Raw genomic sequence first — 143,835 nt, forward strand, 5'->3', positions numbered from 1 at the left:
CTGCGGGGTATTCCCAATCCAAGTCTAGTCCATCGAAACCGTATTTTCTCAGTAGAGTAATGGAAGACTGGATAAACGTACCTCTATTTACTTGTGTTGAGACCATTGTAGTAAATCTGGGCAGCAGTTTGGGAAAAGAAAGCTGCTGTTAGTAAGAAATACCATTTGACTGGTGTAACTGGCTGTGATGATTAAGTCGCACTTTTCTGATCCAAAGTTCCAGCCTCCAACGGCCAACAGTGTTTTAAGATTTGGATTTCTGTAGGAATATATAAATGTTCCGCTTTTAGGAAAAATTATTAAAATAGAGAGGAAATTTTTCTTTCTTTAATGTCAAAAGGACTGGACTAACCTGACTTTGAGTCCGTTGAAGGCTTTATAAAGTTCATCATCATTCCACTCTATAGGGGCTAACTCAATGGCCTCATTAATACCAGAAAACGCAAAGATCAGGTGAGTACAGAGGTTTGGATCAATATTCAAAGGTATAAACTTCCCATTTCCTGGCCTATACTGGGACCAGTTAGTGAAGTAGCATGCCAGTCTATAGGATGACACTAAACACCAAATAAAACTCAGGTTGGGTCTAAAAAGTGTTATTTTGCAAAGATGTAAGTACTTACCCCAGCTGCTTGGGAACAGACAGAGAGCTGTAACATTGGTCATTGTGTCAGTGAACAACTCTCAGGGTTTATAAATAATGTTGAAAAGTTGCCTCACCTGCTATAAGAATGAGTTTGCTCATGGCGGTTTAGTTGATCAGCCTTTCTCTCAGCCAAAAACATGTAAACTGAGTTTTGATTTGGTAAAAAAAAGGATGACAATCATTAACCCTGAACAAACAATTGGTCCAAAAGTTTAGGAAATGCTGCTGTTGCATCATTCAGGGCTAATAGCAAAGATACAAGACCTTTGACAGGAAAGTGAGTATAACATGATCACGTGAACAATATTGCTCCTGGACTGGTTGGACTGTTAAATTACAAGCAGAGCCTCAGAACATCAGCTCTCGCTCCACGGTTGGAGATTAGCGGGACATTATCTACATGCTAACCCGAAGATAACGAGTTTTTCTGGGCATTTTTAGCTAGAAAAACGCAGTAGAGTGACTCTGAAATGAAGGTACCTCTAGCCTGCTTTGTAACCAAATCATAACTAGGTAAGCAAACAGCAAATTTCAGCTTAATTCAGCAAATATGCCACTCAAAGGGACATCTCGGCCTTTTTAATGTGCGTATTGAAGTGGATTTTTGCACAGCAAACACAAAAAAATTTACTTCAAATATCTTCACCTCCTGGGATCCTAAATCAGCTGGATCCAGAATGGATCTATTCAAAGAGGTGCTTACACACACACACACACACACACACACACACACACACACACACACACACACACACACACACACACACACACACACACACACACACACACACACACACACACACACACTTTTTCATACTGGCCCCTCTCTTAGGGTGAGTTTGCCTTTGGAGATTATGGATTACTTACACCTTTCCACAGCAATAAGGTGGTGATTACAGGTATGAAGAGTTTTTAAGTATTATGCGGAAATACTTTCCCCACATTTGAACAAATGCTGTCAACCATACATGAAAATGTGTATTTTTTCAATTTGTGATAGTCTCCATCTGTATTTGATTATCAGTTTTATTGTTCTGTCTTATTCATTATGGTAATCAAAACAACCATTCCAATACAAAAGGACCTAATGACATAAGTGACTCCTCGGGGGTAGGGAGAAGGTGTATTCGTCGTCGTCGTCTTCCTCCGCTTATCCGGGTCCGGGTCGCAGGGGCAGCATCCCAACTAGGGAGCTCCAGATCGTCCTCTCCCCGGCCACCTCCATCAGCTCCTCCGGCAGGACCCCAAGGCGTTCCCGGACCAGATTGGAGATGTAACCTCTCCAACGTGTCCTGGGTCGACCCGGGGGACTCCTGCCGGCAGGACATGCCCGAAACACCTCCCCGGGGAGGCGTCAAGGAGGCATCCTGACCAGATGCCCAAACCACCTTAACTGACTCCTTTCGATCCGGAGGAGCAGCGGTTCTACTCCGAGTCCCTCCCGAATGTCCGAGCTCCTCACCCGTTCTCTAAGGCTGAGCCCGGCCACCCTACGGAGGAAACTCATTTCGGCCGCTTGTATCCGCGATCTCGTTCTTTCCGTCATTACCCAAAGCTCATGACCATAGTTGAGGACTGAGACGTAGATCGAACGGTAAATCGAGAGCCTGGCTTTCTGGCTCAGCTCCCTCTTCACCACGACAGATCAGTTCAGCGTCCGCATCACTGCAGATGCTGAACCAATCCGCCTGTCGATCTCCCAATCCCTCTTACCCTCACTTGTGAACAAGACCCCGAGATACTTAAACTCCTCCACTTGAGGTAGGACCTCCCTCCCGAACTGGAATTGGCAAGCCACCCTTTTCCGGTCGAGAACCATGGTCTCAGATTTGGAGGTGCTGATCCTCATCCCAGCCGCTTCACACTTGGCTGCAAACCTATCTAGCAAGAGCTGAAGGTCAGAGCTGGATGAAGCTAGGAGGACCACATCATCCGCAAAAAGCAGAGACGAGATTCTCCTGCCACCAAACTCGACACACTCCACACCACGGCTGCACCTAGAAATTCTGTCCATAAAAGTGATGAACAGAACCGGTGACAAAGGGCAGCCCTGGCGGAGTCCAACCCTCACCGGGAACAGGTCCGACTTACTACCGGCTATGCGGACCAAACTCACGCTCCTGTGGTAAAGGGACTGAGTGGCCCATAACAGAAATCCACCCACCCCATACTCCTGGAGCGTCCCCCACAGGGTGCCCCTGGGGACACAGTCATAAGCCTTCTCCAAATCAACAAAACCCATGTGGATTGGTTGGGCAAACTCCCATGCCCCCCCCCCATCACCCTTGCAAGGGTATAGAGCTGGTCCACAGTTCCACGGCCAGGACGAAAACCACATTGCCCCTCCTCAATCTTAGATTCAACTATTGATCGGACCCTCCTCTCCAGTACCTTGGAGTAGACCTTTCCAGGGAGGCTGAGGAGTGTGATCCCCCTATAGTTGGAACACACCCTCAGGTCACCCTTCTTAAAGATGGGACCACTACCCCGGTCTGCCACTCCACAGGAACTGCCCACGATGACCACGCAATGTTGCAAAGACGTGTCAACCATGACAGCCCTACAACATCCATAACCTTTAGATACCCAGGACGAATTTCATCCGCCCCCAGGGCTCCGCCGCTGTGTAGTTGTTTGACTACCTCAGCAACTTCTAACCCAGAGATTGGACACTCCATACCCAGGTCTCCCGGCTCTGGTTCCTCCTCGTAATGTGTGTAGGTGGGATTGAGGAGCTCCTCAAAGTATTCCTTCCACCGTTTGACTATGGCCCCAGTGGACTTCAGCAGCTTCCCATCCACACTGTAAACAGTGTGAGCGAGTTGCTGCCTTCCTCTCCTGAGGTGCCAGACAGTTTGCCAGAACCTCTTTGGAGCCGATCGATAGTCTTTCTCCATGGCCTCACCAAACTCCTCCCACGCCCGCAATTTTGCCTTGGCAACTGCCACTGCTGCACCCCGCTTGGCTATCCGGTACTTGTCTGCTGCCTCCGGAGACCCACAGACCAGACACGCCCTGTAGGCCTCCTTCTTCAGCCTGATGGCTACCCGAACGTCTGGTGTCCACCAGCGGGTATTGGGGTTGCCACCACGACTGGCACCGGCCACCTTGCGACCACAGCTAGCAACAGACGCCTCAACAATCGCAGAGTGGAACAAGGCCTCTCACCCGGAGCAACTCCAGCAAAGGAGAGTGTCCACCCCCTCTCAAGGACATGGGTTCCAGGGCCAATGCTAAGTGTTGAGGTGAGTCCGGCTATATCTAGTCGGTACCACTCAACCTCTGCCACAACTTCCTGCTCCTTCCCCGCCAGCGAGGTGACATTCCATGTCCCAAAAACCAATTTCCTTGTCCGGGAATCGGACCGCCAAGGCTCCCGCCTCGGTCTGCCACCCGATCCACACTGCACCGGACCCTTCATGTTCCTCCTGCGGGTGGTGGGTCCACAGTTGGATGAGCCCATGTATCCGGTTCGGGCTGGGCCCGGCCAGGCCCCATGGGCGAAAGCCCGGCCACCAGGCGCTCACTCACAGGCCCCAACCCCAGGCCTGGCTCCAGGGTGGGACCCCGGTAACCCTCCGGGCCGGGTACTCCGACTCTTTTAATTTACATCCATGAAAGATCCTCTGAACCGTTCTTTGTCTCACCCTTCACCTAAGACCAATTTGTCATGGGAGACCCTACCAGGGGCACAAAGTGCCCCCAGACAACATTGCTCCTAGGATCATTAGGGCACTCAAACTCCTCCACCACGATAAGGCGACGGTTCAAGCTCGTTAAGCAACAACAGACAGCTACAGTTAGTAAGCTTGACTCCCCCATACTCCAGTCAGAACAGTCAAAACTCCTTGGATGAGAAGTGAAACGTCTTCAAGAAACCAAACGAGTCCAGTTGCCTTCATTAGATTAGATTAGATTAGATTAGATTAATTTGTTTCGATTAGATTAGATTCATGCACTACCAGGTTCCAGTAACAAAGAAATCAGTAGAGGGTGTAACCTTTTGGGTTTGGATGTTTGTAAAAAACCTGGTTAATGATGGCCTTTACCCTGCCAGTGCTGCACCCATGGATGAAATAACTGCACAACACAGCCCTGTTAGATGAATAGGGTTTTTATTTATGCAAAGACACAACAGGTGCATCTCTCATCAAAAACCAGACCTCCGGGACAATGCTGCAAGTATGTGATCCCACCCACGCACTGATAGAACGTGGTCCTGTCATCGTTGTTCTTGTAGGTGCCATTAGCCTTTCCAGCACAGAAACCACTTCCAGATGCAGGAGTCGTTTTTTGGGCTGGGGTTGGACGAGCAGCTGTTGTTTTGTTAGGTGGCCGAGGACGGCTGGTGGTAACAGGAAGAGGTGGAGGAAAATCTAACAAACAGAATCAGAGCAATTAAATAAAACAGTTTGGCAACGTTTCCACTGGGTGGGGAAGGTGGGAAGGATGGTACCTGAGTCCAGGAGAGAGCGCAGGTGACTAACAAGTGGGTACTTTCCCTGACCACAGAAGTGCCCAGAAAAGTCATCCATATCCAGAGAATATATGAATGCTCCTCCAAGTCGGTTGTCTTTCACATACTGAGCCTACAAAATATCAGCGTTACTCTTTAAATCTGCTTTTCCTGTTTTAAGATCAAACAGTGTTGTGCCTTTTTAAACTTTCTAAAATTATTGTGGAAAAAAATTACACACACATATATATATATATATATATATATATATATATATATATATATATATATATATATATATATATATATATATATATATATATATAAAACTTTTTATGTCAAAGTAGAAATCAATATGCAAATAACATGAAACCAAGTTTTATTAATAAAGACACAAGATTGTAAGTTTAAGGCCATATTTGTGCTTTGTTACTGGCGCATCATCTGTTCTGACTCCATTATTAAAACTGTGCAGATACATCATCAGCTTCACTCGGCCTGCTCTTCTGCTGGAGGAAGTCATGTGAAAGGATGGTAGTGTGTAACAGGTTACTACTGCTGCAAAACCTTAAATATGAAAGATGACTTAAACAGTTTACCTTGATCTCAAAGCTCCGCTTGTTGTCGAAGCCCACCCACTCGTGGCCTTTGACTGCATAGGGAACCTTTTGCTCATCAATCCAGTGAGTCGTGGCTCCAGGGAGGAAAGCACAAATCTGTATAAGGAAGGCAGGTTTAAACACTCATCTTTTTGTCTACCTATGCTGAAAAACTACACTAGTGCTCTTCTGACCTCATAGTAGGACCATGATCCAGACTCTTGGGTGTAAGGCCCGGCATTGGCGGGTCCACTGGCTGGTGCTCCAACACCAGTAGCCGCTGTACTCGGGCGAAATGTTCGTCCATAAGTGGCAAAACCAACCAGCAGCTTTTCAGCAGGAGCTCCAAGAGATGTCCAGTATTTCAGGGAAAAGTCCTGCAACACACAAAGATTACATGTTAAAACTAGGATGTGACTCACATTGCATCTAGAACACGTTTCCGCAGTTCTCCTACGATGTTGTACTGGACAAATGGGCCCTGAAGGGAAGAGCTGGTGAACAGAGGGCTGTTGTGGCCAATGATTCCATCCCAGGATCCATGGAAGCCATAGGTCATGACGTTGAGAAAGTCGAGACTCCTGTAAGAGATAGTACCGTTTAAATAAAGACATGTCTGCAGGTTGTGCTCTGTTTGCTCTTCTGCTTTTACAGTGTGTGTAAAATCACGTTTCCATGTGAGAAGACAGAAGATTTAAAGAATTCAACCACCTTAAATTCCTTTGACTTACTTGGAAATTTCAGCGACCTCATAAGCATGGTCAATGATTCCCTTCCCAGCAGCCACTGCAGCTGCAAGCAGCAAGCGTGGCTTGCTGGTCTCTGCTGCCTCCCTCTCAAAAGCAGAGAGTAATTCCTAAAAGTCAAGCAGAAATCCACTCAGTCTTTAGACTTCTTTGCTCCAGGTGCTTCGTGATGGACCTTGTTATGTTGTTGAGGGGTTTTGTGTTTTGTTTTGTAGTTTTGAGTCGTGTTCCTTTGTCTAACATCTCTTGTGTCATTTGCTATGCATGTATTTAGCTAATTGTTTGTTCTTGTTTTCTTGCTATAATCGTCCATGAGCCCTTGTTCTTTTAGCTTTAGCAGCTCCACTGCTGTATTTTTCTGCTACAAGAAATTAACCCTGAACAACCAGGGTCCCTTTATTAGCATTACTTATTGCATTAATAAGCATTAATAAACGTAGGATTCTGTTATTAAAGTTCCTGATATCGTTAGCTAATAAATGTCCTTAAGGTTAGGACAAAGCGCCAAGGGGAGTGTCTGCTGAGTAATGCATTACTTTATATAAACATTAATACTACGCAGTTGTTAATACTTTATTTATTAATTTATTAATGCTTAATAATTCACCAGGTGACATTAATAAAGGGACCCTTTTTTAATGTGCTATATTGTTGTTAACACTCCACTTTGTTCTGCACCAGTTGGGCTTTCTACGATCTCCTTGATGAGTGTTGGTATGTCTTGTAACACTTATTTCATGTAATTTGAAAAGAAAAAGCTGACTATTTCAGTTACGCTGAATGTGGAAAAAACATTTTTGAAGTTCATAATTTGTACCAGATGCCACATTTCTAGACTCTCTTTAATAGGATTAGTACTTTCCTGTGTCAAATCAAAGCTTTTTGAAAATACTGCAGGTGTTCCAACTTTATTTAGTTTCACTTTAGTGTTGTTTAATCCATTTGTCTACTGCTATATAATTACATATTACAAATACATTAACATCAGCTAATAATTTATCAAAAGTGACACATTTCTGATAAGTACTTTATTTATTGGCCCTTAAAGGGTTAAACTGACCTGGCAGAGCAAGGTAAACCTCCTTTTGTCCTCTGGTGGGCTTCCTCGTGCTCCAGGGTATTCCCAGTCCAGGTCCAGCCCATCAAAGCCATGTTGTCTCAAGAACCTGATGGAAGACTGGATGAAGACCTGACGGGTGGCACTTGAGGAAGCCATGAGGGTGAACCTGTAGACATTCATGTAAAAACGTGCGTGAAGTGAAATTACTTGACCAATCAAACTCGTTTCCACAAGGTGGACTCACTGAGTTGTTCCAAAGTTCCACCCTCCAACAGCCAGCAGCGTCTTCAGCTGGGGGTTTCTGTGATGGACACAGAGGCGGCGTTAGAACAGAGACCCGTTTAGTTCTTTCGTCTTTTCACCAGGATGGAGAAAAACTAAGTTCTAAATTTAGATTTCAGCCTCAGCACAAACATCAATGTTAAAGGGGCCATACTGTGGGAAATCCACTTTCTGGAGCATGTAATATTGTTGTTTCCTCATGAAAAATACCTCCAAACTTGTTTTTGGGCTGCGTTCACGCACTTTCCTGTTTCAGCTGCATAGCTTGAATTTTAGTTTGAAGTTCCTGAAACAGCCTAACGTAAAAGTTGTATGTCACTCCATCTTCCTGCTCCCAACATCAGGCCTGAAGAAGCTAGCTTCTGGTTTAAAATCCTGCCACCCCTGGCCAGCTAAGGACATGTGGCCAGCTGGCTGGCTGGCTGGCCGCTGCTTATCTGGAGTCAGGTCACGGGGGCAGTTGCCTAAGTCGAGAGGCCCAGACTTCCCTCTCCCCAGCCACTTGGGCCAGCTCCTCCGGGGGAATCCCAAGACGTTCCCTGGCCAGGTGAGAGACATAGTCCCTCCAACATGTCCTGGGTCTACTTTTAGGTCTCCTCCCGGTTGGACGTGCCCAGAAAACCTCACCAGGGAGGCATCAAAGGGCACCCTAATCAGATGCCCGAGCCACCTCAACTGGCTCCTCGCAATGTGGAGGAGCAGCGAATCTACTCTGAGCCCCTCCCAAATGATCAAGCTTCTCACCCAATTACTAAGGGAGAGCCCAGCCACTCTTCAGAGAAAACTCATTTCAGCCGCTCATATCCGCGATCTCGTTCTTTTGGTCACTACCCAAAGATCTTTAAAGACACAAAATAATCAATAAAAGTAAAATATCAAAACATGAAATCTGCTTCAGCTGGATGAAGAAATGCCTGCCGACACCGCCGGGATCTGAACCCATGTCAGCACAAGGCAGAACTGAAACAGCAAGCAGACACATTCATCTACCACAGCCAACGGTAACCAGCTTGCCTGAGACGCTGTTGAAGGTGCATTTGGTCTGAGTGGGCGTGGACAGAGCTTCCCTGAAACTAACCGTTTAATTTTCGGGTAAACATTTTGGCTGATGAAAATAACTCGTATTCAATAGTGCCAACGGCAATATTTCATCCTATATGTGCCTACCTTTGTTTTCTTCTCAGCGGTTTACAGCAGCATGCTACGGGACCTTTCATTTGTAACACCATCTGATGTAAAACAAATCTACCGGCTCCCACTTTGGCTCTATGCTACAATGTTGTATATTATTTCATGCGTGTGAGATTTATGGACACGATATAAGCTCTGATGTTCAGACAGAAACCGCTCACCTGTGCTTCAGTCCGTTGAAGGAGCGATAAAGAACGTCGTCGTTCCACTCGACTGTTGTCAGCTCATTGAAGGGGCTGATCTTTGAGAAGGCATAGATCAGGTGTGTGCAGAGGTTGGGATCAATGTCTTCAGGGATGTATTTACCAAGACCTGGTCTATACTGGGACCAGTTGGTAAAGTAGCATGCCAGTTTGGTGGAAGAACCTTTCAGAAAGGAAGAAATGATTAGATTCAAGCTCTGCTATAAATGATTGAGATTCAGTCATGACATAAAAAATATGCTCTCCTACCAAACTGGAGGCACACCAGCAGAGACAACCCTGGAAAAACAAGCAGATTATCGTCTGTTTTTACCAAGAAAAATAAACATCTAAGAGAATAAACATGCCTGCTAGGATCATCAGTCGAGACATGCTGTTCCGGTTTTCCTCAGTAGAGTCTGAAAGAGATTAAAAGTTTGAGTCCTGAATCATTACAAGTTGTGGTGAAATAAACTAAAGCAGCAGGTACCGAAGGCTGCAGTCACCTCTGTATTCGGATGTCTTTGGTAGCTTTTCTCAGGCGCTCTGATGTCTGGCTGCTCCAGCTGAGGCTCTTTTATAGGTAACAGAAAACAGGTGCAAAGCCTGCTCTGCAGGGACTTTATTGGATGCTTCCGGGATGAATCATTTTTGCTGTGTCTTATTATCACATTACGGTGTGATGAGCTGATTTGTGTCTGTCGTTTATGTTTTTATTGACCTGCGGTGCACGGATTAGAGAATTGAGGCATAATGCAGCTGCTGATGTATAGAGAGGTGAGATTATGGTTGCTTTGGCCTGAGTGGCTAGTTGTTACAACAGAGCAGAATCTAGAAACTATAGTAACCAGAAACTAATGCTGCAAGACTTTACTAAAGCAGAGATCAAATCAAATCAAATCAAAGCTTTATTTATAAAGCGCCTTCCGCAACCCTGTCAGGAAGCCCAAGGCGCTGAACATGGTACAGTACAAAGTTAAAGAAAGTGAATAAATCAGAAAATAAAAGGAATTCAAATTACAGATTACAAATTACAAAAAAAGGTGAAACATTCTAGTAGAAGGCAAATGTGTAAAAGAAGGGAAAAGTGAACCAATGAAAACTGAGATAAAATCAACATAAAAGAGGGACAAATTCAAACATGTTCTGGAAACGCCAAGCGGAGGAGGTGTGTTTTTAGGCGACTCTTAAAGACTGGCAGAGATGGGGACAGCCTAACTGAGGGTGGCAACTGGTTCCAGAGTGACGGTGCTAGGACTGAGAAAGCCCGGTCCCCGCGAGTACGACACCTAGAACGAGGGACAGCGAGCAGGCCTTGGTCAGAGGAGCGCAGAGCGCGTGATGGGGAGTGTCTGTTCAGGAGCGTGGCTAGATAGGGGGGAGCACCACCCTGGAAGAAATTAAAAACAAAGACGAGGAGTCTGAAGTGTGAACGATAGCAAACCGGAAGCCAGTGCAGGGAGGCCAGAACCGGACTGATGTGGTCCCGTTTCCTGGTCCCAGACAGGAACCTGGCTGCGCTGTTCTGCACAACCTGTAGGCGACGCAGTGATGACTGACACAAAGAGATGATCACAAAGAGAATGGTGCAAACACTTACTCAGGTCTTTATTAGAAACTCCTATTTTTAAACATACAGTTAAAATGAGGAGGATCAGATCAAAATCACTGTTTTGACGTGATTCATGACATTATTTGAAAGAAATTATATTTATTTTCTTAAATTGGTAACATTGAACATTTTTCTTTCCTGGCTCCAAAGCATCTTTTTTGAGATCCTGCAAAATGTTTGCAACATCCTGACGAATAAGCAGAATCTCATTAAAGTATATCCCTGTTCTGTTTTATTTTTCTCTGTCTCATTCAGGGCGAAGTATAATACTGATAAATGTGTGATAAATGTGCTCAATAAAGTCCAACGTTTGGAAATTAGGGAAACAAATCAAATGCAGAAACAAACAAATGTTCTATTAAAGAGCAAGTCACCCCCAAATTAACTTTTTTTCCCTGATAAACTATAAATGCGTGTCTAATCGTGCTGCAGACACGTGTAGTCAATAGTTTTGTACTTCAGTGCATTTTGGTTAAAATTAAAATTTTCTGCCTAAAACTGTCAGTGTCGTGCCGTTGTCAGGTAAAAGCTCTGCACTGCATTTGAATTTAAATCTGCCATCGCTATTGGCTAAGAGGTACCCTAGAATGTTAGCTGGTACATTATGATGTCACAATGTCATTGTGAGTCTGTGTGTGTGTGTATTTGTTAGCGGCTCTGCTAGGCAACAGCAATTGTTGCATTTTACAAACAGGAAGTGGGAGCGGAGTAATACTCTGGTAGGGGGTGACTTGCTCTTTAAATCTTGTTTCTACACAAAAAAGCCTGAACGACCTTTACTTCTTCTTTTCTGATACTAATGACATTCACTGACTAATATAAAATAACTTTCTAATGCCTTACACACCTGTTGAAAGGTTTTTACATGTTTGTGTTTACAGTAAATAATCTCTATTAAATTGTCCTGAATACAAACCAAATTTACTTTGCTTTGAATAATAAACAGAGATAGTCAGAACACTTCTGATAACTCTCTTCATGTGTGTGTGTGTGTGTGTGTGTGTGTGTGTGTGTGTGCACGTGTGCATGTGTGTGTGTGTGTATCAAAAATCAAAACTGACAAAGCATTTTGCAGGATCCTGCAAAACTTGTTGCAGAAATGCATGTTTCTCTTTCATCTAATGTCGCTTGCGTGGCTCTGTGATGCTCTGAGCTCATTGCAGCTTCGTTTTATCATTCTAAAGCCTTATTTGTGTCTTCTGTTTATTTAATGCACATACAGCGCCTGAAACATATCCCAGCTGTTATCCGTTTATTATCAGCACTTACATCCTGGACAGTCTTACACAGTTCAAACGCAGACACACTCACACTCTCCTAAAGTCAATGTAAAATCACCAATAAACCAAAGATGCATGCGTCTGATTGGTGAGATCAGCCAAACACCTGCAGGTCGAGTGTAAACATTTAAAATCCAATCAGAAAGGCCCACAGCTGATATTCGTACTGAAGGCTTTACTAATGTGAGATAACCGTGAAAATGATGACATCCCCTTTTAAAGTATTTATGACTCAATCTGAAAATGTAAAGAAAAAGGAGTTAGTGTCATAATCATTTGAGACTTTTTAGAGGTCAGGGTTTGTGTTTCAGCACCTCTGGCCTTTCATTTTACTTCATTAGTCCAGCAGAACGTTGCTGCTCCATGATGGAAAGTGCAAGTGTACATTCACCAGAGGAGAATGTATTTGAAAATTCTCTACATTAGATTGTTGTCTCTGTTTCAGAAACAGAGGAATCCCATTCGTCAGCCATCCTGGTAAGGTCAACACCTTGGAGCTGGACAGGAGCGTCTGACTGATGCTCAGGAGCAGCGATGTGCTCTTCATCTCACCCATAACTGGTAATAGGTCAGACTTGGTTACGGTAAGTGCCGGACCGTGCTGAGGTTGTCTTTGTTAACAGTTCGGCTCATGATCCAGCCAAGTGTTTGAAGGTCTTTAGATCTCCTCCTCCGAGTCTGTCTCTCAACCAGAAAAGGGTAAATTCTTTGTTACAGAAATCAATCAATCAATCAATCAATCAGATTTATTTATAAAGTGCTTTTCAAACAAAGTGCTTTACAAAATGACCCCAGATGCCCATAACAGGTTAAAAACATTAACAGACATATGCAAGCACACACACACACACACACACACACACACACACACACACACACACACACACACACACACACACACACACACACACACACACGTAAAAATTATATTTGGCTGAGTCCAAATGAGCCAATTAAGGTAAGGTAAGGAAACGCCATCAGAGGAGCCGTCTGTCCCGGCAGCATCAGGTCTTCCACACTAAGTCAGGGCGCTCAGTGGAGGGGGAGCATAGACCCCCACCTCCACTTAAACACTACCCATAGAGCGCCCAGGAAGCTACAGTCGACCACCGCTCCCGGGGCAGAGGGCCCCTACAGAGAAAACACTGGATTAAAATGAGTAAAAATATAATAAAAGAGCTAATATAAGGGACAAAAGTTAGAAAATAAGTAATAAATAAAATCATAAAACATGCAAAGATATTTAGATAAAAGCTAACCTAAAAAGATGGGTCTTGAGCCTGGACTTAAAAACATGAACATTCTCTGCGGCCCTGAGGTCCTCTGGTAGCTCTTTCCAGAGGCGAGGGCCATAACACTGGAAGGACGCAATTCATTGCTGAGCGTCACTTCTTTGCTAATTATGGAGATGTCTTTCATTCGTCTTCTAAACTTCTTGTTCTAAGTTGGGTCAAGAGGTGATGATTATCCTAAACTACTAGCTGCTGAGGGTTTGGAAAACGTTCTCTCATATTTTAGACAATCACTGATTTTAAGAGGAGCTACCAGAGCGATCCAGCATCTCTTGCCAAGGCCCTGGTGTGAAGACAGAGCTTGTGTGGCTGATAAAAGAGTCTGAGGATCCTTGTAAGGATTAAATCTTTGCATTCATGATGTTTAAAAACCTTTTAGGGTTTGTTCGATGCAAAAACAACCTTTTTAATTTCTTCATTTGTGTCTGCTGTCCATCCCTGCAGGCCACCACAACCCCATTACACACACATTATACTGTTGTGTTTATGAACAGGTTTTATGATGCTAATCACACTATTTACTGCAGCCCATTACTGTGCACCTGCATTCTAAAGCTGTTGCCTGGATTAAAGTGGACAGCAGATAAGCTCTAGTATAATCAGGAAGCTAACCATCTGCACTGCACATATCCCTCATCAGATGATTGTGAAATAGCTAATTGTGAATACATCACAGGAAAAGGTCACTTATTGAAACTATAAATGTGTAGCGTTATGAAGTTTATAATGGTCTGCCTATAACAGCTGCCCCTTCACACAGTACCATCGCCAAGGTCGGACGCTTGGTTCAGTATGTTTACATTCCAGGAGACGAGACAGAAGAACAGAAGAAGAACGCTTTTCATTGACTAATCAAAGTACTTTATTTGTGATAAGCTAATCAAAGCATTTGTTGATCATTAATAATCAGGTGAATGATCTGTGAAATAAAGATGTCATGAGTTATGTGTTTAAATGAATAAACAGGGCTGCACCAGACACACTGATATGCATTACCATGGAAACGCATGACACATTGTTTTCAACCAATCAGAACTTTCGTCTGTGGTAGGGCAGAATCTGGTTTGTTTATGAAAGTAGTCCAATCCGGTTTACTAAGATTCTCAAACAACTGGGAGATATAAAAAGAAGGCAACGCCATTTTAAGTCAGTTCCACGTTAAGTTCCACGTTGACATCAGCTCTGCTCGATCCGAGCTCCAAGGAGTTACATCATACTCTCAACATTGTTTTCAACCAGCTCTCAACCCATCACCGCAAAGAGGAATACAGGCTGGCCATCTGTATTTCCTGTTTTAAGCTGAGATCTGTCAAGCTGGAGATTTCCGTCGTTTGTACCAACGAGACAACGTTCTTTCAAAATAAGAGTGAACTTACTGACGCCTGCCAACCACTAACGGAGTTATCCTCAGACGGGCGTTGTGTGCTGTGACCGCTGTTTCACCAGCTCCAGTACAACCGAGGTCTTGGAACCTGGCAATTCCTGATCTACACGGGAGACTCCATCTAAGGTACGGCACAACATGGCGGCTCATGTCATCAGCTTCTGAAGCCTCATGGTAGCCTAGTCATAACAAACCAGACTCGCTACGTCAGCCTAGAGATTCTGAACAAAACACACACACACACACACACACACACACACACACGAAACATCTAAATCCATATGCATTCATCATTGAGATAGTCCTGGTAGAGTGTAAGAATTTATAATTATAGAAATTAAAGAATCTTAAATGATCCCAACTCTCTCTCTTTTCTTGTCTCTCAGTCAATACAGAGTGTTTAAGTAAACTCCCTGATGATAAAAACAACCACTTCTGATTGATTACTGATTGTATAAATATACAAAATCAGATAATTAAATTATCTAATTACAGTGTATAAATATACAACTTCAAATCACTACATTATGGCGAGCTTAGCCTGATATCTGCGCAGTTTATTACACTTTGTGCCGATTTTGAGACATTTTTGGGATTTTTGTTCAGTGTGAGTTCAGAGGAAAAAGGAAAAAGCGATCTTTTCCTCATTCAGCATGGAGACAGCTTTTATCTTGAAGGGGGGTTGCACATTTGTCACCCTCCACAGGAGGCGCTGTTTCATCAAAACACCTTAAAGCTGACGTAGCGAGCAGGCCATCTTGAGGCCTACATGAGAAGGTATATTTTTCCTGTCTTGGTACGTTGAAAACTGTCTGTTTTATTGTTTGTAGCTGTGTTTGTGACACTGTGTGGACATTTTTAGTAAAATCTGAGATTTTACTCCTCGTCGGAATTAATTCCGCTCCGTGAGGCGACTGATCAGCGCCTATTTCTTTTCCGCTAACCGCGCTAGCATAATAGTTAGCATAACTCGCTAATATTGTAAGCTGTAAGCCGTGGTTAGAGACCGCGGACCGCATCTGCACACCAGAGTGCAGTCGCTAAAGTCCCTAATTACCTCGTCGCTGAAGACGTTTGGTTAATCGGGCATTTTTTTTGTGCTGGTAGCTCCAGACAATAGCTAGCATTAGCCGGAGAGCTAACTAGCAACCTCGGTTTGGCCCGGGTGCGCGTCCCGATAAGCTGTCAAAACCGCTCCGACGCAGTGATTCTGCGTCCTAAATTCCGCTGGACCTTCCGGTACAAAGTACAGTCGGTTCAGTTGGCGGTGATTGTTGTCAACCGCTCCAGTGTGTGACACCGCGACTTGCTACGGGGATAAACGCCGAGTGACGGACGGCGTTTTGTCAGTCTGGATCTGGAAGTCCCACAAGATCTTGGCTCTCTCGTTTTCAACCACCTTATGGGGTGTTACCCACTTTGACCTTGGGGCTTCCAGTCCATACTCTGGACAGATGTTCCTGTACACAATGCCAGCCACTTGGTCGCAGTGTTCCATGTAAGCTTTCCTTTCCAGCATCTTACACCCTGCAGTTATGTGGTGGATTGTTTCAAGGGCCTTTTGCATAGCCTACACCTAAAGACTATCAGATCTTTATCTCTATTGGTAAGAATACAAGTAGGTGAGCATGGCTATAAAGCCCATTTCAAAGTTTCTTGTTTTTATGCTGAGCTTATATTGGAATAGGTCTAAACCATTGTCATGCTGACCACATTTGTACCATGTGAAGGCATTGAAGGTCATTAAAATTCATTAACTTCATATAAATCCATGTGACCAAATAAACTTGGTACAAAAAGTCATGAAACATGTGCCCGAACAATTTATTTATTTATTGTAACAATACTTCTTGGCAATTAATCTTATGGCATTGCAAACCTTGATTACTCACCTTTACTACAGGACACAGTTTGAACAACACAGAACATTCCTGTTTGATGAATACAGCAATGTATTTAATGGTAGACGCAACAATCACACCTCTTATTGTAAATAAGGTTAGCTGGACACGTTTGAATGTATGTAATTCCACTGACACACTGGTAGAAGGTGGTTGGATTGTTGACGTTTACATAGTTGCCATCAATCTTCCCAAAGCAGAAACCTCTTCCAAAAACAGGAGTTGCTGTAGTCTCCAGACTGGGGCGGCTTGTGGTGGGTGGAAGAACTTCTAAAGAATGCAATCAAAACAATTGAAGTTGTTTGAATATGGCCAGATATTAGATCTGAAGATGACAACAATGATGTTGTTTACCTGAATAAAGGAGAGAGTGCAGATGACTAACAAGGGGGTATTTTCCCTGACGACAGAAGTCACCAGTAAAGTCATCCATATCCAGAGAATAGACGAATGCACCTCCAAATCTGTTGTCTTTCACATACTGAGCCTACAAAATATCATAGAAAATAGACATTTTTCATGTTATGATTTTACATGTTTGCTTCTGATCATTCAGGTTTGTGCTATAGAAGTTAAGACAATCTGTGAAAAGAAACAAATGAACTGATCATCTACGTCCATTTGTGAAATATATCTTTTTATTTGAACCTTGTAGCAAGAGCACCATCTTCTGTTCAGACTAATGATGACACTACAGTTGCGACAGAAACTGTGACGCTGCCGTGACAGAGCAGTGGTCTAACCCCGGGTTTCCACGGGAGCCGTCAGCAGCACGTTACTGCAGCAGCACGTCTTGCTCGCGTAAGCTGCTGCTTGGCCCTTCCCCCAACACGCGAAGCAGCAGGGGAGCAGCTGTCACCGACCGAGCACGAAGTCACACGAGTGACTTCGTCAGTAAACACAACAACAAGCAGGAGAAAACTGCAACATGGCTCGAAAATGTTTGTGTTTTATGTTCTGTCCGTTTTATAATCGCCAATACGGACCTGAAAAACAAAGGAGACCGCTAGCTAGGTGATAACTTCTCACGGGGCCGCACATTTAGTAACCGTTTTTAAAAGTAAAGCAACCGGAAGGCTGTACGTTCTTTATTCTGAAAATCTCGGGAGCTTCTCTCCATTTCTGCGTTCGATTTCCTGTCTTTCCTTCCCCAAAAATGTCGAACTTGACCCGTTTCAGAGGCGTCGCACGTAGAAAATAGAACCGGCGCGTAAAGGCCGCGACATGCTGCTCCTGAGACGCGGCCGACTCGCGCTGCTGACGGCTCCGGTGGAAAAGGTTCTGTTGACCACAGCGGTTCCTATCAGCAGCTATGACGTGCTGCTGCAGTAACGTGCTGCTGACGTCTCCTGTGGAAAGCCGGGGGTTAGGTGGAGTAACTGCATCATTGCAAAAACCTTAAATATTAAAGATGATTTAAAGGGTTTACCTTGATTTCAAAGCTCTGCATGTTGTCGAAGCCCACCCACTCGTTGCCTTTGATTGCATAGGGAACCTTTTGTTCATCAATCCAATGAGTTGTTGCTCCATTAAGGAAAGTGCAGATCTGTATTTAAAAATGGCAGATTCAATTTAAACACTCAGTCATTATGTTTGATGCTTTTCTTCTCTGTTTCCCTAGTAACAGACACCTTTTGTTGTGGTGGCATGATAATCTACCTTTCAGTAAACTGACCTCATAGTATGACCAAGATCCAGGTTCTCGGGTGTATGGCCCAATGGAGGCTAATCCGCCATTCGGGGATCCAACTCCAGCATCTGCTGATCTTGTGCGAAATGTGCGTCCAAATGTGGGAAAACCAACCAGCAGCTTTTCAGCAGGAGCGCCAAGAGATGTCCAATGTTTCATGGAAAAGTCCTGCAACACACAGAGTTTACATGTTAAAAACAAGTATGTTACTCATCTGTTTTACTTTCCAGGTTGATGAGATTTATTTTACTTACAATGTTGTGGTTGACGTATTGGCTTTCGAGAGCAGAACTGGTGTACAGAGGGCTGTTGTGGCCAATGATTCCAGCCTCGGATCCATGGTAGCGATAGGTCATGACGCTTATAAAGTCCAGATACCTGGAAGACATTGCATCTTGTCAATGCAGTTTTCAGTTGTTTCTGTATTTTAACAGACAGGGAAGTTCCCTCGACTAATTTACTCTAACTCACTAGTGAAGTTGTCATCTGTATGTTTCATAAAGCTGTCTTCTGTTGCTTCTGTCAGTGTGCCCCGGGGTGACGTAGGTCATCACCACCAGTGTGTGAATGATAGGTGTAAATACGTTTAGCGTGCCCTGACTCAGAAAAGTGCTTTACAGGTGCAGGGCCTTTCTCATTTAAATCATCCCTCATCCATGTAAAACGAAGGTATGCAGAGAACCTTCATTCATACGAAAGGGTAGACCCCTACGCATGCTTCTAACTGTGTGTTTCCATGTAGGATATAAAGAGGTCAACAAGATTATTCCCCACAATCTTACTTGGAAATTTCAGCAACCTCATAACCACCATCTATAAATCGCTCTCCGGCTGCCACTGCAGCTGTGAGCAGCAAGCGGGTGTTGTTGGTCTCAGCTGCCTCCTTCACAAACGCAGAGAATAATTCCTGAAGGGAAAACAGAACAAATGATGGTTATTATTTAGTCAAGTCCACCTAAAGGAAAAGGTAGAGCTTAAACACAGACTCAGTCACGCAAATCAATTCATGTGCTACAAAAAAGTATTTTATGAAATGCTTCACTGGACAAACACTTTACTGTTGTTTTTAAACTGACCTGGCAGAGCAATGTGTACTTCATCTTGTCCGCTGCTGGGCTTCCACGTGCTCCAGGGTACTCCCAGTCTAGGTCCAGCCCATCAAAGCCGTGCTGCCTCAAGAACCGGATGGAAGACTGGATGAAGACCTGGCGGGTGGCACGTGATGAAACCATGAGGGTAAACCTGTAAGCATTAAATTAAATCAGTGGCACAGATATAATATTGATAACAATATTAATACCACTACTATTATTACTACTATTACTACTAATACTCCTAATACTACTACTACTACTAATCCTACTACTACTACTACTAATACTACTACTATTACTACTACTATGACTACTGCTACTATTACAACTATCACTACTAATACTACTACTACTATTAGTACTACTACTATTACTACACTACTACTACTACTACTACTACTACTACTACTACTACTACTATTATTATTACTACTACCACTACTACTATTACTACTACTACTAGTACTGTTACTACTACTACTACTAATAATAATAATATTATTTATATTACTACTACTACTACTAATATTACTACTAATAATACTACTATTACAACTACTACTATTACTTTTACTACTACTACTACTATTACTATTACTATTACTACCACTACGAGTGCTACTACTATTACTACTACTATAATTACTACTACTACTATTATTACTACTACTACAACTACTTCTACCACTACTACTACTACTACTATCACTACTTCTACAACAACCACTACTATTACTACTACTACCACTACTTTTACTACTACCACTACTACGACTACTACAACAACTACTACTACTATTACTACTACTACCACTACTATTACTACGATTACTACTACGAGTGCTACTACTACTACTACTATTACTACTAAAAATAATAATTTTGATGAGAAATAAAATGTAGTTTGTGGACTCACTGTTTTGTTCCAAAGTTCCACCCACCAACACTCAACAGAGTCTTCAGCTGGGGGTTTCTGTCATAGAGATGCACAATTTATGAGTTATGATCAATACTTGTATGAATGGATATTTGTTGCTGGCATAAAACAATACCAGTAACAAGACCTCCAAACACTAAAACTCGGACAGAGACCACTCACCTGTGCTTCAGTCCGTTGAAGGAGCGATAAAGAACCTCATCGTTCCACTCAACTATTGACAGCTCATTTGAAGTACTAATCTTTGAGAAGGCATAGATCATGTGTGTGCAGATGTTGGGATCTACATTTTCAGGGAGATATTTACCAGAACCTGGTCTATACTGGGACCAGTTGGTAAAGTAGCAGACCAGTTTGGTGGAAGAAACTTTAAAATGAGAAAGACAGGATTATTTTTTAGATTTTTACTTATAGTAAATATCAAAATTAAGTGTAAAAGTCTGAAATGCAAAAATGAATATCTCATACCAATTTGAAGGCACAACAAAAGAGACAAGCCTGGAAAACCAATGTAATTATTACTTTCGTCACAAAGTGTTTTGCATTTTAAACATTAAGGCTAAAGGACTGTCATCAATGTACCTGCCAGGAGCGTCAGTCGAGCCATGTTGTTCTGGTTGAGTCTTTTCCTCGGAAAAATCTAGAAAGAAAAAAGTTGTTTGTCATAAAGAACACGTCTTGTTAAAATGAAACTCTGGTCTGAGGTTATCTCTGGCTGCAGGAACCCCTGTGTCCTTATGACAGCTACCTTTTCTCAGGTGGTCTGATGTTTGGCTGCTCTAACTGAGACTCTTTTATAGGTAACAGGAGACGTGGGTTAAAACCTGCCCTTCAGTGACTTTAATGGATGTTTCTGGGAAGAATAATTTCAGCTAAGTTTTACGTCATAAAAGCCTGACCGATGATCATTCATCATTTATACCTTTATTTTCTAGATAACTGTCGATCAGAGCACGAGGGTGTAACGTGCTATTGTTAATGTACAAAGATAAGGAGGCCTAACCTACTTCTGTAGATAAGATGAGGGGTTAAACCAAGAAAAATTGGGATACAATGAGTTTCCACGGTGATATCATGGCACGTTATTAAAATGCATTTTATTCGGGAATTCCTCTATGATTAAAAAAAGGTTGTAGTAAAGACTTGTCTGAAAATTCGTTCCTTTGATTAAATTCTTGATTATTTGATCACGCTAGTAAAAAGATCATAGTTTGGGTCTTCTACCTGCATCTTCTGAGTGTATTGACACTTCCTGAATGAGTCTTTGAAATCTGGAGTGCTATTTATTAGCAAGCCTAGCATCATGTAAGGCATCGTAGGGCAACAGTACCTCATGAGGTAGACCGGGTTATCCAGTAATCGCTAGGTTGTAGAATTGATTCCGGCTCCTGGCAGAGAATTCTGCTGTTGTGTCCTTGTGTCCTTGACACCTGTTGGTGTTTGTCAGAGGGGCCGATGAACGGAGAAAAGTGTAAAAAGAGTACATCTGCAGAGGAGAAGAGAGCGGCTGTGTCAGTGGGTGCGCACTGTGCCACGGCTGGAGCGCATTAGTAATCAGCACTCCTGCATCTTCGTATACCGAGGGAGATGCGAGTCTCTATAACGGGATGACGAGATGCTTAGACTGAGACAACAAGAGCCTGAAATGTTGGACTTCACCCATGCATGCATGCTAGAAATAAACCTGTTGAGAAATTGACATTCTGGTGTGTGTTTTTGTGAGTGTGACACCAATGATAGCTGCATACGCATGCTGCTGCCGTCGCTATGGCAACTCTGTCTCCTATCACAGCCTGGGCGGGACTGCGGACTGAAGGCCGCCGAATCGTTCCAGGAGTCACTGTGCCCTCCAAACCTCAATGACCTCCTTCCCCTGTCCAGACTGAGGTGACGTGCGCTGCTTATCGTGGCTGCAGGAACTGACGTGTGGAGAGTCCCAAACCCACCACCCCACCTAGTGGACACTTATGATGTGCAATGTCTGAAGTCTGTTGCATATCTGTCTGAGGTGTTTTTTTGCATAGAAAAGCTGCCCTCCCTGTGGAGGGTAAAGCCTGATTTATGCTTCTCCGTCTGCGTCAGTGCGGAGACACGCAACGCCATTATTCGTCCTTGCGTAGGGCTCCGGCAGGCACGCAAGTAAGTACGGAGTCGAGTCCACTTTTTTAAACATCCGTTGAACGAGACAGATTATGCAAGCTTGTGATTGGTCAGGACGCCGCTGTTGTTTACAGCGCCACCATTGCAAAGAGAGCCGAAGATAACTAGCGGCAGACACGGAGAAGCTTGGAAGAATACCTCGCGAAAAAACTAAAAATATGAACGTTTCATTCTCCCATGACTGGAGGAGTGAAATGATGCGCAGCAAGCGTTTTATTTGTGGACGGAAATGACAGGAAGCGTGGGTTTAGAGGTGGGGAGCGCATGAAGAGGTGGGAGAATGAGAGACAGATATGTCCATGTTAAAAGTCTCTTATATACACAAAAAACACAATATAAACACACTATCTTGGACAAGATACCACAGAACAGCGCTACGCCCTCTGTTGTCCTGTCGGGCAATTGCTTTGCAACACTCTCCAGGAGACGAAGAAGTATGAGAGCAAAACGCTTCCGTCAATCCGTGTGTGTCTGTCCCTTGCGGAGCTGACGGAGAAGCATAAACCAGGCTTAACTCTGAAGTGCCTTTTTTTTCCCTCCACCTGAACCAATCCTCATATAAACCCTCTGATCTCTATTAAGGTAGCACGACTCGGAGTCGCGAATGACCACAGTCCCCAATTCTTGTCATGTGTCTTTGCCCATGTATGTCTGATCTCTGAATTGTGTGTGTACTGAAACTTTAATTTCCCTCTGGGATTAGTAAAGTATCTTTGAATTGAATTGAATTTGAGAGGGGAGAAGTTCGAAGACTCTACCTAACAGAGAGTCACACATAAACACACTCATACATTCCCACCCTCATGCTCACACAAACATATTTAACCTAAAGACACACAAGAATACGTCATACACCCACTCACACTCCCCATATACACCCTAGATGGTTCCATTCTTACTAGGGTAATGATGAGCAGGCAACTCCGCCCAACGCATATCAGCACAAGCATCTCTAAACACTCACTGTTAATATACAAGCACATTAACACACCCACAAAAGAAAGGCTGAAATAGAATGAATGTGTTGTAATAGACAAGTCAAAGTCCTGATCTTATCCAGATTAAAACTATGTGGATTGACTGTAAAACAGCTGTACATGAGGAAATCTTAAGCAACTTTGTAGTGAACAAGAATTTCTCCACAATGTCAGTAACTGATAAGGATTTACCAAAAATCATAACCTCAATTTATTGCTGCTAAGGGTTTAACAAGCTATCAAAGTTTAGTGAACTTTGGCTTTCACACACCGTTTTGCATTCTGGGGTTAGGGTTAAACATAAACAACGCATTGTAATGCAATACTGGTAACCTAGCCTCTGTAAGCGCCTTGTGATTTTTACCTTGTGAGACCGTATATAAAATATTGTTTCTTCTTCTTTTTTCTTCTAATCTGAGCCTTCATTCAGTTTATGTTTATGTTCATGGATTTAGCAGACGCTTTTGTCCAAAGCGACTTACATGTGGTAATCAGCATATTGCCCACGAGGCTAACAACAACAGTAACAACAACAACTTGACTCACAGACTCACATAATTGTCGAGATGAATCGTATAGTCTGTGTGTAAAAAATGTAGGCATGAAAAATACTAGCAGATTGCAATAAATCCCTTTTCAAAGTTGTACTATTTTACACAAAAATACAGGTGAAACTGAGAATCTGGTGCAAAAGGTAATTTATTTCAGTATCAGTAAGTCATCTTTAAAGGTGAAACTAATTGATGAGAAAGACTCCTACCAATGCCAGATATTTCAGCCTTTATCTGTTATAACTGTGATGTCTATGGCTTACAGCTGAAGGAAACCCCACATTCAAAATCGTAGACAATTAGAATATTGTAAAAACGGTTCAATATTCTTGACTCTAAGCGTCACACTCTATGTTTATGTTTATGTTTATTTATTTGGCAGACGCTTTTATCCAAAGCGACTTACAATTTATAACCTATAGGGCATGTTGTGATCTGTGGGGGAAACCGGAGTACCCGGAGGAAACCCACGCATGCATGGGGAGAACACGCAACTCCACGCAGAAAGGCCGCAGCCAAGTTTCGAACCTGCGACCTTCGTGCTGAGAGGCAACAGTGCTAACAACTGTGCCACCTAGCCACTCTAATCAGCTAATGCATCCAAAACACCTGCAATGCATTCCTGAGTCTTAAACTGGAATGCTGACATTAAGAATAAGAATAATAAGAATAAGAACAACTTTATTTATCCCGAGGGAAATTCTTGTGTCATGTACATGCTCAAAGCAGTTGGAGAGACAAAGGAACAGGTGAAATAGAAATATGATATACAATATATTCATTAAAAAAAAGATCTACAGTAGTACCATGTAGGATAGTGCAAAACAAACAATCGCATATCTCAATAATTAAATACATGACTGCATCCTTGTGAATAAGTAATTAAGCCGTCGGTGCAGGCGATTCACAAAAGTGATTAAAGTATTGTGTAAAAGAATAAGGGTTTGTAGCAGCATATGATATGATGGGGGATAAAAACATATTTACAATCAGAACTCTTGGGTAATATTGCACAGTCGGTGAGGGAACAGTGTAACCTAGGTAAAGGTATTAGGAGAATCACCTACAGCGTGAGGAAGAGTTAAACAGTCCAATTGCCACCGGTACAAAGGATTTCCTGTGGTGGTCAGTTCTGCATTTAATGGACTTTTGCATCATATTCAAATTTTTCAAGTTTCATTTGCACACATTATTTTAAGATACCAAAGAATTACATCAAAATTTTCAGTATGTGCTTAGGTAGAAGCTGTACTTCTACAGAAAGAGTCAGAATGGGTCCAGCAGAGAACTGTCAGTGAAACAAGTGTAGAAATCCCAGGGAAATAATATTTTCCTCCAATTGACCATGCAACATATGTTATTCATTAACCAACAGCATTGACAGTGAATATATATGACATTGACTGTTGGGTAATTTTTATATTACTCCCATATTACCTCAAAGAAATGTCAAAGCACGCAGAGTATTTAGATTGATAATTTTCTTAAATTGTAAACAACCCTTAAACAGACAACAAACACATACTTTGCAAAGTGTGAGATACTTTGCAAAGGGTGAGAAGAATCAATCCACACCAGTAGAAAGCCAGTTTCCTCTCACACCGAGCCGAAACTCTGGAGCGAATTTATTTGCAAGAACACACACACAGCCATAAATTCCTCAAAACCCCCCTTGGCCTCAGGAATCCACAAAATACAAAAGGGATTCTTCAGATAATAGATCGAGTCTCTTGGTCTGGCAGGACGGCGTTCCTGCATAAGAGAGTCCCGGTTTGGCCGGTTTGGCCGGTTTGGCCTCCATATAATAGAACAAAAGTACCTGAAGCAAACATTTAAATGTAAATAAGGCTTGAGGTAACTCTGTTTGACAATCAGTTTTTACCTATCCACCCCCCCCCCCCACCCCCCCGTTCAAACGGAGTTCACCTTAAATGATTATAACAATAAAGGATAATAAAATCTGAGTTGATAACAAGAACATCAAACAACAATGGTTACAGAAACCGTAATTTTCATTGTTGAAATCATAATGAAACCAACTTTATCAGGCAATATATTTATCTTCTGCAAGCTCCTCTTTTTGTCTCAGGAGAGTATATTGAACCAAGGTATTCGTCATCAGTTTGCTTACCATATTCTTCAAACACGGGATTACACAGCCTAAAACTAAGCAAATCATAACACTTTTACACACTCACACACACACACACACACACATATGTCTGTCTTATCAAAGTCAAGCAGCTTTTCTGACGAGTGTTTTTTAAATAAAGTTTTGCTTTAGATCTCTCACAAATTCCCTCGGATTAGATTTGGACTGTGACAGCAGTGTCTGTCACCTCAGGGACATGGTCTGCTGGCAGTGTTTGTTTTCTGTGTTTTGTCCAGGATGACTGGTTGATGTGCACACAATCAGTCTTCTGTTTATGAATGCATGTGTTAATTTTGTCCTTCTATTTTGAGTTACCAGCGACTTGGAGTTTCCCATGGAGTCTCACACCTGCAGCTCATCTCCTCAGGAAGCCTAATCAGCACTCCTGGGATCTACCAACTCCCAAGGGAGGGGAGATTCATGTTTATGCTTGTGTTAATTTAATGTAGATATTTTCTGTTATGGACAGGGAGTTTATAATTATGATTTAGTTATTTGAGTTACCTGAATTGATTAGACTGGTTAGTTTGTGTGTGTGAGGATGTGTGTGTTAATTGTATGTTAATTGTTCCCCTCTTGTATGTAGAGTGGTGTGATCAGCCACTTTTTAAGTTGAACCTGGTGTGTCTGAAATGTCTTTTGTTTTTCTGGATAGAGTGTTTTGCTGTGATTAGGTTAAAGTTCCTTTTAACTTTGAAGCTGCTCCAAAATAAAATGGAGTTTTGAGTCTCATGAGCAGTGCTTCTCTGGCTGGTTTGTGCAAGTCCCTGACATGGACGATCTGATAAGTCAACATGAAAACGAGGAGAATTGTCAGCACAAGTGAGACAGCATTCAAAAGGGCTTGCAGAGTCGTAGTTTAACACACCCCTCTGCAGCTTCTGGACTGTTACCCACCCACTACCCCATAGAGACAGTGTCCTAACCACAGCCAACATCACACAGATTAAATATCAGGCTTAATAAAGCAAATCATGGAAATCTCATAAATATTAAAACAAATTCAACTGAGCAGAAAACTAGAAAAATTAAATGTGGGTTGTTGAACATTAGATCCATTTTTTCTAAGACTTTGTTAGTTAATGACTTGATTTGTGATAATCAGATTTCTTTGCTCTCTCTCACATAATCCTGGCTGCAGCAAGAGGACTATGTTAGTTTAAACGAGTTGACTCCTTCAAATTATTTAAATCATCAGACATTAAGATTGTTATCCACGCTGGCGGTAACGACACCCGGTTACGCCAATCGGAGGTCACTAAAATTAATGTTGCTTCGGTGTGCAAGTTTGCCAAAACAATGTCGGACTCCGTAATTTTCTCTGGCCCCCTGCCTGATCGGACCAGTGACGACATGTTTTGCTGCATGCTGTCCTTCAACTGCTGGTTGTCTAGGTGGTGTCCTGAAAACAACGTGGGCTACATTGATAATTGGAAAACTTTTTGGGGAAAACCTGGTCTGATGCGGAGCGACGCATCCATCCCTCTTTGGATGGTGCAGCTCTTCTTTCTAGGAACATGGCCAGTTTTATTAGTCCTCCATGACAACCCAGGGTCCAGACCAGGAAGCAGAGTCGTAGTTTAACCCACCACTCAGCAGCTTCTGTACTGTTACCCACCCACTACCCCATAGAGACAGTGTCCTGCCCACGGCCAAAACCACACAGATTAAATATCAGCCTTAATAAAGCAAATCATGGAAATCTCATAAATATTAGAACAAATTCAACTGAGCAGAAAATTAGAAAAAATAAATGTGGGTTATTGAACATTAGATCTATTTTTTCTAAGACTTTGTTAGTTAATGACTTGATTTGTGATAATCAGATCTCTTTGCTCTCTCTAACAGAATCCTGGCTGCAGCAAGAGGACTGTTAGTTTAAACGAGTCGACTCCTTCAAATGATTTAAATCATCATATTGCTCGAAGTACAGGGCGAGGAGGAGGAGTAGCAACCATTTTTCATTCGGACTAATTAATCAGTCCCTTACCAATTAATAGCTACAGTTCGTTTGAACGTCTTATTCTTAGTTTTCCTAATCCAGATGGCAAAACTGTAAAACCACTCTTGTTTGTAGTTTTATATCGTCCACCAGGCCCTTACTCTGAGTTTTTGGATCAGATCTCTGATTTTTTATCAGATTTGGTGCTAAATACTGATAAGGTCATTATAGTGGGGGATTTTAACATTCATGTGGACATTGAAAATGATAGCCTCAATGTAGCATTTAGTAATATCTTAGACTCAATTGGTTTTACTCAAAGAATACATAGCTCCACCCACTCCTGCCATCATACATTAGACCTTGTGCTGACTTATGGCATAGAGTGTGAGGAAATAACGATCTTTCCACATAATCCAGTCCTCTCGGACCACTTTCTGATAACCTTTGAGTTTTTTATAACTGAGTTTTCGAGACATGAAAGTACATTTCACTATAGTCGGTCTCTATCTGACAACGCAGTTGCATCTTTTAAATCAACTGTTCCATCTTTACTGTCCTCAGCATCTCAGAGGCATGTAGCAGAGGGCAATATTTTCAGTTCTAGCCCCTCACAAATTGATGCCTTAGTTCATCATGTTAATTCCTCTTTACGTGTGGCATTAGATGATGTTGCCCCCTTAAAAAAGAAGGTAATTAGGGACAGGAAGTTGGCTCCCTGGTTTAATTCTCATTTACGAGCCTTAAAACAAAACTCTAGGGAATTGGAGAGAACATGGCTCTCTATGCACCCTGAGGAGGCCTACCTATCCTGGAAAAATAGTCTTGTGCTTTATAAAAAATAAGCTTCGACAAACTAGAACTTTTTATTTCTCAGCATTACTTGAGGAGAATAAGCATAATCCTAAATTTCTTTTCAGTACAGTTGCTAAGCTTACACAGAATCATAGCTCGAGCCATCTATTCCCTTAGCCCTCAGCAGCAATAACTTAATGGGATTTTGATCAAGTAAAATTAATTCTATTAGAAACAAAATCTTTAGCATCCTCCCTAAAGCTGGGCGGACACTGTGCGACTCTTTCACTCGTAGCACTCAGCTTCAGCTCAAACTGTACGACTTCCTCGCAGGGCAGGTCTCACGAGCCAGGCGCTCACACTGCACGACCCAGTTCCCGGATTCGACCTGACTGCTCACACTGTACGTCTGGTAGCAACACGTCGGACCTAAAAATATGCTAAAAATAGCAGTTTTTACTCAACACGTCAGACTTTGTTGTCTTGTTTTGCCTGTTGTCCTTCGGGAGTGCTGCAGGAGGACACACAGCGATTTATGTATAATCCCGGGTTTCCACCGGAGCCGTCAGCAGCACGTTACTGCAGCAGCACGTCTTGCTCGCGTAAGCTGCTGCTTGGCCCTTCCCACGAGACGCGAAGCAGCAGGGGAGCAGCTGTCCCCAACCGAGCACGAAGTCACACGAGTGACTTCGTCAGTAAACACAACAACAAGCAGGAGAAAACTACAACATGGTTTGTGTTTTATGTTCTGTCCGTTTTATAATCGCCAATACGGACCTGAAAAACAAAGGAGACCGCTAGCTAGGTGATAACTTCTCGAGGGGCCGCACAGTTAGTAACGTTTTTTAAAAGTAAAGCAACCGGAAAGCAGTACGTTCTTTATTCTGAAAATCTCGGGAGCTTCTCTCCATTTCCGCGTCCGATTTCTTGTCTTTCCTTCCCCAAAATTGTCGAACTTGACCCGTTTCAGAGGCGTCGTGCGTAGAAAATAGAACCGGCGTGTAAAGGCCGAGACATGCTGCTCCTGAGACGCGGCCGACTCGCGCTGCTGACGGCTCCAGTGGAAAAGGTTCTGTTGACCACAGCGGTTCCTATCAGCAGCTATGACGTGCTACTGCAGTAACGTTCTGCTGACGACTCCTGTGGAAAGCCGGGGTTAATCTGTGTTTTGTGATCAGTTTAATTTGACATGAACACGACAAACACGCTTTCTGGACAATCTTTGTGAGTAAATAAACGTGTAGAAATCAAAACGAACAACGTGTGTTATTAAGGAATAGCGGGGAGCGGTGTTGATGCAGGATTGCGCATGCGCAGTGAGCAGTTCTGATACATTTTGGGTCGCAGCTGCTGGCAGCGCCACTTCAACAGTGCGATACCCTCACGAGGGACGAGCAAAATATTAAACACGCCAGAAGTCCGTGCAAGCTCACGATTGCTGATCGGTAGCTGGTCACATGTTGTTAATCGCCTCTCGTAACCCCCTGCACACTACACAACGCTCGGCGCAAAACTCGCCCCGATCTCGTGGATTCTCGCACGAGTGGAAAATCGTCTCACAAAAGTGAAAAAAGTCGCACAGTGTACGCCCGGCTTAATGCGATTTCTTCTTCCTCAGTAAGTGAGGCAGCATCAGAGGTGACTTTAGAACCTCATCTGTGCTTGAACCGTTTTGATCCAGTTGAGCTTTCAGAGTTATCAAAAATATTAGCTTCATCTAAACCTTCAACTTGCATTTTGGATCCAATCCCAACCAAATTATTTAAAGAAGCATTTCATTTGGTTACTGCCCCATTCTACATATAATCAATCTATTTTTAGTGAATGGATATGTACCACAGGATTTTAAGGTTGCTGTAATCAAACCTTCACTTAAGAAGCCTTCTCTGGCCCAATGAATTATAGACCAATATCAAACCTTCCATTTTTATCCAAAGTCCTGGAGAAAATAGTGGCCATCCAAGTATGTGAGCACTAATGATCTGTTTGAGGAATTTCAGTCTGGTTTTAGAGAGTATCACAGCACTGAAACTGCATTAGTGAGAGCTACAAATGATATTCTCATGGCCTCAGATAGGAATCTTGTGTCTGTTCTAGTCTTGTTAGATCTCAGTGCTGCCTTTGATACAGTTGATCACAATGTTCTTTTAGAAAGACTTGAAAATGTTGTAGGGATCAAAGGAACAGCGTTAGGCTGGTTTAAATCCTACCTGTCTGACAGATTTCATTTTGCAAATGTACATGACAAATCGTCTTCATACTCCAGGGTTACTTGTGGAGTACCACAGGGTCCAGTGCTTGGACTAATTATTTTTAATATATATATGCTCCCAATTGGTAAAATCATTAAACAGCATGGGATAAACTTCCACTGTTATGCTGACGATACTCAGCTCTATTTATCCATTAACCCTGATGAACCTAATCAGTTGGGTAGATTACAGGCTTGAGGACATAAAAAATTGGATGACTCTAAACTTTTTGCTTTTAAATCAAGACAAGACGGAAGTTCTCATCTTTGGACCAGAAATCCAGAAAAGGAAATTGCTTAGCCAATCACCTGACCTGAATGGCATTACAATAATCTCCGAGAACAAAGCAAGGAACCTTGGTGTTATCTTTGACCAGCACATGCCATTCAAATCCCAGGTTTCACAAGTTTGTCGGATTTCCTTTTTCCACCTTCGGAATATTGCTAAGATTAGAAGCATACTTTCCAGGAGTGATGCTGAAAAACTAGTTCATGCATTTATTACATCAAGACTGTATTACTGTAATTCATTACTCTCAGGAAGTCCACAGAATGTAGTTAAAAGTCTTCAGCTTGTCCAAAATGCTGCAGCTAGAGTTCTGATGAGAATTAAAAAGAGAGATCATATCTTTCCTGTCTTGGCTTCACTACATTGGCTATCTGTTAAATTCAGAATAGATTTTAAGATCCTTCTTCTCACATATAATGCTCTTAATAATCAAGCTCCATCATACATCAGTGATCTGATTGTTCCATACGTTCCTAACCGAGCACTTCGCTCTCAGACTGCAGGTTTACTGGTGGTTCCCAGAATATCTAAAATTAGGATGGGAGGCAGATCTTTTAGCTATCAGGCTCCTCTCCTGTGGAACCAGCTTCCAGCCATAGTCCGTGAGGCAGACACTTTGTCTACTTTTAAGAATAGGCTTAAACCATTTTTATTTGACAGGGCCTATGGTTAAACTCTGATGTTAGCCTAAATCTGGACAAGTGGGGGAGTAGAAGGAGGTGGAGTGTACAGTCGGTAAAGACGACTCTCCCATGCCCTGCCTCCAACATGCCTCCATCTAAATAGGATAGATTATCCAGAGTTTTCCCTGTAGTTATGCTGCTATAGGCTTAGACTGCTGGAGGATACACTGACCACTTTCCACACTCTATTACTTTCTTCTACAATCTGCTCTTTAACTGTATTATTTTGTGCAATTTCAGCTGTTAACTTTATTTTCTCTCTAAGTGTTTTTCTCCCCAAAAGAAGCAACAACGATGTTCTGCTGAGTTGTGGTGGCCTCATGGAGGGGCCATCGTCTAGCACACTGCTGCTAACCACTTAAACATTCTCCCTCTCCTTATAATAACTTTTTGCTTTCCTTGACGTTGGACGTATTACTGCTAGTTTACCCGTTTAATTATAGATCCACTAGGATAAATACAATAAATTTTATCTCACCAAATAGAATATTTACTAAGACATCACAATAGAACTATAGACACATTATTGTGTGTGTGTGTGTGTGTGTGTGTGTGTGTGTGTGTGTGTGTGTGTGTGTGTGTGTGTGTGTATGTGTGTATGTGTGTATGTGTGTGTGTGTGTGTGTGTGTGTGTGTGTGTGTGTGTGTGTGTGTGTGTGCGCGTGTGCTCTGTCTTCTCGATCCCCAGTGAGTCATGGAGGATGGCTGCTTATACTGAGCCAGGATTCTCTGGAGGTTTCTTCCTGTTAAAAGGGAGTTTTCCTCTCCACTGTCGCTGCATGCTTGCTTAGTATGAGGATTGCTGTATAGTCATTGACACTCGTCAGTGACTTGATGCAATTTGCTGGGTTCCTTAAATAGGACACATTATTTCTGATTGGCTTAATGAACTGTGAATTGGAATGTTTATTATGTGAAGTGCCTTGAGACGACTCTTGTCGTGATTTGGCGCTATATAAATAGAAAGGAACAGCCTACCACGTGTGAAATAGAGACCATCTTGAGTCAAAGTTGTATTTTTAACCTTAGTCCAGTAACAAAAACAGATTAGCCACCTCACAGCTAATCCGTTCCCACAGAAAACAGAGTCCAGTAAATCCAGAGTTGTGTCAGAATGAATACATCCTAATTTAAATTACAAAAGCTGTTTCAGTTAAAAGGGGTAAAAGAGTTTGTCATTCAAAAATGGCAGTAAAGCACTTTCTTTACAACTCTATCATATTGAGCAGAATCTATTTAGGAGGCTATGTACAAAGTCTTAAACATAAGAAGAAGAATTTTATTATAAGCTGTCTTATATCTCTGTAGCTTAGGGCGAAATCCAGCAGAAAAGAGATATAAGCAATGGGGCTGGGTTATCTCTGCATTATGGGGAATGGTCTAAAAACTGCATCATCTGCCTTTTAGTCTGGGGTTCTGGGGTGTTGTAACTGGTTTCTTTTCGTCCTAACTGGATCTGCCTGCCTTCACTTGAGAGAGTGTGTCCCACATGCCGAACTGAGAATTTCTACCCGCTGTAGATTCTTTTTACTGACTTTGCCCCTGTTAGGTGAATATATTGCAATAAGGTGTGCAAGTCTGTGAGGCAAAAACTCTGCACCGTCAGATGCAATCAAAACATCATCCACGTAAACAAGGATTTTAGAAAATTGGCTGACCATTGAAAGTCAGCTAGACAATTAGTATTATTATTATTGATTTGTTTAGACAATAGTGAGATTTTGTGAGGTGCAACTTTTGCAAGTTGAACTCTAAATTTTGTAGGTGAAAGCAAATCAAGTTAGGAAGAGCAGAAATACCGATAAAGGGTATTTGTTTATTTTAATAATTATGTTAAAATAATAAATTGCAGGGATCTAGTTTAATTTGAGGGGCAATCGCGTGAGAAGTGACCTCGACCTTCACAGGTCCAGCAAATGGACTGCTGTGATCGGGCCTGTGATATGAACCACTGCCTCTGCCTCCGTTTAGAATTCTTCCTCTTATTTCCCTGCTGATGATAAACAGCTTCTCCCTCTGTGCCATATCCTTCAAAAAAGACATGCGGGGCTGATTATTATTTTTTTTTGTTTTAGTTTTTTCCTGGATGACCTTTTCTGCATGTCTGGCATATAACATCAATTCTTCAACATTGCAGGTTTCACAGAGAACGTAGTGAGTTTTGATTTGTTCAGCAATTGCAGGCCGGAAACCTTTCAACAAATCTGCACATAACCGTCGGACATAAGGTCCATCTTTATCAGCGTCGGGCATGAGGGTACTATGGAGGTTAAATTGTTTTTGGTATCTGGCACGGAAGTCATCTAAGGACTCACCAGTCTTTTGTTTAATAGTTATTAACTGGGTTAAGTCAGGAGTTTCCAAAACATCAAACTGTGGTTTTAAGTCTTCAGTCATTTGTCCTGTCGCGGGAGGTTTTACAAGGCTCGTTTGAGCCAGCTGGTCTAATTTTTGGCCAATTAAGCGGTGGGAGTGGATCGCCTCCATCTTAACTTGGACCCACTTCTCTGACTGCTCTCCGGGTTTAAACGAGTGCATCCAGTCAGCCAGCGGAGCTGAAGGAGTTAGTTTACTTAGGACGGATGTATTTATCCCTGCTTCACTTTCTTTTCCTTTCATTTTCTCGTCTCCGTTTCTGTCTTTCACACACACTCTCACACATCCGAACACACCGTCCCAGAACTTTAGTTAAGCAATCTTGTTTCCTTTTTTCCAGTTCCTCTGAATTCATACTTTCTCATACATGCACAGAACAGAACAGAACGGAACAGAACAGAACAGGACAGAACCGAACAAAATGGAACAGGACAACACAGAACCTGCAGGTTTTTTCACACACAGACACAATGAGTCGGCAGCTGAAACAAAGTCCACAGCCGGGTTTTTAGCACTTTGGCACAGATTTAACACCACAATACAACACAGAAATGCAATGTCCGCGATGGGACAGCCGACATCAATATCTCAGATACCAGCAACGAACGATAACAACACCACAGGACCAGATTAGGCAAGCCTGCACAATCCAAAATGGGACGCAGCCCACAAAACCCACGAATACACAGACCACAGAACAACAAGGGGTGAATTTAGAACGTTTGGGTTCCTTTAGCCAATTATAACGATCATTAACTTTTGGGTACCTTTGCTGCACCATGAAATATTTAAACAATACAAGCGTCAGTGAGCTGGCATAGTGATTTTGCGTATCCAACCCTATTACGACCCACATTCACTTTCTCTATTCGTCGTGGGGTGTCTGTGTACACTGACACAGACTAATAACAACCTTCCTTGCGTTTACTCTGTTTCTTCAGAGGCAAACGAGAGTCCAGGACAAGATCCGGCGGCTCTCAGTCCAGCCCTCAGCCGGGGCCCGAAACGTCTTTCGTGCATGGATGGCAAAAATCACTACCAGCGTAAAACCACACTGTCAACCAGTTATTAGAAAAAGGGTGCAATTTAATTTAGGTACTCACTCTCCCCCTGAGTGGCAGACTCGCCCTGAGTCCGAGCGTGAGAGCCTGTTAATGGAAATTCGTCTGCGGAGCTAAACAGCCGGCGCATGGGGCAATTCTCAGCCCCCCGGACTTTGATGAGGAAGTGGCGCCATGCGGCTCTCCGAAGGCGAACTCCCACTGAGGGGGCTCTGCTCTCCCGGGTTTTGGCACCAAAAATGTTGGGTAATTTTTATATTACTCCCATAGTACGTCAAAGAAATGTAAAAGCACGCAGAGGATTTAGATTGATAATTTGGTAAATTGTAAACAACCCTTAAACAGACAACAAACACATACTTTGCAAAGTGTGAGATACTTTGCAAAGGGTGAGAAGAATCAGTCCACACCAGTCAAAAGCCAGTTTCCTCTCACACCGAGCCGAAACTCTGGAGCGAATTTATTTGCAAGAACACACACACCCATAAATTCCTCAAAAAAACCCTTGGCCTCAGGAATCCACAGGATACAAAAGGGATTCTTCAGATAATAGATCAACGAGTCTCTTCGTCTGGCAGGACGGCATTCCTGCATAAGAGACTCCCGGTTTGGCCGGTTTGGCCTCCATATAATAGAACAAAAGTACCTGAAGCAAACATTTAAATGTAAATAAGGCTTGAGGTAACTCTGTTTGACAAACAGTTTTTACCTATCATTGGCAACTGACTGTAACATGGAAGTTAAAGTCCTGCTCACTCAGTGTAAACAAAGAGAACACTGTTCTTGTTCAAAGATCAAAATATCAGATTATTTCTGTTGTAGTCTCTTTTCAAATCAAATCAAATCGAAGACACTTTAGTAATCCCTGAGGGAAATTAGAGCTTGTTCAGTTTTCCCCCTCACTCCTGCATCTGTATGTGTTTAATATTTGTTATTTAATCATTGAAAAGACACCAATATTGTGTGCAGTTCCAAAAGCAACATGGCAGTGTCTGTCAATGTGGTATCATTTATTGGGAGGAGTGCATCATACGCTGGTTGTGATACCAACGCACATGCCCCAGCTTGGGCCCACTGAACTCATATACAAGTTGTACATCTTGTTCTATGGTATCATATTGTGGGTCTCAGCCTCCAGTAAAGGTTTTTATCACCACTTACTAGTTGTGATTGGGACTTGACAAGAACTTCAGCAAAGACCTTCAACCCAGGTCAGGTCACACACCCATGTTTGGGTCATGGCTAGGGTTGCCAACCGTCCCTTGAAAAACGGAATCGTCCCGTATTTAGAAACAAAAGTGCACGTCCCGTATTGAACTCAAAAGGGACGCACTTTGTCCCGTAATATAGTATGGATCAAAATTAGTCTGTAGTCTATTACCGGAATTAACGCTTTGTTTGAAAGCCAGCCCTTCGCCTGCTCTGTGACCAATGAGCTGACCGCATGCTTACACACGAATATGATGATACAGATTACCGCTTATTTCATTGGTCGAGGAACGGTCGCTTGGGGAGAAGATACCGGAAGAAAACAGACGACAGCAAACAGCACGGCCAACCGGGAAACTAACGCCGACACTGCTGTACAAGTCTCGGACGACAGTACCCCTCCGAGAAAGAAGAAAAAAGGCTTCAAAAATACAGGGAGGAATGGGAAAAGGAAAATTCCTGGCTGGAAAAACTGCGCGATAACACCTATAAAGCGCACTGCACTGTGTACCGGCGCAGTTTTTCCAAAGGGCATGGTGGACTCACTGACCTCAAGCAACATGCGTCTAGTAGTAGCCACATGAAAAACATAAAGGACGTGAAATTACGGGGAACCCTCGATCAGTTTGTCGTCCACAAGGCCACGGCAGAAGCAGATATGGTAAGTAAACATTGCTTTTTTAAACCCTCTGGTTAAAGTGAAGGTATTTATATGAAGAAAAAAAACCACTGTGTTGGGGCTTGTTTACTATTATTTTTGTTGTCTGTTTCTGTTTTGTCATTAGTTTTTCTATTTTTTTTTCAACTTGGGTGTTTAGTTTCGGTGTAGCCTTGTCTTGGTTTATATGTTGTTTGGATAATTTTAAACTAAAAGGATGGATAAATACATAATAAATCAAGTGAACTATTGTATTGTATAAAAGCTATACAATGCAATAAATATACAATAAATGTTTTCCATTTATTTACCACTGTAAGTGTTCTATGTGGTGCTTATAACCCAGGTTTACTTCTTATCTCCATTGGCAGGTTAAACATCTCTATGGATGAGCTTTATGACGAGTGTGTCACTGCAACCAGCCTTCTGGAGCACCTCACCAAAGGACCTCAGGAGAAGGAAAAGTGGCAGTCCAAGGGAACAGCAGAGAAGTGTATAGAAATTCTTCAGGCAGCTGACCTCTCCATCATCCAGCCTGTTGTATCGTTTGTACTCAGCATCCCATCTTCCACTGGATTGGCAGAGAGGATTTTCTCTCTCATGAAGAATAAGTGGACTGATGTGCGGAACAAATGTTCTACTGAAATAATTAGATGTGAGCTCATTGTCACTCTAAATTGTGACATGTCTTGCTCAGAGTTTTACTCTGCAGTACTGAAAGACAACTCCTAAATGCAGCAAGATCTTAAAAGAATTACAAATGGAGAAAATAGTCTGTTTTCACATAATGTAGCATTGAGCTTTTGAGTTCATGAGTTTGGTAGGCTACAGTCAAGGCCTTTGAGGCACAAATATGTTTACAGCTTCTCCACAGACTTTCTGTTTGCACTTTTCTAATTGCACTCAATGTGCAGTTACAGCGTTGCTCTTTCTGTTGTTTTCTATTAATGTATACAATTTTAAGTTAAGCAGAACAGAGTTGTTTTAAAGAGAGCTATTTATATTCTAAAAAGTAAAGCATAACAGGCTACCGTTTAAGAAAGAGACCTACTTTTTTTTTTGTCATTTTGCACAAAAAGTTGAGCATAACAGTTTTCTGTTTAAGAAAAATACCTTTGTTACTTATAATTTTGTAATTTCACGCCATAAATAAATGGCTAAATGATCATTTGTTTCCCATGTTTTCATATCACAAAGAATATGCATCTTCTTAAACCAACTTCAAGTCAAATAGTAAAAAAAAAAAAAAATCCTTTCACACCCACACACAAAAAAAGAGCAAAAAAATCACCACGCTGGGAAGGGTGGCCTGGAGCGGCCGGCCCTGCCCGCGAGGTGTCCTTATTTATTTTTCAGGGAGTTGGCAACCCTAGTCATGGCTCACCAGTTGATAATAACTGACCTAGATTCAAGTGTTAACTATGATAATTCTTAATTCAATTCACAAATTTGCAAAACATTGATTGCACTTCCTGACACTGATACATCCTCAGTGGCTTCAACCAATATTTTGTGTACCTCAAATATCAGTAATCAACCCTTTCTGTTCTCCATATTCAAGCATTCTTCTAGGATATGTGGCACAATTTTGCCGTCCAAGTTTTTTAAGGTCTGTTTATCCTCATTCTTCAGTGATTTCTACTCCTGTTCCCTCCATAAGTGGTTTTTCATAAACACGGTGGAGCTAATCCTGCTAATTTATGTCCACCAACACCAGCTGTTTCTGTAGTTTCTGATTCCTGCACCTCACCCAGCATGACTCCACCCACTCTATTACAGTTTTTTTCGGTTGCTAAAACTCAAAAAGCAAAAATGAGGCACACTTTTCACAACCTCTACTTCTATTCCCAATCGCTTGACTCAATTTATCACTATCCTTATCATATTAGAACTCTGATTTTCCTCCTTTACACTCTGATGTCAATTTTACATTACCTTGCTGTGAAATCACAGCACACAATTTTCAGGTTTACACACACTTCTCACATAAATTCTCAAAGCTTCAATCAACAACACACAAATATTCAAATCTCTAAACTTTCAGGTCTGGCGAGCAATTTGCAATCAGGGACTGCGGCATAAAAGTAAGTTTCCACAAGGCCACCCAGGTGTATGAGTGGTTTCAGGACCAGCCACGGTTTTCCATTTCATACCTTCCACCTTATTCCCCCTTCCTCAATCCCATGAGGAGTTTTTCTCAGCCTGGAGGTGGAAGGTGTACGAAAGGAATCCACAGAGCCAGGTCCCACTGCTTCAAGCCATGGAGGAGGCTTAAAGAGATGTAGCCATCTGTCAGGGCTTCATGAGGCATTCAAGGCGGTACTTTCAGCTGAGGCCCTCTGGCATGACCGGAGAAGCCCCATGATTATGCTGGGGGGGGGTTAACTGTAAAAATAAATTGTTTCGTCTCAAAAATTGTGTGATGTCTAATGTTTGTCTATGAGAGAAGTTGGCATTGTAAGAGATTCAGTGTGTAATAGATTGTAAGTGTTTTCCATTTCTCTAATTGCGTTTTCAGTTTTGCTCTTCAGTGTTCTTTCCATGCTTGGTAGTGTTCAGCCAAAAGCTACTTGTGTTTATTGAATGAATGGTATGTGTGTGTCATGTGAAAATATGGCTGTGTTTACCAAATGAAAACATGCGTTCCATTTTGTGAACATGTTACGAGATTTGATGGCAGAGTTGTTTTGCAACGGGATGCCAGGGTTTAGCCATTTGTGTGTGATGTTTGGGGTTTTGAGTGTGCAGTTTTGAAAGAAACGTACAGTTTTGAAAAATGCGTTTTCGCAGTCAAAAAAAAAACTAGCAATTGGTCCTTTCTTCTTAATGATCTAATTCTCTCTAAAAACCTGGATTTTCTGTTTCTGACTGAAGTTTGGCAGCAAATACCTGATTATTCTGGTCTGACTGAACTCTGCCTGAGTGGTTATTCTTTCTTCAGCCAATCCTGGTGTTCTGGTTGTGGTAGAGGCCTAGCTGTTGTTTTTAGAGACCATCTTCCATTTAGCTCCACAACCTCTGGTTGCTTTGCTTCTTTTGAACTGCAGCTGATTAAAGTCAGGCGTAAGGACACGTTTTACTGTGCTGTGGTCTATCGTCCACCTGGTCGAAACGGTTCTTTCCTTCAGGAGGTTATTAACTTTTTATTCTCCACTGTGAAGCTGTCCAGACTGGTGATTGTTGGTGACGTTGATGAGGCCTCAGATCACTTTGCCATGAGCTTCTCCAGCCTCATGGACTCCTTCAGCTTTACCCAGCATGCTTCTGGCCCCACTCACAACAGGGGGCACACTCTGGACCTTGTTTTTACCCTGAGTGAAAATTTCCTGTTACAAAACAAGAAATACAAGTAAAAATTGAGAATTACAAGTTAGAAAACTAAAGTTACAAGTTACGAATTCAAAGTTACAAGTTACGCTCCTCCTTGAACCGTCACCTTATCGTGGTGGAGGAGTTTGAGTGCCCTAATGATCCTAGGAGCTATGTTGTCTGGGGCACTTAGTGCCCCTGGTAGGGTCTCCCATGACAAATTGGTCTTAGGTGAAGGGTGAGACAAAGAACGGTTCGAAGGATCTTTCATGGCGGTTAAAACGAAGAGTCGGAGTACCCGGCCCGGAGGGTTACCGGGGTCCCACCCTGGAGCCAGGCCTGGGGTTGGGGCCCGTGAGCGAGCGCCTGGTGGCCGGGCTTTCGCCCATGGGGCCCGGCCGGGCCCAGCCCGAACCGGATACATGGGCTCGTCCAACTGTGGACCCACCACCCGCAGGAGGAACATGAAGGGTCAGGTGCAATGCGAATCGGGTGGCAGACCAAGGCGGGAGCCTTGGCGGTCCAATCCCCGGACAAGAAAACTAGTTTTTGGGACATGGAACGTCACCTCGCTGGCGGGGAAGGAGCCGGAGCTTGTGGCAGAGGTTGAGCGGTACCGGCTAGATATAGTCGGACTCACCTCGACACATTGCATTGGCTCTGGAACCCGAGACCTGGAGAGGGGTTGGACACTCTACTTTGCTGGAGTTGCTCCGGGTGAGAGGCGGAGGGCTGGGGTTGGCTTTTTGTTAGCCCCGAGACTCTCTGCCTGTGTGTTGGGGTTTACCCCGGGGGACAAGAGGGTAGCTTCCTTGCCCCTTCGGGTCGGGTAACGGGTCCTGACTGTTGTTTGTGCTTATGGGCCAAATATCAGTTCAGAGTACCCACCCTTTTTGGAGTCCCTGGGACGAGTGCTGGATAGTGCTCCATCAGGGGACTCCATTGTCCTGCTGGGGGACTTCAATGCTCACGTGGGCAATGACAGCTTGACCTGGAGGGGTGTGATTGGGAGGAACGGCCCACCTAATCTGAACTCGAGCGGTGTTTTGTTATTGGACTTCTGTGCAAGCCGCAGTTTGGCCATAACGAACACCATGTTCGAACATAAGGATGCCCACCGGTACACTTGGTACCAGGGCAGCCTAGGTCACAGGTCGATGATAGATTTTGTAGTCGTATCATCTGACCTGCGGCCGTATGTTTTGGACACCCGAGTGAAGAGAGGGGCGGAGCTGTCAACTGATCACCACCTGGTGGTGAGTTGGATCAGATGGCAAGGGAACATGCCGCGTAGACCTGGAAGACCCAAACGCATAGTGAGGGTCTGCTGGGAACGCCTGGCAGAAGAACCTGTCAAGACGGTCTTCAACTCCCACCTCCGGCAGAGCTTTGACCACGTCCCGAGAGCAGTGGGGGACATTGAGTCCGAGTGGGCCTTGTTCCACTCTGCGATTGTCGAGGCGGCTGTTGCTAGCTGTGGTCGTAAGGTGGCCGGTGCCAGTCGTGGTGGCAACCCCCGTACCCGCTGGTGGACACCAGAGGTTCGGGGAGCCGTCAGGCTGAAGAAGGAGGCCTACAGGGCGTGGCTGGTCTGTGGGTCTCCGGAGGCAGCAGACAGGTACCGGATAGCCAAGCGGGGTGCAGCAGTGGCAGTTGCCGAGGCAAAATCTCGGGCGTGGGAGGAGTTTGGTGAGGCCATGGAGAAAGACTATCGATCGGCTCCAAAGAGGTTCTGGCAAACTGTCCGGCGCCTCAGGAGAGGAAGGCAGCAACTCGCTCACACTGTTTACAGTGGGGATGGGGAGCTGCTGACTTCAACTGAGGCTATAGTCGGACGGTGGAAGGAATACTTTGAGGAGCTCCTCAATCCCACCAATGTGCATTCCGAGGAGGAACCAGAGCTGGGAGGCCTGGGGATGGACTGTCCGATCACGGGGGCAGAAGTTGCTGAGGTAGTCAAACAACTACACAGCGGCGGAGCCCCGGGGGTGGATGAGGTTCGTCCTGGGTATCTCAAGGCTATGGATGTTGTAGGGCTGTCATGGTTGACACGTCTCTACAACATTGCGTGGTCATCGGGGGCAGTTCCTAGGGAGTGGCAGACCGGGGTGGTGGTCCCCATCTTTAAGAAGGGTGACCTGAGGGTGTGTTCCAACTATAGGGGGATCACACTCCTCAGCCTCCCGGGAAAGGTCTACGCCAAGGTACTGGAGAGGAGGGTCCGATCGATAGTTGAATCTCAGATAGAGGAGGAGCAATGTGGTTTTCGTCCTGGCCGTGGAACTGTGGACCAGCTCTATACCCTTGCAAGGGTGATGGAGGGGGCATGGGAGTTTGCCCAACCAATCCACATGTGCTTTGTGGATTTGGAGAAGGCTTATGACCGTGTCCCCAGGGGCACCCTGTGGGGGACGCTCCAAGAGTATGGGGTGGGTGGCTTTCTGTTAAGGGCCATTCAGTCCCTTTACCAGAGGAGCGTGAGTTTGGTCCGCATAGCCGGTAGTAAGTCGGACCTGTTCCCAGTGAGGGTTGGACTCCGCCAGGGCTGCCCTTTGTCACCGGTTCTGTTCATCACTTTTATGGACAGAATTTCTAGACGCAGCCGTGGTGTGGAGTGTGTCGAGTTTGGTGGCAGGAGAATCTCGTCTCTGCTTTTTGCGGATGATGTGGTCCTCCTAGCTTCATCCAGCTCTGACCTTCAGCTCTTGCTGGGTAGGTTCGCGGCCGAATGTGAAGCGGCTGGGATGAGGATCAGCACCTCCAAATCTGAGACCATGGTTCTCGACCGGAAAAGGGTGGCTTGCCACCTCCGGGTCGGGGGAGAGGTCCTACCTCAAGTGGAGGAGTTTAAGTATCTCGGGGTCTTGTTCACGAGTGAGGGTAGGAGGGATCGGGAGATCGACAGGCGGATTGGTTCGGCGTCTGCAGTGATGCGGACGCTGAGCCGATCTGTCGTGGGGAAGAGGGAGCTGAGCCAGAAAGCCAGGCTCTGGATTTACCGGTCGATCTACGTCCCAATCCTCACCTATGGTCATGAGCTTTGGGTAATGACCGAAAGAACGAGATCGCGGATACAAGCGGCCGAAATGAGTTTCCTCCGTAGGGTGGCCGGGGTCAGCCTTAGAGATAGGGTGAGGAGCTCGGACATTCGGGAGGGACTCGGAGTAGAACCGCTGCTCCTCCGGATCGAAAGGAGCCAGTTGAGGTGGTTTGGGCATCTGGTCAGGATGCCTCCTGGACGCCTCCCCGGGGAGGTGTTTCGGGCATGTCCTGCCGGCAGAAGGCCCCCGGGTCGACCCAGGACACGTTGGAGAGGTTACATCTCCAATCTGGTCCGGGAACGCCTTGGGGTCCTGCCGGAGGAGCTGGTGGACAAGGCCGGGGAGAGGACGGCCTGGAGCTCCCTAATTGGGATGCTGCCCCCGCGACCCGGACCCGGATAAGCGGAGGAAGACGACGACGAAGACGAAAGTTACAAGTTACGAATCCAAAGTTACAAGTTACGAATCCAAAGTTGCATGTGATGAAACATGTTCAAAGTTACAAAACTTGGTACAAGTTACGCTGAATATTGTCCCAATCCTGGCTCCATACAAACACACCCACATCATCCCGCTTCTCCTCCAGCTTCACTGGCTGCTAGTCAACTTCAGGGTTCATGTCAAGATCCTGGTTCTGGTCTATAGGCCTTACATGGACAAGCACCATCATACATTGGTGATCTTCTTACCCCGGGTTTCCACTGGAGCCGTCAGCAGCACGTTACTGCAGCAGCACGTCTTGCTTGCGTAAGCTGCTGCTTTGCCCTTCCCATGAGACGCGAAGCAGCAGGGGAGCAGCTGTCACCGACCGAGCACGAAGTTACACGAGTGACTTCGTCAGTAAACACAACAACAAGCAGGAGAAAACTACAACATGGTTTGTGTTTTATGTTTTGTCTGTTTTATAATCGCCAATACGGACCTGAAAAACAAAGGAGACCGCTAGCTAGGTGATAACTTCTCACGGAGCCGCACAGTTAGTAACCTTTTTTAAAGTATAGCAACCGGAAAGCAGTACGTTCTTTATTCTGAAAAGCTTGGGAGCTTCTCTCCATTTCCGCGTCCGATTTCCTGTCTTTCCTTCCCCAAAAATGTCGAACTTGACCTGTTTCAGAGGTGTCGCGCGTAGAAAATAGAACCGGTGCGTAAAGGCCGCGACATGCTGCTCCTGAGACGCAGCCGACTCGCGCTGCTGATGGCTGCTGATGGCTCCAGTGGAAAAGGTTCTGTTGACCACAGCGGTTCCTATCAGCAGCTATGACGTGCTGCTGCAGTAACGTGCTGCTGACGGCTCCTGTGGAAAGCCGGGGTCACTCCCTACACCCCCAGCAGGTCCCTGAGGTCCAGTGACTTAAACCTACTGGTTGTGCAGCACCATGCTAAAGACCAAAGGTGACAGATCATCTGTTGCTGTGGCCCCCAGACTCTGGACCTCTCCCCCCTTGAGCCTGAGATCAGTGGACTCAGTGGTCTCCTTTAAAAAGCAGCTGAAGACTCAGCTGCTCAAGCATTGGTGTAACCTTCATCCCCACCTTCTCCCTATTGTTCTTATTTTGCCTTCCCAGGATCCACTGATTTCCCTATTTCCTGTTGATTTTCTCTCTCCCTTTTATCACAATATTTTTTTCTTATTTTAAACATATTTCAATCATTTTTAAAATCTTTTTTATACTTCAATTTTTTGTTTTGTTTTTGTGAAGCGCCATGTGATTTTTATCTTGAGGTGTTATATAAAAGATTTCTTTCTTTCTTTCTTTCTTTCTTTCTTTCTTTCTTTCTTTCTTTCTTTCTTTCTTTTATTGGTTATAATGCGTCTTGCACAGTTTGAGACTACAGGGAATTTACACATGTTTCATATTTAGAGGATTTTAATACTATAACTTGTTAGTTTTGTTTCCAGTGAAACAACAGCACAACACTTCCTGTTTGATGAAAAAGACATTTATTTGGACCAGTCACAACATTTGCAACTCTCGTTGAAAACAAGACGAGCTGGACATTGTTGCAAGTATGATTGTCCCTGAACACACTGATAGAAGGAGTTACTATCCTTGTCGTTTTCATAGACTCCGTCAGCTTTTCCAGTGCAGAAATCACTTCCAGGAACAGCTGTTGTAGTAGTTTTGGCAGTAGTCGAGCCAGCAGCTGTTGTGGTGGACTTAGCAGTGGTTGGTCTAGTAGCTGCTGTGGTAGAAGCTGAGCTGGGGCGGCTTGTCGTGGTGGCTGGGGAAAGAGTGGTTTCTGGAGGGGGTGGTGGCGATTCTAGTAAAGATATTCAGAAAAATATAATTCAAAATACAATGGAGAGATTTTACGTTAGAGAAGCTGGTGACTGCGGTGACAAATGTTTACCTGTATCCAGGAGAGAGCGGAGATAACGAATGAGAGGATAGTTTTCTTGACCACAGAACTGTCCAGCAAAATCATCCAGATCCAGCGACCAGATGAATGCTCCTCCAAACTTGTTTTCTTTCACAAACTGAGCCTGCCAACAAACGCTGGTTTGTAAAACGCAGCTTTACATCAACATACTTTGTTCAAAATGGACTAACATGTCTTGAGCTCTTGAAGTTTTTTTAACCTAGACATCATTAATAGGGGGGCCTCATGTGGAAAAAACAATAAGGCAAACCAACAGGTTTGGCCGTGATTTCCATGGTGGCTTAACAGGGGTTTTCCCACAAAAATTTAAATGGAATACGCATGAGTCAACCATGGGTTCCTCTGGAAACCAATGTCGAACCCATTAAAATCTATGTGGACCAACCCTTGTGCGGCCACCATTGAAACTTTGGACAAAACCTGTTGGGACCCATTTGGTTTGCCCATGTTTACTCCACATCGGGCCCACCACTGTATGCTGGCTGGGATGTATCATTAATTAACAGTCATGTGATTCGTTAGCCACATTTTCAATTGTAGGGCCTTAAATACAGAATTCCAGCTTTTAACGATTGTTTTAGAAGCTACATTCAGTCATACACCCACTTACTCTCGTAGACAATTTAGAATGACTAACAAACCTCACCTTCATGTTTCTGGACTGCTGGATGAGCCAATAAACTCAACAAAACAAAGTTTGGAGGTGTTTAAGGTCCCTTTTGTTTGCCTCTGGCCTCTCTTAGACAAACTTGTCTTTTATGTTAACTGATATCTTTATTTACCAGATTAAACCTTTAAAGTCTTTGTGAAAAGTAAAACTGACTCTAATATGACTCTATCCCTGTAAATGTAATCATATTTGAAAAAGAGGCTGCAAAAACATTTTCATAAGAAGATAAAAATAAATAAAAAGAAAAAAGAAAAAGGCCAAGATCCAGTTTTCTACATGAAAAATGACCAGGACTGAAGCTTCATTTGCATGAAAGAAAAATAAAGGCTATAACACGAGCGCCATCTTCTGCTCAGTCTGTACTTCACCCTCTTTAGCTGCTTCCATCGCTTCCTTCTATCACGATATCAATGCACACAGACAAGCTTTTTTTTTATCTCACTCCTCTGTTGTACTCTCAAATAAAAATCAGCAAATTGTGAAATAATAAGTGCTCTATCCTCTAGTTTTTGGTGAACAGAAACAGCTATACATTAGTTTTTATTAATTTCTTATCAAAATGTTCTGATTAGAACCAGAGGAACGGGACGACACCAGTACCACAATAATCCAGTTGTATTATATTTAATGAGGACATTACACATTCAAATTTAGAACAATCAACACACCTTATGGGCAAAAATACCCAGGGGTCCAACATTAAATCCCAACATATATTGTATTAATTGTATTAATTATAGCTGAAAAGGATCATTTAAAGGGTTTACCTTGATCTCAAAGCTCTGCCTGTTGTCAAAGCCCACCCACTCATTGCCTTTGACTGCATAGGGAACCTTTTGTTCATCGATCCATTGAATCGTGGCTCCATTAAGGAAAGTGCAAACCTGTGAAAACATCCTGATCTTGTAAGAGTCTGACTGTCTTTTAATTTGTTTTGTTACTTCAGAAGATATTTGACTGTGTGTGTTCTGACCTCATAGTAAGACAACATTCCGGGTTCCCGGGTGTAGGGCCCGGCAGAGCCTGTTCCACTGGCTGGTGCTCCGACGCCAGCAGCTGCTGAGACTGTACGAAACGAGCGTCCATATGTGGGAAAACCAACCAACAGCTTTTCAACAGGAGCTCCTTGGTCTCTCCAGTATTTCATGGCAAAATCCTGCAACGTAAAACGATTAGCTCATTCACTGCCGCAACTGCACTGCAGCGTGCCTGGGAATGAACGTGTGCACCTTGAGAGCAAACACTACGGCTCAAAAGTTGATTTACATTCGTGTGTGTCTCACGTCACGTGATCATGAAGCAGACATTTAGGAGATCGTTTTGGGATGCCGTTGTGCCTAAAGTGAGGTTCAAACCAGAAAAAGCTTCTGCAGCTCACACTATGAAAACGGATTATTGAAGAATGGAAAAAGCTAGAAACACGCTGATTCATCCTGATGTAAGCTGCTCTTTCTTTTGGTAGTTTTGGTGTTTACATGGTAATAGACATGGATGTAATTTTCACTTTGGAAGTGGGGGGGGGGGGGGGGGGGTATTTTTACAGTATGCTCTAATGGGAAACAGGCCTCAACACAAATGGTTGTTTTCCGCTTGGTCCTAGAGCTCAACCACTGTCAATTTAATATCGTGTAATATTGTTTTTGGTAAAAAGTGCAGGGGTCAAAACTTGATTTTGGAAAAAGTGGGGGGACATGTCCCCCCTGTCCCCCCCCCCCCCCCCCCCAAAAAAAAAAAATTACGTCCATGGTAATAGAGCACAACATTCTGTGACTCTTCAAAAAACACTAAAAACACTCAAAAACGCTGGTAGTCAGGGTCTTTCTGTTCAGATAGCGGCTGGCAGTGATTGAGTCAAATGCTAGAAACAATTATGCTAGTTACTTATCGCACCTGATATCAGTGAGAGGCTGGAGAAATCCACGTACCACGTTGAAGTAGATGTAATCGCCAGGGTAAAGAGAGCTGCCATACAGCGGGCTGTTGTGGCCGGTGAATGGATCCCAGGATCCATGGAAGTCATAGGTCATGACGTTCATAAAGTCTAGAAGTCTGTCAGACACAGTGGTGAGGATAGAGAAACAGAATAAACGTTTGCTGCGAACATTATAAATCTGACTCTTGGATTTTCTCTGGTATCGTGTTTGTGTTCAAGCAGGATTTAAACTGCAGTCAGACAAGCACAAGATCCTCCTCATGCTGTACCCAAACCTCCTGATAATGCTGGTCACACTTTATGATTCACTGTTAAAATGTGTGTAAAGCTTTCTGCGACACTCACTTAGATATCTCAGCAATCTCATAACCATTATCAATGTTGCCCTTCCCAGCCGCCACGGCAGCCGTGAGCAGCAGTCGCGGCTTTTTGGTCTCAGCGGATTCTTTTTCAAAAGCAGCAAGCAGCTCCTGAATGGATGACAGATTCAAAAAAGTAGCCATGAGCCCAACCTCACAGAGCTTTAAAACATTAAAATTACCTTCCTATTACAATGTTATTACTATTAATAATAATAATAATAATAATAATAATTGTCATTAATAATAATAATGTATAATAATAATTATTATTGTTGTTATTGTTATTATTATTATAAATAATAACAATAATGAACTATAAAATGTAATAATAATAATAGTCATATTTATCATTATTATTATTATTATTATTATTATTATTATTATTATTATTATTATTATTTCAGTCATATGCTAATCAGAAACAACATTTGATATTTTCTTATTTATCTTATTTTGGAGATAAAATGTTAAACTAGGCAATGTTAAACTGCTTGAATAATAAAATAACTATGACTATGATTGATAAATGACGATAATGATGAATGATGAGACTTTCCAGAAGCTGTGGGGGCGGGGTCTATTTTAAGCTTCTAAGATTTCTATCTCTCTGTTATGATTAGCGCTTTTCTCAGGAACCTACTCTACTGAAGCGTATACCCCAGAGGAATCCAACATTTCATGACCACAGAAATTTGTTACGTTTTTATTATTATTATTATTATTATTATTATTATTATTATTATTATTATTATTATTATTATTATTATTATTTCACAAGAACAGACATTATTTCATGGTGATTTTCTGTATTTGTACTCCTCAAAAAGGGTCAAAAATGTATATTGGTGAGAATCCAAACTAGAAATAGAAACATTTAGTCTATTTGCTGGAGCGATAAAACTCGTCATTCTAGAAATGCAGTTGGCTGCACTTGGGACATGCCTGCTGTACACATGTTCTCTGCTAGAAGATCTAAGTTCTGGAGGCGGCAAACAACTTTGAACTTATTTATAGTGTTAATGCATTAATGTACAATTTCAAAATAAAATGCAATACCTATATAAACAGTAGCTGAAAAATGCCTCTAATTGTATGTATCAGAAATGAAACTTACCTGGCAGAGCAAAGTGAACTTTTTCTTGTCCTCTGGTGGGCTTCCTCGTGCTCCAGGGTATTCCCAATCCAGGTCCAGCCCATCAAAGCCGTGCTGTCTCAAGAACCTGATGGAAGACTGGATGAAGACCTGGCGGGTGGCATGCGATGAAGCCATGAGGGTGAACCTGTAGGCATTTAAGTAAAACTTTGGTCATTAAGCTATTATTTACTGTGAAATTATTTGACTCAATATAGTCGTTTCCACAAGGTGGACTCACTGAGTTGTTCCAAAGTTCCACCCTCCAACAGCCAGTAGAGTCTTCAGCTGGGGGTTTCTGTGATGGACACAGGACGTTTTAATCAGATGAAGCTAATGTGGTGTGTTGCTGTTGTTTTTGTGAGTTATTGTCCTAACATTCAGACAGTAACAACTCACTTGTTTTTCAGTCCATTGAAGGATTTATAAAGAACATCATCATTCCACTCATATGTTGTCAGCTCATTGGACGAGCTAATTATTGAGAAGGCATAGATCAGGTGTGTGCAGAGGTTGGGATCCACATTTTCAGGGACATATTTACCAGCACCTGGTCTATACTGGGACCAGTTGGTAAAGTAGCATGCCAGTTTGGTGGAAGAAACTGAGAAAAATAAGAAATCATTCATTCCAGGTATTTCATGTTATTTTAATAATTGGAATTCAGATGAAAATCTCAGAAGCAGGAAAAGTATGACCTCTTACCAATCTGGAGGCTGACCAGAAGAGACAACCCTGTAAAATAGTGTTATTAGTTCTTTCAAAAAAGCCATTTTACAAATGAAAAATGCAGGAAACTTGTTCTACCTGCCAAGATTGCCTGTCGAGCCATCTTGAAGTAGTTGAGCCTTTTTGTCAAAGTAATCTGTAAAAGAAACATTGGTTGTGTCCTCGGTCATACAGAATTACATCAGAGGTTTATAAGGTCCAATCTACAGCTCTTGTAAAGGTCTACATGGTAACTTCAGTTTTCTCTAAGGTGAGCTGCAAAATGACTACAATACCTTTCCTCAGGTGGTCTGCTGTTAGTCCGGTCGCTCCAGGGGGGTTCACTTTTATAGCCAACAGAGGACAGGGGCAAAGGCTGCATTCCAGCGGAGGCTTCAGGCTCCAGGATGATTGGTGTTATCTCTTTAATCACAGCTGGCTGCAACAAGCTGATGGTTTTCCTTCTTTTCTCCTTTTATTACCCGATAAATGTTGGTCAGAGGACGAGGTTGTGTAAACTTGCCTCTAATTCACTCAGACCAGGACAGCAAACCCTCTTGTGCTGATAAGACCAACTGATAAAACAATGAACATCAGGATAAAGTAGATTTCCATGGTAATTTCATAGTACACAACTTACAACAAATACACTCATGTGGTATGTTGGGAAGAAACCAGGTCTAGGACATCCCAAACATCCCTCTCCCCATGGAGACTCTCCAACCCCTTTTGAGAGATCCCAAATGCATTCCCAAGCCACAGTAAATAAACAAACCTTCTAGTGAATTCTGCACCATTCCTGGGAAATTATTCCAGATTTAGCTCCTCTTCTGATCTCCACGGCCGAGGCCAGCTACAACAAGCAGGAATCTTATTAGAGCCATTTGTGTTTTGGATCTTGTTCTTTCAGTCTACATCCAAATCTTCTATCTATAGGTGACGTCATAAAAATGGAGCAGAAATGAACACAGAAAGTTGTGATGCTGACGTTATTTAACCAGACACCATTCCATTTTTGTGTAAGCTACCCCTTAAAGAGCAAGTCACCCCAAATCAACTTTTTTTGCTGATAAACTATGTAAATGAACATCGTGCCGTAGACACGTGCAGTCAATAATCTGGCACTTTAGGATACCCTAAAGTGCCAGATTAGCTAAAATTGAAACATTCTGCCTAAAACCTTCAGTGTTGCATCCTCTTCAGGTAACAACTCTGCACAACATTTGAATTTAAATCTGCCATTGCCATTGGCTAAGAGGTACCCTATGACATTAACTGGTACCAAATGATGTCACAATGCTGCTGTGAGCCTGTGTGCGTGTGTGAAAGGTTAGCGGCGCCACCCTCTTGAAATGCCAGGCAGTGCCGCCTTGTGGCACTTTTTTCTTACAGGAAATGGGAGTGGAGTTAAGCCGGGTGTACGCTGTGCAACTTTTTCACTTTTTTGAGCCGATTTTCCACTCGTGCGAGAATCCACGAGATCGGGGCGAGTTTTGCACTGAGCGTCGTGTAGTGTACAGGGGGTTACGAGAAGTGATTAATACCACGTGACCTGCTACCGATCAGCAATCGTGAGCTCGCACAAACTTCTGGCGTGTTTGATATTTTGCTTGTCCCTCGTGAGGGTATCGCACTGTTGAAGCGGCGCTGTGAGCAGCTGCGACCCAAAAAGTATCAGAACCGCTCACGGCGCATGTGCAATCATTCATCAACACCGCTTGCCTGCTATTACCCTAATAACACACTTTGTTCGTTTTTGTTTCTAGACGTTTTTTTTTACTCACAAAGATTGTCAAGAAAGCGTGTTTGTCGTGTTCATGTCAAATTAAACTGATCACAAAACACAGGTTTACTTTCTTTATTTCGTTTTCCTCATCCAACCCCATAAATCCCTGTGTGTCCTCCTGCAGCACTCTGAAGGACAACAGGCAAAACAAGACCAAAAAGTCTGACGTGTTGTGTAAAAACTGCTATTTTTAGCATATTTTTAGGGCCGACGTGTTGCTACCAGACGTGCAGTGTGAGCACATGACTCGTGAGATCTGCCTTGCGAGGAAGTCGTACAGTTTGAGCTGAAGCTGAGTGCTATGAGTGAAAAAGTCGCACAGTGTCCGTCCAGCTTTAGACTCTCGTAGGGGTGACTTGCTCTTTAAGATCCTGTCCATTAAACACCACAAACAGAGCTAGTAAAGACATGCAGAGTTTAAACAAGTTAGACTTCTCTTGTTGTGGTTTTACAAGCACCTGACCCCCTACAAAAGGGACTTTGGCACACCCTTTCCCACAACACATCCCACAGTATCCTTCTTGTACACATGCAGCCTTATCTGGTCTACAGACAATCAAAATCCCATGAATCCATTCAGAAATTCTTCAGTCCTCCCCAATAGCTGGAACAATTGAACAGGACTTCCTTTTTTATCTATTGTTTGCTGAACATTTTGGGACATCTTCAGGTCTCACTGAAACTTTGTCAGCCATAACAGCAACTGGTCTCAGTTCCTTTTTCTGATGCCGTTTTCCTGAGACCTTTTTTCTGACACCCTTTGGGCAGAAGTCTGATGGGTTTTTGAATGAAGCTGATCCATCTCTATGGTTTGATGTCTGAGACAGTTTGCTGTGATGTCCACATGCCATGTTTTACCCTTGATTTAAGATTGATGAGGTGTGTCATACAAAAAATCCTCTCAACATTCAAACCCTTAAGAATTCAAGGCCAGATCCATTTCTGGTGTCCTTCTACCAGGGTGCTTTTTCATTACCTCAACAACCTCTGTAAATATAATGGTCTGACGTTTCCCGAGGTAAGTAGGTCCTGCCTTCTCAGTGGTGAAACTGGATACCAGATTAATGAGATGTCCAAAATACACCTTTCACTTTTTCCTCATACCTTGCTGAGGAGGTTCGCACCCTTGTTGAAGTGATTGGTATGAGGATCAACACCTTTAAATTAGGGATGCTCGATATTGGCTTTTTATTGATATCCGCTATACTGAAATGGTTGACTCTTAGTTTCTGATACCGATATAAACCAGTACTGATATGTGCTGTTTCCCCCTCTCATAAAAGAAAAAGAAAAACTAAAGAAAGAAAGAAAATTATATTTTCTATAGCGCCTCTCAAGATCAAAATTACGAGGCGCTTCACAGAAACTAATAATTTAAAATATGAAACAAATATTTTAGAAAATGATTAAAATATGTTTAAAATGAGCAGAAATAGAAAATTGTGATCACAAATGTAAAGCAAGAGAGAGAGAGTGAATAGGAAAGAGGGAAATCAGCAGATCCTACGGAATAAGTAGGGAGAGCAGAATAAGGAGGTGGTGATGAAGGTCATACAAACGCCAGCTTGAACGGTGAGTTTTCAGCTTCTAAAATAATCCCTAAAATATTAGAGGTTAACAAAATCATATTGCTTAGGTCATGCATGCTTACATGTTAAACATTTATTGCAAAATCACAACTACGTCAATTTCAGTTAGTAACAGGAAACAAGCCATTCGTATTTTGTCTCCAACAACAGCTGAACCTCATTCTCCCTGAGCCTGATGCGGAGATGTGTGTATTAGTTAGTCATGCATTTGAAGCTATGTTGGTAAAATGTGTATAAAGATCTTCAGAAAGCGAGCCTAGGGCAAAGATTCCTGTCCTGTTCTAGTGGTTTGCCTGCTGTCTATAGATATGTGCTGTGAGAACTGCAAACAGGGCAAATTCTTTACTTTGTCCTGCCTACGGCCCAAATCACACAGATTAAATATCAGGCTTAATGAAGCAAATCATGGAAATCTCATAAATATGAGAACTGATTCAACTGAGCAGAAAACAAGAAAAATTAAATGTGGGTTGTTGAACATTAGATCCATTTTTTCTAAGACTTTGTTAGTTAATGACTTGATTTGTGATAATCAGATCTCTTTGCTCACTCTCACAGAATCCTGGCTGCAGCAAGAGGACTATGTTAGCTTAAACGAGTCTACTCCTTCAAATTATTTATATCACCATATTGCTCGAAGTACAGGGCAAGGAGGAGGAGTGGCAACCATTTTTCATTCGGACTTATTAATCAATCCCTTACCAATTAATAGCTACAGTTCGTTCGAACATCTTATTCTTAATTTTCCTAAACCAGATTGCAAAACTGTAAAACCACTCTTGTTTGTAGTTTTATATCGTCCACCAGGCCCTTACTCTGAGTTTTTGGATCAGATCTCTGATTTTTTATCAGATTTGGTGCTAAATACTGATAAGGTCATTATAGTGGGGGATTTTAACATTCATGTGGACATTGAAAATGATAGCCTCAATGTAGCCTTTAGTAATATCTTAGACTCAATTGGTTTTACTCAAAGAATACATAGCTCCACCCACTCGTGCCATCATACATTGGACCTTGTGCTGACTTATGGCATAAAGTGTGAGGAAATAACAATCTTTTCACATAATCCAGTCCTCTCGGACCACTTTCTGATAACCTTTGAGTTTTTTATAACTGAGTTTTCGAGACATGAAAGTAAATTTCACTATAATCGGTCTCTATCTGACAACGCAGTTGCATCTTTTAAATCAACTGTTCCATCTTTCCTGTCCTCAGCATCTCAGAGGCATGTAGCAGAGGGCAATATTTTCAGTTCTAACCCCTCACAAATTGATGCCTTAGTTCATATTGTTACTTCCTCTTTACGTGTGGCATTAGATGATGTTGCCCCTTTAAAAAAGAAGGTAATTAGGGATTGGAAGTTGGCTCCCTGGTTTAATTCTCATTTACGAGCCTTAAAACAAAACTCTAGAAAATTGGAGAGAACATGGCGCTCTACGCACCATGAGGAGGCCTACCTATTCTGGAAAAATAGTCTTGTGCTTTATAAAAATAAGCTTCGACAAACTAGAACTGCTTATTTCTCAGCGTTAATTGAGGAGAATAAGAATAATCCTAAATTTCTTTTCAGTACAGTTGACAAACTTACACAGAATCATATCTCTGAGCCATTTATTCCCTTAGCCCTCAGCAGCAATGACTTTATGGGATTTTTAACAAGTAAAATTAATTCTATTAGAAACAAAATCTTTAGCATCCTCCCTAATGCGATTTCTTCTTCCTCAGTAAGTGAGGCAGCATCAGAGGTAACTGCAGAACCTCATCTGTGTTTGAACCGTTTTGATCCAGTTAGCTTTCAGGGTTATCAAAAATATTAGCTTCATCTAAACCTTCAACTTGCATTTTAGATCCAATCCCAACCAAATTATTTAAAGATGCATTTCCTTTGGTTACTGCCCCATTCTAGATATAATCAGTCTATCCTTAGTAAATGGATATTTACCACAGGATTTTAAGGTTGCTGTAATCAACCCTTCACTTAAGAAGCCTTCTCTGGATCCAGATGACTCAATGAATTATAGACCAATATCTAACCTTCCATTTTAATCCAAAGTCCTGGAGAAAATAGTGGCCATCCAAGTATGTGAGCATTTAAACACTAATGATCTGTTTGAGGAATTTCAGTCTGGTTTTAGAGAGTATCACAGCACTGAAACTGCATTAGTGAGAGTTACAAGTGATATTCTTGTGGCTTCAGATAAGAATCTTGTGTCTGTTCTAGTCTTGTTAGATTTCAGTGCTGCTTTTGACACAGTAGATCACAATGTTCTTGTAGAAAGGCTTGAACATATTCTAGGGATCAAAGGAACAGCGTTAGGCTGGTTTAAATCCTACCTGTCTGACAGATTTCTGACACCCCCACTTGGATTCACCCCGGCACCCAACCTACCCTCCCTCATTCTTACGCTCCCCTACTCCCAGTAAGTCTATTCTCTGCACCCACCAAGTTTAGACTTACCTTCCTGGACTAACCTGTATCTGCTCTCCCCTCATCAGACGCTGCGCTCCTGTTCTCGATCTCCACTGGGCTTTTCCAGTGCATCTTCAGTTCCCGTTTTAAAATAAAGATTCTTTTTTTTTTACCATAAGATATGTGAGTGTGTGATTCTGCATGTCTTGGGTTAAACACATTCCCCAAACCATGTCAGGGGTTGAGGGGAATGTTAAATAGCAAGAGGGTAAAGGTCATATTTTGGTGAAGTCTTTATTTTACCGCGGAGGTTGGAAATCGACGCTCTGGCAAAGCGAGTCGCCTCCCGATGTCTTAGGGCTCCCAACGCATTGAAAACAAATGCTTGGTCACTCATCGTCAGTTTTCGATGCTTTGAGTGTGAGAATGTGTTGTCTGAGTATGTGGCCCGAGCAAAAAGTGTGTGGAAAAGCCTGTGTTGTCCTCCTTAATGTGACAGGGTGAGTGTCACTCTATCCCAATTGATCATGCGCCCTAGCTACTTGGCCAAGGGGATGTCCCTTTGGCTGACTGGTTAGCGCGCATGACTCTCACCTGGGAGCCTGGGGATCAAATCCCGCCCGAGCCCTCGTTTCTCCACCATGCCACATTAAGTTAGTAAACAAAGGCAGCCATGAGCTGTGTTGCTTTTGGAGACTCTGACATGAAGCCCACAGCTTCCTTCTCTCATTGAGACTGCTGCATGCTCCTCAAAGAAATCTGTCCTTGTGCTGCAGCGGCTGGAGCAGAGGTTCTGACCAGCAGTGAGCGATGTTTACCCCAATGCAGACTCATAATGGATCATGCATGTGAGAACCTGCTGCTGGCTGATTCTACCCACCAGTTAGTCTCCCTCTAGTAAGTTGGCGTGACCTAGAGCTGGTCAACCAGACCGGTAGTGGGTGTACTTAGGTCGGCTTTGCACGAAGCGGACTGCAGGAGATCAGGTCCAGAAAAAATACAGAAAACATTGATTACCCAAATGTGAACACAGTTAACCTACCGGGGATAGACCAGGCCCACCCAGATGTAAACGCCCCATAAGGTCTCAGTAGCTGCCAGGTATTGCCAGTAAGAAACACATGAGTAAGTGATCTGTATTTGGGACGGATACCAGAGAACCTGTAATAGCTAACAGATCTTAGGTAACATGATTAATCCTAGAATTCGTGATTCTCACAGAGACCAAAAAAACAAAATGGAGATGTTTCAGCATAATTATTAGTTGCAGGTGTTAACCAAACATGGCGCACCTGAACCTCCTACTAGCTTCCAGCCACAGAGACGGGGTACCAAGGTCAAATGTGAGGCCACTTGCCTTGTGGCTAAATTAGTCAGAAACTGATAGCGTGTTCAAGTTTCGCAAAAACAACCTAGGCCAGAATGGCTGAAAGGGGGATAAAACTTGAAGGTGTTGCAAAGTTCAGATGTGACCCAGATTAACATGATGTAGCGTGACCATCTGACGGCACAGTGACAAACACGCCTCAATGAAATGCATTGACACTGTACAGAAGGATGAGCTACGGTCATCCACAATGATGAGAGAAAACAATTACATATGTACAAATACCTATAGTATAATGTGGCTTGTAGTAGTTTTGTATACACACAAACTTGTTTTGAGTGGTTTTAATGGACGGCACTTTGTTCTACTTCGTTGAAGGTGCTTTACAAATCAAATGGTCTGGTATTGGACAGAAGTTTATTGCTGTTAAAGATACTTCTTAAATCATTTTATGTACTATATATTTTTTTTACCCTGTAATGAAAACTTCACTTACTTTCTGCTTAATGAAAACTAGGTTATAATCTCATAACAAAACCAGATTAAACAAAGGTGCTATGCTAATCTTTTCTTAATGACCCAGTCAGTCATTTCCGTAGTCAAACAGGTAAAATGATAAAAGCTGAATGGAATGTAACAAAACGTCCAATGATGTCAGTTACAACCGTGTCATATAGATTTCTCTATCTATAGATAAGATGCACTCTTTACCTTAGCTCTATCAGTGTGTGATGGTTTCACACAGCAAACTGGCCAGAGTTCAGTGATGATTTTTCTAGCTGATTTGGGTCAGGATTCTTGGAAAGTTTTGTGGCTTTTGGAGTAGGATGAGACCCTTGACACTAATGTACACAACGCCATCAAGAAAACAATCAGCCTATCATGAAGCATGAAAAATGTAAGTTTTATCCAAGAAGATCTTGTCTCCAAACACTGCTGATGTTAGTAGTCAACACTATTAAACTTGGATTAGTAATTGCCAGAGTGAGTAAATCAGGAAACTGGCTCATGAGATACTTTTGACTTTAAAGCAAAATGTTCAGGGGATGTGGGAATTTTTTCCCATTTCTGCAGTCCCATGGTGGCCTGTGTCCCAAATTTATTTTGCAATACTAACACTTCTACCAATGGCATTCCACACAAATGCACACTTAGGGCCTTGGGGGTGAGCACACTCAAAGACACCTGGAAGTAGGGGATCTGTTCACCCACTTTGCCGTTGGTGCCGGTGCCCACTTCCAATTTAAGCTGCATCTAGACACTGAGGGTTTTGGGGGGGAGACAGGGTTGTATGCTGATACCAGCTGGTGTAGGCTGGAGGGTGTCTTCACTGCCCCATCTCCCCACCTGTTTTAAATGCACTCTATAACAACATGCATCAACACCACACTGGAGAAGGAGAGAGACTAGGGACCTTCGCACGTCTCTGTTCTCAGTTTGCTGCCCAGGGCTGGAGGCTAGGAGTGGGAGCTGGCCAACTAGTTGGGGTCTGGGGTGGTGTGTTGCTGGGTCCAGGAATGGTGGAGCCCTCTCTGCAGCAGTACCTGGACCAGAGTGTGTAGTGTGAATGGGGAGTGTGAGTGGGTGCAAGATGGGCATTCTTGTTTGTCTTTAGGTCGGATGTGTTCAAGTTTGAGCATGAGGGTGGAAGTGTGTGACTGTGTTTGTGTGTGGCTGTCTATCTGACAGGTCTATCTGTCTTGAGTCTGGGGCTGGGTGTTGTGGCATCTGCCGGCTCGCTCCAGGTAGCTGTCTGGTGGAGCCTGAGCCCTTGGGCTCTGTTGGGTCTCTGACCACTGTGGTCCAACCTCGGCCTGCCCTGGAGTGAGTGGCTACGGTCGGGGCCTAGGGGCTTGCAATTATATCAACACACAGTTGTTCACATGGTGTTCTCACAAGTATGGACTTACTTACTGGTTGGCACTAAAGACACCATGAATTAATACTTTCTGTGTGCTTTTCAGTAAAAAAGTTTGCTGTTATGTATCCTTATGCTTTTTGGCACAGTGATATCTTGGTTCTGATGTTTTTTGGGTCTTTTTTTCCCCCTCTCTTTCTGCAGGTCTCCCCCCCCCCACACACACACACACACCCACCTTTCTTTCCTCTCCCCCTTTCTCTTTCATTTCAAACTCTCAAAAGCATTTGTAATAAAGTTATTATATGAGGTGGGGCACTGTAGCTGAAGCTCCACCTGTGAGAGTAAAACTGTAGGACTTGCTTTTAGCACTCAGCCATCAATTCTGATTGCTTTACAGCTGGACAGGACACAGGGGGGAAAAAAGCTAAATTTTCACCTCACGCTTATTTTCCAACGAGTTTCACTTCCTGTTCCTCCTCCAAGGTACCGTCGTTTATCAGAGAACACGATAGCCATCCATGACCATATTCAGTTTCATGATGATTGGTTTTTTAGCTGTGGTATGCAACGAATAAGTCATGGAGCAAATGTTCAAAAATAACGGATCTCCTCATTGGAATAACTGAAGGGAAAATATGCAAGTATGAGAGTAACATGATAGAGCTCCAGTCTCGTGTGACGATCTGGATAGTTCAGCTCATGCAAAGATAGAATCTATCAACATTATGTACAAAACAAGAAGAATCTCCCTCTCCCCTGGAAGTTTTTTGAACACATCCACAAAATGATGATCTCAAGTTTGTTTTTTAAAGAGTTTCTCAGATTTATAAAATATGAGAAGTCTGAATGAAAAATGGTTCCATAGCAGCTCAGTCTCCAGCTGTTTCCTCCCAGAAACACAAGCAGACTTTCCTCTGGATCCACAAGTCAGAGTTCAAGCGTCATAAAGTCACAGGGCAACAGCTGGGACGTGGAGAGGAAAGTCTTAGAAATTATAGCTTCATGCCAGGGAATAGATAGTATTCATTGGTGAGTGGAGCTCTAGACCTCCACCAAAGTCCAGCTCCCTGACGTCTCTCCTGGTTCCTGTGTACTGGCCAATGAATGAACCGTCCTCGTTGAAAGGTATTTCACCTCCGTCTCCATATTCCACCAGACTGTCATCGCTGTACGATCGCTTCATCATTGCTTCCACAGACGGCTGAGCTCTTTGAATCCCCTTTTCGTCTTCTCTATAAAACAAGAAAAATGTGTAATGCCAAGAAAGTGTTTTGCTTTTTGGAAAAAGAATGATTTCCTCTTCTTTTGGACAATAAGTTGTTTAATGGATGAGTGTACGTACCTCCGAGGATAGGGCAGAGTGGGGAGACGTGCGATCCTAAAGTATGAACACATTTAAATTAGCAACAACATGAGAAAAATGAAATAGCAATTTCCAAAAGGTAGGAATGAAATCATTGATTACAAATTGTGTTGTTTGCTGCGGAAGAGAATCTGTAGCATTCTTAAAGGATTTGCAGCTAAACTGTCAACAGTGACAAAATGTTGTCTTGTCTTACCTTTCAAGGGACCTTGGGTGGTTGAGTTCAAACAGAACAGGGTTGGGGTTTTGTAAAAGGGAAGTTTAGAAAGAAAAAAAGGAAATTGTTTAGAGTTTGATCAAATGTGTTAACAAGCTAAGATCTGGTTTGGTCCTGTTCTACACTGAGCTAGAATCTGTGTAACCCGGTGATGTCATGAGCCTCCAGAAGACCACATTGGTCTATAAGTCTGTCTTTGTGCTAGTACGATCACACAATCGTCGGTTTTATGAAACACACACTAACCCAGGGGTGGGCAATCCTGGTCCTCGAGGGCTGCTATCCAGCAGGTTTTAGTTGTTTACCTGCCCCAACACACCTGATTCCGGGATGAATCACCTGTTCAGCAGCTCATCAGGCTCTGCAGCAGCCTGTTAATCACTAGTAGATTCAAACCACGTGTGTTTAAGCAGAGAAACAAGTAAAACCTGCTGGACAGCGGCCCTCGAGGACTGGGATTGCCCACCCCTGCACTAACCATTGCACAATAATGTTCTTTAACATTTGCTGCTATTTGACTTCATAGACCCCGTTTAGACCGTTATACATCTAGCACTAGAAGCGCTACCAGTTTGCTGCAGCCTGTGATATTTACACATGCAAATAACCAGAGATTTCCATGTATGTATCTGCAGTGTGAACGGTTATGACATGAAAAGTGTCGGATGACACTCTTTGCTGACCTGGGACTAGCGACTGGCTCATCCTGCCTGCCAAACAGTACTTTTCACAAACAAAGACCATTTAGGAAGCCCTCTCAAACGGTATGGTGGTAATTATTTTTTTAATGTACTTTAATATGACCAAAATTAGGTGAGGTCTGTGTTTTCTACAGTCTGGTATTATCGTGCCAAACACATGTTGGCGCTAAAATCCATCTGGTGTAGGTTTTACAATAGCATACACTGGCTTTACTAATCCAGTTTAATGTGGTTGGATGAATTATGATTCACAGACACAGCAAATAGATGGGAACAGCTACTACCTGAATAGTCTGCACCAATAATGTCATAATCTGTTAGTTTAAAAATTAGAGTTTATTTGTAGCTGAGTATCATTAAAAATCGTTTTAACAAAAACAATTTTATGCTTTGCACACTCATTAGAACAGTTTTAGAGTAATAAACTCCCTCAGAAAGAAGAAGTGCATTTTAAAATCATTTTACGTTATCTGTAAAACTTACCGATAATCAAAAGATCCCTCTTGATCTTTGTCATCCACCGGCTCCAGTGAAATGTCCTTTTTGTCCCGTACTGAAACAAATCAAGCCCTGCTGTTAAAGCATACCTACAGGTCCTTACGGTTACAGAGCTGGAAGCCTAGTTAGGACATTGTTTGGCCTAATCTTTGACTAATCTATTATTTCAATGGCTTTAAGTCAAAAGAAAATGATCACACAACATTAAAACTAGAGTATACAGTATATGACCAAATAGTCTGTGGTATTTTTCTTGCAGTACTTCTAAAACTAAAAAAACAAGCTGATAAAATAACCAGTCAAAGTATCCGTCTATCAATAAGCTGCAGCACTGATCAGAAGTCACTCAGGGTACCTGGATACTTGCCCCCTCGGCTCCTCTTGATGAAACAGACTACGAGTAGGATGAGGACGATAAGAGCGACGGCACACATAATCCCAATGAACCAACCCTGAGTGGAAATGTCCACCTGGTCTTGGGCGTATACTGAGACACACAAAGCACACAGCATTAAAGCCAACAACCCTTCAGTCGACCACCCACTGTGTTTGTAACAGATTACTTTCTGTGGTGTAGTGAGGAGACTCCTCCGTGTGCCATTCCCCCATTCCGATCCGAGTATGTGCCACCACAGAGAATCGATAACGGGTGTAGCGGTCGAATCGCCGGATTGAGAAACTCGTCACATTGGGAGGAAAATCTTCGGTTTTCAGCTCTTCTCCTCTGGTTGCATTCACTGTGGAGAGGTTGGAGGTTTCACTGCACTGGTAGAGCGCTTCAGGCTGGGAGACTGAACCGATAAGTACCCTGCACACTCCTACAGAAGCTACAGAATGGTGAAGTACCCTCTCAAATGGTTGTTTCTGTGGTAATCAGACTTCGGAGTACACATACCAGAATACTATTGCCTCAATCCTGGGAAGTGGCCCATTACATCTGTGGAGCTACTGTTGGTGACTGACATCCTGTTTGTCTGACTCTACTGGACTTTGTTTATGGAGTATCCACATACCAGTCTGGTACTTGAGAGTGTATCCAGTGATGATACCATTGGGCTCTTCTGGCAGCTCCCAGTCCACATAAATGCTGTCCAGATGTCGTTGTTGTATTCTGAAGGACTTTGGAGCTGATGGTACTGAGGACAAACAGGTAAATAACCAGGTATACGTCCAGTTATAGAAGGTAATGTCTAAAATTACAAGGTTGTTTGACACGTTAGTAACTTTCTTACCTCCCTCAGGTGTTGAGAAGTATATGTGATTACTTTGTGGTCCTTCATACCGGCTGTTTGCTACCACTATGTACATCTTGTAGTTGCTGTAGGGGATGAGTCCAGTGATAACCCCTGAGGGTTCTGGATCATTTTCTGGAAAGACTTTAGACTTGAGCCCTCTATTAACCCTCAGCCACCTTAGCTGACTGCTGTCCCTCCAGTAATAAACCTGCAATAACGAGAAACACACTTGTCACATTAACCAACAAGATTCAAGTCGTCACATAAGAACACCTGAATGCAACTAGCAACTTGTTACAACATGTAATTTTTGTACTGAACCAGACAGCTGGATGTGTGCAGCGAAGCCACCATGCTCTCTCATCCAGCTCTCTAGCTCAAACAGAGGCTGGTACTCCTGTGTATCTGATAAGCTCAGTTGTATCAAATGACTGTCTTACTGCTGCTGGACATGGACTCAGTCCCAGGATCTTCTGCTTGACATGTCTTTATATTAGCGTAGTAAAAATCACTGTCAAAAACACTGTCCTATAAGGCTACTACCATGACACATTTTCTGATACTAAATGCAAATTAGTCAAGGCTATTTATTATTAACCCTCTCAGGCTTTAAATAAGTTTTGATAACAGGACGGACAACTAAGTCCTTCAGGGGTACTTCTAAGTTAAAAAATGCTCATGAAATACGTGGAGTAACCAGGTAGGTGGGTTTTAACGTTGCACATCTGCAATGTCTGCCTCCAGAGGGTTAAAGTGTATGGTTTTTGTCAGGGCTCAGATTACACACAGGCCTCCGGGGGAGCCCCGTGACATTGCCGTAGGTACAGGGAAGGGGGATTATCCCATCCGATTACCTCTGTAATTCAAATCCTGGATTTTGTCAAACATTTTACAAACAAACCTACAAGTAGTTAGATCATCTGTCCTTTTATTTAAGGTGATTTGGGAACCACTGGCTCTCTGTCCAGGGTGCACATTGATCCCTGGAGATAGGCACCAGCTGCCCCGCAACCCTACATGGACAAGCGAGTTCGGAAAATGGATGGATGGATGGATGGATGGGTGTTTTGGGAACCTTTGCAACTCTAAAGTTCCCAAACTGGACCCCTGAGCTCCATGACTTCACCTTGAGATGCTGCTCATGGACCACAGATGTGAACTGTGACAAGAACCAGGGTTGTGCGAGGTCCTTCTTTGCCTGTGTGTCTTTCCAGTAGAGGTCCCGCGGTAAAACAATTGCTGGGCTACAAATGTTCCCTCAAAGAACAGCCCGGGTTGGAAAATAGAGTTTTAAGAATGGCCTAGAACAGCAGCAGAGCTTTCAACATTTCTGAGTGGCTGAGCTTCTCCAGCACTCACATAACAAACGTGTGCATAGAACTAGGGATTCGTGTCCCTGATCTGCACTGTAGTTCAAACTTTAGTAGCAATGCCACAAACCAGTGCAGAATCTAAAGTTGGTGGTCCACGACTGCTAATTTTAATGACGGGACATAGAGACTGGGACCAATGGTGGAATTTGGTCCTAGCCCACTAATATGACCCTGTGATGGACAGAAGACGGAAGCTGCCGGGCTCTGAGGGTGTGGTGATTGGACACCAGCTGGTCCTCGTTAAGGCCAGGGAGGATAAAAAGGTGACAGGTCTACTGAGAGGTGTGCGTGGTTGACCTGTCATTGTGGCATCGGACTTTGGGGGTGGGGTCATTTGCAGTCGGTTAGGGCTGCCGGCGACGAAGACAGTTAAACAGGTGTTTAGCGTTCCAGCGTCAGGAGGGAAGGCTTGTCGTCTTCTTTATAAAGCGAGGGCTGGGCATAGTGGATGCCAAGACCATGACGAGATCTGCCGCTACGGACTCTGGCAGTGGACTTACGTTGTGGATTTACCCACCGTCCTCGCAAGCTACACCCCGGGGTGTTGGACGGCGTTGGAAGCTCAGACCCCGGGGAGGGGGGTCACACCATCCGTGACAGCTAAGTACCGCTGCTTGTTTATTCATGCTGGACAGCTGATTTTAGGAGTGAAGACTTTGGCCATCATGTTTTATTATAGTGTTTTATCATTGTGTTCTGTTATTGGGTTTTAGCATCGACTGTGCAATGAAGCGCATCTTTTTATAAGTCGTTGCCTACTGGTGGTGTTTTCGGGTTCTGACTGGAGGGCCAGATATTCTGCCCGTGCTGCCCACTGCTACTTTCATTACAACCCTGTCAGCCCAGTCTCTCATCAGCATGTCCCCCAACATCCTTCTTGGCCATCGCAAGCCTTCTCTAGGTCCAAAAACACATGCAGACTCATCAATAAACTCCCATGAAGCATGCATGAGACAAATTAGTTACTATCACCAGCTGACTATCCCAGTGAGGTGTCTCAGCTCCTCTGTTAACATGCATTATGATGAGTTGAATATTAACTATACACACCTTGTATTCTTTCAGCTCTCCCATAATGGATTCACGTGCCACTGTGTCCCAGTGTATGGTAACCTGAGTGCTCTCGATGTCAGACACTCTCAGGTTCAAGGGTGCAGCAAGTGGACCTTTGAACAGACAGAAATGGTTACAATGTCTTATCAGTGAAAACAAAGCAATCAGTGTACTGTAGGAGCAAAATGTAGTACAAACAACACTAAAAGACTGAAGTAGAGGGTTGTGTCTGGGATGGTGAGTGGGTTGGTCATCTGAGATGATTTAACAATGAAGTCAATGATGAACCTAAAAGTGTTTGGATTAATCTACTCTGCTGCATCGTCTCAAATGGCTTTTACAAATGAAGAGGCGGGTTGGTCAGTAGAGGGCTTGTCCTACATGCTTTCACATTGTTTTATCACAAAATGGATAAAAGAAAGAAGTTCTGAGGAACAGATTTTCTCCTCCACCTGGAATCCAGTCTTAGCAAAAGTGCTCCTGATCTCTTTATAAACTCCACTTTTTGTTTGTTTCCTTTCAAATTTCTCTCCAGTCTCACATTTAAACACGAACACACTTACGGTCTTCACCAGAATAACCGATGACCACAGGAGACTCCGGCCCCAGCCCAAACTCATTAACAGCCTGGACTTTGATCTCATAAGGAGTAAAGGTATCTGCATCATAGATGTAATATTTCAGCCACTTTGTGGTTGCATTCTTCCACTCTTCCCGGGAATCTCTCCTTCTCCACCATACCAGATATTTTAGGTGTGGTCCATTCCACTCTCTGTAGGTCAGGGGCTGAAAACACACCAGTAACACGTATAAGTTGGTTACAGAAAGTGTTTGATTTGAGACGTTAAAAGTTGTGATTACCTCCCAGCTTATTTCCATGTTATTTCTCCATGTACCAACACCTTTCACATTCTTTGGGATGACATCCGGAGCTGTGTTGGAAAATCGAATTATTACACGCAAACCAGAGATGGTCACTCACTCCTGTGGACAGTGGCTTCCTTCAATACAATCCTTCTTTATTAATCTCAGATCTGTTGTCATTTATTTTCATTTAAAAAATATATATTTTGTATTTAAATGTAATAATTTTGAGCAACTAACTGTTCAAAACCAATGCCTTTGCTTGGGAGGTCTTTCTGATATCAAATACCTAAAGGAAATAAAAAAGTAGAGCACAGGTCTCAGCATGGCAAATCCTGAAACAGTCTCTTAAAGTAGCGTTGGTAATCTTCTAAAGGGGTCAGTCGAGTTTATACTGATTCTGGAAAACACTCACACACACACACAGTTATATTTTATTCAAAGCCTTAAAGGCCATACCCAGCAGACATGACAGCTTGTGGTTTTGTTGCATCGATTAAAATGAATAACAATAATAACCTGACAAAGTTTGAGTTTCTGCTCGTCAGCTGGTGACAACGCCAAAAGATCTTGTGCTTCAGGCTGATGCAGAAACGGAGTGTACATGCGTCGCCTGGGCAGTGTTACAAATGTTTGCCCTGATGCAGGCTGATCACAACAAACAGAACAACGCCGCAAGGCACGCATGTTTACAACAGGCTGCCATTAATTCGTGTCTACTCATAATGTAAAACAAATATGTTCACATTTAAAAGCCTTTGTATAAAACTGGTTCAGTTCTTGTGCACTCTAAGATGTTCACTTTTCTAGGTGAACATGATGGATGCTCATCCACGGTGAGCAGATGCACAAGCAGGAAGGCTTACGTGAGCTCTGGTAAACCACAAATCCTGATCAATAGTTCCTCCTCCAACAGACCGCCCAACTGAGAACAATCTTAGGAAGTGATGCATGATGGGAAGAAAACTCTTTCTCTTCTAAAAAGCTAAGCTAACTTGGCAAAGATGAGAAAAGCTCCTAACTATACAGAAAATCTGATTTTTTTCTCAAAAGAATCAGAAAGATAAAATATCTGTACCAATCTTACATTAGCATGTTCAATTAGCATAACACTCACGTGCACCACTGCTCTGGAAACGTTTAGATGGACGGCTGGGGCGACTCCCGCCTATTTCATTGATGGCGATGACCCTGAACTCGTAGTAGGTGAAAGGTGAGAGATGCAGAACCACTGAATTAAGGTTTCCAGGGTATGACGAAAGGTTTTTCCACTTCCCCGGAAGCCAGTCGTCATCATCATACTGCACTAAATACTCTAAGGGAATGCAACAAACACATATCAGGAGAGTCTGACATTGAAACCACATCATTTGTGTACGTTTGTTTAATTTAAAGCTTGAACCTGTTATGGGGCTGTGGTTGCTGTCTCCAGGAACCCAAGTGAGCCGTACGCTCCGCTCATAAGGATCTGACAACTCCAGGTCAGTGGGAGGACTTGGACGGTCTGCATGACACAAAAATAAGTAAAAAAAAAAGATTGAAAACCAAAGAGGAGTGGATTTCACGGAAAATGGTTCTTATCACCGTGGTCCTACCCATCACCATTAGGTGTGCCGAGGCAGACTGCTGCTCCAGCTCACTCTTGATAACACACGTGTAATTTCCCTCATCATCTCTGTTCACACCGGTGATCACCAGGTTGGACTCATCCAAAGAGACTCTGAGGAAATGATTAAATCATTCAAATACTCAACTCTAGTTTGTTATTAAATAAAGGTTTACCTGCAAACCTTTCAATGTTTTCCCAAAAGCACCAACCTCCAAGTAAAAGTCACGTCCTTTCTGTTTTTCACCCATGTTGTTGTCAAGGGAGTAGTGATGTCTGCTTTTACGCCGCACTCCAGGCGAACATCACTTCCACGCATGACTTTCATACTCTGTGGTCTGGTGACGATCGTTATGGCCTCTGGGAGGAACAGGTGATGGTTCGATCATTAGACTTTTAAAATAACTTGCTGCCAACTCCAACGATTCCCATTTGACTGTGATCATGACCTTTGACCTCTACTCGGACTTGATCCTCATCTCTTCCTGCGATGTTGCTGATCACACACAGGTAAGTTCCCTGGTCTTCTACCTTTATGCGTTTGATCTCCAGGGTCCCATTGCTGTGGGTCTTAAAACGATTTCCCTCCAGATTCCCTTGCCCATATTTAGACCTGTGATTACACAGAACCATACCTACAGAACCTAGACGCTTTTCACTTAAATCATCCCGTTCATTAAATTGTGTAACGTTCTGATCCTACCATCGTAACTCAGGAACCGGAGAGCCAAAGTAGCGACAGTCTAGGAAGGTGCGACTTCCCTCGATCACCTTGATGAGTTCATTCCTGGCCCCGATAATACGAGGTGTTGCATCTAAAGAAGAGGATAGTATCATTAACATATGACTGCATTTTCTTTTTTGGTTCAGGTTACGTTTCGGCATAGCGATAAAAAATGTACTCAGAAAAGCTTTTTCCTGCTGTCGAGTTTTGTTATAATTATTCTGTATGCTCAAACATTGATTTCTGAAGTTCACTTTCAGTAATAAATGTTTTTTGATGCTTAAAAAATCGTGTAAGAACGATTGTGTATGGGATGCCAAGTGTAAATAGCTGGTTAAATTATCAAGCTGAGAATTTTAATATATTTTACTCATTTTTCCTACAATTAGCAACTTTTATCAAATTAAAAAAAATGTTTAAATGTCACATTATTTCAGCTAATCTTAAATCTAAACGTAAATGTTAAATCTAAATATAAGTGTTAAGCGTATATCTAAATGTTAAATCTAGATGCTAAATTTAAACCTAAATATGAATGCTGAACATAAATGTTAAACTAAAATGTAAATGTTAAATCTAAATCTAAATATGAATGCTAAATATAAAAGTTAAATCTAAATCTAAATTCTAAATCTAAATATTGAATGTAAATGCTGAATATAAATGTTAAATCTAAATGAAAAATTTAAATCTAAATTCTAAATCTAAATATTGAATGTAAATGCTGAATATAAATGTTAAATCTAAATGAAAAAGTTAAATCTAAATCTAAATTCTAAATCTAAATATTGAATGTAAATGCTGAATATAAATGTTAAATCTAAATGAAAAAGTTAAATCTAAATTCTAAATCTAAATATTGAATGTAAATGCTAAGTTTAAAATGTAAAATTTAATCTAAATGTTAAGTCTAAATGTAACATTTTAAGTAAAAGTTAAATGTACATGTTAAATCTAAATATAAACCTAAATGTTAAATCTAAATATGTGAGCAAAATATTTCTGTTATATGCAAATTAACCATGTGTGGTTGTGCCTGAAACAAAGGTTGGCCAATTGTGCTCACTTTCACTTCATGTGGTGTCACGCTGGACACTGGCTGTGCAGCGTTTCATTGGGCATCTTAGCAACAGTACTACGAGTGCTACTTATTTTGATGGCGTTGTCAGTTCTTTCTCTGCCAGGATCTGATCTAATGACCAGTTAAAACTGAAGAGAGACAGACGTGGCTGTCAGCTTTCTCCAGGCATGAGAAATTGAACATGCCATCATGGGTGGTGTCCAAGCGGCTCTTCAGAGGGTGCTTCCCCTTGCAGCAATGACGGTAAGTTCCTGATGGTTTTCCACTCAGTTAGCATATATAAGTGGAAGTGTTCCTACTCTAAAGTAGCCATAAACCAAGCTAAGCTAACCAGCCAACAATTGCCTGTTTCAAAAAGCAATCGTGCAATTTTCCCACAAAGTTGAGCCAAATGCACCTTCCCACAACAGAGGACGCACTTTTCGGCATGCATGCTCTTTTCCACACAACTCCTGTTCAGCTTTGTGGGTATGAAAGAACCAAATACAGGTGACAGAAGTGAATCTCCTCCTCAGGCTGGTTGGGCTCAGCCTCAGCTGAGGAGCTGGGACACCTCAGACTGCAAGTTAAGAGAGTACAGCTGAGATGGAAAAGCTCCCCTTCCAACTCAACTACAGTCTAGTTGGTTGTGATGCCACCTGAACACCCTCTGGTGTTTTAGGGCATTTCCTCCAGGCAGGAAATTCCAAAGCTAAACAAGGAATTGTATCTCAAGGCTGACCAGGGAACGCTTTGGTGTCTTAACCCTTTGATGCATAATGGTCACTACAGTGGACAGGTACTCAAAATTGTTATTTATTTATTTTTGCTATTAAGCACAGCTGTTGAAGACTTTATTGCATGTGAGCCCCTCCATTTGAGCTTCAGCAAGTCAAGCCAACATATTTCATGTTCAGAATGCACGCTGTCCACTGAGATGGACATGTAATAAATTATTTGTAAATTAACAAAATGTTACAAAAATATTTGTTGAAATTTGTTTCATTCACACCTAAAGATGAATGAAAAAAAATGTTTAAAAAATCATGGTTGAAGATTTCATAATTCATGCATCAGAGGGTTAATGTAGGGGCAGGAGAAGTGGTCAGGAAGAGGGCATCCTGGGCTCCCTGGCTAAGGCAACTGCCCTTGTGGCCCAAACTCATTTTGAATTTATTGAAGACTTTTCATCAACATTCTTGTTATGACACTCAAAAGTCATATCTTTCACCGTAAATGACTAACTTACGCAGCACGTTGACAAATGCATTGGCCATTAGGTACCCGAGCTGGTTGGAGGCGTTGCACTGGTAGACAGCCGTGTTCTCAGCTGACACGCTACGAAAGGTTATGGTTTCTCCAGAAACCTGTCTGTTAGGCTGCGGTTTTGCTTCTGAAGAAAAAATAAACCATCACAGGTTGGAGAACAGAGTTAGGTTTACTGTAATGTACAATAATATCTCAGAAACCTACCTTCGATTGGTTCTCCATTTATGAACCAGCTGATTGTGGGACGAGGGGCCCCATCGGAACGACACACCAACCGTCCGCTTTCCTCCGGAGCCAAAATCAAATCTGTAGGCTTTTCCAACCAGAAAGGTGCCGCTGTTCAAAATGGACTGGGTTAGTTTTAAAACATGGATGTACTGAAAAAAACAGAATATAATATATATGTTGGTGGAAGTCTGACCTTTGACCCTGACAGTTATCGTGTGCTGGATGTAGCCTATCTTGTTGGTAGCAGTGCAGCTGTATTCTCCTGCGTCTTCGAAAGATGCTTTTGGAATCTGGATCATTTTGTTAAAGTTTTTTACTTTTATCCGCGATGTTATGGGTAGGTTGTCTCCATCCTTTGTCCAGGTGATGTGAGGAGCTGGCCTTAACAACAAGAGGAGGGGTGATTTTCACATCAAAGTAGACACTTTCATATTGACTGACAAAAACAAATTCAAAAGGCACTCTATGGTAGAAATTCATCAATGCGTTGTTGAATTAAGGCTAACATACTGTAAACTTGTTTTAACTCACATTCCTGCAGCTATGCACTCCAGTAGCAGCTCTTCTCCTTGTAGCGCCACAATGGAGCTGGAGGAGCCTTTGGGGGACAGCCAGGTGGGGGCGGCCTCTGCCACGGTGCGTGCTGAAACAACAAAAGGAAACTAATCACACAGGTCTCCATTTTTCTCATTAACTTCATCTGCCCTTTTTTTTACTGTCAATAAATGGGTCTAAGTCATTTGAATGATACTGTCTGAATTTCTATTTCAGCACCAGGAAATAGTCCGTTAGCTCCTGTCCAGTTTCCAGGTTTTGACATTGCCCTCATACCTCTTACAATACTCCTAGCTACTTTTCAAAAGGTATTTGTCATCTCCTTGCTGTCAGCTGTTTTCACTCAGCCACCCACAAAGAGAAACACACACACAACATCTTCATCTTATTCAGATTGTGTTATAATAATTTGATATGAACTGCTTCTTGCCTCACAAAGCTACATCTCAACAAAGTTTGATCCTCAAAAGTCTCCAACTGTCTTAGCATCTTGACTTCTTCGTTGGTGGGCACTGCCTTAGAGGAGCCCTCCCACACGGTAGTCAAGGTCTTCCCCCCATAAATGTGTTTCATAATGACTAAAAAGCAACTTCACCCTACTTAAAATATTATGTTGGATAAACTTAAACACTTGAGTTCATGTTGACAATTATTGAGTTCATGTTATTTAAAAATGTGTTTCATTGTAGCAAGAAACTACTTCACCATACTCAAAAATTAGCTTTGAATTAATGTAATTCTGCCAGCAGTTGGCTCAACTTAAAATTTCTAGTGGAAAACGTTAACATATATATTTTTGTTGAACCAATGTTTGTGCTGAAGTGGAGCTGACACTGCCAACGCAGAAAAACAGCTGCATAGCCTCATACCAAAAGGAATAAAGGTACATACACTGAAAAAAGAGAATAGTTTAATCAACCTAATTGAATTGCTTCAATTGGTAACAAGCTATTTAATTACGTTAATCCAACCTAAATTATTTAAATTGTACTAATAATTTAAGTTGGATAAACTTAATTAAATTGCTTGTTATCGACTGAAGCAATTTTTAAAGTTGGACCTACTTTTTTTTTTTACAGTGTATATCAGTTCAGAGACTACCATAACACCGTTACTCACTTGTGAGCACCTTTACAACCACGGGCATCTTCTGCTGAATGATATTCTTGTAGGGGAATCGAGCATTGCAGCAGTAATCAGCAGTGGAGTCGTTGACCAGCACGTTGGAGAAATACAGATCTCCATTGACTCCCATGGAAACTCTGCGGTCCTGCTGCACAGACTGCATGGTGGGGAAGGCTGTCTGAATGGGCCAGTTGAAAGGTCTTGCATAGGAACCTGATAATCAATATAACATGAAATCAGTTTGTTAAGGATAATTTGAAAAAGTCTTTAAAACAAGAGTGTTCTTTGTGTCGGACACTTACAACTGGACATCCAGTAGGTCTCTGGTTTGGGTGGTCCTGGTGGGGGGTCACAGGACAGGACCAGAGGCATGCCAGCACTGACCACCACCGGCTCCAGAATCTCCCGCGGCCAAACAGGAGCTCCTGAACAAAAGGACATGCATCCATGTTGCCCTGCCCCTGTCTCTTACTTATTGATGAATTATGACATCTGCACGGCAGAAGGTTGTTTACAGTTTTCTGAATGAAATTCTAAAAGCGAACACGTCAGGTTTGGGTGGTCCTACAACTTGACCAAGTCAGGCCTGCTGTTTTTTTTAGATGTTCTGGGTTCTTTCTTTAGAACGGGGCATGCTATGCTGTATTGTTGAGATATTTTAGCCTACTTCATGTTGTCAGACGGGTTAGCTGTACAGGTCCGGTATTGGTGAGGCCTGGGTATGGCTGGTGACAGCTTTCCACATGACTTGGTTTATCACAGTTAATCCACGATTAGACAACAAGACCAACAGTTTTTCCACCTAGGGCCTGGCTGGTTTGAATATCTGAAAATTACAAACTTCACTCAAAGTAATGGGACCAGGGGTCAGTGCACACCTGGTTTATTTAGAGGACACTTTTTTTTACAGCCGTCCCACTCCTATACTTACTGTACAACAGTAGCCTGATCTTGTGGGTGTATGCAGATCCATACTCATTGGAGGCAATGCACTGGTACTCTGCCTCATACTGTTCTGGATTGTTCCGGGCATAGATGTCTAGAGTCCCTGAGCGCCTGCGCATCGATACCTGGGAGTCACGTGCCACATTGAAATACTTCCCATTGCGCCTCCATGAGAAGCTTCACAGTGGAGCCAAAGACAGAAAAGACATCATTTTAGTGACAGCAGGGATGTTAGATGTAACAGATTTGTTTCTGCAGGTCTCACATGGGATGGGGGGTGCCTTTGGCTTCACACTCTATGACCATTGTTTCTTTGGGATCCACAATATGCTCCATCATCGACTGCTTGATGATCGTGGGTGGTTGTCTGACTGCAGGCCGAGGAATAAAAACCAGTTCAGATTTAGGAAAGGAAAATATTCAGAAGTCACAGGTTATCGACTCACTCTCTGGCGGAATGACCAAAGTCCAAACGCTCTGCAACAGAAGCAGCAGCAGCAGCAGCAGCATCCCCGGTCCAACCAGAGTCCTCATCTTTACAGTTCATCTAGCCCGGTCTGATTAATCAAGCTGAATACAGAAACAAACCAGGCTCTGCTAATCAATCATTTCAGTCAAAAACCACCAATCCAGGAAAACAAATCAGCAACTAGAGCAGATTCTTTTTTACTGACTGACAGGGAAACACATCAAACCAGTAAACACACACGGATCATATTCTTGATTAATAACAAGTTTGTTGTGACAAATTCAGATCACACTTTTAATTCTGCTTCACGTCCACAACATGAAACTCACTTCTGTTGGTAAACCCTCTCATGAGTGGTGCGGTTGCTACAGGCAACAGCTGCTGAGGGATGTTGATGACGCTCATAAGCTTCTCATTGGTCTCCATAGGCTGCCACCTACTGGCACAGTGTGGAATAACACTATTATTATTATAGGTGCATATAAATAAAGTTATATACTCATCATAACATCATCATGTATTTACTGGAGGAATCCATATTTCAGAGGGAAGAAGCACCTGAGTGGACGTGTGAAACATCCTCTTCTCTTGTGACTCGAGTGGCTACATTACAGCCAAGTGACATTAAAGTTCAGTTTCAGCATACTATCATTTTACATTCAGCTGTTCTCTGGCTTAACCAGACAGTTTATTGTCTTTGTTTAATATAAAAAGCTTTAACCCCCATGGTGTTTCACAATCTTTTTTCTTACTAGTAAAATATTAGACTCATAGTTGAAGTTTGGCAGGATTTAAACAAAGACACATCTTTTACTTTTTCCATTTTGCAAAACAACCAGTAAGCTGTTTTACTCTGATTTATTAAGTCAGAACACATAAAGGAACAAACGCGTGAACAGAGTCAATAAAACATTTAAAAATGTCCCAAAGCTACAGTGACGAACAGAAAGCAATAATCTGCTCCAGAGCTGCGTCTCAGACTGGCAGCAACGTCAACTAAAACCTTTAAATGATGTTTACAATAAACAGCAGGGCCCACGCGGTCTGATGGAGGTCTGAATTAAACTGTTGGACTACAACAGGATCTCATCAAACAGCTCCGTTTAAATAGATTTCTATGAATATCTAATGACAGCTTGGCGAAAGCAGAAGTTATGAGAACCTACCTCTCATGTAAAGTCGAATCAGAGCTTTCTCTCCTCCATCTCTGCAGACCCCCTCCAGGCATCAACAATCCAATTACTTTTCCCAGGAAATGATTTTTGTTTGTGCAATTCAGCAATTAATGCCCGAGTCGTGAAATATCAGGTCAAGAACCCTGGACGAGTTGATACACATCAGTAATTGAGTTTCTGTCTGTCACTGCCACTTACACCCTGCCCACCCGTGGCATGAATAATGAATGAGCCCGATACGACTCCCACTCCTGACCCACTCCAGCGCTCAGGCCAGGCTCTCAGCATTAAACTCAAACGCTAACCAGTCTGAGGAAACAAACCTTCAGATTAATGACGGCAGGAGAGAGTTAGAACGTTTACTGAGGCCACATGAAATGTCGAGTGTGAGAAGAGTCGGCTCTGTTCTCAGCCTTGGGTCGAGTGAAAGCCCAGTACAGATCCATTTCTGTGCTGGTTCCTTTCCCAGTGAGTGCGATGACATCAAAATGTGGGCCCAGTCTGAATGAAATGGTTGTTTCTTTATGAATTTTGCATGCGGCACGTTTTTCATCACATGATGCCCCGAAGATGACCAGAAACTTCCAGATGTTTGGAACACGCCCCAGAACTCAACGGGAATCCAGGAAGGATGTACGTGAACATAATCTGGAGCAGAGCGCTTAGCATGCTCTGGAAAAGGAAAGGAAATTAGGACTCATTCAGGAAAACCCTGCAGGGAAAAAAGGCAGTTTTCTTTTCTAGAAACGGTGCCAGAGAGTCCTGAAGAAGACTGGTCTGAGACAAAAAGCCATCTCTTGTTTATCTGCAGCATCTTGACCTGTGTGGGCATTCAGGCATTTCTGTGGAGCTGCATTTACACAGAAGCACAAATAGGCAAGGGAGGATGATACGACTTTTTTGTGGCCTTAAAATAAAACAAGTTTCAGTTAAACAAGTGGACAGAAGTTCCCTCTGGTCGGAGTCTTTCTCAAACATCTGAAACATGACTGAGCTGACTCTGAGCGGTAGGGAAGCACACGTTCTGATTCTTGGCTCTCAGAACGGACTTCTCTCCCGTCTGTTGGACTGTGGCGGGCCTGTAAGCGAGCACTGGTCGGTGCCATGCACCAGATTGCACAGTGAAGGGGCACAGAGGCATGTGGGACGCTCGGTGAGGACAGAAACATCTCTATGCTGACAGGTCTCCTCTGGTCCAGGGCTGGGGTAAGAGCAGATGGCACGTGAGAGGGGGGGTGGACCCAAACAAGCACTCTGTTCACACTCAGAGCACCTATCTGTTGCACTGTCAGACGTCACCACATCAAGATAAGCATCAGAAGAAGATGGACAGAAATCCTCAGTGATGAGTTGCGTCATCAGGACTGGGCAGACACAGCACAACTGTCTCAGAGAACCTGAAAAGGTCAATTTATCAGGACGTCTAACTGACTCTTAATGTTAGAAACTCTCCAAACACAAATTATGATGAGATGAAAGCTCGTAAAATCTACAGAAGTTAAATTAGAAAATGGGCTTACAGTTAAAGTGCTTCTCTAGGAGCAACATACATGATCCAGTGGAGCAGACAGCGTTTCACCAACAATGAAACACTATTTCACAATTGAAACTGCTAAAATGTGTAGACTTTCCTGATCCCAAGTCTTTAGCTCCCAATATCCTGCACATTTTAGGTAATCCCCTCCTTCAGCACACCTGGTTTAAATTAACGGATGAGTTAAAGTTTAATAGCAAAGTCTCGAGGCCATTTGTTCATGTGATTCATGTGTGCAGGAGCAAAGAAAAATCTAAAACAGTACTCTTATTCTCTAATGTTTGAGAGGGATGGGTTCGTGCATCAGGTGTGTTCGAGAAGAAACCACTAAAACATGCAGCATTGTGTCCCGTAACCCTAGATCACTGACGTTGGTTGGTTGTTGTGCTGCTGCTGTCTGAGTTGCATGGGTCCTTGCACAGCCTCAGGCTGCTCACTGATGTTATTAATGGTGTGTTTGTCTCCCTCCTCCCATCAATCTGGACCCAGATAAGTAGTGTTTACTTGAAAAATCCAGGTAACTCGTTGCCTTAAATTTTTTTGATTAATAAAGCATGCAGAAAACCAAGTTCAATGTACTTGAGTCTGTAAGTTAAATGTACTAGTAACAGTTAAGCCTGGTTCATGCTTCTCCGTCAGCTCCGCAAGGGACAGACACGCACGGATTGACGGAAGCGTTTTGCTCTCATACTTCTCCGTCTCCTGGAGAGTGTTGCAAAGCAATTCCCCGGCAGGACAACAGAGGGCGTAGCGCTGCAGTGTCTCCAGGAACGGTGCACCAAAAACAAAAAGAAAAAAAAAACAGTATCGGTCCAAGATCGTGTGTTTATATTGTGTTTTTGTGTATATAAGAGACTTTTAACACGGACATATTTGTCTCTCATTCTCCTCCACCTCTTCATGCGCTCCCCACCTCTAAACCCACGTTTCCTGTCATTTCCGTCCACAAATAAAACGCTTGCTGCGCATCTTTTCACTCCTCCAGTCACGGGAGAATTAAACATAAATAATTTTAAAGTTTTTTCGCGAGGTATCCTTCAAGCTTCTCCGTGTCTGCCGCTAGTTATCCTCGGCTCTCTTGGCAATGGCGGCGCTGTAAACAACAGCGGCGTACTGACCAATCACAAGCTTGCGTAATCTGTTTCGTTCGACGGATGTTTAAAAAAGTGGGCTCGACTCCGTACGTACTTGCGTGCCTGCTGGATCCCTACGCAAGGATGGATAATGGCGTTGCGTGTCTCCGCACTGACGCAGACGGAGAAGCATAAATCAGGCTTTACAGTTACTAAAGATACTTAGCTGACACAAACCCCCCATTTATATGTCAGCTTGTTTATTACATATCACTGCTTTCCAAATTGGACAAAATGGTAGATTTTAACTGAGACTGAACGATGCCGGCTAACTCATGCATCACATGGTTGCAAGCAGTCAGTGAGTGTTGGACACAAGTAACTGAGACCAGTACCTTAAGTGTGAACCACCAATTTTTTGTTAACAGTGGAATGGCACAGTGTTCCCATTTCTTTAAACCGTCCTCCTCACTTATGGCGCCACCATGACAACAACAAACAACCACCTTTGCTGGTAAATGTCTGGTAATTTGCCTAAGGCTTCAAACATGGGGTGGAATACTGGCTTGTTAAAACTTCAGTGCAACTGAGTTCTTCCTCTTTGTTCTGTGCTTCTCTGTTCTGTTCTGTCCTCAATGGCACCTGGTCAAAACCAGTGTGAAACAGGTTATTGAGCAAACTTGATCATTTTGAGTAGTTTGAGCTCAAACATATAAGTACGATAAGCTAGGCCATTAAAAAGTACAGTTTACCCAAATTTATACGTGGTATTAAAAAGTACGTGTTTATAAGTAATATGAACTCAATTTGTATAAGTAGAGAGTTCTAATTGAACTTCAAATCGCAATTACAATAAGAAAGGACATGAAACAGCTCAGCTAACTCGGGATTAACAAGTAATGCTAACAATTTAGAAACAGTTAAGTAATGTGAACAAGATAATTTGAGTTGAATCAAAGTTTGGGTTTACAGTGATCTAGGTTTTTTTTTTCACCAGACATTAGTGATAGAGAGTGATGCTTTTACAGGTGGATTTAGTGATCCAGGAAGACTGTGCCTCACAGACATGGCTTACACGTCCCAGGAATAGGTGGACTGAAGAAGAAGTCCCCAGCTCCAATTTTTTCTTTTTGTTTGGAATTTTCTCCTTAAGAATTTCCTGATTTTCCAATAATTTTGCTGACTTCTAAAGGGTCCCCCATGGTTCCTTTCATTATTTTATGTGATTCTGTAAATTGGGAAACTAGAGAAGAGAATTACAGTTTGGCATACAGTGTTGTACTTTTACATAAGCTGATGAAAACTATATATTATTTGGGATATTATTTCGGGTTAAATAAACCCGACATTAGTGATGGTGTTACTAATTTTAACGTTAGTGTTCTAGGGTTGAGGACGAGGACAGTGGGCTCTGAGGTTGATGTAAAATAAATCAGATAATTTGGTGAAATTCTGAACAAAAATAAACACTGTACTGACATTCCTGCAGTCCAGACTGAAAACATGCGGCTCATTGTGAAACGAAAACACAAGAAAGGAGGCCTTAAAGGCGTGTATCCTGCAGGATGGTGAGATTAGTTTTAATCCACAGCAATTAGCTTCTTCAAGTTACCTAATTTGTTAAAAGAAGCCGATGCAACACACGCCCCAACATGTAACTCTGTTCTGATCAGATCCTTCACGCTGCGCTGCTGCTGATGTCACAGGGAAATCACCCTCGGCCTTAGTCTGTTTATGTGGGCACATATTCATGTGTTCATATGACGTTCATGCTTCCACATTACAGAAGGGCTGTTGGTGGTCATCAGTCCGTAGGAAGCAGACATTATTCCTCCTGCTGTTATCGACCAATCACCTTTCGTTTCAGACTGACATCATCGTAACACTGTTATGTTGCTGATGCTCGTGTTAAACAAAGAACCACAGATTCACACAGCCATGAACATGAAGTCAGCTAAACCAACAGGACCTGTTCCTATAAATGAGTCACACCTGATGTAAGGAGCTTCTTCCTGTCTGCTCGTTTGCTTAGTTGTTAGTCAGAGCCTACCGTTGTCTCATCTTCTATCAGTGTGGTGTGACAGCAGCATCTCCACCCCGAGCTTCACCTTCCCCAAAGCATCTACCTTCAGATTTCACTCCATCGGTCAGAGGCCAGTGGGAACTGCTGGGACAGTGGTCGCCTGTCCGGGTCACACAGGTCGTGATGCGAAATCCTTTGTGAACCATAAATATGACATAATCTTCACAGTGATGGAGACGAGAGGTCAACCAGAGCTGTGAGTCGGGTCTAACAGGGATCCTGTCTGGTGGAGGTAAAATCTACAGGGCTGATGTTTAAAAGGTTATTCTCATTATTTCATCTGGAGCCTTTCTGATTGTGCTGGATGGAGGCGTGTCAGTGACCTAGTGTCTTCTCTCTGGCTGGCACGATCACACGCTCTCTCACACAAAGAGTTTCTGTCTGAGACACAGTCAGTCTGTTGTGGACGGGGGACACAGCTCCTGGACACATGGAGGGGGTTTAACCCGTCCTAGACGTGGAGCTGGATCTACTTAAGGCTCCAGGAGTTTAGTAACCGTTCCCAAGAAACATTTTACACCAGTGCAAGTGTAAAATTACATTGTTAGCTGTTTGTGTAAAACCATCAAATAAAACTGTGTTCTCAAGATGCTGCAACATGAAAATATCCCAACTGAGTGAAATGACTGAGTAGAATATGTGTGCTACTATTTGGGCTTCTTAAGCTGACCATTGCTCTCTGAAAGGTTCTGACCCATTGGCTGAGCTCTGGTCCCACTCATCCTCTCAAACTGAAGCTACTTCTTCTCTGGAAATAATTGTTTTTATTTGACCATTGTTTTTGAATAAATGAGGGACTGAGACAACCTCCCAGTGAATTCAAATGAACTCTCCTCAGAGCGTCGCCCTCTCAGCTTTAGAAGCACACTTATGGGCCATTCCCATCTGTACCGGGTCGGCCCGGGCCGGGTAGCCCCAGTCGGCCCCAGCCTGGCCCGGTTGATTCCACACATCCTTGTCTTGAGCCCATGTGGGCTGATTCTACCCACCAATCAGAGGCTTGCTCTAATGGAAGGTGTGAATTTGCTGTCAGCAGTGGGTGTGTTGGCCCTGGTCGGCCTGAAGCAGACCCCCTCGAGAAGAGGGCTGAGAATGAGCCTTGGTTGGCCCGGAAAAATACCAGGCCACCCAGATATGTAAACAACCTACGCTACCCGGCCCGGGCCGACCCGGTACAGATGGGAATGGCCCATTACAGGCTCTGCTCCCCGTCTCTGGAACTCTGCTTCCTGACATCAGAACCACCAAAAGCTTCAACCTCTTCAAAACCAAACTCAAAACCCATCTGTTCCAAACCGCTTACTGTTTGTGATTTGATCTATTTTATTCTGTTTTTTGTCCTTTAGTTGTTTTATTTGTATTTTTATTGTGTACTGTGTTCTTTCTCCTGTAAAGTGACCCTGGGTGACCTGAAAGGCGCTTTTAAAATAAAATGTGTTATTGTTATTATAATCATTATTATTATTAAATACGTGTAGAAAGTGGACGAGACGGCATCTTCTGCAGCTGTGGGTTCAGGCACAGCAACACTCTGCAGAAAGCAGTCTGACCTGAGTCCACCCATTGTGTGTTCGTGTCTCTCATTTAGCTGGATGACATTAAGGTTCTTTTCATAACATTTGAACATGTGGTGGTGCTAAATGTGAGACCCAGGTCTGACGTGATGCATGACTGTTTTATGCAGACCAGATGTTTGTCAGCACTAAGTTAAGTCGAATATTCAACAGTGTAATGTCCAGTAACGGTCAGTTTTAAGTACAGTTCAACCCTTCAATATCTGGTCGACGTGGAGACAGGAGTCTTCATGTGTTTCCTTTAGGCCCTGTCCACACGTAGCCGGGGATCTGCCAAAACGTGGATATTTTTCTACGTTTTGGCCTGTCAGCCACACGAAAACGGAGTTTTTTCACACGAAAACTGATCTTTTTAAAAACTCCGGCCAAAGTGAAGATCCGCGTTTTCTCCGTTTTGGGTGTCTGCGTGTGGACAGACAAAACCGGAGTTTTAAGGTCCGCAACGTCACTTTCCGCGACAAAAAATGCTGACATCACGTGTGCGACCTGTGTTTACACTAGCCGACAGCATGGATGCCCTCAGAGCTGCGCTCGCTTTATCAATTGTCCAAGCGCTTTTTGCTTGTTTGTTTCTGCAAGCGGAATTACTGCTCCTTGCGGAAGACCACAGACGAAGGACGAGGTTAAGAACGGGGGAAGTACTGCTGCCTACAGGTCTGGCATGTCCTTAACAACGTATTTTTCCGGGTACGTGTGGACAGAGTTTTTTTTTAAAACGAGGTGGTGTGGATGCAAGTTTTTGGATGGGCGGATATTCGTTTAAAGAAACCCGGCTACGTGTGGACTAGGCCTTAATCTGCCGGATCCTGCATCCCACCAGCTGGCTCAGAGCCTTTCTGCAGCTCTGAACACATGATAACGTATTGTCAACAATCACGTTCTGTCCTCAAGGCCTCAAGCTTTTATTATCGCGTACAGGACTCTTAATGCCTCTGAAGAAAGTGAACACTCTCAGCTCGGATTAGTTGCTTCATCAAAGAATGAACTCTTGGATATAAAGTGAACATTTAAAACTTATAGGTTAATTAGTCATTAAAGAATCATTTGGTTGATGAACAAATGTTATATGAACACTAAATGAAATGTTTGATTTATCTGTGAAATTAATTTATATAAGGATCAGTAATGTTTTGATATAACAAGGCCATCACCATCATGGACGTAATTTTCACTTTAGAAGTGGGGGGGACACGGGGGTGGCGGTGGGAGGGGTATCTTTACAGTATGTTCTAATAGGAAACAGGCTTCAACACAAAAGGTTGTTTTCTGCTTGGTCCTAGAGCTCAACCAGTGTCAATTTAGTATAAAGTAATATTGTTTTTGGATGGTAAAAATTGCAGGGGTCAAAACTTGACTTTGAAAAAAGTGGGGGGGACATGTCCCCCCTGTCCCCCCCAAAAATTACGTCCATGATCACCATCCACACGCACACAAGGACAAAGTAAAGATAAATCAAACGCGTGACACAGATATTTTCTTACCCACAAATCAGAACCTCTGGATCTGAAAGAAGGCGTGTGTTACTGAGATTCTTGGTAATATCCCCTAACATGGCACGCTCTGATTTGTTAAGAAACTAATATGAGAATATAAAACCAGAACTCACCTTACGGTGAGCCAGTGTTCCAGTTCTACAGAGTTCCAGAGGAAGCTACGGAAACGGCCGTCCGTAGTGAAGTCTCTTTAACCCAGAAGCAATCTTTGACACGCCGTCAAGGTTGCTGCAAAGCTGACAGACAAACCTGTTCCTTCAGAACAAAGCAACGTGCTCCTTCAGCTACTCAGAAACAGCTGCTCTAAGACGCAACCAATTTCATCTACCTTGTGACCCGGAGGCCACTCAGGACGGACTTGGTCGCATCGAGGGTTTCGCTACGAACCACGCGCGTTGGGGTCATCGGCTCCTTGGCATCTCGGATCCAAACGGGGGTCTCCAAGAACGGCTGAAGTAGACACACAGATAGCGTCCGATGCCTTTTGATAAGAATCAACTTCATAGCTTCAAACCAAATTCTTTTACACCCAGAACTCAGCTCTTCTCCATACGGAGTTCTGATAACATCATATTCACACAGGCACCATACATCCCATCTCCTCCATCTAGATCCATCCATCACAGTAAATATTAGTCATCTTGTCATGTTTTAGTTGTTTGTAAAATAAATTCTTACTTTTACAAACCTGACTCTTTCCCGAATCAAAACAAAGTGTTTACAATCCCTGACTAAACAAGAATCCTAGAGTCTTCTGATGAAACACCCAAACACCAAGCAGGTTGATATTCTATATTTATATAGAGTATCACAGCTTATTGGTCATAAGTAGAGGTAACATATTAAGCTCTTAAAGCACTACATTTAATCCTACAACAGGAATCAGGAAAAATCAGTGGAGCCCTTCAAGCCTCTTAAATAACCAACACTGGCTTGTGATATGCAAACAGGGTAATGCACACACTAAAGATGGCCTCTTTATTAGGGACATGTCAATTCAGGCACGTGGTGAAGAGGAGCTGCTGAGGTTCTAATAGAAAAGAAAAGAAAGGAGATTAAACTGACTTTTAATCAGGCATGGCTGTTGGTAGCAGACAGGCTGGTTCTAGATCTCTTGAATCTGCTGATCTACACCACAGTTGTAATATTACAATATCAGATTTAAGTCTACAAAAATAAACCTTCCCCATTTTTTTTCTTTTTAAAACCACATTTACATTGCTAATAAGTCCTATTGTTCAGTTCTGCAACACTATTGGCTGTTAAAATGTGTATATAGGCCCGTTTATCTGGCCTCCTAGAACAACATGTGAAAGGTTAAAAAAAGATTTTGCAGTTGTTTGCTAAATTTGGGTCTCTGGGGGTTACAGAAAAGAGAGAGCAGCAGATGTGCGGAGGCAAAAGTCTTGTTCTGGAAAACAAGCAAGACAACAACAGCTGGAATAATCACTGGTTGCCGCCAACGTCTGCAGAACCACACCAGCTGCTCCAGATGCACTCTAGCAGCAGAAGACCACACCAGGTCTCTGTCCTGTCTGCTAAGAACGGGAACGTGAAGCTACACTTCCCACAGGATCACCAGAACTGGACCTGAAGAGATCAGAAAACCTTTCATGGACTGATGAGTCTGGATTTTAGCTGCAGCATTCAGAGCATGAAGCTGTGTTAGATGACCCACGTCTAAACAGCTGAGAGTAACCCCTCAGTGTTGCTGATGTAAACAACCTGGTGCATGCTTGTGAATCCAGTTGATCACAGTTTGCACTAGAACTGTATGCTGGGCATGTTTCCTTTGGCACATCGACCTGACCTGGACGTTGCGCTCTGCAACGCCACCTGTGATCAAAAACAGCTTTGACCCACGTTCTTCACACACACAGAGAGGCAGACAGCTGCTCTAGTGAAGGCTCAACCTTTATCGCTGTAACGAGACACAGATGAAATAATGTAAAGACAACAAAAGGGTTCAACTCAAAAAACAGAATAAAATATGTCATCATCAAACTGAGCTGTTTATTCTGTGCAGCAGAAAATGTCCTTGTAAACATCTGATCTTTAGGACCAGCTGTGACCTTTGCCCTTTGACCTGCATGTGCTGTTCAGAGCACCAATGACTTATTGATGTGTGGTTTGAAACAAAATATGCTAGTGGTACCTGTTCAGACACGGGTTTATTTTAAAATGAATTTCAGGATTTTTTCCTGTTTTTAAAAATGCAGCAGCTCTTGTGATGCCATCGATCACATCAAGGTTCTGCTCTCATCCTGCAGAACAATCTCTCTTCTGCTGCTGCTGGCGTCGTTCTTGACTTACGCTGACATCTAGCGGCAGCTTCCTGACAGCTGGATTATTTATCTGCTTTTCAAACCACCTCCCTCTGAGTTCCTGTGTGTGACAGGAAACTGACTGGATTTTGCTTCAGCAACTTTCAGTTTTATCTGTGCAGAATACATTTGAGAAAATATGACCGTCCTTAATGTAATACACGTTTGTCTCTGTGTCTGTCACAGCCAGGTTTACGTCTGAACTGCCATCTTGGTCTGCGTGTACAGTTTCTTTCATCTGATTGTTTGTCACAATGAAAAAAGGAGAAGCGAGCCGGAACTGTTGATCCAAACTCTGAGAGAAAATCATGTCAACAGTTAAAATAAGCTTTTTGAGCTTCATTCTAGGCCGGTATTAATCTGTTATATTGATTTAAACGTGAAAACATCTGGAACATTCTTCCATAGCCATCTCCCAGGTCTCATCATGGTGTTTGTCTCATTATAGTCAGGATCAGATTTATTAACAAACTGGACGTTTTCCAGACGGTTTCCCTGCAGGAACTGGATCTTGTGTCTGAGGTGGATGTGCGCAGCAGGAGCTCCACAGGGTGCAGGACTCTCACCCTTTTCACCTCAGATGTATACCACCAGCAGCTGTCATCTCCAGAGGTTCTCAGATGACTCCGGCTGCATGTCAGAGGGGATGATCTGGAGTAGAGCTGTGCAATTGTTGCAGTACAACTCTGCAGTTTAGCCATTTTTGGTACCATCCTGTTACACATCAACATCAGTGCAATAATCAATATGTATGCAATTCTGCATGTCTGCATCTATTTTGTGCAGTTTTTTGTTTTGTAAAGTCACTTTATAATTTTTGTTCTTTAATTTAATTTTATTGCGGGTCACACCAACAGCCCGTTGTCTGTGTCACACTAAGGCTCTAACTAGATCAGTGTGTTATCATCGTTTTTTCTTCCGGCTCTTGGAGAGTACAGACGCTTTTTTCCTCCTCTCCTCCCTATCTCATCCCAAGGCTCTTTGTCTGTCTTGTGCACGGCGCTTTCTGCATTTTTTCTTGAAACTGGAAATTATTAAACATGGATCTGGTCAGCTGGTCTCTCAACGCGATTGACAAATTTTTTTCAACGATGAGAACGGGAGAAGGGGCTCCCGGATGCCCCTCTGGGACAGAGCCAGCTGGGTATATCATGGACTCCTGGAAACAGTGGAGCCTGATCTGCCTCTCTCAGCTGTCTGTAGAGGATTCTGAAGACGTCTGGATATTCGTGCTGTTGGTGTCGGGTTTCCTGCTGTTTGGCCTGAGCGGTTACCTGGCTTACCGGAAAATTAATGAGCTTTCGAGGAATATTGGCTCAATCCCGGAGCTCAGGGATGGCATGCATCGCGCTGTGAACGCACAAACTCATATAATTGTCGAGATGAGTCGTAAGCTTGGAACTTTGGCTGAGATTCAGACTCTGACCCAGAAGATGGATTCCATCAAGGAGAAAGTTGACGGATCAACACGGATTGGGATAGATTAATTACGCCATTATTGGATCTAGAGGGGTTGAGGACCAGCAGAACTTTAAGACAGAGAGGAAATTATCTCTGTCTGGACCCAAAACAATTTCTTATCTGAATCTGGTGCCCTTGAGCCTGTGAGGCTGAAGTGAAAACTCCCCCCTCAGAAGAAATGTGGAATGCTGCCGTCGCCATGGCAACTCTGTCTCCCTATCCCAGCCTGGGCGGGACTGCAACCGGTGAAGGTCGTGGAACTGTATCCAGGAGTCACTGTACTTTCTAACCCAATTACCTCCCTCTCCTGCCCAGACGGAGGTGACGAGTGCTGCTCGTCGTGGCTGCATGCACTGAAGTGAGGAGAGTCCCAACCCTACCTCCCCACCTAGTGGACACTTATGTTGTGTAACGTCTGAAGTCTGTTGCATTTGTTTTTGCATAGCAAAGCTGCCCTCTCTGTGGAGGGTAACTCTGAAGTGCCTTTTTTTTCCTCCACCTGATAGTCGTCATATAAACCCTCTGATCTTTATTAAGGTAACGCGACTCTGGTTGCGAATGACCACAGTCACTAATTCTTGTCATGTGTCTATGTATGTATGTATGTCTGATCTCAGAATTGTGTGTACTGAAACTCTAATTTCCCTCTGGGATTAATAAAGTATTTTTGAATTTGAATTGAATTTGCACCAAATAGCACGAGTCAGAGTTCTCATGTCCAGACCAGACCTAGAGAAGCTCATTCATGCATTAATCTCCAGCAGGCTGGACTATTGCAATGGTCTTTTGACTGGTCTTTCCAAAAAAGCTGTGAAGCACCTGCAGCTTATTCAGAATGCTGCTGCTAGGGTCTTAAGAAGAACCAAGAGAACCGAGCACATCACTCCTGTTCTCAAATCTCTACACTGGTTACCAGTAAACTACAGAATCAATGTCAAAGTACTTCTACTATTTTACAAATCACTCAGTGACATGGGGCCAAACTACATGTTGGAGCTCCTTCAGGTATAAATGCCCAGCAGCGCTCTGAGACCCTTAGGAAACATCTGGTAGGACCCTGAATCAGAACCAAACAGGGTGAAGCTGCTTTTAGCTACTGAGCTGCACACAGATGGAATCAGCGTCCTTATGGCCTCAAACGTGCCCCAACTCTAGAAACATTAGAATCACAATAACAAACCTTCATGTTTTCATCAGCCTTCATAAGAATGTTTCTTATGCTGCACCTTCTGCACTGTAACTGCTCACCCTTTAACTTTGTCTTTTTACTTTATTTCTGTGACTCGTGCTTTTATTTCACTTTACAGGTAAAATTAACTAACACAAATTATTGCATGTATTGCTCTTCCTTATTCTTGTAAAAAGCTAACATCATTTGAGTTTTCACTTGTTCGGGCATTACCTGTTCTAATCATTTAGTTGAAAAGTCATTCTGTATCTTTAGATTTTGTATCTCTTGTATTTTGCATCAAAGTGCTGCTGCAGCTCTCTCCAGCCATCGTGTGCTCCCTGAATCCGTCAGGCCTTGATCTAAACAATCATCTGGATTTTTCCCATGAGTAGAATTAGGCCGTAATGAGCAGCTAATATAATGTGCTCACTTCCTGATGAGAACATTATCAAAAGCTCAACGGCAGCAAGCTGCTGTTTTGTGCTCCGTGACAGATATTACTCACTCCACCTTTCCTCGTGTCTTCAGCTTTTGCTCCTACATTATTTTTCTTGCTCATCTAAAAACACAGACACATGTCAATTTGCCCAAACAGTTTTTTTGTTTATGAATGGTTTAATTTAGGTTTATACACCCGATTTTAGTTGTTTATTTCAGATTAAACTAAACTACAACCTTCAAACTCATTCATACAAACCATTTTTTCATGCATTCTTGGAAATTCCTGCATGTATTTTGTTACACATCGACTCTAACAGGGATATTTCTGTATGATTTTACTCGTATCAAGTGTGGAACATCTCATCCACGGTGTCTTCACACCCCCGCTCCCTCACACACCCTGTTCCATGCAGCCAGCACACCTGCGTAATCCGTCCTTGAACACGGCTTAAATACAGCAGCATTGTCTTGTGCCTTTGTCCTTCCAGATTCTGTTTGTACCGTTGTGTCCTCAGGTATGTTTGATGAAGACGAATGGATTGAGGCCAACCCCTTTTGTTTAGATTTGTCTTTATTTCAGGCACATGTGATAAAGATCAAGACCCTCAAAGACTCTCAGTGAGGAGACCACAGACTGATCAATACAGCTTCTAGAATAGGGGTCAGCTCATATAACTTCTTCAGAAACAGTGTTTATTATTTGTGCATGGCTGCATTTTGTGAAAATTAATGGTAATTAACTTTCTGATTTCTTCATTTTCTCTTTTTTTCCCAGCCTTCATATGAAGACTTGTGACTTGAAGATGCCCCCTGCAGCAGCAACCAGTCTGGACCACGCTCCGTCTGATGGAGGCTGGGGCTGGGTCGTCGTAGTCGGAGCTTTCATCTCCATAGGGTTCTCTTACGCCTTCCCCAAGTCTCTCACCATCTATTTCAAGGAAATTCAAGAGTATTTTTCCATTTCTTACAGTGGGATTGCCTGGGTGTCCTCACTCATGTTGGCTTGTATGTATGCAGGAGGTCAGTGACAGTTGGAGGCTACATTTACAAAAATTAGACAAGGTCATTCATTTAAAAAAAGGTCACACCGCCTCCAGCCCACTCCATGACCACAATCAGTAGCTCTATGATCACATTTTTGTCCTTCAGAGCATTGCTGCCACCAGTGAGCACCGACACATCTCCTCTCCATGCAGGTCCCGTCAGCAGCGTGCTGGTCAGCCGTTACGGCAGCAGACCCGTGGTGATGGTTGGGGGGCTCATGGTGAGCGTTGCTATGGTGCTAGCTTCTTTTGCAACCACTGTTATTCATCTCTATCTGTGTGTTGGAGGCACTGGAGGTAAATCAGATTTCATTTTTTTCAAAAAGTGACTCATTTGCATATTTTCAGCTACTTTTATGAATAAGACAAATCGTTTCACATGTCTTTGCTGTCAAATGTTTGCGTTATGGTATCTGGATAGGAGCGCCGTCATGGCTGCTCCCATGGTCTGCCTGTATCTGTCTTGTCTATATGTGTGTGTGTGTGTAACCTTGGTCAGGTTGTACTATGGAGTCAAGTTCCTACGCTCTGAAAAGAGCACTGGCAATAAAATTCATTCTGATTCTGATTCTGATTCTGATTCTGATATGCCTGGTTGGGACTACACTGGTTCCAACTCTTATCCATGAGCATAGCTTCGGTATATGACTGAGTCCCAGCCAGTACACATAGGTGGGTCCCATATATAATGTGTATGGGCAAGCTATAAGGGTCCCAACAGGGTCTGTCTGTGGTTTCAATGGAAGCCTCACAGGGGTTTGCCCCCAAAGATTTCAATGGGCCAATGTTTGAGTCAAATCCTCTGAAAACCCATGTAGGGCCTGCTAAAATCTATGTGGGCAAAAATCTTGTTGGGCAAACCCCATAAGGCCACCATGGATGCCGCAGACCAACCCTGTTGGGACCCATGCGGGTTACCCATGCATATTCCATATTGGGCCCACCTATGAGCTGGCTGAGTGTAGGGCTGGTTTGGATGGTCACTAGTCACAAATGAAACTAGTTTTTGGTCCTGAACAGAATTATCCAGCTGGATCCAAGTTACAATGCTCCAGTTGATGGAATTCATGGACTCGGATCTCAAATCTTCGACGCATTTGCATGATTTCATAACCAAAACAGTAACAGAGAGTAAAGACATGTTTCAGACATTTAGTACGTGTTCTATAATATGTTCTACCCAAAACAATAGCTTCAAACATTATTTTTTATTTAAAAAAAATAGAAAGCAGCGGCAGCATCACTAAACATATTAGTGCAAATTCAGAAATGCTGTGCCTGTGTCTGATTTTAGAACAGCTCTGATGTTTGTGAAATGTCTAAAACATGTGATGGAACAAACACAAGGCTGTGATGACAATGACACCCATATTAAATCCTCACAAAGACCTCCATCTGACCAACAGTGGACACCAGGAAGAAACACAACTATATGTAGATGATGTTTTTATTTGTTTATTTAAATAGTGGAACTGTCCCCACACACACACACACACACACACACACACACACACACTGCTCGGAGGTGATTTCTCCTGTGTTTTTCCCCTCTGGGAACACCAGACCTGCTTAAACAGGCTGAGTTTGGGGTTATATTTGTCATTATAAATCTAGGATGCTCTTATTTTAAGAGCTATTGATGCATTTACATCCTGACAATCGTTGTTATGTTTGTATCTCCAAAATCCCAAACCCACCTACTGAAGCTGCTCTTGTTTTCTGATGATCTTCTGGAGAATTTCTTTACACTTTTGCTGCTTATAATTCATGGAACCGGTCCATCTCTGGAGTCTGGGAGCTTTGTATGGCTGAATGATTCATAGGTCAGAATTAAGTGGCATAACAACATCAACAAAACCGTTCCTCTTAAGATGTTTAGGAACTGCACTGAAAATGTGTGAAAAAGGAAAGAAAACCTGACAGAGTTTCAGAAAGTCTCGAGAACTATTTCAACGTTATAAAAACAACCCGAGCAAAACAGAAAAAGGAACGATTTTAAGGCGTTTGGTTTAACTGCATGTATTTTGTTCCAAATCCTAAATGAATGCAAAAGCCAGAAAGACAATGTTACTTTTACAGATTTCTCTTTTGCACCAAGAATAAGCTGAGATTTTCCGCACATTTCAATGCATCTGTCAGTGATATGAGCGCTACAGAGGAAACACGTTGACACACCAGTGAAGAAGAACAGTGGGCAGCACAAACTTCTCCGTGATGTTTTAGATCTGCTCAAACCAGGATTATTCTGATCTGAATGAGTCAGATAAGGCATCATTGATCCAGGCAGACTCAATAAACCACAGATTCTCCCCTCAGATCATCTATGGTGCATTTTTACTTTTCCAACAGGTCTTGGTCTGGCCTTTAACCTGCAGCCGTCACTGACAATCATCAGCACCTACTTCCAGGTCAAAAGACCACTCGCTAACGGACTCGCTATGACAGGAAGTCCCGTCATTCTTTCCATACTCGCTCCTTGCAATCAGTTCCTTTTTGATTCCTTTGGTTGGAGAGGGAGCTTCCTCATTCTGGGGTCCATTGTGCTGAACTGCTGTGTTGCTGGTGCTCTGATGAGACCAGCACGTGCATGTGTCCAGTCCAAGCCCAGTGATGACCCTCTAGTGTGTAAAGAAGATGCTGCTACTGCTGCTGCTGAGGTGTGGTCAGCCACCTCTCCACCTGAGAGCACAGGTGACAGATTCATGGACCCCTCCCTTCTCAGACACAGAGGCTTTCTCGTTTATCTCGCAGGAAACGTGGTGATGTTCTTTGGTCTCTTTGCACCTGTGGTGTTTTTGGCTCCATATGTGAAACACCAAGGCACGGATGAATTTTCAGCAGCTCTCCTGCTTTCTGTTTTTGCACTGGCAGACATGTTCGTCAGGCCTGTAACTGGCATCATTGGGAACAGCGGGTGGATCCGACCAAGAATACAGTACTTTTTCAGCTTTGCTTTTGCTGTAATGGTGCGTGTCACCTTCTGTGCCCGCTGACATCTGGATTTCAGGGTCTGGTTGTGTGCACTGCTGCTTTCGGTTTGGTCTTCGGGATGCTCTCTGCGCTGTTATTTGAAGCTCTGATGGACCTGGTTGGAGCTCATCGCTTCTCCAAAGCAGTTGGACCGGTGCTTCTCGGACCCCCCATTTCAGGTCACTGAACTTTTCCTCAAAACACCCATGTAGAAATGACCATGCTAGTGACCAACAGGGTGTGCATTTTGTCTTTCAGGAGCTCTGTTGGATGTTTTGGGGCACTACAAATACATGTACCGCACCTGTGGCGTAGTGTTGCTGGTGCCAGGCATGTTCTTCTTCATCATGCATTATTACAACTACAGGAAACTGGAGGAGGAGCGCAATCAGAGTGTTGCCGCTGAGATGAGAACTTTGGAACAGGCAGTTTAAAAAGATGCAAGATGCATACGCGTCATTTTAACCGGGGACGCCGGGGACATGTCCCCGGCAAAATTTGTGATTGGCAGCTGTGTCACCCCCTCACTTTCAAAAAATCCTGCTGATGAGGATTTTTGTTTTACCAGCTCAGATCTCATACCAGGGGTCAGCAACCTGTTCCCATCAAAGAGCCATTATTACCCGTTTCCCACAGTAATGAAAACACTGGGAGCCACAGCAGCGCAGCGTTGTGGGCGGGGCCTACCCTCAGACAGCAGAGAGCTGCTCACAACCAGGTGACAGCAGCCGGTACCATGGGCGTCGCACCCGTGGGGGATGCAACACCCACACTTTTCCAGCTGTTTTGCTCACCTCCACACCAGTCTGGTTTCTTTACGTCGCACTCTCTGTTTGCCTCATCTCCTTCTTCACCTCCGCTTCTGACAGCCAATGTCGGTGCAGGAGAGCAGGAGAGGGAGGGACGGAAGAGCTCGACTGAATTCATAATTTTACATCTTGACATTAGCTGTACAAAGTCTGAGTTTGATCAAGTGAAGAACAACAATTTGCAGAGGTTTATAACAGGCGCGGCGCCAGGTTTTCATTTTTGGGTGGGCCACGGTAATTTTGGACGGACCTTAATAAGCAGCGACTTAAGTGAAGCAGGCAGGTCGCGCTAGAAAATTTCGTTTAAAAAGACGTCATAAATGTGTTCCCCCGTCATTTTTATTTCTAAAATATGAAGTAAAAACTCCCAATTTAATTTTCATTCATTTGTCATTAATATGTAGTCTACACCCGTGCGTTAAGTGGACCATCTTCCAGTAAAAGCAAACCATCCGGCCCACCTCTCTAAATGCGTAAAATGTGCATCACAGCCACTAGGCGCACCGCGCGCACCGTCAGCTACGTCAGCCCAGACAAGAGCAGAGCAACTAGAGAAAGAATAGAGGATAATTGTGTCTGGATGTGGATGGAGATTACATTTTACAGCAGCCTGATCATCATTCAAACACTTAAACCATCACCTGTCTTCTAGTCCACGCTATCAGCATTATTTTAATTGGTGTGTGTGTGTGTGTGTGTGTGTGTGTGTGTGTGTGTGTGTGTGTGTGTGTGTGTGTGTGTGTGTGTGTGTTTTCCACTTCAAACACTGGTCTAACCAACCAGACCAGCGTGTCCAGTAACATTTTAATGTTACAATTAAACAGTTTCCCTTCATGTAGGCTAGGAACGTTCCACCTGCCGTGGCCCAACCGCTTCTGCTCCACATAAACTTTGTGCGTGATCAAAAGTCTCTACAGGTGCTTTATGAGCTGAAGAGGCGACTGGATGCGTCATGCGTCTCCATATTGGAGACAAGAACAAGCGCTATTCAGCCAAACTTTCATAATTTCATAAAAATAACATTTTTCCAAGTGACACATCCCTCAGAGAGACCGGGTTTCTAGACCGCTTCAGTGGGAGGAAATCAACCAACATCCTTGAGTTTATCCGTCAAAATAAACAGTCAAATGGAAATATCTGTAACCTGTCATTTCACTCTTTTGCCTTCTTGTGAAGATTGTTGCAAAGAGAAACAACTAAACCTGATTAACCCCAGAGTCACGCGCACTGCACTGTAGTCCGTGACTGTAAATGAGGGGGAGACGATTTAATCGGATCCTTTTCTTTTCAACATGGTTTAATGTAAAGTTTCATTCAGTACAAACTTTAGTTACACCAATCTAACGAGACAGAGCCTGGATTTGTATTCTGAACAGTTTAAACATGTTTAAAACGGAGACGTGCGTGACGCGTCTAAAATTCGCACCTGCTCCGCTATTATGGAAATTTAACTAACAAGATGAATAACATGAACTTATTTTAGGCACAGACAACATCCCCCACACCTTTGAAAAGCTTGCAACGCGCCTGGTCGCTCGTGTACGTCAAAGTTATCTTTCATAAAAAGATAATCAATAAAACGATTAAATAAAGTGGATCCAGAAGCTGTAGCCCGTCTCTGCCTTCAATAATATTTTACTGAGCAGGCGCCACTTTTGTCATACGTTTCTTTTTAAAACATGTTTAGACTGTTCAGAATACAAATCCAGGCTCTGTCACGTTTGATTGTTGTAATTAAACTTTGTAGGTGGGGAAGGTCAGAAAGCAGCTCAGAAGCGCCGATATGATTACGCACAAGCGTGACGCGTCAACCCGGCCTCACAGTAAGACCGGGTTGGACCTGTTCAGGTTTACGCAGACAATCTTTACATTTAGAATTGGCATACAGATGTAAAATTAATGCAGTAAAATATGAAGCATTTTATTTAAATATCCATTTATTATTTTCACAAGCACAGAGAGCCGCATCAGATGGATGGAAGAGCCGCATGCGGCTCCAGAGCCGACGACCCCTGTGCTAGCCTAATTTATTGTCCCCAGCAATTTTTAAGCCCCACTCAAGTGTACGGTTATTGTCCCCAGCAATTCTGACAACAAACTGACGCCCTTGGCAAGATGATAAAGAAAATAATGAAACACAAGGATGAACTTGATTAATTTGATTTGGAAATAGTTTGCTTTGACCTTTAAATCTACATTTAGTAGTATTAGACGTTTTTTGAATCATCCTAATATGTTAAAAAAACGGTAAGAAACACTCCAGTTTGTTCTTGTTCTGCTTCTTCTCATGAGTGAAGCTAAACAACTGAGAAACACAGAAGTAAACAGTTTATTCTCATCTGACCACTAGATGGCAATGGACCCTGTCATCGGCAAAACTCAAAGAGCAACAATCACTCTTAAGTTGCACATTGTTAGGTCGAGACAGCCCCTCAGTCTAAAATGATGAACCTGAATGTGTAAGCTCTCCCATTTCCTGCCTTGCATCTCTCCTCTCTCTGCTCATAAACTGAAATCTCACTGTTAGAGATGCAGTGGATTTGTACTTCCTCGTGTTCTAGTCTGTAATAAAATACATTTTTATGTCATGGGGATCAGTGAAGCTGTTTTACTGCAGCACTGCTTTATATAAATTCACTGTAAAGTTTTCAGAAACCTTTCAGAGAAAACTTTTAAATATGAGCAGAGAACTCTGAATTTCATTATAAGCCCCCATTTGCATTTATGGCTGAACTATTGAAATACTTGCCAACATTAAAAAATATAGCATGCATATTTTGTGCACGTTGCAGATTAACTACAGGGCTGACCTCCAGATATTCAGCCTTTTCTAGCTGAGTTTTAACAAGTTGTTGTATCTTTAATGAGCGCTAATGCGTACGGAAATGTGCTGTTAAGCAGAATAGGAAGAACGGTGACTCACCTGCTGTGCTACACCTGATCGTACAGAAAACCTGTGATCTTCAGCCAGGCCACATCTTCTTCTCACAGGTCAATCTTTCTGTGCCCACGCACTAAATGCTGGACCTGTTCTCCTCTCACACACACACAGCGATTGGTTTAAAATACAACTATTACTGCAGACATATGCTCGCACGGCCCATCTGTATTGTGTTGCTGCAAGGTTCATATCGACGTCCTTTTCAGATGGATGTAGGTTCCTCATATGAGGGAATCAATATGTTCATTCAGACCCTCGGATAAGTTTGTAAACCCCTGCCTCGCGACGTGTGGTCGACTTTTTGTTGCATGGCTTCATTTCACCTAAATAAACATGATTGGTTCTAAATTGACCGGAGCTGGATGAATGTGGCGCCAACGCAGATCTTGACCAAGACTGCGATCCAGTTTATTCCACTGTGGTTTTACTTAGAAAACCAACAAAGCTAAAAGTAATTACCTGCAAGCAGACGTTTAAATCAAATTTGATTCTGATTTAGAGCTATTTACTTTATTTTCAAACTACTGTATAATTATCTCCCATGGCTAATTGGTCAACTTAAGATGGCTGCCAGTGTTTTAATCAACATCAGCACTCAAGAAAATGTCAAGAGGTCAGTCAAGTTGACCTTCGAGCAGCAGCTGAGTCGTTCCCAACACACACTCAGTGCCATGAGGTTTTGTGATGTGGTTTCCATATTTGACCAAAACAACCTGTGTTGTGGAGTAATGAAATACTAGTTACATACTAGTAGTTACGTATTTAGAATGCTAATTATGAGTAACTGTATTACGGTAAAGTTACTACTTTTAACCATGGTATTTAGAATATAGTTACTTCCGTAATACATTTAGAACACTTGTGTTTTCACTTTTCACTCAAAAGACGAATAAATCAGTTTCAGGCAGTGGCTTCGGTGCATTCAATCAATCAATCAATCAATCAATCAATCAAAGCTTTATTTATAAAGCGCCTTCCGCAACCCTGTCAGGAAGCCCAAGGCGCTGAACATGGTACAGTAGAAGGTAAATATATTGAATAAATCAAAAATAAAAGCAATTCAAATTACAAAATACAAATTACAAAATAGGTGAAGCATTCTGGTACCGGACAAATGTGTAAAACAATGGATAGAGTGAACCAATGAAAACTGTGAAATAAAATCAACATAAAAGAGGGCCAAAATCAAACATGTTCTGGAAACGCCAAGCGGAGGAGGTGTGTTTTTAGGTGATTCTTAAAGACTGGCAGAGATGGGGACAGCCTAACTGAGGGTGGCAACTGGTTCCAGAGAGACGGTGCTGGGACTGAGAAAGCCCGGTCCCCGCGAGTACGACACCTAGAACGAGGGACAGCGAGCAGGCCTTGGTCAGAGGAGCGCAGAGCGCGTGATGGGGAGTGTCTGTTCAGGAGTGTGGCCAGATAGGGGGGACCACCACCCTGGAAGAGATGATAAACAAAGACAAGGATTTTGAATTGTGAGCGATAGCAAACCGGAAGCCAGTGCAGGGAGGTCAGAACCGGACTGATGTGGTCCCGTTTCCTGGTCCCAGTCATGAACCTGGCGGCGCTGTTCTGCACAACCTGTAGGCGACGCAGTGTTGACTGACACAACCCTGCATATAGAGAGTTGCAGTAGTCAAGCCTAGAAATTACAAAGGCATGCAGTACCCGCTCCAGGTGGGCTCTCGATGATTGATGGTGCAACGATGCATCGATTGCTCTCAGGGGTTGGATCTACGGTCTTTCTCTGAACGCTATTGGATACCAAAGAACCTGACGTACTCACCCCTACTGATGAAGCCAACGTGGTCCGAAATACTCCATCAAAAAATATACAAATACATCCTTTTCTAAATAAAAAGTATCTTAATCTCCTCTTGACTCAAAGAAAAACCAAAGTCAAAAACAATCCAAAGTTGATGCCAAAGCCGTTTCAAATGACCCACCGCCTTTTTTGCATCAGTAACATCCCGCCCACCAACAGCGTGCTGTGATTGGATCGCTATGGATGTCAGTCAAGGGAGCAGGGGCAGTCCGCCCTTACATCATAGAAGAACTACATAAACATGAAAAACATAAACCATTGCATCCTTTATATGAATAAACAGAAAATTGTTAGGTACTGTGGCTAGGTGGCCAGTGGCTAATAAGTTTGACTTGAAACAAAACGAGTTCATCTAGATGCTTACATTGGTCTAAAATCAACACATTTTGCTATCTTCTAATGTTTGCTCTCCTGGTCAGTACATAATGTTAAGCATTAATGTGCTCCCTGTTTTCCTGCGGGAGTAGCTACCAATGCATTTTGACATTTAATAGATTTTTTTAAAAGGGAAGTACTCCAAGTATTTAGATTACAGTACCAGGACTAAGCAAAGTTACCGAATACATTACAAAATCTATTTACAAGCAAGTATTCAGTATTTTGTAAGTAAATACATTTACAAAGTATTCTCCCCGACACTGAAAACAATTAAAAAGCCATAAAATCTTCATTTTTTCAGTTCTGGAGGCTGGAGATGTGCAAGTCCTTCAGGAAATTTTTGTTAGAGTGTTTTTATTTATTTATTTATTTATTGCGGTTATGGTCAGTTCATGCATCTTTTCTGACCTCAGAGATCTGAGTAAATCTGTGTAAATCAATATGCCTGAAGGATGACTGAAGCCACACCACATTTGTCAGTTGAGAAAGCATCAAGGCTTTATGTTAAGCATCTGTTTTTATCATTTTCATTGCTAAAATAAAAACAACTGATGAGCAAAATGTGTAGCCGTAAACCAAAACTCCTCTTTTGGTCGATTGTCGCTGTGCAGGTTCCATGAGCATGCTTATGCCAGCAGGATATGGAATCTAATTCAGAATATGCAGATATAAACGCAAAACCCATTAAGGCTTTGACTGGTTCAGGACTTGGGTTTTTGATCCGTTAGGGTTCCATCAGGACCCGTTTGGTTTGCATCTGGGTTGAGGTGGGCTTGTTCCTCTTGTGTTGACGGGGGTTTTCTCTCACAGACCATAAATACATGTCAGCCTCCTGATGACTCATAGATGTTGGATCGCTCCAGCTTTACAGGAAAAAGGGGGAAATACAAAATTTTGAAATCAGTTTCCTCAGGATTCAAACAAAAGTTGGACTAAATGTTCTGTGAAATGCTAAGTGTGGTAGCTGTAGAAAATCAGGTGAAACAAGACAGAAATGTGTAGAGATTGTTTGGAAAACTCATTTTGCGTATGGGGCACATAGTCATGTTCCTGAGCCGAGGTGAGCACTCTCTCTCCTCACTAACCATCTCTGAGGCAATCTTCCACAGGTGAGGAGCGGAGGGTGCTGCAGGTGTGCCAAATCTCCAATCTGGAGGTCAGGTATAAAAGGAGGATGGAGACACCACACTACGCCGGATGATTGCACCTGTTAGGTAGCCACGGCCTCTCGACTTCGTTTGCTTGTTAAATCGTTGATATTGGATTACTGGCTCTGAACCTTGGACTGTTTTTCTGGATTATGCCTTTTGGATTTTCCCCTGAACTCTGTTTGCTCTGCTCAGGATACTCAACTCTTCACACGTCTCTCGCCGCTTGAACCTCGGATTTCCAGAACCACGTCCCATCCTCTTCTACGCCTGCCCGTTTATCTCCGCTGCCTCACCCGCCTCCGCCCGCTGAATTCCACCTGCGCTCACCTTGGCTACCCTCCTTTCCCACACGTCGTGGGCTACCATATGGACTATCGCCAAACGGCACACCCTCACTGGATTTACCAGTGCACTTTTGTTCCTGCTTAGAAAATAAAGAACTTTTCTTTTTACCCACCTATTGAAGTCGTGTTGATTCTGCATGTCTTGGGTTAAACACCTCCCGCGAGTCATGACACACATAGCGTCAGCTAAAAGGTAGCATTAAAGTGTATCCTAGTGGGAGTGTGTAGGTGAAAGCATTAATTATTCTGCAATGTGTCATCAATAAAAGGACCAATTACATAAACCTGTGTCAGAGGAACTAGGAGTTTTAATGAGAGGACCCAGAGGGACAGTTAGTCAGTGACACCCCCCCTCCTCCGGCTCAGTTTCATCTCCCTGCTGAACAGCTTGAGAATAATCACTGATGAACTGTGACTGATGTCAGTAAATCTGACCCTAATTGGCAGCGATGGAGACTGGAACCCAGCAGCTTCCTTGTCTAATCCGAGGGACATCTGTCCCCGCGCTGAGACGCGGAGCAAAACCCACTCTGCTGGTTAAACCAGCCCCAACCGCGAGTTCTGTTTCCTCCACAGCTGGGATGTGTAGTCGAGAGGAAGCAGCGCTTTCTGGTCAACTCAACATGTTTCCCAATAATCTCTGCTAATCTTCTTTGCCCACAGCTGCAGAACTAATCTGTCTACACAATGTTTGCTGGTGTAGGGGAGGGCGATGAATACCAGAGACGGATGGAGCTATTAATGACACTTTGCTGGTAGAAAATAAACACTGATAGCCAGGACGGCCAACATGGACGCACGGGGCATGTTGACATGTTCCAGCAGACAGAGGAGCAATCACCGAGGAGCCCTTTAGGACTCAAACCCTCCTCCTCCTCAGACAACAGTCGCCACGTCCCCAGAGTGTCTGTCATCCTTGATAGAACACAAGATTTACTGAGATCATTTACTGAAAACAAAGCGCTCACAGTCGATGCCTTTTTCTTAACAGCCACTGCAACGTTAGGTGCTGCAGATCATCGTCACACTGATAAATGAAGGGAGCAGCAAAATGACAAAGGCCCACACGTAGCCGGGTTTCTTTAAAAACGAATATCCGCCCAAAAACTTGCATCCACACCACCTCATTTTAAAGAAACTCTGTCCACACGTACCCGGATAAATACGTTGTTAAGGACATGCCAGACCTGTAGGCGGCAGTACTTCCCCCGTTCTTAACCTCGTCCTTCGTCTGTGGTCTTCCGCAAGGAGCAGTAATTCCGCTTGCAAAAACAAACAAGCAGAAAGCGCTTGGACAATTGATAAAGCGAGCGCAGCTCTGAGGGCATCCATGCTGTCGGCTAGTGTAAACACAGGTCGCACACGTGATGTCAGCATTTTTTTGTCGCGGAAAGTGACGTTGCGGACCTTAAAACTCCGGTTTGGTCTGTCCACACGCAGACACCCAAAACGGAGAAAACGCAGATCTTCACTTTGGCCGGAGTTTTTAAAAAGATCCGTTTTCGTGTGAAAAAACTCCGTTTTCGTGTGGATGACAGGCCAAAACGTAGAAAAATATCTACGTTTTGGCAGATCCCCGGCTACGTGTGGACAGGGCCAAAGTCTTCACCAAAAGTTTGGTCTTCTTGTCAAAATGGAGGAGAGACAAGACCAAACTGAGTCCAGATTTTTACTTCTTCAACCTTCAAAAAGTCCCTGAATTAAATTTCTACAATAACTTTCTCTGTTCTTCTTTATATGCAGAAGATAAAGATGAGCTGGCAACCACAGCAAGGGGACGCAGTCAAGCACCCTAACTCAAGTTGAAAGTGCAGATTAAACCTTTGATAGTGGGCCACGGTTAAAGCACGGTCAAAAATAAGGGAGTGCTGAAAATGATTAAAGATGTTGTTCAGTCATTTAATCCATCCGTCTGCAGTGGTCTCCAGTAGGAATGCCTTGTAAGTCGTACTCTGGGTACAAAAAGCCCTGGTGCACCTGCAGGATTTAAAACTGAGCCAGATCAGGGTAAGTAAGTCCATTTTGTTTATTTAGCACTTATCACAGACATATAATCACAAAGTGCTTCAAGTAGATCAAAACAAAATTAATCATAATGCTCTCAAAACAGAAATAGATTAACATCAGAAAAATATAAAGTCATTAAATCATAAAATTCCATAAACCAAATGTAAGATGATTACAAATTTGGGTTAAAAATAAGAAAACTTTAATGTGAAAGCAGCTTTAAATAAAAGGGTCTTCAGGTGTTTTGTAAAAGTGTCCGGACTGTCGATATCCTTACGTAGGTAAGGATAAAGGTAGATCATTCCAAAGTCAGGGGGCAACAGTCTGGAAGGAGCTATCACCTCTTTTTGTATATCTGGTCGTTGGAACTTCTAGAAGGTTCTGGTGTGTGGACCTGAGAGGAGAGCTTCAGATGGCAGGATCTGGAGTCTTACTTCCTGATATTTTTTACATCTCTCCTCTGATTGGCTTACAGCAACATGCTTCTACTAGTGATGATGATGTGAAGCCTTTTGAACCAACAAAGCTTTACAATCCAATTGTATTGAAAAAAGGTTCAAGGTTCGATGCTTCAAAACTCTGTGAGGACATCTGCTGGTAAATGTTTGCATTTCATTGTATTGTCAGCCAATTCTACTGAAAATGAATGGTGTATTGAACTTTATGGACAAATAAAGCATTAAAAAACTACCTCAGGATCATATAATAAAAGTATCTTGAATTTGAACATTACATTAAATATACTAAAATTGCTTTTCTTGGTGTGAATACTTGAAATGAAACAATGTTTATTTTTATGGGATACGTGATGAAGTATATCTAATTTACACATATTACCATTCTCTACATATTCAAATATTTTACTTTTCACATTTCTATTGGATTATTAGGCAGGAATAATTAGCTCAATTTATGTATCTTTTTTAGAAATAGAGTAACAAAATGAAGATTAGAAAATTCACATAAGGATAGGACATACTAAATTCCATTACACGTACAACCAAACTGAAAAGCTCATCAACTATTATACTAATTACCAATAAAAGAAGAAAAATCATACCAAACTAGATTTTAATTTAATTAAAGGAAAATGACAGACGGTCTAAAAGATACAGCCCTACAATATGCACCAAGTATTACTCCTATAAATGTAATTTACTAGACTAGACCAAATACATTTTCAAACCTTATTTGGAGAGATTAAATTGAAACATTCCTACATCTCAGAACGCCCTCTTTTTGCTACAGGATCCATTTTTGCGACTCGGTGTTTTATCACTGAATACTGAATCCTGAACCGTCAATCTCAGGTCATACAAACCAGTATGGCAAGCCAAATAAGAATTTATTCTGATATCAGGATATCAGCCAGAATTGTCATGAACATGTGTGGCAAGATGGAGAAACGAGGGCCCGGGCGGGATTCAATCCCCAGACTCCCGGGTGAGAGTCATACGCTCTAACCAGTCAGCCAAAGGGACATCCCCTTGGCCAAGTAGCCAGGGTGCATTATCAATCGGGACACTGTGACAGGACACTCACACTGTCACATCTAAGCCATTTCTGTCCACTAGTTAACTAGTTAGCCATGTTTGTGTCAACTAGTTAAATATCGAGGGTGAAAATGTGCCCACTAGTTAACTAGTGACAGCAGAAATGCGCACTCGTTAACTAGTGAACACATTTAGGCTTCAGTAGTTAACTAGTTGAAACATAAACTGCTCACTAGTTAACTAGTAAAAGCAGAAATGCATACCAGTCAGCTACTTGAAGGTATTTGTCTCACTAGTTAACTAGTGAGGGTCAAAATGTGCACACTAGTTAACTTGTGGTAGACATAAATGCGCACTAGTTAACTAGTGAACACACTGAGCAATACTAGTTAACTAGTAAGATATGAAAGATTTTAACTAGTTAACTAGAGAGAATTTAGGCCTTACTAGCTAACTAGTTGACATTTAGGCTGTCACTATTTAACTAGTTGACACAAACATGGCTAACTAGTTAACTAGTGGACAGAAATGGCTTACATGTTCATGACAATTCTGGCTGATATCCTGTTATCAGAATAAATGCTCATTTGGCTTGCCTTAAACCTGCGCCTCTCGGTTTGCGTCGCTTTAAATGTTTGAAACAACGTGTGAAGCGGTCACGCGGGTGGAAGGGTGAATCGAAGCATCGTTGCTCATTGGTCACGTGACTTTCAGTAAACAAATCAAGCTCCGACACAGTGCTTTGCTCTGCGGTGGTTCGTTTTGGTGATACAAGCTTCGAATCCTGCGTGTCACAGGTAACATCACTAACTTCTACTACTGACTCTGTTTGCTCAAGCCTGGAGGAGTTCTGCTCTGTGGTGGAATTGCTAATGCTAACGGTTAGCTTCTACTTGCTGAGGCGTTCTCTGCTGTTTCCTAGATGCTAAAACCAACAACAGCCTTCCCCGGCGTGAGTCGAGACGGGTGAGCCCATGAATGTAAAGTGACAGTGTGACGTAGATCCGTCAGGATTTTCTAATCCTAGAGTTTCACCGTCTGTTTTCTATCAGAAGCTACTGCAGGAGATAGGTGTAGGAGACTATTTTCATGTTCAGCCTGCATGAAAAACTCAGAGTGACCCATTATAATAAAAAAATACTAACTAAAAAGATTTTCAGTAAAGTTAGACCCAATAAAGTTTCATTTGTGCCAAAAAAGTGTTTGTAGTGATAAATGTCAGTAACAAAGAATTTAAACTCACAACGATGATGAAACTACAGACACCTGGGCTGTGAGTAAGAAGTCATTTTAAGAGCAACATTACAGATGTAGGCGTACGTGATGTCAGATCTTCTGCCTTGCTGTGATGAGAAACACCTTTAAAACTCAGTCCTAGGCACCCAAAGGGCAAAGCAAATGCAAACAAGATTCAGAACAGAACCTTTTGGCACATCACTCAAGCGTGGAGCAAATGAGGAGGTATGGTTACCAACGGCAACAGGAAGTGTCCTGTTAGAGAAGTAGGAGGAGAACCATTTCAGAGCTGACCCAGTTATACTGTCGGACTGGATCCTGTGTTCTCCTGCACCCCGTCACCAGAGAGCAGCGCTGGTATTCAGCTTTTCCTCATATTAACTCCATGTTCCAGAGCTTCTTTTACTGTGGAAAGGACCAAACCTGTTGTTTAATAAGATGGTCTCGGTGCCTAGAAATCCTCAAATGTTGTGAAAATAACATTTCTGTGATATCTGAGACTTGTAGCCCCACAAAAATGTGAATAAATGATCATTTATTTTTAAATGAAAAGGTGCAAAGAATGTCTGCAATGAGCAATTATCCGCTGAATCCTCAACTTCTTGCCTTCATAAATATGTGTAACTGTTTCACCTCAGTATGTTGTTATTCTGATCAATTTCACACAGTAAGTTGTGAGCTGTGGCCCCGATTAGGGAACACTCCATGAATCAGAGGGCTCAATATTCGTTTTTTCTTCGAGTCCAAACCAACACCCGGGGGAAATATCTAGCTCCTTACCTGTTAAACACTCCAGCGTGTTCATCAGATAACCCCTAGCTGTGTCTGTCTGATGCTCGGTGCTGCTGAGCAGGTACTGTTTTTGTCTAACCTCCTCTCCAGAAGACGAAGACAGCTGCTGCTGTGGCTAAAATGGTGCACGAGGAAGCAGTAAGGGTAAGCAAAGCATTGAAGATGCAGGACAGGCAGCTGAACAACGTGCTGGAGCCTGCGACAGAGGTCTGCAGAGCTGAGGGGAGCTGCAGATTTACAGGGATGATTCTCTGAGGGTTTGTCACTACAGAATTTGCACAGTGACATTTATTAGCTGTTGAAATGAACACCGCTCTTGTGCCGTGTTTGTATAGACGGTTGCGAGTAATAAATACGAATGCTCATATCTGTAAAAGTAAATCTTATATGCCCAAAGCTTTTGAGGGACGTCAAATCGCTTCTCAAGGGCAAAACAATCTGATATTAGAAGCTTAAAGCAGCTGAAATGCTGCTGCTGCTGCTGCTGCTGCTGCTGGACACCAGGATTTCTGGGGGAATACAAATGGGACCCAGCAAAGCCTGAATGAAGACAGACACGTTTTGAATTCAGACAAAAGCAGACCTTAAACCCCTAAACTCACAATCACGGCTAATGCCCGTAAAGGAAATTGAGTCGCGAGCAAAGAGGACTTAATGAGATTATGTACGCCATAATTAACAATCTGTTAAACACATTTCCTAAAACCAAAAGCAGGGCGCCTGTTTTTGTCCGCCGTCAAGCTGAAGAATGTGTGAATTATCACCCAAACACACATTTACCCCACTTTTCAGAGTCCACAATGCTGAGCCTCTGACCAGTATCCTTAATCTGCCACTCAGAATACATTTAGCCTTTGTGAGAACAAATGCGCGTGCCGAAGAGCGCTTTTCGGACACTTTTAGCTGCTTATTAGAAGCATTGTTCCTCTTTATCTGTTGAACACAGACAAGCACAGAAGCGTTTCATGTCTGGGGACCGCCGTTCTGTTGTGGGCGTTTTACAGGAGGAACACAAGGATTGCCACACGGATTATAATCTCTCCTCAGAGTTTTGCGCTGAATTGCAATGCCACATAAGCAAATTTGACGTAAGAGCTGAAGATTGGACAGCGGCTGAGCAGTGGACTGTTTACTCACTGCGCACATAAACGCTCAGATTTAAAGTGTGGCGTTGGGATGATGAAAAGTAAGTGGGCTGTTTTATCAGTCCAGCAAGGCGACGCACTTGAGTGACCAATCTGAACGGAGAGATAACATTGTTAGATGTCGCTTAATTCCTCAGACGTGATTTGGAAAATTGTATTGAATCTAAGATAGTTCCCAGTCCCCGTCTGCAGAAGCCTGAGATAGGAATTCCAGCGGCGACTCCAGAGGGATCGACACCCAGACGTCGGCTGAGCCTGCGAGCGCGACAGAGAAGGAGAGGAGCAGAAACAATTATGAGAGCAAGTGAGGCGTGTCGGCTGGTCTAAAAAGAGGGATGAAGCATGATAGCAGAAATCAGCTGCAAACCCGTATACAGCACCTGATTCATTCACAGCAGCTGTATAATCACACCCTGGGAACGTTGTTGTACTTGGATTCTGTTACCAATCTCAGTCATTTGGCCAAATCTGGTCAAAGGCACGAGCTAAATGAAGTGTGTCATTATCCTGAAAACGGTCCGCGGGGAGAGGAGAGCCGTCTCCGGGGATATCGGAAGCATTAATGTCTAAATTATTTTGATAACCAGAGTGTTTTATGTCATTTTATTGACGCTTGTCTGTGCCGAAAAGGTTTAAAGAACGCTGGCCTTTGCGAGTGTGAATGAGCACCTCACTGGCCGAACTAAATCAATGTTCTCAGAGGTTCTTTTTGCTTCAAGGGCAGCCCGGCTGACATGATGGGGTTTTCGACTGTCACAGCTGCTTCGCTAAGCCAAAGGTGTGTGATTAAATTCCCATTCTCTTCCTAAATAGAAGTGGAACCATTTAGAAACCTATAAACCATGTGGACAAGTCAATAGCACGTCTTTAAAAAAGACCTTATTGGCTCAGTCAGGAGGAAATTGCATCAGGATGTCTTTGTGAGCAGCACAGTAGATTTGAACGACAATAGGTTTATCAAAGGTTGATTTTTTTAGTGTAACAGCAGAATTTGATGAGTCACTTCTGTTAAGAGTGTAATGAATGCATCCCATTTTCTAAATAAAAGAGTTCAGTTTAACATCTAAGTCATAATTTTTGTCTAATTTGCTTTGAGTCATGAAAGTGTTCTGCATTAACATCATTCACCATTTAAACATCACTCCATTTTTTATGCAGTGCTTCATACTTTACTATGCTTTTGATTTTATTGTGATGCTTATGCCCAGCTGAGCCCACTGCTACCACAATTAAAGGCGATGTCCTGATTGTGTTTTTAACTGATGGCACCATTTGGTGGCTGACGAAGGTATTGCTCTACGCCGCGGTTTTCACTTCCATTTTTACAGCCAAAAGCAACTCCTCTTGTTCACGAGCGTGCTCCTTCAGCCAACAAACACAGCTAAAACACATTATTTTATATTATAATATATATTATTTCATATATTATTACGGGGCAGCAGTAGCTCAACATGCTGAGCGGGTTGTCCAGTAATCGGAAGGTTGCAGGTTCGATCCCGGCTACAGACAGAGACTTCTGCTGTTGTGTCCTTGGGCAAGACACTTAACCCACTTTGCCTGCTGGTGGTGGTCGGAGGGACCGGTGGTGCCAGTGCTCGGCAGCCTCGCCTCTGTCAGTGCGCCCCAGGGCAGCTGTGGCTACATCGTAGCTCATCACCATCAGTGTGTGAATGAGTGTGTGAATGGATGAATGATACACTGTAGTAGCGCTTTGGAGTCCTTACTCTGAGAGGTGCTATACAAGTGCGGGTCATTTATCATTTATATTAAAGACTCAAGAAACGTCTCCATCTCTGCATTAGCCAAGGTACATACTCAAACACTCGAGCAAGCTCTGTGACTGATGTCTGTACGTAAGCAGTAGTCTGGTATTAGTGCTGACCGGCTTTAAGGCATGGGGGCAGGCTTAGCAAAAATCTATAAATAAAATACGTATCCTCCTATATTATATCACAGTACAAAATAAAACAATCACTTTTATGGATTTCTAATAAATCCATAAGGGGAAAAACTCTGTATTAAGGCTTTAAGTGATTAATTGCGTGCAACTGGTCATTTTTTCAGCCCTTTTCACAAGGCGGTCTGCTTCTGGTTGAACTGGTCCAACACCCACTGCCGCCTGATTCGCCATCTCAAATTCACACCTGCCATTAGGAGGAGCCTCCGACTGGCAGATAGAATGAAACAGTGGGGGCATCCCGCATGTGTGAAACAACACCTCTCACTGAAGCCACCTCTTCTCTGAGGAACAAGCACACACACACACACACACACACACACACACACACACACACACACACACACACACACACACACACACACACACACACACACACACACACACACACACACAGCAGTCTGGATGCAATATCAGTGTCAGAATCTCCAAAAGCAACACTGCTCATGGCCATCTTTGTTTAATTTAAGGGAGACACCACGGACTTCTCCACGTGTCTTTTGCCCCGCTCACATGCTTGGAGGTGTGCTCGTGACATCACTGATATTGTCATGACTGAGGGGAGTTTCCTGACCCAAGACATGCAGAATCAAGCATTGAGAAGTAGGTAGGAGGAAAAAAAACAAAAGTTAATTTTAAAGGAGATCTGAGGGTGCACCACCAGACAGATGGTGGTTGCTGAGAACAGCTCCGGGCTGGGTCTGTGGGGATAGACAATGGTGAGGGGTTTGGCAGAGGGGAAAAAACTCAAACTCAGCTTCTGTGGTTTTACTACGGGAGGGCAAAGTCAGGAGCTTGGGGGGAGCAGGCAGGGCTGGGGTGAGCAGCGGCTGAGGTATCCGAGATCCGAGGGAAGGTGAAGCGTCCGGGTATCCGTAATCCAAAGGAGGTGAGCAGTGGGAGAGCGGGTCGGTCCAGGCCAGGAGGGAGATCAGGAGAATGAGTTGTCCAGGTTATTGCAGAGGTGGTTTGAGGCGAGGAATCCTGGAGAGAACAGGGCGAAGCTTATCCAAACAACAAAGCACACGAGAGCACAAAAATATGGACTAAGACTTTAGCTACTATAACTGTAGTTGGCGAGAGCTACCCAAGGTGAGTAATCATCCGGCGAGGTGAAGTGATCTCCCAGCTCCTTATAAACGCTGGACCGGTAGATTAGGAATGGCCCACAGCTGGCCACTCTCCGGAACCGCCAACCTGCAAAGACTTGTGACATGATTAGCAGAAAGGTGTTGACTCGCCCCAGATCCTGACAGTGGTCCTTACTGAACACCCTACTAAGGTCATGATAGCATTCGGGTACACTTGAGAGGTCGGGGGGAACAGAAGAAACGCGACGGGTCATGTTTGGGACGGAGAGAGCGGATCTGAGGCATGACTCTGAACATCTGGGACTCCAAGACTCTATGCAATTAAACTGCCAGTTTATGTGGGGATTATGGGTGGTGAGCCCGGAGTGGCCTAGGACTAGAGGTGAGTGCTGAGATGGGAACACAAAAAACAAGAGTTCTTCAGTGTGGTTGCCCGAAATTCTATGGGTGAGAGGGGCCGTGCGGTGAGTAATGGTGGTGAGAGAGTTACCATCTTACGAGGATGCAGTGAGTGGTGTGGAAAGAGACACGGTGGGGAGTTCAAGCTGTTTGACCAGTTCTGCATCCATTAGGGTCTGCTCACAGCCCGAATCTACCAAGGCGTGACAGTCTAGCGTGTGTTGCCTGGAAACTAAAGTGCAGGCAATAGTGCTACAAGAGGTTTTATGATTAGTTATGCTGCCCATCACAACTCTCGTATCTAATGATGGGCTCTGTCTTTTAACGAAGGACACCTTTCTACAAAGGGGAGGGAGGAGTTTGGTGAGGCCAAGGAGAAAGACTATCGATCGGTTCCAAAGAGGTTCTGGCAAATTGTCCGGCGCCTCAAGAGAGGAAGGCAGCAACTCGCTCACACTGTTTACAGTGGGGATGGGTAGCTGCTGACGTCAACTGAGGCTATAGTCGGACAGTGGAAGGAATACTTTGAGGAGCTCCTCAATCCCACCTACGCGCATTCCGAGGAGGAGCCAGAGCTGGGAGACCTGGGGATGGACTGTCCAATCTCTGGGGCAGAAGTTGCTGAGGTAGTCAAACAACTACACAGCGGCGGAGCACCGGGGGCGGATGAGATTCGTCCTGGGTATCTCAAGGCTATGGATGTTGTAGGGCTGTCATGGTTGACGTGTCTCTGCAACATTGCGTGGTCATCGGGGGCAGTTCCTAGGGAGTGGCAGACCGGGGTGGTGGTCCCCATCTTTAAGAAGGGTGACCTGAGGGTGTGTTCCAACTATAAGGGGATCACACTCCTCCGCCTCCCTGGAAAGGTCTACTCCAAGGTACCGGAGAGGAGGGTCCGATCAATAGTTGAATCTCAGATTGAGGAGGAGCAATGTGGTTTTCGTCCTGGCCGTGGAACTGTGGACCAGCTCTATACCCTTGCAAGGGTGATGGAGGGGGCATGGGAGTTTGCCCAACCAATCCACATGTGCTTTGTGGATTTGGAGAAGGCTTATGACCGTGTCCCCAGGGGCACCCTGTGGGGGACGCTCCAGGAGTATGGGGTGGGTGGCTTTCTGTTAAGGGCCATTCAGTCCCTTTACCAGAGGAGCGTGAGTTTGGTCCGCATAGCCGGTAGTAGTTCGGACCTGTTCCCGGTGAGGGTTGGACTCCCCCAGGGCTGCCCTTTGTCTCCAGTTACTCATACATCTGTAACTGTCATGAGCCGGGGTGAGTACTCTTCATTCACAACCTCTGAGTTCTGATTGCAGGAGAGGGAGCAACAGCTGATCCTCATCAGCGGGCCGGCTTTATAAGGAGGAGGGTGATCATGCTACGACGCTGGATGATTGCTACTAACTGGTAGTCACTAGCCCTTCGAGTTTTCGCTAAACCTTTGATTCGTTTTTGTGCTTGGATTTTTGATGACTCGCTTATGTGAAATTTTTTGTACTTACCTCAGGTTACTGCATCTTTGGGCAACCCGCGATCTCTGGAAGAAGTTCTCCGGTTCGTTTCCTGCTTCACCTCTCATTCAGCCGACCCGCTCTCCAGCACGCTCACGCTCCCTCTCCGAGTCAGCCTCCTCAACCAAATCCTCAAACATTCATCCTCTTGGACAGCAACCTCTCTGCCGACTCCAAACTATTCCCTCAAGACTACAACTCCCATACTCACCTCTGTTTTCCCTGTAGACGCCGCTTCCCGATTCTTAACCGCTGGACTCCAATGCGCCCTTAGTTTCTCCTGTTAAAAATAAAATATTTCATTTTTTACCTTCATACTCGCCTTGGTCTCTGATTCTGCATGTCTTGGGTTAAGCATCTACCTCAGAACATGACAGTAACGGCTCACATCTTTAACAACTCATATCTGTAGCAATACTACAGCTGTCATCACCATTCAATACATGTGCAATATTTACTGCAACAATTGTTATAATGTGCCACCACTATCAATCTCAAAATTCAACACTTTTCAGTTCTAAGTTACTTATTTCAATCATTTTGTGTGATATCTTTTGTGTACTACTTCTATTTTACCGTACTGTACTTGTGCTGTTGCAATAACGCATTTTCCCCACTGAGGGACTAATAAAGCTGTTCTTATTCTTATTCTTATTCAATAAGATCTCCAATCTCAGAGCAAGAAGCCATTGTGTTTGGCCTGATGGTGACCATTAGGGTGACTAGGTCAAAGTCAAAGTCTGGGTTGTTCTTGCACAATGAATCAGGCAGAATCATTACCGGTCTTATACGCCCCAGGATGGACTGGATCTTCTGCTTTGGAGACTAGTTGTTAGCTCAGCAACCCAATCACAATTTTGCAGGGCTTTTTTTCAGACTGAGGATATTCAAAGAGCAATCAAAACCTAGAAATGTTCATAGCTTTTCCACTGAGACCTACTTTGAGAGACCTCTATGATTGCTTTGAAGATAAAATTCAATGACCACAAATACTGAACTTTAAAGAAATGAGAATATGTAGCTTTGTCAATTAGAAATGACCAAGTTAAGACAACACAGTTGTTTGTTTTCTGAAAGGTTATTTGAAAATGAAGTAAAATAATTATATATTTTGAATATTATGAAAATGCATGGTGTACCTTTGTGGTGACATTGTAATGGAAAACAAACTTTAAAGGATTTACAGGTTAGGCTTGTGCAGTCAGCTTTACACCCGGTTTGTGCCTTATGCCACAGAAATTCATCCATTATTCATTAAATGTGTAAAAGTTGCAGGAAACCCTGAGGCAGCAGCATTTTGAACACTTTATGTGCCAGATTTTACATACACCCTAAAAACAGTTTTAAATATTTGTTTGTTCATTTTTCCTTAATGCAAGCATTCTTCAATAAAAATCCTTGGCACGGGTAAAAGCATGAGAGTTTAAGCATGATTGCACTCACATATGGGAAATTATCATGGCAAGGGAGCGTTTCTGCAAGCACACAGAACAGTATTTGCAAGCGGAGTAGTATGATGAGTGGTAATAGGCAAAGAAATCCTTGGTGAGACAAGGGCAGGAGAGAACTCACTGGGGAAACAAACGAGTACAAGCGCTGCAAAATACAACAGAAAATACAGCAAACTGGGACGGGTGAAAACAAGCAAATATGACTCGATAAAGAAAACGAATGAAAAATAAACAAAGCAAAAAATGTGAAAAACCTAAAACACATTAACTAAACAAAGGGTGAAATATTAGCAAGAAATGACAATAAAAAAGCAAAAAAGATTCATTTAAAAGCAAACAAACCATGAGAGAAATGCACACAATAAAGAACTGCTGACCCAAAGGATTGCATTAATTTATAGTATTATCCCTCAGCAAGGAAATAATACATTTGCACCTATGTGGTGAACCTGTTTGATTGTGTACCGTAAATTCTCCATACACAAGTAAACGCCATCTGAAAAATGTCAAGACCATCATAAATTGGAGACCCTTGAGGCAAAAAAAAACGAAAACATTCTGACGGTGTTTTTATGGCACTATTTGTTGGTATCTAAAATAAACGGACTCCTAGATGTTAGCATTACAATGCCTTCTGCTTTGGATATCTGATGGATCACATGTGGAACAGGCCAGAAATGGATTTCTTCTTTAAGAAAATTGGAACCCTTCATGTATGGAAGCCGTGTGAATGGATCATCAGCATGTGATGGATGAACTGTCTTCTTCTACTTCCGCTGCTGAAACGTGAGACTACAGGAGTTGTTGCTTTCAGAGTCAGGACAGGATGTGGGGCTTAAGGTTCAGCTTTCTCACCTGCAAAGAGTCATGATGTTCATGCTAATAATCGAATAAATAATTACAACCAATGGTATTAAAAAGTCTCTCATCAGGCTCCTCTCTTGTAGAACCAGCCTTCAGTTTTTATTCATGAGGCAGACATCCCCTGTTTACTGTCAAGATCAGACCTGAGGCTTTCCTTATTAATAAATCTGTTGGCTACTCTGGCTCATCCCTTTAGTTATGCTGGTTTAGTCTTACACATCTGGAGACGGACTTGTGTCCACATGCTCTCTCTGTCTTTAGACGGCCGTGTCTTTTTCTTTGGTCCTCCAAGGAAACGACCCATTATGGGTCATCTGTGTCCCTGTCATTTGCTGTCCACTCAGACCTCATCAGCGGAGACAGAAAGCTGTCCATTCTTGAGTTGGTTCTGGTTCTGATAGAGTTTTTCGTTGGTTAAATGGGTGACTGTCCTTTCCACTGTCACCCATCATGTTGGGCATCAGTGTAATTATGATGTGAAGACGTGATGCAATCTGCTGGGACTAAAGGCAAGGCTAAAACACCAGAGACACTGTTTAACAGGAAGCGCTACGCAGAGTGAGTAATCATCTTTGAATTAGTTATCTCAGTCCTGACTACGCTTAACTACGCTTATCCTTAGCCAGCAGTTTCAGATGAGATTTAATGTCGCCCGCTCTGGCCCCAGGTAAACATTTAACTATGGTCTCTAATGCCACGTTTCTGACTATGGAGCTGCCAATGATCAGAGTCGGCTTGTCAGTGGGTGCGTCACTGAGCGGGTTGGTGGTGGCCCACGGGCTGGGTTCTATGCTTCCTGCGTACCATCACCCAGCCGGCCTGAGGTCCCGGCTGCTCGGGTTCTGCTGGAGGACCACTACGGGGTGGTTCTGAGCTAGCTAGCCCCACACTAGCTAAGTAGCTACGGCTGTTTACGGGCTTTTCAACAGCGCGGAGCCGGGACTCCAATTCCGACACCCTCGCCTCCAAAGCTACAAAAATGCTACATTTATTACACGTACCATTATCACTAAAGGAGGCAGAGGAGTAACTAAACATTTGACACAGAGAGCAAGAGATAGGAGACTGAGAAGCAGAGACTGAAGTAGCCATAGCCGTGCTGAAGCTAAGCTAACTGGACGAGCAAACTGTTCAGTACCAAATAAACTGCGTGCAAACTCATATGGTTCCCTAAAAGCTAGGTGGAACAACAGAAAATGTGTGTTTTAGCGTGCTTTTGTGCTACAATAACTCAGAGATATCCTAGTACAGAGAAATTAAATCAGTTTAGCAAGCCACAAACACTAAACAGCTACACGTAGTGCAACACAGGAAACGCCTTACCGCCAGATACGGAAGTTATTATTTGTCAGGTTTTTTGACTGACAGCACTTTTTTAATGCATGTGAGTAAGTTTTGCTGAAGGCCAACTGGCTCTAATTGTGCTGAAGCACCCAGATAATGCAGTAGGAACGCCACTTCTTCTGCATGTAAACGGTTTAGTCGAGCTGATACCAGTAACTCCTGGAAGTGACAAGACCGTGGAATTCTGATAATTTAATCGTCACAAAGGAGTCAGTGGGGTAGTGGGTTACTTAGCCCTGCATTGGGCACGATGGCCTGCTCATCATTACTAGTGTAAGCTGTGTATGTGGAGTGTGAGTGGGTGTATGATGTGTATTCTTGTGTCTTTAGGTTTGCTGTGTTTATGCGTGAGCATGAGGGTGGGCGTGTATGACAGTGTTTGTGTGTGACTATCTGTCGAGTAGGGTTTCAGGCTCCTCCCCTATCCAGGGACATCTTGTGGCACTACTATATCACTGGTCTACACTCGCCCTGCCTCATCCCTGCTGGTGGGTGGTTCTTCTGTCTGCCTGAATATTTGTAGCTGTGGTTGGGTGTTGTTGCATCTGCCGGCTTGCACCCAGCAGCTGCCTGGTGGGGCCTGGGCCCTGGTGCTGTCAGGACTCTGCCGGAGTGTGGGTGCCCTGAGATCTCGGGACACTGAGATCCAAGCTTGGCCTTCTCTGGTGTGAGCGGCTGCGGGCAGGCCCTAGGAGCTTGTCATTACGGTTTTCTGAGCCTCTGGAACAGCTGCTGGATAGGTAATTCTCTGCACTGAGGGGGGTGCGCTCCTGCAAGGGCCTCCCTGGGGTCTCCATGTTCTGGAGGGACCTCTGGGGCTTGGTAGGTCTGTGGTTGCTTACACTCACTATTGGACACTTGCAGAGAAACCTTACATACACAAGTGAGTGTACGCACACATGTGCTCACATGGTGCTCTCACAAGTATGGACTCATCTGTGTTTGTTTTGGTGTTTGGTTGGCACTAAGTGCACAATGAAATATTACTGCATGCTTTTCAGCATCCTTATGTTGCGGCAGTGATGTCGTGGTTCTGTTGCACTCACAACGGTGACAACACACTCAGACAGGATGACCCCCCCCCCCCCCCCCCCCCCCCAAAGACCTATTTCTGTCTTTCTCTCTTTCTGCAGGTCTAAAAGTGGATTCTTATACATCATGTGTTGTTTATTTTTGTGGACTCCCTCCCCCCCATTCTCTTTCATTTCAGTCTTCGTCTCCATTGGAAAACAACCAAAAAATTTTCCAATACAAGGTTTTGATATCAGGTGGGGCATTGTAACCGAATCTGAAACGCCCCGGCTGTGAGAGTAAAAATATAAGGCTTGTTTTTGGTGTTAAAACATGTTTTGAAGAAATCCTTTAAAATTATGAAAACTGTTGCTGAAGTGAAATAAATAAAAATGTTTTTTCTTTTTTTGAACGACCTCTAAGAACATCAGAGACCTGTAAAAAAGCTGAATGCAAGCCTTTAAAGGTCAGTTTTTACCAAGTCATTTCAAAACCAAAGAGCGTGAAACCTAATTCAGACAACACAGCCAGCCCAATCAATTCACACTTTCAGAAATATGTTAAAAGCAAAATGATTTGAAATTAAACACGGGTTTTCTTATGTATTTATTCATTTTTGCAGTCAGATTACACAGCTTATGTAAACAACCAAATAAGCAGAATAAGACCCCAAATTAACCTCATCATCCCCGAGTGAAGAACATGATTGCAAACACAGGCCAGCATTACACAATACACTTTTCCAGAACACGGCCCTCTCAGCTGTCTAATCAGGATGATTGCTGCTGGTCTGAAGGGTCCTTCATGGAGAGGAGCTCTGAGATGGACTAAGAGGCAGCATATGTGGGAGGTACCAAATAAAACCTCACTGATTAACTTGTTCAGTGCTGTGCAGCAGTTGTGATCTGTATAATTACACGTATTCATACAGCTACATGTGTGCAAACATCTGCACGCCAAAAAAACGACGTATTTATAGCTAATCTGAGAGGAAAATGAAAGGTGTGGAGGTGCAGATGACATGTGTCTCTCTGCAGCTTCTGTGGTGAAAATCAGCTAGGCCAAAGTTAAAGGAGAAGGTTATTTACTGAAAGTGGCTGATCTGATTTATTCTTCAATAGCATGATAATCTAATTATACATTTGTGTGAGTGCTGATGATATAACTAATGACAATGGTTTATCCTAATGCATCAACAGAAGAAGATAACAGTTCATTACTTGTCATATTCTCTGTCGTTGCGTAGCTTATTACTCTTTCACTTTCAAGTTTCTGATTGTAAACAACTACCTCTGCATTGCAACTGCACACACCTGCTGCAATATGTTTTGTATATTATTAGCGATATTTACCTGTTTAATATTATCTTATTGTTAGGGATGTTTTTTTTTTGTTTTGTTATTGTTGTGCATCCGCACTTTATGCTAATGTCTACGCATGGGGCAGTGTGAAACGTAATTTCAATTCCTTTGTATGGCAAGCACATTCGAAGAAATTGACAAATAAAGTATTCTATTCTATTCTATTCTATTCTAAGTAGGGCAGCTGTTTTTCAGCCAAACATTTGTAAACACACAGAAATCAGTGTTTATGTCACATTTAAAATGCGATTCCATGTGAATGAACACAGCTGTATTCTGGCCAGGATCAACTTTACACCAAACAACAAACAGGAAACAACTAAAAGATGACTCTTGTGCATAAACAAGGGTCTGACGGAGGAGAGGAACACTCATTAAAGCCCACTTTTTATTTTTTTTGCTTTAAGCTCCAGGAAACTCGGGGAATGCAAAACCCTTGTGGACACTGGTTTTCTCATACTGTAATGAAGGCTTTATTTAAGACACAGTCAGGTTATAAACATGTGCCAACAGAAATATGACAACACTTCAACTATTTCAACTCAAAAGTTTCTAAGTTTAATTGTGATTGTGCAATAATCTCCCTTCAGCACAGTCCATGAGATAGAATTGTTAACACCAGGTACAGAGAGACAAAAGTGCTACCACCCTATACGTTCCCAGAATACTGTATATGTTGTTTTCTGCTGCTGAGTTATAGCAACACCACACAATGGATGATAGGACCATAGACTTATCAATAATGCATAAGATAGTGAGAGAAATGACAGGCACTCTTGCTGGTAGGTTCTCTCCAGAAGCAAGCCATAAATTTGCAGGGCAATAATAATGACTCTTCTCAGGGAAATAAAGGCCACCCTCTGCTCCCCATAGTCATAAACCTGACTCACTCTTCCATTGGTTGGAAGAAAAATGCTTCCCTCTCCCACCACACAGGAGTCATACACCGGAGGTACTTCAGCCAGTCAACTTGATATGCAATCATCTTTCTTAACAGTGGAAAGAATACAATTTCAGTTTTTATATTAGCCATTTTCCTATTACGCTTGTGGAGGTGGGGAGAAAAAGTGAGCACAGTAATAGTGAAACGAAGCTCACTTCAAAAGTTGGGCAGTATTTAAAAAAAATAAGTTCTTGTAATTCTTTCCTTTCACCCTCTTCTGCTCCTGCTGAGTCACACTTTGCATTCCAGCTTTTATTGTAGCTGAAAAACTTCTCATGCGAGAGCTTTGTTTTCCTTCAACAGGCTGTTACCTGATAGGTAACAAAACTAAACATCCCTTCCTTATTTTATAACACTAATGCCAAAAACACGCATCAAATCAGACAAAGGGAAGGTATCGTTTCAAAGAGGAATTCTATTTTAAAATGTCAGTACTTCATCTTTTCTTTAATTCTTTCAGTTTCTGAGGTTAAATTATGGAATAAAATCTAAGCAAAAAACAAAGAAAATAAACTTTTAATAAACATCAAAAGGAAGAACTGCAGGGCTGCATGGTGGCCCAGCTGACAGCACTGCTACCTCACAGCAAGGTCACAGTTCAGGTCCCGGCTGTGACCTTTCTCTGCAGAACTAGAATGTTCTCCCCAGGCATGCGCGGGTTTTCCCCGTGCTCTGGTGTCCTCCCACAGGCCAAAAACATGTAACAATCAATGTTCACACTAATCAGTGTTTACACTGTCCCGAGGTGCGAGTGAGGGCACGGTTGTGTCTGTGTGTCCCTGTAATGGACTGCCAGAGTCTCCACTTCTCACCTGATGAGGACTGCAGGAGAAGCAGCCCAGGTGAGGCGAACTGTTAGGATAATGAACTGCCGTTGGACCCACAACAGAGCTGGTTCTGAATGAAGAGTAATTATTGTTGTGTTGGTTCCTGTTTTCTATTAGAACATCAAAAATAGTTTAATAACAGTTTTTATTGTAAATGGGAAACAAATGATGCACCCGTATGAAAAAAAGACACATTTTTCCATTCACCAACAACATTTACAAAAGATGGGATGTGATGGAAAACTGGAATGTTTATGTTGTCCTTTTTTATTATTATGCATGTTGGAAATCAATCAAAAATTATCGATCGATCGATCAACGGTAAATGACGTATTTGTACAGAGCCTTCAAGGGTTTTACAACCCCCCCCCCCCCCCCCCCACTCCCCTACTTCCCAACAAATCCAGTCTTTCACCCATACACACACATTCACATGACCAATGAATCAATCAATCAATCAATCAGCATGCACCCATTTGGGTTAAAGTGAGCACAGTGATCTTTCTCCACGTGAATTGAACATCCCAGCTAACAATAAACAAAGTTACTAAGAGCAACGACTGCAGCGGACAGCTAAAGCTTTGTTGTTGTGGAGTCAGACGACGGAAGGCGGAATTTGTCTTTTGTTAAGCCCAGTGTTGGGAGTAATGCAGTACAAAAGTAATTAATTACTGTAATGCATTGCTTTTTGCTGTAATGTGTTAATGTAAGGCATTACAGGGAAAGAAAATGGTAATATTTACTCGGTACAATTGTCAGTAACGCGGTAATTACAATGCATTTTTAAACCCGGAATCAAGATGTGGGTTTCCTAAAAATTCAAATTGCGGGAAGCCTGAAAAAGATCCAGTATCCACATATATGACGTCATTTATGGACTCAGCTTTGCGGGCATTCTATGAGCAGCGAGGACGCGGCGGTGATGGCTCAAATACTCCAGCTGCGTCCTGCAGGGCCGTGTCCAGGACTTTTAAAATGGGGTGGCCCATGTGGGGCACTTGTTTATTCATGGGTGGCACCAATGGTTATGCTTATTTATTTATTTACACAAATCGTTTATTTATTTATTTACTTTCTAGTGAATTTTTGAGTTTCACATTGCACAATCACCATTTTTTCCCCTCTTCATCTTCTACTTTTGTGGTGGTTAGCAAGTCACTTCTTGTTGCATTACTGCCACCAACTGGAGTTGAGTGGGACTCTAAATACTATGTATGTGAATATGAAAAAACATTAAATAATATTAATACTACACACCTGGGCTAGAAAACGAGGTGAAAGGTGCATGCAACCACACACTATTTTGGAGTTTACAACCCAAGCCTTTTGTCGCCAATGTAAAGTCAATTTAAACTGGAACTTAGTGGGGTGGCACCTGGGGTGGCCAGTCCGATTCTAAGGGTGGCATGTGCTACCCCAGGCCACTCCCTGGACACGCCCCTGGCCCCTGTATTCACAAAATCACTCAACCAAAACAAAGTAATTTGTTTGCGATCATTTCTATCAGCCCATATTCTCTGGTACTTCATGTACTTTTCAGCTGAGTTCATAATCTGTGCCCCCGGTGATTTCAGCTCATTGCTGCTGGAGCACAGCGCATATGAAGCTTTTTGTTTTTTTGTGTTCGGTAGATCCCTTTGGCTGATTAGTTAGAACGTAGGAAATCTAGGAAACAGTTTTTCTGGAAGACGGAGAAAACATGCAGCATGCAGGAAGGTTAGAGAGAGAAAGGGCAGGAAGTTATTCACATAAAATCAAGAAAAAAAGTGCTTGAAAAGAAAAAAAAAAGTAGGTAGGTTTATCCCCAATACACATTTTTACCAGTGAAAAGCAATAATATATAAGCATTTAATATTTATACATGTGATAGAATCAGATCACACCAGAAGTCAGTCCCACATCCAGGGCCGTATCAAGGCATTTGGGGACCAAGGCAAATATAGGCTTGGAGCCCCCACCACCTCACTCCCTGCTCAGTTAACATAAGATGGCAGCGTGCTGAGAGTACAGATTGTTGTTGCTTTTATTTAATAAACAATCATTTTAAAGCACTGTTATTATATCTGACTGTTTTTAACAGCAATCCTAGCTCAGACACCACATCACCTTCCACATATATGTCATGAGCTCACTGAGCGTCACATGACCAGATTCATGCTGAAGTTGTTTTGGTGAAAGTTACTTAAAGTAATGCAAAAGTAGAGTAATGCCTTACATTTTAAAATCACCAATATTGTAATGTAATGAATTACTTTAAAATGAGGGTAACACGTAATAAATAATGCATTACAGTTTTGAAGTTGCTTGCCCAACACTGGTTAAGCCTGAGTCACGCTTCTGCGTCAGCTCCACAAGGGACAGACACGCACGGATTGACGGAAGCGTTTTGCTCTCACACTTCCCCGTTTGCTGAAGGGGTGTTGCAAAGCAATTCTCTGACAGGACAACAGAGGGCGTAGCGTAGGTAGCATTACAGTGACTTACTATTTCCTTGGAAATCACTTCCGCGGTTTGAAAAATGGCAAGCAACACAAAAAAAGAGAAGTTTGATCGAGTTGGAACTGTGTGATCTAGACGAAGAAATGCTTATCTTGCTGAAATACCAGTGAGAGCATAAAAGGAGACAGCGGCACTGTTGACAAATTTTAAGGAAATGATCTCAGGTTTCTGGACCGACCAATCACAAGCATGCGTTCTCCGTCTCGTTTGACGGATGTTAAGAAAAGTGGGCTCAACTCCGTACGTACTTGCGTGCCTGCCGGGGGGCTCACGCAAGGACGGATAATGGTGTTGCGTGTCTCTGCACTGATGCAAATGCAGAAGCATAACTCAGGCTGTACTGTGTTTTCTACCTACTTCAGGCTTTCTGTCATCTCAATGACGATATTTTGTTGTTAAATCTATTTGGCAAACAAAAGCTTACTTTAAAATCCCCCGTGAGCCGATATTGTAGTTTTACATTAGACCACATCACTGGTATACAACCATTAGAATAGTTCAATGTTTTAGTATTTAGTAAGCATCCCTGTTAGAGCAAAGAGTTGGTGAAAAAAAATAGTAAAGATAACATTTTAGTAACAGTTTAGTTTCCAGTTTACTTGTTCCACATTTTCAGAAACATCCATTGGATACTGTTCCTTTCCAAATGTTACTTCAGCTACCGGCCAGTCCTCACCTATGGTCATGAGCTTTGGGTAATGGCCGAAAGAACAAGATAGTGGATAAAATCAATGTGTTTATTAATTATTATCTAATTATTATCATCGTGGCTTGAAGTGTCCTTCTTGGGACGGAACAGCAGATATGATGTTATGATCTTGAGCAGACATCGTGGCTCCTTGGGTTAATCTGTGGATTCAAAAAGTACTGTTTGACCCAGCTTGACCCAGCTGGGCAAATGTGACCTTTGGCACAGATCAGAGAGCCTTCATCACGCTACAGTGGGAAACTTTTTGTTTCTGATTGGCTTAATGAACTGACCTGGATTGGAATGTTTATTATGTGAAGTGCCTTGAGACGACTCTTGTCAGGATTTGGCGCTATATAAATAAAATTGAATTGAATTGAATGGCTGGCATTGTGAGGATCCAGAGTTATTGCTGCTACGAAGAGCTGAGATGAATGCAAGATGGATGCTGGGTGTGATATGAGGTCCTGTAATTAAGTTTCCTGTGGATAAAGTTAACATGGCCTGCTTTACACCAACTTCAAAACGCTTACTTCATCTGTGGTCTTCGCTGATAGTGTCCCGGGTCCCACTTCGTATGATCACCAGACTCTTTTATCTTTCCGTCCGTCCACGATTGGTCAAGGCACGCCATGGACTCACTTCCCTCTTTGTTCACGTTGATTGGGTGCTGGACCGAGCTAAGCGCCTCCAGCAAATTTGTTCCCATGTTGGTGAGGAAAAAGGGGAGAGGAGTGGGGCTCCAGTTGAAAACAAGGCGTCTCTTAAAGTGTGGTTTGGCTGGTAAACACAGACGTGATCCCCTTACTATTTTTCCTTTGACCTCAGGCCACCGAGCCATGGAGCATTGCGGTATCTCTGTCCACCTTACCTCAGATCTGTTTATCCTCTTTCTTCTTGAGTGGACTTTACAAACACCGTGGATCTATCCCTGCTAGCTCATGTCCACTAATTCTGTACTTTCTGATTTCTCCACCTCACTCAGTAAGGCATTGTGGAATACCCGCTCCATAAACAAGAAGTCCTTTCCAATTTATGATTGACTTCTAACTAAAAAACTGGATTCTCTATTTCTGACTGATGTTTAGAAGCAAGCATCAGATTATTCTGGTCTGACTGCACCCTGTCTGAGTGGTTATTCCTTCCTTAGTTTGTGGTGATCCTGAGATCAGTGGACTCAGTGGTTTCCTTTAAAAAGCAGCTGAAGATTACGCAGGCTGGCTTTTGTATGGCCTCCTGTTCTTCCTCGTTTTCTGTATTTCTGTATTCGTTTGTACCTGTTTCTTTTTTATATTTATTCACATTTTTATCTTCTTCGTTTTCACTTTTTTCTTTCATTTTCTTTTAAAGTAATTTTTTCTTGTTCTTGTGAAGAACAGGACAATAATGTGATTTTATCTTGAGAGGTGCTATTTATAAAAAGTGCGTTCTAATGTTTTCACTTCTACAAGAGTTACAGATGACTGAATGCCGTTTCTGTTTATGTGGGGTAATTTTGCAACTTTTATGAAATAGCCGTGTCTCTATTTTTTTTTTTCCTTATCCAACAGTTTCTGCAGATATTTTAGAACGACACAAACATTTGAAGCTGGACTGCAGATGAAACTAAATTGCACATCTCTGCAGATGACAACCCTTAAAAGGGCCCTAACATCTGGCACTGGACATGTGTAAATTATGCCTTTCATTTTACTTTTGACTTCAGATAATTAGTTACACAGTTGAGTTTTGACAACAAAGCAATTCCTTGAAAAGTAAAGTTGCAATCAGACGAGTTTTCTTCCCTTGGTGTTGGATGGGTACCAGGGAAGCTCTCTGCCTTTAGAGCACTGCTGTCTGTCCCTTTTTTGTCTTAAATGTGCCTGTTTAGGTTTTTATTATCCCATTGTGAAGAAGTAATTAATTATTGTTATTACAACTCTGTCACCTGCTGATTAATATCGTTCCTGCAGTCTCCTTAAAATGTGAACTCTGGAAATAAATGTTTCCAATTCCAGGAGAAATGATGTGACCAAATAGTCCGAAATACTCTCTAAATCAAGCCGCTTTAATTAAAATTGAAGACAGTCAAGAGCCAGCAGCAATGAAGCCGATTTGCATGAAAAATCTAAATTTGATTTAGGCTGAACTAATAAATAAATCATTATTCATGAATCCATCTGTAAAAAGTGTCGTATCGTCTTCCTGCATTTTTAGCCAACTGCTGCTGGTAGGTTACTCCAGCTGTTCAAGTCCTATTCAGTCAGCAGTGGCCCAGAACAAATACTCTGAGATGGAGAGTGCCAGGGCAAGAATCCATAATCAACTCCGGTGAGCTGCTTTTAAAGTGCAAACAGCGGGTACCAAACAGTTTAGGGTCCATTTGTTGTGCCGAGTGCTTTCCACAAAAGGTTGCACGAGACACTCTGACCTTGTCATGAGGTTAGACGGAGGTTTTTCGGCTGAATCCTGATTGAGTTGCAGAGGCGAAAAGGAGAAAGGTGTCATATTTGTCTCAGATTTCTTCCTAAGTGGTGCATCTTTAGTTTTCTCTAGCAGGATTTTGCCAACAATCTCACAACGTGCTTCAGTTTTTGAATGCATAATACGCTTTTGACTAGAATTAAGTATTAGAGGGAAAAAGTGTTTTCACTCAACCTTCTTTAGCAGCTGTGAAGCAGCGTGACATTTATCATATGAGCGTAACGGGAACCAGGCCGAGTGATTGTGCCAGTGCCATTCAGGTGCTGATGTAAACATATGAAGGACAAACGTTACCTCTCAGGAAATAAATACTTCAAAGAATACGAGACTGACGATTTCAATTACATCAGCATCCAGAGTTTTAGCTTGATGCATAATATGATTGAGCCAGCATGACTTCAGCGTGCCATGTCAACCACAGGAAGTGAGGTGGACACAATAAAGGCTCTGAAAATGATTGACTGTGACTTTGCAGGAGAAGAAAAAAAACGTCTTTTTGAAAGATTGCCTTTCCTCGAGAAACCGTAATTGCCCTTTTTCCCTCCGTTTTGATGCAATATGAGAGCGCAATCTTTACCACATGAAGTACGGGACTCGCACATCATGCGTGGCACGTGAACATTTAATCTGAATTTTTTTACACACCTGTGCACTTCACCCTGACAAAATCTGACTGCTGATGACATTTTCAAAGGAAGGGAATAAAAGACCACGATTGTACGTGTGTTTCTCTTCACCTGGTTGCCAATGTGAGGGAGCAGACTGTAACAATAGCAAATCTCAGGAGGCGCAGAGGCACTTACTGGATTGGAGCGGTGAAGCCCGGAGCCAGAAGGCAACATGCAGCATCTGCTCTCTCTGGAGACTGTGAACAGCAGTTTGGGCCAAAAACTACGACTACTTCTGTTCAAATGTCTACATGTTAGCTCTATTATTTTTAGCCTGAATCCGCAGCGCTGCGGCTCTCCTTGTTAATTTGGAAATTTGATAAATGCGCGTGCAACGGCATTTGAGTTAATGGTAGGATGAAACACTGTAGCTTCCAGTAAATGTCAGTCAGACTCAGGAAATAATGAGGGCAAAAGGCATTTGTGTTTCCAATTTTAAATCAAAGCCTGAACACATCACAAGAGAAGACGTGCATTGTGTTAGAAAACTGCCAGCAAAATAATAAATAAAAAGTAGAATTCAGAAATCTGCTTTTCACCTGAGTTTTTCTCATATCACACCTTAGGGTTGTGTCTGGGAGGTTAATGAGTTGTTTTGCCTGAAAGCAGTGTGCCTCAGCCTCAACCAAGACAAAGGTATAATAGAAAAGACTAATATCCTTTATGGAATCTATTAAACGCTAAGATCAACTGATATATAAAAGGTAAGATGCTCAATTTCCATTAAACATGAGGAGCCGGGTGAATTGAAAACCATCCCACTCAAGACTGCAGTTATTCTAATAGAGTCTGGGCCGCTTCCAGCCACTAAGACATTAATACTCCGCTGAATACCATTCAAAGGCCAGATTCTCACACTACCTTCTATAAAGATAATCTTATTTTTTACTTGGCTGAACTTGAGAGTTGGCTCAGGCAGATAAAACAGACAGCGACCGTTTCCCATTGACCTTTCCAGTGAGGAGCAGCGAATGCTTCGGAAAACAAAAACACTCAATGAAAATGCAAATGAATCATCTGAAAAGCATTTCTCACCATTTCACTGTGAAGACATTTTAGTGGCAGTGATTTATCGATCTCAGGGGAAGGAAATCCGAGTGGTTAAACCAACAGCAAGATATAATCTTCCTCCATCATTGAATCGTTGGACGTGTTTGCACACCACTTGTCTTCCTCGTGTCTCAGCTTTGCAACAAACAGATCGAGCAAAGAAGAGGCATGCTGGGATTTATTTTGTGGTATTATGGCAGGAATACCCGTAGATAGACACATAGGCGTCATTTTAACCGGGGACGCCGGGGACATGTCCCCGGCAAAATTTGTGATTGGCAGCTGTGTCCCCCCCACTTTCAAAAAAGCCTGCTGATGAGGTTTTTTTTTTTTTACCAGCTCAGATCGTATACCTACGTCTGCTCCCAGCAGATTTTTTTAATGTTGCAACTGGCATCTAACTATTTTTACTTGAGCTTTAAATAAAAATAAAACCGTAATCAATTAATTAATTAATTTGTAACATTTCTGAAAAAGTGCCCTGCGTTATGCTGAGTTCTCTACCCTGCTGCCCTGCATGCAGCTGTCAGCAGTTGTGATAAGCAGGAGAGCACGTCACCCACACTGCTCAAGAATCCCTTATTCTTGTTTAGCTCCAAGAGGTAAGCAATGTAATATTTTATTAAACACCAAAAGAAGGTGATATTTGAATGCGATTAATGCAGGGGTCCTTCAGGCGTGCTTACAGCCACCCCAGCTGTTAGCATGCAGCTGGTGGAGGTGAGTACACGTGAGCAGAATAATATGTTAAGTCGATTTTAAGTTGAGTTATGTAGCTTTTGTGACTTGTTTTTGACATGCGAGGACTCTTGGGAGTGTTCTGTGAGAAGTTTAGCTGTAGCTTTAAAAATAAAAGCAAGTTATATGGGTGATAATGCTTCGATTAGCGTGTCGCTAATAGAAGCTAACTTCTCGTGAGTGAGTGTTAAGTTACTTCGCTGTCTTTTTAATCTGAACAGAGTGTGATGCTGGATAACACACATTAGCCACGCTTACATGCGCAAAATCTCCTCTATCCGATGAAAATCTTGGCTGTTCGGAAATCACAAATGTCTGTTTACATGGACACTATTTTATGCACCAAGCATTCAATCCAAATAAATAGGCTGAGCATGCGCAGAGAGTTGTCTTTCCCGGAAAAGATGGTAAACAAATGCCATGAAACGAAATGAAAAGTGTATTAAAATGAATGAATCCGGTAGTTCACGGACAGCTAGGTTGTCGGAGCGTGGAGTTGACCAGAGAGTGGAGCCTGATATAAAGATGAGTATTTTTCTCTGAAAATCTAATATGACAGTCACAAATAATATAACAAGGATATATATAATATAATACAATAATAATAATAATAATAATACAAGATCTTTTTTGCTAGGCTAGCTATATGGATGTAAAGATTCCACCTAGCTTACAGGCTAATGGGGGGTTTCAGTGCCTTTGGAAAAACAAAACAGGATTTTTAATAACTGTCAATACACTACTGTGCATATTGGAGTGAAACATTAAAACCTGATGAATACTTAAATATGCTAGCCTATTTAATGATTGTTCCCAGCAATTTTTAAACCCCACTCAAGTGTATGGTTATTGTCCCCAGCAATTCAAAAAACAAACTGACGCCCTTGGATAGACGTGACGTTTGATCTTTAACGTAAAAAAATCAACCCCCACCCAGTCTCTCCGTTCCACTCCCCTGCCTATGATGGTACATGACACGATCTACAACATGACATCATCTCCATGTCTGGTAGGAATCGGCCCGTAGGCATGGTGCCATTATAATCAGCTGTAATATCACCATAAAATGTCACGGTGTGTGTTTAAAAGGCAGCTTTGTGACTGGAGAAGGGAAGGCACAGCTGAGGGGGAGGCTGGGTAGAAAACTTCTCCATAGTTCTTCCTGAGACATCTCCAGCTTTCCCACCCAAAGGAAAACACAACAAATTATTGACATTTTCACTCCGCATAGCCGCCCTGCAGACACAGCAGCAGTAAACACCTTACTCTACACGCCACCGGGAGCAAAAAATGTGACTCGGAATCGGACAGGCGTTAAAACTTGATGTGCATTGCTGCCATCATTTGTAGGAAAAAAGCATAACTTTCTGCATGTCTTTCTACAAACACGGGAAGCTTATTGCTTCAGAGACGTCCCTGCAGACTCTCATCTCCATCGACGTGTAGAGACAAAAAGCCTGTGGGATCTTATGGGCCGTGTGCTTCCAGGTCATACCTGTGCAAGCCATTTTACATTTAAAAGACAACTCTTGTGAACTTTGCAGCAGAAATTGTTTATTTTTCCTGTTCCTTCCAGGGTTACCTCTCAGAAAGCAACCGTCAGAACCATTCAGGGAGGAGTTGATTGAATCAGTCATGCATGAATCTTCTTCAGACAGACACGGGTGGACGGCTGGCCGGGACAAAAATATGTGTTTGATTGGTTTAAAGAGCAGGAAAATAAACACAGGCTTTTGACCCTTTTTTTTTCTTGTTTAATCCATCACTATTTACATTTAGATCTGAGCTTTTTCATGGTTTACTCAATCTTTCGATATTTTTCGTAACAATTTCTTTTTCTGCCAACTGATTTCCTATAGGGAGCTTAAGCCTCCTCCCTTTCCGGTCGGCTCATGGGTCCCTGGAAAAACAAAAAAAAAATGAACGCAGGTCAGTGGGCTAAAAGAGCTATTTGCCTTGGGCCCTGGATCACACCTAGCTTGACTTAGGCCTAGTCCACACGTAGCTGGGTTTTTTTAAAAACGAATATCCGCCCCTCCAAAAACTTGCATCCACACCACCTCGTTTAAAAAAAAAACTCTGTCCACACGTACCCGGATAAATACGTTGTTAAGGACATGCCAGACCTGTAGGCGGCAGTACTTCCCCCGTTCTTAACCTCGTCCTTCGTCTGTGGTCTTCCGCAAGGAGCAGTAATTCCGCTTGCAAACACAAACAAGCAAAAAGCGCTTGGACAATTGATAAAGTGAGTGCAGCTCTGAGGGCATCCATGCTGTCGGCTAGTGTAAACACAGGTCGCACACGTGATGTCAGCATTTTTTTGTCGCGGAAAGTGACGTTGTGGACCTTAAAACTCCGGTTTTGTTTGTCCACACGCAGACACCCAAAACGGATAAAACGCAGATCTTCACTTTGGCCGGAGTTTTTAAAAAGATCCGTTTTCGTGTGAAAAAACTCCGTTTTCGTGTGGATGACAGGCCAAAACGTAGAAAAATATCTACGTTTTGGCAGATCCCCGGCTACGTGTGGACAGGGCCTTAGCTGGGAACTCTCCTATTCAAATAACCCCACCCCCTGAGAAATCTAACCGAGCCAATCCGAGCTGAGCAGCGTACGCCACACACCGCAACGCTCAGTTTCTCATAAACAATGAAGATGGCGTCTGAAACGGGGTTCGCTGCAGCTCTTTCCTCTGTTCTAAATGTGACATGTTCTGGGCAAGGGCTCTGACCCAAGACATGAATCCGCTACAGACACAGGTAAGTTGCAAAAAGTTAAATGTTTCTTTACAACAAGAACTCAGGGAGCGCTGGATAAGTCCCCTGAGGCTGGGTTTGGAGCTGAGGCAGCGCCTGTGGCAGAACAGAGTGGTTAGCCTTGGTTGGGTGAGAAGATTTTAGTGAGAATGGTTCCAGTTCCAGACTTACAGTTGACGGCGGGAGAGGGGAGACAAGGGGAGAGCACTGGCCCGAGGTGATAGAGGGTCCTGATGAGGTGGTGAAGGTGAGCCGAGGGAGAGCGGGAGGCTGATGAGAAGAGAACGTGGCCTAGGTTTGAGTTCCTGAATGGTTTGTGGATGGAGTGTGAGCATGGCGAGTTGAGATCCTGCAAGAGAAATCCAGAAGGCAAATCCTAGAGATGAGTTGTTAAGGCAAATATCCAATAAACTAGTGTTTTACGACCTAGTGACAAACAAGAGCAAAAGTAAAAAGGCTAGAAATACCCAAACAGAGCAATCATACGGCGAGTAGGAGTTGTTTTCATCCTCTGATGTGTGGTCACTGGTCAGTGGATCAACATGCAGAGGTTCTGCTGTACTTCTCACTGCGGGGTCCTTCCTCCTCCTTGGTTCAGGGCGATGAACAAACACAGCATCAGCCCTGAGTCTCACCTTGCCTTGCCTAGTCTTAGTAAACTGTCCCTCCTCAAAATGTGCCTGTAGAGTGGTGTATTAGTTTATTTCCTGCCACATTTAACAGGTTAATTGCAGCCTTGTGCAGTTGAGAGCAGAACATGTAGAGCCTTGAAAGAAAACCTTTGAGAGTGCACGTTAAACTCGCTGCACACAGCTTTTTGTTATTGTGATCTCTGGTCATGGTGAGTTTGCTCCTGCTGACTTGAGCCAACCATCGTCTTCTTCTCTCTGCATCTTTGGGGAAGCCGTAATTCTGATTCCTCCCTCAGACCGATTGCTATATGCAGCGCAGCCAGCCATGTAAGAAAATCAACTATAAAGGGATTATTAAAATACTGTTTTTGTACATATAGAAATATTGAACTGAACCAAATATATAGAGATGTTAAATTACATTTTAAAATTTTATCCAACCCTAAAATTAGTCATTTCAAATTTTAACCCACAGACACATTTTATTTTAATGATAATCAAAGTAAAGTTATTCAAAAGAGTTTTATTAGGTCTTGAGTACATTGCTCATAATTAATGATTCAGCTTATTTGTGTATATGTAATGACTAAACAATGTTGGTAAAATGCTTTATTAAAAATGCTATTATACATGTTGTACAAGTTTGGTATTCATTTTTTCACAGTTAACACTTTTTATCTACTGTGATGAACCACACAGTTTTATTGAAAATTTCTTTTAAATTAGTTGCTATAGAAGCCAGATAAACTGGGTTATAGATGCATGTACTGTCTTCACATAGAAATATAAAGTATTGATTGTAAAATGTATAACATAATAGATCATCATTAAAAGCAAAAACAGCTACATATTTTCTTCAAGGTAAGCTGGAGCAGAATTCTAGCTTTCAATAAACACTTTAAAATGGATATTACAACTCGACTTTAGGGCTTCTTGTAGGACTTAAAGTTATTAAATATGCTTATATTAGAGCAGTGTGTTGCATTATTACATCAAATGTATTACTAGAATATATTATAGTAATGTATGTGGTCTAAATGTGTTCTACAGTGTTAGGACTGTTGTGTTCCTGTAATGTAGAACAGTCACGGGTGTCTGTCTTCCTACAAATGCTCGGGAAAAATATAAATAGGTTACTTTGTGGAGGAGTTAGGACATAATATATAATATAATATATAATATTATTCAATAATTACCACAAATCGCCAGGGGAAATGTGATCATATTACATTTTTGTGATTTGTCCCACCATATGCCGTTCAACCTGACTTACGGCGCTGGGATGTTTGGAACTGAGAGCTCCGTGAACCACGTGACCGCGAGTCGGCGAGTTCAAAGAGTGTCGTAACTCTCGCTTTCTACAGCTCTGACAGAACCCTGCCCTCCTCTCCCAATGATTGGACAGGAATTCGAGAAAAGTGATTGGTAGCTAAGACTCGTGCTCTCATTGGTTCCCCCCAAGTTCCTCCCACCGAAGCTAGAATTGAGACAAAAAGATCTGTAACACTGTAGATTTGAGGATTTTACCTGTAGAATGAAATGTGTGTTTTGAGAGTTTTGATTTCAAACTTGTACATTGATTTATTTTTTTTATGTCTGCTAGGTAAAAACCGAAAGTTTCATGTTTCTGAATGAATGTTTGATGTTACAAAATGAGTAGTAAATGTACAAAATAAAAGTTTGATTTTACAAAATAAAAAATAGATGTACAAATTGAAATTTTCCTGTTACAAAACAAGATATACAAGTACAAATTGAGAATTACAAGTTAGAAAACTAAAATTACAAGTTATGAATCCAAAGTTACATGTCATGAAACATGTTCCAAGTTACAAAACTTGGTACAAGTTACATTGAATATTGTCCCAATCCTAGCTCCATATGATTGCAGAACCAGCTGCAGATTGGTGCTCTCTCCAACTCCGCCCACCTGGAAAAGCAAGTTCAGTGAGTTGTGAGGAGGGCGACTCACCTCAGACCATGACCAGATCACTTGGACATGTCTTTAAAAGCACAACAATTAGTACGCCAGTCACATACTTTAAGATTTATCAGCTTGCAAAAGTTTGTAATCAGCATGACTACAAATCGAACGTCGGCACGTCGCGTGTAATCTCGTCTCTGCTAGCATAGCTGCTACTCACCACATGGCAGGATTCATGGTTCTTTCCTCCCGAAGGAAGGATTTGAAGTTTGCTGAACCTACAGCCATTTTCCCTCCGTTTTTCTCCGTGTCTGGTTCGATATGTCATTTAGATGATGCCCATTTGTAGTCCTGGACTTATTTTCACACAAAACCTAAAATAAAGTTTCCCCCTGTTCGAAAATAAGCTCTTTCTTGGTATCAAAATAAGTCTTTAAAATTCACGGATATGTGAAATCCATGGATGCAAGTCTACGTTTTTATCCCCATTAACTTGCATTCATTTTGCTACTCTTCTGGGTACCCATGGGCTGGAAGTGGATGGGCGTGACTTAAGCCTGATTCATTCTTCTCAGTCAGCTCCGCAAGGGACAGACACACACGGGTTGACGGAAGCGTTTTGCTCTCATACTTCTCCGTCTCCTGGGGAGTGTTGCCAAGCAATTCCCCGGCAGGACAACAGAGGGCGTAGCGCTGTTCTGTGGTATCCTGTCATGTCTCCGGTCCAAGATAGTGTGTTTATGTTGTGTTTTTGTATACAAGAGACTTTTTAACAAACAAATTTGTCTCTCATACTCCTCCACCTCTTTGTGGGCTCGCCACCTCTAAACCCACGTTTCCTGTCATTTCCGTCCACAAATAAAACGCTTGCTGTGCATCTTTTCTCTCCTCCAGTCACGAGAAATTAAACGTTCATGTTTTTAGAGTTTTTTTGCTAGGTATTCTTCAAGCTGCTCCGTGTCTGCCGCTAATTATCCTCGGCTCTCTTTATGTTTTTGAGGGCGTAATGGCGGCGGTGTAGACAACAGCGGCATCCTGACCAATCACAAGCTGGTGCTGTCCGTCTCGACGGACGGATGTTTAGAAAAGAGAGCTCGATTCCGTCCGTCCTTGCGGAGCTCCCCAGCAGGTCCGCAAGGACGGATGATGGCGTTGCGTGTCTCCGCACTGACGCAGACGGAGAAGCATGAATCAGGCGTTAGGCTCCCTTTAAAAAGAGTTACTTCCATGCTGAGCATTCCTTTAAGGAATACATCAATACAATACAATACTGTGATAATTATGGCTTACTGCTTTTGAAATCCCCACACCCCACAATCCCAAAAAAAATTTGAATATTGTGAAAAGGTTCAATGTTTGAGAGTCAAAGTGTCACACTAATCAGCTGATCAATCCAGAACAACTGCAAAGGGTTCTGAGGTTTTAGAGGGTTTCTCAGTCTAAGCTGGATTACTGACATAAAAGGACTTTTGCACAAAATCTGGTTTTGACTGTATTATTTTATGAAATAATCTTAAATTAAAAAAATAAAGTGGTTCTTGGGGTCATTTATTTACTAACAAACATAAAACAGGAAAGAACATTAAACACATCTTTGGTGTTCTAGCAGTGGGCAAAAATAAGGATTCTACACATATTATTGAAGTAAAGCAAACATTTGTGTTAGAATTCAGTCACAGTAAGTATTACTGTGTGTTTCTGAAGCCATACACACCTCCCGACACCTTCCTGCTGTACATCCTCGTGAGTCAAAGTGTTAATTGATCTCGGCCTGAAAATAGCGCCTGACACTGTTTATTGCTTTTTCTGTGACATTTAAAGAGAGCAGGGCAATGCTGCTTAAAAAAATAATAAACTGTACACATGGAGGTGCTTTTAAATCAGTGGGTTCAGGGTTAAATCTATAAGGGGAAGTATTAAGAGATGTGTGCTGACGACTTTTTAAAAAACGCATTTTATTTATTTTTGTTGCTGTGGAGCATTTCTGACTGAGTCAAATGACCTGGAAGCATCTGAGTGGAAGGAAAGGTAAAAGCGGGCTGAGAGAAGGTGCTCTGATGCATTATTTCCTTTACCATTGAACAAACTGGAGCATCTTTTAGGAAAGCAAAAAGGGACCATGTCACCTCACGAGTCCTCGCAGAAACAGCTTTCAAAGAGCCCTTTAACAATACATATGTTTAAAAATACGTATCCTGACCATTTACTATATATGTGAGCACATTTATAGAGGCTGCATGTGAGAAGGCAGCTATCTCTGACGAGTCACGTCTTCTTTAAAACCATGATGCTGGGAAAATGATCGGCTCTGTCTGTCTCTTCCTGATGTGCGTTACTTTTTGAAAAGCAGATCTAAGGAACTTTATGGGAGGCAGAGGGCTGAATCAGTCAGTCACATTTTAAGCTTCTGTTGAGGCGAACATTTCTGATACTGTTGAGTTAAATTCAATCAAATAATAGAAAAAAGAATTCTAAGGACAAATTCAAGGTTGGGTAAAAGGAAAATAAATTAAACAGAAAGCTTCTGACCTGTTTAACTAATCATAGTTTCAGAGTTTGAAAAAATGAATGAATGAATGAATGAATGAATGAATGAATGCCTACTTGGATAATAATTTATTTTTTTCCTAATGATGACTCCATTTATAACAGAACACCTTATCCAACCCAACCTGGTCCTGATGCCTAGACGCAGTTGTTCCACCTTTGGCAGCAATGCCTTCAATCAAGTGTTTGTGATCAGTGGTGATGAGTCTCTCAAATCACCGTGGAGGAACTTTGTCTCACTCTAAATTGTTTATATTCAGCCTCATTACTGGACGCCTTTCTTGGTGTGAATGTGTTTGTGAATGGGTGAATGACTGATTGTGATGAAAAGAGCCTTGGGGGGTTCCAGGACTCTAGAAGGCACTATATGAAATACAGGCCAGTTACCATTTTATTTTCCATTTTCTGACATGAAAGGGTCGTTTAAGGTCACACCACAGCATCTGTGCTGAGTTTACAGTAACTATGTAATGTAATTAAGTTTACACCTTGACTACATCACTCTAAAATCTCCAGAGGTGGTCTTCCTGGTGTGTCTCAGATCACTGTCTTGCTGTTTAGACCAGCTGCCCACCAAATAGTCAACGTCGCATGGACGTGCAGATCAGGTCTATATTGAGTCTGTCAGTCTAGACCAGTTCTAGACTGCTGGACGTGCAAACCTGTCCACCATTTGGACATCTAAATATGACCCACTCGGACGTCAACATAACGTGAAACATGTGGATCTTGGGTTGGGTAACTTTTTGGGACGTTATGAGTATGTCTGAAGCAGGTGCAAGAAATAACATAAAGATGTTATGTTTATTTATTTGGCAGACGCTTTTATCCAAAGCGACTTACAATTTATAACCTATAGGGCATGTTGTGATCTGTGGGGGAAACCGGAGTACCCGGAGGAAACCCACGCATGCATGGGGAGAACATGCAACTCCACACAGAAAGGCCGCAGCCGAGTTTCAAACCTGCAACCTTCGTGCTGCGAGGAAACAATGCTAACAACTGTGCCACCATGCAGATCATAGTTGCTCACTGCTCAAAGACACGCCATAATGACATCATATCATGGTCATTTCCCTCACCTTCATTTTTTGGTCCACTGAAGGTGGACACCAAACACCAGACTGTGACGCCAGATGACGTCTTTCATCGACGCCTTGCTGACCTCTGGTATTCATGTCTCCGTGACCTCCAGGTAGGGGCTACATCTGGACCATAGGCAGTCATCGTGGACGTCCTGTCAACGTCACATACCACGTTGCAATGACGTCACATCCTGGTCCACTTATGGTGGGTGTGACACTAGATGACGTCTTTTTTTTAACAGTCCTTGGGATCTCCAGTACTGACGTCTCCGCGATCTACAGATATGAGCTAATTCTGGTCCAAAGGAGGTCGTGGACTTCCTTTCTGCAAAATATTGTTACTTGGCTTTTAAACATATTTCATACTGGTATTAATATGAAGTAGAAATAAAACATGATTGATAATTAGAGTAAAAACTAGAGTTTTTATCGACTAGCTTAAAATCTCAAAGAAGAAAAAGGGGAGAAGAAAATGGGTTTGGCTAACTTAGAACATCACTTCCAGTAGTTTGAAGGTAAGTTCAAGTCAGTTTATGTTATGTTGATTTCTGTTAAACGTTGTGAGGTTAAATCATTAAAATCTGCTGTTTTAGAAGATCTTTTTGCATCAGCGTTAGCTAAAAATGATCGCTATGCTAACGCTAGCATGTCCCCTGTGATTGATTAATGTTGACGCAATAGTAATCAACTGTCTTTATTTCTGTGTTTTGGATTAAATGTTGGCTTAGGAAAATAGCCACAAGTAGTTTCTACTAACTTGTCTTTTTGTGCTTCTGCAGATGGAGCCATGAAATCACCCACAACACGGCTACAGAAGGCCTAACAAGGTCCAGTGCAGGTGTGTGTGTGTGTGTGTGTGTGTGTGTGTGTGTGTGTGTGTGTGTGTGTGTGTGTGTGTGTGTGTGTGTGTGTGTGTGTTAAATAAAAACATTGAATAAAATAGTTGGGCTGGGTTTATTATTGTAGCATGTTAGCTATGTTTTCTGCAATAAGTCAGGTGTTCATAAACCTGTCTAAAATTAGCATTAATGTTACTTAGCATTTATAGATGTTATACTAGCATAAATGACCCGGAACAGACGTTGCGACCTGTCTGGGGGATGTGAGGACATCCAAGAGACCTCATTTAGACCAGACTTAGCTCACATGTGGACGTGGAAAAGGCCTGGAAAAGAGGCCGCAGTGACGTCTGGTAGACGTGAGAAGCATGTCCATCCCAATCTTTTTACACCACGATTAACCGTATCTGGACGTGCAAACGTTACTTGGAAAAGACGTTGCTGTGACGTGTCTGGGGCATGTAAGAAGGAAGTCTACAACTACCTCATTTACACCAGAATTAGCTCTAATCTGAACGTCCTAAGGACGCCAACACAGCACATGCAGGAGACATGATGAAAAAGACGTCATCTGGCGTCACCATCTGCACTTACACGGGACTGAAACTGGATGTGCAGAAATGACCTGGAATAGACGTCGCTGCGACTTGTCTTTGCACCGTGGGTAGGTTTGATGACTGTAGGTTCTCCTCTAGGGTGTTCTGTTAGAGAGCAGAAATCACGATTCCATCCGTCACAGTGAGTGGTCCAGGTTGTGAAGCTCCAGAACATCACACTACCACCACCATGCCTGACCGTTGCTGTGACGGCGTGTTTCTGAAATGAAGAGATAGTTTTATGTCAGATGAAATGTGACACACACCTTCAGTCAACAGAATAATTTCACAAAGTCTCAAGGAACATGAAGATGTTTTTGCTAACTGTGTTCTTTTGGCTCAACAAAGATTTAGACTTTGAAACTCCCTCATCGTGCAATTTTTTTTTATTTTGGATTGTGACCCCTGACCTTAACATAAAATGAGTGAGGCCTGCAGGTCTTTGTTCTGTGTTCCTTTGTCTTTCACAGACTGTGAAGGGTTTTGAGCTCTCTAGCCCTAGCCCTAACCCCTAGCCTTCTTCCTGATGCCAGACAGGTTCTGTGATTTCTTAACCCTACAGGTGTGTCTGTGGCTGCTGGAATTGAACTCAGCCTTCCACGTAATGTGATTAATCACATTTAATTCATGCCTGAACAAGGAAGGAAATCAATTATAACACATAGGACTAGATTGTCCTGGACAATGTTCCCTCAGTAAATACGAATTGTCATTTGTTTACTCCGATTATCTTTGCCTGGTAGAGGAGGAAATGTGTTGTTCTGAAACATTTAGATGCAACAAGAAGGCAAAACAGAGTCAATGTGAGTGGAGACACACACACACACACACACACACACACACACACACACACACACACACACGTATGATTTTCTTTGATGATGCTTTGTTTGCTCAGGGTTTGACTGACTTGGATCCCTGAATGGCTCCAAGGTCAAAGCTGTTTTAATTCTTTCATCTGTGATGCGAGGCCCTGACAGAGGTCAGCAGGGGTCATATTTTATCCAGCAATGGTCTGAGTTAGGGGCATCGTTTAAAATATGAAGACCTTACCCAGCTCATAAATCTGAGAAACTTTGATCAAATACTTTTATGATTTTCCAACGTTTGTGTTTCACTTTTTGAATAAAACAACACTGCAGTTAATGTTTTATTCCTTTTTGTTTTAATTATAAGCAACAGGAGTAACGAGCTTTGCATCTACATTTACAGTTTTACGTCTACAGAGTTTCTGCCGCCTTTCATGTGAAAGTTCAGTCTGAAATCTGTGATTCTCTCATAAATATAGTCGCTCTCGTTCTAAAAGAAATTCTGTCAAAATGCAGCCAAATACAGATGCTTCTTATTTTATCTTGTCAAAGCCAACATGTGAAAAAACATTCAAGTCGTTAATTATTTATATAATGTTTGCTTTTCATGTGTGCGCTACAACATGAAAATGTCAGTTTCATGGGAAGTATTGTAACCACATGACGTGGAAATAAATGTTCTCAGAGGTTTGACTGGACACGAATAAAATACTTATAACATAAATTATTTTTTCAGTGTGATCTTGTGGATGGAGCCATTGTGCTTCTCCTCCTCCATCCTCACCTGCATCTTCTGGATGGAAAAGAGACGCTTCTGTGCGTCCGAATCTAAACGTGTAAGAAAAACCTTCCAGCAGCCTGAATACGATGCAGATCCAATTCAGCGACAACAATCATCATCATCTTCGCTCTTTGTGGTGGTTTCTGAGGAGTGGCAGGCGTGAATAATCTGCTGCCTGAGAGTCATGCTGTAGTTAAACATGTTTTCTGTTGTGAAGAAGAACAGCTGCAGCTCCTCTGCTTCTGTCACGGCGAGTGGAGGTGGTGGACGGGCAGGCTGGTGGTGAAGAGAAAACGTTTATGAGCGAACCTGGATGAGCGACGGGCATAAAGCATGAAGGCTTATGGTGCCGGGTTCATCCTTGAACCAGAATGAAAGTTTCCGTTTGCTTTCATAAAGCGTCATCTTCCTCACCTGGGGACTACACAGAGGTGTGGACCGGATGCAGGTCATGTGTTTTTGGCTGGGATGACGTTTGCAGACCAGAAGCTTTTAGTACCCTATGACTCATCCTGTGCGCCTCATCTGGTTCTGGAAGTGGTCTCCGTGGGGTGATGTCACTGTCTGCAGGTTTCAGTCTGAATGATGAATGAAAGTCTCTGGCTGCTAGCGGAGCCAGAGCATCCCGTTTCCGGGCGCCGTTTTAAGAGTCGGAGTGTGTGCTTCTGGCTCACCCGCTCCCCAAACACCAGCATGATGTCTGAACATCAAAACGCTAGTTAGAGCTAAATGAATAATAGACATTAATAGATGAACAAACAACAGCATGAAGTTGGACAAACTGTTAGGAGTGTTTTTTATTTTTTTAGTCAGAAAACAATGTTTTCATCTGAGTGGATTAAATACTCATACTGGAACCAGCCACTAGGGGGTGTTTGTTTCATAAAACCGTATGTCAGGAGCTTCGTGTCTTGTTTCAGGTTGCTTTAGGCCATGGGGGGACATGGGGGGACATTTGATCAGTCCCAAGCATGTGGCACCTGGTGACCCCGGGGTGCCTGGATCCACATAGCACTAGTTCTTCATGTCCTTCTGTAACATTTGTTCAAATGATCCTCTGTCTTCTGCTGGATCAGAGCCATTCTTCTTAGGTTGCCCCGGTAACACTGTGTCCATCTTTAAACCTGCAGCTTGCCTTGGACATCTGGAATTGTGTGTTTTATAACAGAAGACTTGAAGTAGTCCTGGTTCCAAGAGTTTTCATTCAGGATACAGTATGTGTCCCCGTCGTTATTCCCAGGTTCCACAGTTTTCTGAGCGAACTCCCTGTGAAGCAGATGGCTTGAATACATTTCAGTCCCAGCTCGTCAAAGCACAAAGCCTGCACGGGACACCGGGATCTATCAACATTTAATGACTACACAATCTCTGGAAAGTATTCAGCTCAAAACAACTCTGCAGTTTAATGTCACTCTGGTACAGTATGTCCCAATCCCCTCTACAGTCTCTGCAGCGTCTCCAGCGTTAATGCGGTGTTGTAGAGCTGCTTCGCTGTGGGTTTTCTCCCCTCCTCTCTGAACCGGGAATGCACCCTGTCTTCCTGAGCTTGCATCAACACATAAAAGTCTTTAAGCCGTGGAGATTGCAGTGTGAGCTGCAGGCCTTGGGCTTGTTCTGCAAGAACCGTTCCCTCACTTTATTCAGCTCGGTGCTTATTTACTTCAAATAACAGCCTTGCTGCCTTTCATAAAGTCATCATTATGTCTCCTTCAGAGACCGAAGAGGTCCCTCCCTGCAGGTGAGGATCACTCTGAATGGACTTTGTTTCTTTCACACAATCTGCTTTCAGTTTTCCTTTCTATTGAATAAAAAACGTTTTTATCCAGTTTGATTCACTTCGTCGCCTCGGGTTTCAGCTCTTTTCTCTTTCTGTTTTATGTGAAAACAAGCTAGTTTTTAACTCTGCCCATTTTCCCTGAAAGTGCGTTCATGACTTCTGAAGTGCAGGAAAATAGTCCAATCTTAAAACTGCAAGAAATCCGATGGAGACGTAAATAACTGCTCATCGTGTGGTCACATATCCACATGCGTGAGGAACGCTCTGCCGATTTGCAATTGCCAGAAGCCAGGGGCGTGTCCAGGGAGTGGCCTGGGGTAGCACATGCCACCCTTAGAATCTGATTGGCCACCCCAGGTGCCACCCCACTAAGTTCCAGTTTAAATTGACTTTACATTATCGACAGAAGGCTTGGGTTGTAAACTCCAAAACAGTATGTGGTTGCTTGCACCTTTCACCTTGTTTTCTAGCCCAAGCATGTATTAATATTATTTAATATTTTTTTCTTATTCACATACATAGTATTTAGAGTCCCGCACAACTCCAGTTGGTGGCAGTAATGCAACAAGAAGTGACTTGCTAACCACCACAAAAGTAGAAGATGAAGAGGGGAAAAAAATGGTGATTGTGCAATGTGAAACTCAAAAATTCACTAGAAAATAAATAAATAAACAATTTGTGTCCATAACTAAATAAGCATAACCATTGGTGCTACCCATGAATAAACAAGTGCCCCACATGGGCCACCCCATTTTAAAAGTCCTGGACACGGCTCTGCCAGAAGCACAAGATCAAATAAGAGTCCCGCTTTGCCGTTTAACCCAGAGGCAGTCTGGCTTTCAGACATGTGATACAGTTTTTACACTCAGCCCGGCTGCTCGGGAGCGTTTGTCTCAGTGCTCGCTGAGGAGGGACTCAGACAGAGCCGCTGCTCGGAGGCTGCCGCTCACTGGAAGAATGCGAACGCTGAAAGGAGACATTCCACTACAGTTAATTAAGGAGCGCTCTGCACGCGCCCGTGGATGCGAGGGGGGCAAATGAATTCAGTGTCAGCAGGAGGGGGGCTGCTCCTCAAGGTGAAGCCGTGATATTTCAAAAGGTGGAACTGAAAGAGCTTTAAATTTATTTCCAGACTCCGGCTTGGTGGGTTATTTCTGAACCAGCGGGCTGTTGCCATCAAAGTGTCGGAGGCAGTCAGAGGGGTTCCCTCCTCCAGCCACGTCCAGAGTTACTGGACGGGATCCAAGTAGAAATATGGATGGATTTACGACTTTCTGTTGAGGTCCTTGCACACAGTTTGTTGGGTTGTTCAGGTAAGGCATCGCTTTGTTTTAAAACTATTGTTCTAATGTAACTGTTACAAATCATATTTGCAAAATGAATACAGATAAATGCAAAATGTAAATTCTGTGGAGTTTTACAGAAATTGTCCCTTTCTTTTTTTTTTTGTTAAGTGCATTAAAAATTGCCTGTTAGATTCTCTTTCTTCCACTTCACATGAATAAAGCAG

At 42.9% G+C, this 143,835-nt stretch overlaps 6 protein-coding genes and 1 pseudogene across 19 annotated transcripts in view; 2 read left to right on the forward strand and 5 right to left on the reverse strand.

The window, feature by feature from the left end:
* LOC107390481 (acidic mammalian chitinase) overlaps window positions 1-831 on the reverse strand; it is a 6,437-nt gene extending 5,606 nt beyond the window's left edge. The window contains exons 1-5 of one of the 2 annotated variants that reach the window (XM_015967220.3): window positions 721-831; window positions 624-650; window positions 353-557; window positions 203-259; window positions 1-116 (exon numbers count right to left, since the gene is read on the reverse strand). The exon at window positions 1-116 is cut by the window's left edge and continues 50 nt beyond it. In XM_015967220.3, coding sequence (XP_015822706.1) covers window positions 1-116; window positions 203-259; window positions 353-557; window positions 624-650; window positions 721-745 — 430 coding nt within the window. In that variant the 5' untranslated portion in view covers window positions 746-831. The remainder of the gene's footprint in view (window positions 117-202; window positions 260-352; window positions 558-623; window positions 651-720) is intronic. The other variant, XM_015967221.2, reaches the window with a different exon arrangement.
* A 3,913-nt stretch (window positions 832-4,744) lies between these two features.
* On the reverse strand, window positions 4,745-9,733 carry LOC107390482 (acidic mammalian chitinase). Of its 2 annotated transcripts, none has more exons than XM_015967222.3 (12): window positions 9,669-9,733; window positions 9,531-9,581; window positions 9,433-9,462; window positions 9,142-9,346; window positions 7,752-7,808; window positions 7,508-7,673; window positions 6,433-6,557; window positions 6,159-6,282; window positions 5,896-6,078; window positions 5,702-5,818; window positions 5,103-5,235; window positions 4,745-5,022 (listed from the first exon to the last, which is right to left on the reverse strand). In XM_015967222.3, exons 2-12 carry the CDS (start codon window positions 9,553-9,555, stop codon window positions 4,766-4,768), a joined length of 1,422 nt encoding a protein of 473 aa, XP_015822708.1. In that variant the 5' UTR covers window positions 9,556-9,581; window positions 9,669-9,733; the 3' UTR covers window positions 4,745-4,765. The 2 variants fall into 2 exon arrangements, with proteins under 2 accessions (XP_015822708.1, XP_015822709.1); XM_015967223.3 differs by having other exon boundaries at window positions 9,653-9,706.
* Window positions 9,734-16,542: 6,809 nt separating this feature from the next.
* LOC107390484 (acidic mammalian chitinase) lies at window positions 16,543-21,207 on the reverse strand. The gene is made up of 12 exons (XM_015967224.3): window positions 21,101-21,207; window positions 20,935-20,992; window positions 20,821-20,850; window positions 20,515-20,719; window positions 20,332-20,388; window positions 19,398-19,563; window positions 19,104-19,228; window positions 18,576-18,699; window positions 18,307-18,489; window positions 18,061-18,177; window positions 16,986-17,118; window positions 16,543-16,901 (listed from the first exon to the last, which is right to left on the reverse strand). The coding sequence occupies exons 2-12, from the start codon at window positions 20,957-20,959 to the stop codon at window positions 16,687-16,689; spliced, it is 1,380 nt and encodes a 459-aa protein (XP_015822710.1). The 5' UTR covers window positions 20,960-20,992; window positions 21,101-21,207; the 3' UTR covers window positions 16,543-16,686.
* Window positions 21,208-45,731: 24,524 nt separating this feature from the next.
* LOC107390485 (acidic mammalian chitinase) lies at window positions 45,732-51,432 on the reverse strand. Its single transcript, XM_054745668.1, has 12 exons — window positions 51,290-51,432; window positions 51,093-51,150; window positions 50,991-51,020; window positions 50,685-50,889; window positions 50,527-50,583; window positions 50,268-50,433; window positions 49,137-49,261; window positions 48,784-48,907; window positions 47,832-48,014; window positions 47,626-47,742; window positions 46,159-46,291; window positions 45,732-46,068 (listed from the first exon to the last, which is right to left on the reverse strand). Exons 2-12 carry the CDS (start codon window positions 51,115-51,117, stop codon window positions 45,749-45,751), a joined length of 1,485 nt encoding a protein of 494 aa, XP_054601643.1. The 5' UTR covers window positions 51,118-51,150; window positions 51,290-51,432; the 3' UTR covers window positions 45,732-45,748.
* A 7,079-nt stretch (window positions 51,433-58,511) lies between these two features.
* nfascb (neurofascin homolog (chicken) b) lies at window positions 58,512-81,448 on the reverse strand. Of its 11 annotated transcripts, none has more exons than XM_070544835.1 (28): window positions 81,163-81,447; window positions 75,584-75,690; window positions 75,232-75,355; window positions 75,051-75,156; window positions 74,772-74,962; window positions 74,143-74,265; window positions 73,835-74,053; window positions 72,692-72,803; window positions 72,354-72,541; window positions 72,137-72,268; window positions 71,913-72,056; window positions 69,583-69,694; window positions 69,329-69,492; window positions 69,092-69,239; window positions 68,869-68,993; window positions 68,676-68,777; window positions 68,391-68,588; window positions 67,271-67,341; window positions 66,973-67,195; window positions 66,407-66,522; window positions 63,981-64,191; window positions 63,762-63,884; window positions 63,312-63,485; window positions 63,104-63,235; window positions 62,734-62,803; window positions 61,529-61,540; window positions 61,312-61,347; window positions 58,512-61,201 (listed from the first exon to the last, which is right to left on the reverse strand). In XM_070544835.1, exons 3-28 carry the CDS (start codon window positions 75,317-75,319, stop codon window positions 60,970-60,972), a joined length of 3,552 nt encoding a protein of 1,183 aa, XP_070400936.1. In that variant the 5' UTR covers window positions 75,320-75,355; window positions 75,584-75,690; window positions 81,163-81,447; the 3' UTR covers window positions 58,512-60,969. The 11 variants fall into 11 exon arrangements, 10 of the variants coding, with proteins under 10 accessions (XP_070400936.1, XP_015822716.1, XP_015822714.1 ...); XM_015967230.3 differs by having other exon boundaries at window positions 75,584-75,693; XM_015967228.3 differs by having other exon boundaries at window positions 81,087-81,447.
* Window positions 81,449-90,386: 8,938 nt separating this feature from the next.
* Window positions 90,387-94,030, forward strand: LOC107390315 (monocarboxylate transporter 2-like; annotated as a pseudogene).
* A 49,099-nt stretch (window positions 94,031-143,129) lies between these two features.
* LOC107396425 (chemokine-like protein TAFA-1) overlaps window positions 143,130-143,835 on the forward strand; it is a 71,244-nt gene continuing 70,538 nt past the window's right edge. The window contains exon 1 of one of the 2 annotated variants that reach the window (XM_054745666.2): window positions 143,130-143,638. The gene's annotated coding sequence lies outside the window, so the exon portion shown is untranslated. The remainder of the gene's footprint in view (window positions 143,639-143,835) is intronic. The other variant, XM_054745665.2, reaches the window with a different exon arrangement.

Source organism: Nothobranchius furzeri, chromosome 15 (genome assembly GCF_043380555.1).
Source record: "Nothobranchius furzeri strain GRZ-AD chromosome 15, NfurGRZ-RIMD1, whole genome shotgun sequence".
Classification (NCBI taxonomy): Eukaryota; Metazoa; Chordata; class Actinopteri; order Cyprinodontiformes; family Nothobranchiidae; genus Nothobranchius; species Nothobranchius furzeri.

What these genes read in the sequence shown, in the direction of transcription:
- LOC107390482 (XM_015967222.3), bottom strand. Translation starts at nt 9,555, where the DNA reads ATGTCTCGACTGATGATCCTAGCAG. An exon ending in GAGGTCGCTGAAATTTCCAA is followed by an intron (nt 6,283 to 6,432) that starts GTAAGTCAAAGG and finishes TATCTCTTACAG; the next exon opens with GAGTCTCGACTTTCTCAACG. An exon ending in GCGCTCTCTCCTGGACTCAG is followed by an intron (nt 5,023 to 5,102) that starts GTACCATCCTTC and finishes TCTGTTTGTTAG; the next exon opens with ATTTTCCTCCACCTCTTCCT.
- LOC107390485 (XM_054745668.1), bottom strand. Translation starts at nt 51,117, where the DNA reads ATGGCTCGACAGGCAATCTTGGCAG. An exon ending in AGTTCACTTTGCTCTGCCAG is followed by an intron (nt 49,262 to 50,267) that starts GTAAGTTTCATT and finishes TCATCCATTCAG; the next exon opens with GAGCTGCTTGCTGCTTTTGA. An exon ending in GAGATTGCTGAGATATCTAA is followed by an intron (nt 48,908 to 49,136) that starts GTGAGTGTCGCA and finishes TGTGTCTGACAG; the next exon opens with ACTTCTAGACTTTATGAACG.
- LOC107390484 (XM_015967224.3), bottom strand. Translation starts at nt 20,959, where the DNA reads ATGGCTCGACTGACGCTCCTGGCAG. An exon ending in AGTACACATTGCTCTGCCAG is followed by an intron (nt 19,229 to 19,397) that starts GTCAGTTTAAAA and finishes TTTTCCCTTCAG; the next exon opens with GAATTATTCTCTGCGTTTGT. An exon ending in GATCTTGGTCATACTATGAG is followed by an intron (nt 18,178 to 18,306) that starts GTCAGTTTACTG and finishes TTTTAAATACAG; the next exon opens with ATCTGCACTTTCCTTAATGG.
- nfascb (XM_070544835.1), bottom strand. Translation starts at nt 75,319, where the DNA reads ATGAGGACTCTGGTTGGACCGGGGATGCTGCTGCTGCTGCTGCTGCTT. An exon ending in TGCATTTGTCAACGTGCTGC is followed by an intron (nt 69,695 to 71,912) that starts GTAAGTTAGTCA and finishes CCTCTTCTTTAG; the next exon opens with ATGCAACACCTCGTATTATC. An exon ending in TTTCCAGAGCAGTGGTGCAC is followed by an intron (nt 67,342 to 68,390) that starts GTGAGTGTTATG and finishes TTTCCAACACAG; the next exon opens with CTCCGGATGTCATCCCAAAG.